General features: G+C 31.9%; 9 protein-coding genes and 2 long non-coding RNA genes across 21 annotated transcripts in view; 3 read left to right on the top strand and 8 right to left on the bottom strand.

The window, feature by feature from the left end:
• LOC124922098 overlaps positions 1-5,819 on the bottom strand; it is a 6,079-nt gene extending 260 nt beyond the window's left edge. Inside the window, exons 1-10 of one of the 7 annotated variants that reach the window (XR_007097757.1) lie at positions 5,418-5,819; positions 4,455-4,602; positions 3,359-3,419; positions 2,691-2,801; positions 2,410-2,483; positions 2,257-2,341; positions 1,701-1,956; positions 1,329-1,466; positions 1,138-1,214; positions 58-114 (exon numbers count right to left, since the gene is read on the bottom strand). This is a non-coding gene — a long non-coding RNA (uncharacterized LOC124922098). Of the gene's footprint in view, positions 115-1,137; positions 1,215-1,328; positions 1,467-1,700; positions 1,970-2,256; positions 2,342-2,409; positions 2,484-2,690; positions 2,802-3,358; positions 3,473-4,454; positions 4,603-5,417 lie in introns of all 7 variants that reach the window. The other 6 variants (XR_007097754.1, XR_007097758.1, XR_007097753.1 and 3 more) reach the window with 6 other exon arrangements.
• A 3,714-nt stretch (positions 5,820-9,533) lies between these two features.
• LOC124922042 (delta(12)-fatty-acid desaturase FAD2-like) lies at positions 9,534-10,673 on the bottom strand. Its single transcript, XM_047462766.1, has one exon. It carries the CDS (start codon positions 10,671-10,673, stop codon positions 9,552-9,554), a length of 1,122 nt encoding a protein of 373 aa, XP_047318722.1. The 3' UTR covers positions 9,534-9,551.
• Positions 10,674-66,232: 55,559 nt separating this feature from the next.
• LOC124919194 (peptidyl-prolyl cis-trans isomerase FKBP43-like) lies at positions 66,233-71,521 on the top strand. 2 transcript variants are annotated; one of them, XM_047459371.1, is made up of 11 exons: positions 66,233-66,467; positions 66,604-66,677; positions 67,169-67,401; positions 67,577-67,701; positions 68,481-68,844; positions 69,037-69,165; positions 69,476-69,665; positions 69,824-69,911; positions 69,997-70,038; positions 70,126-70,174; positions 71,182-71,521. In XM_047459371.1, the coding sequence occupies exons 1-11, from the start codon at positions 66,455-66,457 to the stop codon at positions 71,261-71,263; spliced, it is 1,389 nt and encodes a 462-aa protein (XP_047315327.1). In that variant the 5' UTR covers positions 66,233-66,454; the 3' UTR covers positions 71,264-71,521. The 2 variants fall into 2 exon arrangements, with proteins under 2 accessions (XP_047315327.1, XP_047315328.1); XM_047459372.1 differs by having other exon boundaries at positions 66,234-66,467; positions 68,484-68,844.
• A 613-nt stretch (positions 71,522-72,134) lies between these two features.
• On the bottom strand, positions 72,135-74,087 carry LOC124919193 (pentatricopeptide repeat-containing protein At3g26630, chloroplastic-like). The gene has a single exon (XM_047459368.1). The coding sequence runs from the start codon at positions 74,028-74,030 to the stop codon at positions 72,696-72,698; it is 1,335 nt and encodes a 444-aa protein (XP_047315324.1). The 5' UTR covers positions 74,031-74,087; the 3' UTR covers positions 72,135-72,695.
• A 5,252-nt stretch (positions 74,088-79,339) lies between these two features.
• Positions 79,340-81,437, top strand: LOC124919192 (protein CHLOROPLAST IMPORT APPARATUS 2-like). 4 transcript variants are annotated; one of them, XM_047459366.1, is made up of 4 exons: positions 79,349-79,506; positions 79,581-80,591; positions 81,015-81,170; positions 81,255-81,437. In XM_047459366.1, exons 2-4 carry the CDS (start codon positions 79,581-79,583, stop codon positions 81,306-81,308), a joined length of 1,221 nt encoding a protein of 406 aa, XP_047315322.1. In that variant the 5' UTR covers positions 79,349-79,506; the 3' UTR covers positions 81,309-81,437. The 4 variants fall into 4 exon arrangements, 3 of the variants coding, with proteins under 3 accessions (XP_047315323.1, XP_047315321.1, XP_047315322.1); XR_007097560.1 differs by having other exon boundaries at positions 79,340-80,628; XM_047459365.1 differs by having other exon boundaries at positions 79,341-80,591.
• Positions 81,438-83,776: 2,339 nt separating this feature from the next.
• Positions 83,777-92,670, bottom strand: LOC124919191 (conserved oligomeric Golgi complex subunit 1). The gene is made up of 6 exons (XM_047459364.1): positions 90,330-92,670; positions 89,242-89,436; positions 87,593-87,873; positions 86,480-86,659; positions 84,987-85,164; positions 83,777-84,128 (listed from the first exon to the last, which is right to left on the bottom strand). The coding sequence occupies exons 1-6, from the start codon at positions 92,568-92,570 to the stop codon at positions 83,964-83,966; spliced, it is 3,240 nt and encodes a 1,079-aa protein (XP_047315320.1). The 5' UTR covers positions 92,571-92,670; the 3' UTR covers positions 83,777-83,963.
• Positions 92,671-96,145: 3,475 nt separating this feature from the next.
• Positions 96,146-96,895, bottom strand: LOC124935205 (phospholipase A1-IIgamma-like). Its single transcript, XM_047475656.1, has one exon. The coding sequence runs from the start codon at positions 96,893-96,895 to the stop codon at positions 96,146-96,148; it is 750 nt and encodes a 249-aa protein (XP_047331612.1).
• A 2,231-nt stretch (positions 96,896-99,126) lies between these two features.
• LOC124919189 (U-box domain-containing protein 35-like) lies at positions 99,127-102,287 on the bottom strand. The gene is made up of 9 exons (XM_047459363.1): positions 102,059-102,287; positions 101,876-101,985; positions 101,666-101,787; positions 101,343-101,584; positions 101,224-101,278; positions 100,808-101,156; positions 100,640-100,741; positions 99,337-100,563; positions 99,127-99,258 (listed from the first exon to the last, which is right to left on the bottom strand). The coding sequence occupies exons 1-9, from the start codon at positions 102,285-102,287 to the stop codon at positions 99,229-99,231; spliced, it is 2,466 nt and encodes an 821-aa protein (XP_047315319.1). The 3' UTR covers positions 99,127-99,228.
• On the top strand, positions 101,155-102,424 carry LOC124919190. Its single transcript, XR_007097559.1, has 2 exons — positions 101,155-101,298; positions 101,384-102,424. It is a non-coding gene; the product is annotated as an uncharacterized LOC124919190 (long non-coding RNA).
• Positions 102,425-103,893: 1,469 nt separating this feature from the next.
• On the bottom strand, positions 103,894-108,269 carry LOC124919188 (translation initiation factor IF-2). The gene is made up of 4 exons (XM_047459361.1): positions 107,281-108,269; positions 107,042-107,191; positions 104,997-105,182; positions 103,894-104,306 (listed from the first exon to the last, which is right to left on the bottom strand). Exons 1-4 carry the CDS (start codon positions 108,190-108,192, stop codon positions 104,226-104,228), a joined length of 1,329 nt encoding a protein of 442 aa, XP_047315317.1. The 5' UTR covers positions 108,193-108,269; the 3' UTR covers positions 103,894-104,225.
• Positions 108,270-115,542: 7,273 nt separating this feature from the next.
• Positions 115,543-117,488, bottom strand: LOC124935196. Its single transcript, XM_047475650.1, has 2 exons — positions 115,940-117,488; positions 115,543-115,850 (listed from the first exon to the last, which is right to left on the bottom strand). The coding sequence occupies exons 1-2, from the start codon at positions 117,486-117,488 to the stop codon at positions 115,543-115,545; spliced, it is 1,857 nt and encodes a 618-aa protein (XP_047331606.1).
• Positions 117,489-144,179: the final 26,691 nt, after the last annotated feature.

Here is a 144,179-nt window from a genome sequence, read left to right as displayed (position 1 = left end):
GCTGACAAACATAGACGAATGACATTTTTTTCACCAAATAATAAAAAGAAATCTTACCAACAACATCAATAGTCATGCTCGAGGTATAACCAGTGGCAGAACATACGGGATAACCTAAAAGAAGCAAAACCATATAATAACATTAAATATTATGAATGGTAAATAATTTACCTTGACCAATCTCATTAGATGGTGTTTCAATTGTTTGAAAAAACATCTCCAGTCATTATATGGTTTGTTCAAATGATTGTATGATACTGTAATTATTGATCAAATAATACTGTAATTCTATGGCATACTGTAATTCTACGGCAGAAGAAGAGGTAATTGTTGTTCATCTTATAATTGTTGTTCATAAAATCATCCAAAACAAAAAAACAACTAGTCAGATTTAGATACGAAGAAAACATACATTTTTTTTCTTCATATGATTTTCACTTACTTGTATGGCCATTTCTTGTAAGTGGTTCCAAACAATTTCTTTTAATGCCTGAACATCCACATGTTTAGATGTTTTTGTCATAGTTGACTTCAATCTTATTTACATGTAGAATTCATAATAGTTAATTAGTAAATACCCTTAAACTATTACAACTTAACATATGATCATCAAAAGAAATATTTATAATGGTATACACTTCATTTAGATCATATTCCGAAAAAAGTCATTTCTGAGAGAGTCTATGTAACAAAATACCCATTTTTAAATAGACTCGTCAATCAGATCCAAAAGAAAAGAATTAAGATAAATATACAGCCAATAAGATAAACCCTCCCCCTTTACAAATACAAGATACAATCAATTAAATCCCACCTCACATTATTGTCCACATAACATGTTTGTATCAAAAAAATTAAAAGATGTTTCCTAACAGAAAGTGAGTGATTCTATGAACAACCAAAGCTATAGAATTCTATTATACAAGTAATATAACTAACTCTCTTTTTATGTTCAAAGGAAGTACTATATAAAGGGATAGTCACATAACAACGATAGGAGCTCCAAATCTACAGTTTTGTTTATTTTCGACCTTTTATTGGTAAGCAACTATATGACAATCTCTGGAATAGCATTTTATAGATCCTATGATTTGTATTATTTAAAACAATGAAACAATCAGATACTTTTTAACCAACCTGATGAGGCTAAGGAACAAGTGTGTTAGTGTCCTCTGCATCACTATGAACATCTTCATTGGATGCTTCAGTTAAACCTACAAACCCAGTAGAATAAAATTAATAATAAACATATGAATTATTTGAAATAGGAAAGAAATTGAGAACTGTAATTGTAATATTCCTTCCATAAACTTCTAAGGCCTACCTACCTTCTGATACTTCCAATGATCAGGACCCATCCGGACTATGTGTTTTAAATTAAGCCCCAAACTCATAAACAAATATTAGTCAACATTCTCTATTCTATCTTCCACATTAGGGGGTTGAAAAATAGATGGTTCATTCTCCTGCAAGATTCAACCAGAACTGTTGTAAAGAATCATCCTTTATTCTTTTTCAATGCTAGGACAAAAGGATATTACATAATTCTGGGCCTTGTTTCATGAAATGTTATTTGAAAATAATCCAAATATTTCCCACCATGAATCAATTCGTTCAAATAATCAATCAAATACTTTAATTTTATAATATTTTAAACATTTAACCCAAATGACAAAAGTTAAGAAGGTTTGAAAGACAACCTCATAATCACCTCCGCAAATAGGGTCTTCCCCATTCGGATCTTCATTCTCGAAACCCCATGTTGCAAAATCTTCAATTCCAGTATCATCCAACTCAGCATTATCATTAGTGTTGTAAGTTTCATGAAATTCTTCATTTACACTATCAACTGAAGTAAACATAATGGGTGACCTTTGACTACTTTCATCAAATAGATTCACTATGTGCTTGAGTGAGGGAGAAATCTCCTCCGATATGCCTATGGAATTCACCATCCTGTCAATGCAATCTATATGGATCATAACAAGAAAATTTTCACAAAGAGATGTAAAAGTGAAGGATAACAACACACTGTAATTATTAGCATACCAGTATCCAGTCATGTTTGTCCTTTATACTAAAAAACTTATATTTATTTTATATTTCATTTCAGGTCCTATAAAATGAGAATAGATCCCTAGGTTATAGGCAAGAAATAAATAGTGTGGAAATCTATACTCTCCTCCCTACAAAGTTCCCTTTTATATTTCTCATTGAAACAAAGTCATAATCACCATGAAATCAAAACCAACATACCTTTGGCGAAAGAAAGATCAATACTATCAAATTTCTTCACATTGAGGGACTCAAATGACGATTCAAGTGTTGATAAAGGCGATACCTGCAAATGCATTCACTTAGTTTTGAAATCATCATTTTGTAAAACAATTATTATTACTGAATACTAACCTTCTAGTCTGACTCTATCTTAGAATTGCCTTCACCATGACCATCTTTGGATCCATCTTCATCCACAACATTATCTGGCATAGTAGCAAAAGCATCCAGAAACTAACAAATAAGAACTCTGCACAAATCATACACAACTATTGGATCATTCTATATGATATTCTTTTTACGAATATTGATACGTAAATGATCTTAAATTGTAATATTAGTATAGCATTCATGTAAATCGATAAATTCATACAAAAAAGACACGTCCATGGAAAAAACAGAAGTGAGAAAACCTGGACAGCAAGAGCAAAGAGAGCACAATACAATGTAAATTCCTAGAGAAGCATTTAACTCTTTTTGAAAGCAATCCAGTCAGTCCCTTCTCTTTAAGTCAACTGAGATTCCTATTATCATCAACAATGGTGAGATTCACATATAATAATAGCAGTAGAAAGCATAGCAAAAACAATTCACTTGAAGGAAACTGCACCTATTCACACATTTTCTTAATAAAAATAAGTTGTGTTAGTCATTCAGATTTCAGACATATGGTAGTTTTGGATAGTAAGACTGAAGCTTGATTTGTCAATTTCAAAATATGGGTTTTAGAGGCTGAAGAACATTAGTATACACATGTACTGATTGCATATAGTACTTTCTTGAAATACCAGAACACCATATACATTTTTTCATGGTTAAGTTAAAAGTAGGGAGAATATAGCCACCATCCGTGAATGTGACTGTTCATCATTTGTTTGTTTTAGGACAGAGTTAATCAACAAATATGAGCTCATGATTTGCATAATTTATTTGTGTTTAATTTACTAATTTAAGATATAAAGCAAAAGAATCATATCATTTAAATACGTACTTCTTAAAGCGTATAAACAACTTGTTATGCATATATTTAATTTTTTAACAAACATGAGACAAGATATGAAGAATACGAGAAACAACTAACCGTAATCATTCAATTGTGGCGATGATAAGTATTAAGACCTCGAACGTGGGCTTGAAATTGACTGCAAACACCCGATTGGAGAGTTCAGAAGGTTACAATGTATGAAAGAAAAACCTACAATAGTAAAAAAGACTTTATAACAATGGTTTACGAATCACTATTAACTTCCAAACCAATCATTATAGGCCTATAACGATTGGTCAAAAACCAATCGCCTTCAATCGGCAGTTTAAATTTATTCTAATCAATTGTATTAAAAATATTAAATATATTGATATAGAATTTATCATTAATGATCAATATATTAAGTCATAGTTTACCCTTAATTTTTAAAAAACAAAAGACATGGAGTTTGAAAAGAAATACTTTTCTCTATGAAGAATCATTATTGTAAATTTTATAAGCAGAATTCCTATCAAAGCATAATCCATCGACTCCACTAAAGCCTTCAGATATACAATACAATAATATTAATACCCCCATTTGGGTTACAGGCACACACTTAGTTTCTGATAATCTTTGAAGTTTAACAAGATATAAGTTGTGCTTAGCTTTGGCTATGAATTATGGTCACCAATATACCTAATATAAAGTGTCCAAATCCAGGAGAAATCTTAATCTCAAAATATGTAACATTATTATTACCTCAATCTAAATCTATATAAATAAAATCTTTGGTGTCAGTTTATGAATCAATTGCAAAATTAAAAATATAATTGTTGCTATCCAATAATCCTAATGCCCCCATATGAGTTACATGCCCGCATTACCGAGCTCGACAAATATAATATCAGTTCTAATTAATATATTCATAAGCTTAATATGTATATATATCGATGTGGGAATATATTTATAACAATATTAACAAAAAAAATTATAGGACTAGTTATCTTAAAGTCCGTTTCAAAAAGATAGATATATAGCACTAGTGATCTAGTGATACAATAGTACACTGCCACGGTATAGGGCTGGTGCAATTGTATTTTATCCTTCGAATTTTAATCGCCCTTTAAAATTATATGACTTTCCATCAATATATTTAGTCATAATTTACCCAAATAAGTAACACTGCAAAACAAGGAGTCAAGAGAATTACCTTACCATGTCCCTCTAAGATTCTCGTCTCTCCCTTACTTATCTTCATTTTTACTCCATCTTCAGAAGCTGGAAAATCTTCCAAAATATGAAAATATTTCTCCGAATGTCAAGATTGATCAGAGACCATCTCAGTGACTGAACAAAACCTTGACAATAAGATTAGGAGAAGTTATTGGAGAAAACATACACCCACATGGATAAATGATTGTATCGTTAACTAATGTGGGCATTTTAAAACTACTTGTTCAAAATATAATCCTTCTGTTAAACAATCTACCTTGATATAAACCCTGATAGCATTATATGGCAAAACATAATTTACTAATGGTGCGACAACAACTTTCCATCTGATCCCAACAAACACAAGTTTTATTTATCCATGGGTTAAAAACTAACTTTTTTAACAATACTATGTAACCCCAGTTATGTTATAGGCCTTTCCATTGATATAATATAAGGACCAGTGGTAGAATAGTTCCCAAACATTCCATTCACTTTGGGTGACTAGTACTCATTTTCTGTAACCTGTATAAAACTGATTTTATAAGTTTATACATATTAAACAAAAAAAAATACTCAATAAAGACAAGAAAGTACATTGACAGGTGATAGAAAATTAAGGGAATCCAATTAGGAACAACAAAAGAAGCCTATATACATGTGAGTGTGCTTGTAAATTGTAATTTGTATGGAGAGTACAACAACTCACTCATAAAGATGATTCAATCAACTATAAATAAGTATCTACAATAAAGAAAAACAATGACCTAAATAAGTCAAATATATACCCTAATTCATCCTTAAAACAAAGAAGTATAACCATTCTTCACTCATAAATATGGTTCAATCATTTAGTGCAGCGATATACAACCTAGCATCAAAATCCAACCGAAAATAACTGAGAAATCCAAAACACTACAACAAGGGGCAAAACACTAGGTCGGAGAAGAATGTAACTAACCTCATGTGCGCGACAATCTGGCTGCGGAGAGTCGAAGGATGATAGTGTAGATGAAGGCAAACCCTAATGGTTGGAGAATGATGTAACTATCCTCGTGCGTGCGACAATCTGACTGTAGAGAGAGGAGAATCGAAGGATCAGAGTGTGATTAATGGTTTTTTAGCTGATTTGATAACAATCAGGCAAAGGATCTGTGAAGCCGCAGATAGAGGAAAGTCGAAGAATCAGAGTGTGATTAATGGGTTTTTTTTCTGATTTGATAACCATCAGGCAAATGATATGTGAATCAGCAGAGAGAGGAGAGTTGAAACGGCAGAGAGAGGAGAATTGAGTTGAAACGGCAGAGAGAGGAGAGTTGAAAGATCAGGGTAAGCGGCAGAGAGGAGAGATATGTGAAGCGGCAGAGAGATGAAGGATTAATGGTTTTTTAATGGTTTTTTAAACGACAGAGAGGGGTGATTAATGTTTTTTAGCTGTAATATCTATCAGGCAAAAGATAAAGATCTGTTAAGAAAGAATATGTGTTACGCTTTTTTGAAGGATTCCATTAAAAATTGATTTCTAATTTCAAAATATATATAAGTTAAATTTTTATTATTAAATATAATATAATATTTAATTTATTTATTTTTAGTTATATTATTTTTTATTTAATTAAATTTAAATACTAATTTCATAAAAAGACAGATGTTAATAAAAAAAATTAATAATATTATTAAAAATTATGAATTCAATTTTAATGTAAATAAAATTTTAATTTTAATTTAATTAAAAAAATTAAAAAAGTGAAATAAAATATTTATAAAGTTTAAAAAATAAAACATAAAAATATTAAATTTAGAATAATTAAATTTTAAAGTTTTAACAAAGTTTATATATAAAAAAAATAAAGGTTGTGGTATATATATACAAAGGTTGGCAAAAGTTTTTCTTTTTATAACTTTTACCCACGCTTGATAAGCGTTGGCATATAAGGGTGGCTGAAGGTATATTTTGTTGTAGTGTGCATTCGAAGTTTGAACTGAATATCAAATCGATGAACACCCCTACTTGCACAAAAGTAAGTTAACCAGCTTAGTTTTGTTCAAGTTACAACTTAGTTTTATTTAACCAAATCATTAAAATTTTGTCGTTTTTATCTCTTAAATTAAATAATTATTTATTTCTTAATTGATTTAGTCTTTTCCCATTTAATTTAATCCAACCTTGGTTATACAATCAATTATTTATTTTAATTTTATAAATATTATTTTATATTATTTACTAATTAATTATATATATACCTGTTAAACTAAATCATAATTAACTCACCACCTAAAAAATAATTGAGTCAACCATTTTAATGACATTTGATTATAAACCTCATATACAATTATTTAAGTTATCATTCAAATAAAGTTGAAATATTATATATTTAAAAAGAAAAAAAAAAGAAAATAATAACAATAGGGTATAAATATGCAATAGACGAGGAGTATATATTTTGAGCTGCACAAGGAATTTGCATTGACAGTCAAAATGAAAGACTTTAATTAGAGTTATTCATCAACCTAAACTACTTTAGCTCAATTTCAAAATGTAAGTAAGCTAAAAGAATACATATAATACCAACCCATCCAATTAACTGAACTGAACCACCAAAATTAACTCCCCTCGGCAGTGGCGGACCAAGGGGGGCCTTGGGGCCCGGGCCTCCCCCAACCTTACAATAATTTGTTTATATATATATATTTAACAAATAACTCTTAGTCTAGTTGGCTTTGTAGCTCAACAGTAAACCTGAAGTCAGGTGTTCGAACCTTGCCTCACCTTAAATTTATTTATCATATTTTAAAATATAATTTATCTATAAACTAATTCATAATTATTTTAATTTTATATAAATAAAGTATAAAAAAGATGAAAAATTTATTGGGAATTACAAGTGAGTTATCACTTTGCCTAAACTAATTCATAATTATTTTAATTTTATATAAATAAAGTATAAAAAAGATGAAAAATTTATTGGGAATTACAAGTGAGTTATCACTTTGCCTGCAAAGAGGAGATCAAAATATAGTTCAAGCCATGTCATTGATTGCGAGTTCGAAAAATCAATTACAAAAATTTAGAGAAGATGGATGGCATGATATTTTGGACCAAGTTAACAGTTTTTGTCAATTACAATCGATCTCAATACTTGATATGAATGAGCATATGATAATTGATAGCAATGGTAGGCGAAGAGGAAAAGGAGAACTCATCACTAATCTTCATCATTATCGTGTGGAAATCTTTTGTCAGGTATAATAAATATTATTTCTTATCTATTAATAGTTATTATATATTATCTATTAATAGTTATTATTTATTATTTAATGCTAGGTTGTTGACTTGATTATGCAAGAAATAAATAATCGTTTTTCAGAAGTTAATACAGAATTACTTGATTGCATATCATGTCTTCATCCTAGAAGTTCATTCTCCAAATTTGATATTCGTAAACTCATTCGTCTTGCCAAACTTTATTCTGGAGATTTCACAGGCAGTGATTATTTATTTTTGGAACAACAACTTCGGGCTTACTTATTTAATTTGCGAGATGATCCTCAATTTTCTTCAATTGAAGACTTGGAAATTTTTGCTCAGAAATTGGTTATAACAGAAAAAACATATAGTTTTTCCATTGATTTATCGATTGATGGAGTTGGTTTTAGTTTACTAGTTGCAACTGTATCCGTTGAAAGAGTTTTTTCTGCAATGAAGACCGTGAAAACTGATTTGCGTAATCGAATGGAAGATGAATGGATGAATGATAGTTTAGTTGTATATGTTGAGAAAGATATTTTCTCAACAATTGAAAATGAGCCAATATTGCAATATTTTCAACAAATGGAATCTCGTAGAATAAATTTGTCTTCTTTTGTACTGACTCATGGACAAGAATAATTTAGTAATTGTGCTTATTAGTATTTTATAATTGTGTTTGTTAGTATTTTATGTAATTATAAAATAAAATTTTAATTAAAAAATGCATTTATTTGATCGCCAAAAAAATGCTACGTTACTATGTATTCGGCCCCCCCGAGAAAACATTTTTGGGTCCGCCACTGCCCCTCGGTAAATATCTCATCCAATTTTACGTTTCCCCTTGCGAATGACAACAACTCTATCTGCATTATCATCACTTTCCGACGACTCTGTTCTTGCAAGACCAGCCCTCCCATGACAGTTTTCTGATTGGACCTTTAGTTTCAAACTAGTGCTTATAAATCAAAATAGCATAGAATGACTAATAACATATTTATGATGGACTAAACACCTAATAAGTTTTGTTTTCGTAGATTTTTGAAAAAGATTACGCATAGAAGTTCTCTATTATACCAGAATTTAGTCCACCTTTTACATTTTAGTGTAATCTTTTATGCTCAACACATTTTCATTAAACTTTTGGAATTTTAAAGACAATATATCGAGTTGGTGGGTAAATATCATTCTGAGATCGTATATATTTTTAATGTAACTAAATTTGACTTCATATAACGATTTAGGCTGATTCAGTTTTTATTTAAAGATTCAATATGTAACCAATGCTATATTAAAATCATATATTTTATAGTCGAATTAATTTACTCAACCCAAGTGAAATGCGTATAAATTGTTAGAATTGTTTTTTTTTTACTTAATTTTAATTTTATACCGAACTGTTTTGATTGATAAAGCCGACAAAAAAAAGCATTACATTCAATTCGGTAAGGTCGGTTTAAATTCTTAATTTAGTTTATTAGTTAAGTAGTGTGGTTATGAATCAACATAGAATGACTATTGTAGCATATTTATGATGAAAGCCTATATACATGCTACTGTTGATGCACAAAATTTCAATAACAGCACATAATTTCAATAACTTGTATATATTTCATTGAAGGCATATTTTTAGATTTGATATTATAATTTTACTCATCCATGAGTAAATTATTACATATAATACTTGTTAATCCAAATTTTAGGTAAAAAAAAAAAGACAATTATTTATATGAAATAAGGTTAATATATAGTACCTTACCATGCACTATTGACTCCTCCAATGAGAATATCAAAAGTAATTTATTTTATTTAGACGACGACAACAACAACGGACTATTAGTTTTAACCCTAAATATTGTTCCTGAACCACAAGACGCCTTTGTTTGCCTCCTCATCTTCATCAGCCTCCACGTAGAGACATTCCTTGACTTCTCTCCATATCACACTCACGAGCATATTCCCATCAAACCGATAGTATTCTCCCAACATAGGCTTCATCGCCTTAGTCGCTTCCTTCGCATGATAATGCGGCATGGTCGAGAACAAATGGTGAACAACGTGAGTATCGGTTATATTATGGAACACCTTGTTGAGAATCCCGTAATCTCTATCCACAGTCGATAAAGCCCCCCTCAACCAATCCCATTCCTCCGACTCGTAATGAGGCAACGATGGGTGAGTGTGTTGTAACCATGTTATCACCAGCAGATATAAATTCGCCACGAGAAGAGGCCCGCCGTAAACGCACACCACCCAACCGATTCCCCTGGCCAAGGCGAGGCGGTAGAGAAGGAATCCGACTGAAAGAACGCCCATGTTCGATACAAGTATCTGAAACCGCTCCTGCTTCGAGTAAATCGGGCCGTAGAAGTTGCGAATTAAATGCAGAGGCCAACCCATGGTCAGCAGGATGACGATCTTTGTGGTCCGACCAATTGGATTGTCGATGTATTTAGCGAGGTATCCCACAGTTTCTTTACGTTTGGGGACGAAAATCTCGTCGCGTTCGATAGAGTTGGTGTTTGAATGGTGCCTGCGGTGGCTGTGTTTCCAGGAGAAGAAGGGGACAAGGAGGGCCGAGTGGAGGATGAAGCCGACTGTATCGTCGAGCCATTGGTAATCGCTGAAGGCGTGATGGCCACATTCGTGAGCGATGACCCAAAAGCCGGTGAGGACGCAGCCCTGGACGTAGGCGTAAATAAGCCAGGCGAAGCCTGACAGGGCAGGGGCCCCCGGGAGGAGATGGATGTAGGATGTGGCGGCGTAGAAGAGGAAGGACGCTATGAGGAGATCGTATACAACGTAGGAGAATGAGGTGATGACCGATCTTTGAAAGCAGTGTGGGGGGATTGATTTCTTAATCTCGCCTAGCGTAAATGGCGGTTTCGAGGATGGGACTCGATCGAGGGCGTTTGCTTCTTCTTTTTGGTTCGAAGGAGGAACAGTCGACATTCGCCCACCTGCACCCATCGCTTAACAACCGGCCTGCAATAAATATAATAAGCTTAGATCCCACAAATGATAGATGGCATTCAATTAGCACTGAGACACAATATTTCAGTTCAGTTTGGATTTGAATTTGAATTTGAATTTAAATTTAGAATTATTCCACTTATCCAAACCAAATAATATTCTCTAGCTAATTATTAATGTATTTTATCATAATATTTTTTTAATATATATATATATATATATATATATGATTCCATTGTTAACTAGATTACCCTAAGTCATCTTGAAAGTAATAATCCATTAATCTACTTTCTTTATAATATTCACTTTCTCTCCAATAATGTCTATTTATTTTTATAATTAGAATGATATTACTCATTCTTTTATAAATATAATAATAATAATTTTAATTTATTTATTAAAAAAAATTATTTCAATTATTTAAAATAAAAAAAGTATAATTTTAATAAAATAAATTTTTGATAATAATTACAATAATTAATAATACTATAATCATTTTTATATAATTAATTTAAAATATTATATATTGATAATAAAAAATTATACCATTCTAACTCGGTTGTTTTAAGTTTTTTTTTTTAAATAGTATAATCCTAATATCAAATTTGAAATATTTTATATATTTATAAATTATTACGATTTTGATTTTTCAAAAGATTTTCATAATTTTTAATATAAATGAATATTTTAAAAAATAATAATTATCATCATTTTTAATATAAATGAATATTTAAAAAAATAATAATAATTATGATGTAAAGAATAATAATATTTTATATTTTTAATTTAAATAAAATATAATAAAAAATAAAATTGAAAGATTAATACTAATTTTGTTACAAATAATAATAAATTCAAACATTATAATCATATTCACATTCACATCTCTTTTTGTTTGTTATCGGATATCAGCGTCGTCCAAAATGCATCAAGTTTGTAGTGAAGGAAGATATATGATACCTGTGGAAGCTTCTTGAAGGTGGTAGGTAGATCAAGCAGTTTATAATTCCTTCAATCCCCTATTATTGGTGTTAGAGAGAGAAAGAGAAGTTGTTTGAATTGCCAATCCGGTTGCAACGAGCACCGATATTTAAATAAGGCTGGCTTCTCTTTGGGTTTTTTATAAAATTCATTCAAAATCAATTTTCAAATCAATCATTTCTTAACAATTAAATCTCTCCTTTCATTAAATAAAATACTAAAATACCTCTATTTCAAATTATTATTTTTTATTTTATTCATATATATTAATACCTCTTTTTATCAAAAATAATTATCACCTCCTCAAAATCATCACAAATCATTACTTTTTTTCTTCTATAGGTTTTTTCAAAAATCCAATCCAAACAAGACCTAAAGCTAAAGGAGGAGTGATGATGTCCATTTTGGACGACGCATGTCCTAATTATTGAATCCCAAATACGAAACACCGAAATCAGTTGTTTTAAATGAACATAAATATTTAACATAAAATAATATTTTAGTAATTCATTTTTAAATAAATATTTGATTAACTTATTTTATTTATTAGCGATTTTTTTTTTACGGGATTTGGCTTCTTTTGAAAACAACAACGCTTGTTTGAAGTTGAAGCTGAGTTTGAATCTGACTAAGAAATTGAGAAATAATTTTTTTTGAAAGCATTTCTGATTGCATCTGGTATAAAAACTATTTTTAATTTATATTTTATATGTTTAGTTGAAATGTATATTAATTTTATATTTATTAAATTATTTATAGTTTAAAAAATATTATTTATTTAATTAATTAAAAATGATAAAATTTAATTATAATTGAATTATACAATAAAAATAATATTGTTTTAAGTTTGAGATTTTTAATACTAATCAATAATTGTCTAGAAACATAATTTGACAATTTGTATGCTAAAAAATCTCTAAATACACTCATTTATTCTGCTATTCTCTTGCACATACAAATTATCGTCGTCACCATCATAATCGTTATCCTCATCGCTAGAGTTGTAGTTTTTGTCTTCATAACCGTCATCTCCACATTCATCAACAACATGATCAACAACATGACGTCTCACTAAATTGTGTAAACACATGATTGCTACAACAATATGTGTTTGAGTTTTTAACGAAAATCCAACAAAATTCTCTAGAATTCGCTGTTTTTTTTAATACTTCAAATGCACGTTCTATTGTAATCCTTACAGACAGGGGCGAAGCCAGGATGAAAAATTATCTGAGGCTGACTCCAACTTGCATCTCAGATTTAACTTTCTATGCTTCGCTTTTTTTTTCAATAAAATTTCTACGATTATTAGAAGATGAAGACTCGTCATGCCCTCTCAATGCACACGCTTGCAAAGTGAGCCACCGAGTGCTTTCAATAGTTGCTGTAAGCCGTAATCTGTTATTTTATTTTTCATCTGAAGACTGTGCATTCAGTACTTTATCAATATGACAAGGATATTCATTAGATTATCAAGATATTCAACTGTCCTATTATGTGGCGAAATATTACATCCTATATGCATAACAAAAGAGCATCTATCCCCATCATCAACTCGCTTTCAATATTTGAATCCATCTATTGTAAATGTAGGTTTTTGGGGTTGCTTATGTTCAAACAAGAAACATGGGAAACAAAAAGCAGCATCTTTCAAAGAAGAGTATTCTAACCAAGTAAATTTCTTAAATCAATTACTTTGGAACCGTCGATTTTGATTTCTAAATTTGGTCGGCGGGTACTCATCCTTAATAGGTTGATATGACCCCATCTTGATATAAGCTCGTCTAATTTCATCTTTTTGATCAAAAGGATATTTCCATATCGGAATACGTAATGCTAGATCAAGATTAAGAGAACTTACATCAACATAAATTCTAGGAGATTTGTTAGGTTCTTGAGCTGGGATATCAAATTCTTTATTTAAATACCGAACCAAACCAATGTAACTATTTTAACTTATTTATTAATATTAATTTATATTTTCTTATAAAATTTTAAAATAGTTTAAAGTTAAGAAATATAAAACACTATTATTATTTTAATTTTTATATTTTACCCTTATAAATAATTTGTATTATTAATTATATTGAAGTAAATAAAAAAATAATGTATAATTATTATATAAATATAATTTTAAAATAAATAATATTATTATATGATTTACATTATTTTATATATAAATTTTTATATTTTATTTATATAAATAAATCTTATTTATATATTAATTAAAATTTATGTATTATTATTAATATTTGTATATTAGAAAATATTGTTAGTATAAAATAAAATATTAATAATATTTAAAATTAAAATAATATAATTATGAATTAGTTTATAGATAAATTATATAATATAAATTACATAGCCAGCGGCTGACTGGGTTAAGAGTCCCATGTCAAACACATATATATAAAATGTTTTATTTTAAGATTTTAATTTAGGTGGGGCTGGAGCCCACCCTAGCCCATGCGTGGCTCCGCCCCTACTTACAGCAGAAGAGTATATCTGGTTAAATGTTTCATGTGATAAACTTAACAGACCTCATCAAAATTATTCTATGTGATATCGAGTTTGTCTATACGGAGTTAAATATACTTTTTTATTTTTATAACCAATATCAAACATAATAATATTTGTCACATATAATATAATATAATATAATATAATATAATATAATATAATATAATATATATATATATATAATATAAATTAAATTAAATTAAATGATGTTTAAAGTCACAAAGAACCACATTAATCCACGTCATCATCGTCATATATATTTTTTTTTATCGCTCTCATACTCTCTACTTCTTAACTAAATTTTGTTTCCTTACCATATATATTATATATATATATATATATAATATATTTCTTTATCATATATCACTTAAAAAATTATCTATATTAATATTAATTTAAGATATAAAAATTTTGGTTATAAATGTACTTATCTTTATAATTTTATATTTATTTTATTTTTATATATATATATATAAATAATTTTTTTATTTTGTTATAAATTTAACTACTTTCATAATTTTGTATTTATTATATTTATATATAAATAATATTTTTTTCTATAAGTGCACCTACCTTTATAATTTTTATATTTATTTTATATATATATATATATTATATATATAATTTTTCTTTTTATGCTGAAATGTACATACATTCATTATTTTTATATTTATTTTATTTATATATATATAAACAATATTTTTATTATAAATACACCTACCTTCATATATTACATATTTATTTTATTTATATATATATAAACAATTTTATTTTATTTTATTTTTTTTTGTTATAAATACACATACATTCATCATTTATTTATTTATTATATATATATATATATTTAAATAAATAAATATGTATGTGTATTTGTAACAAAACATTGTTTATTTATTTATATATATAAACAATATTTTTTTATAAATGCACCAACATTCATAATTTTTATATTTATATATAATATTACATATTTATTTTATTTTTATATATATATATAAAATAAATATATTTTTTTATCAATAATTTATATATATAGTTACTTTATATATATTATATTATTTTTTATCATTAATTTTTTATAATTACATTTTATTTTTTGATTAATATAAAAATTAACTAATAGATAATAAAATCTAAATTATATATACATACACAACATAATAAAATTATTTCAAGAATTTCAAATGATTTAACAATTAAAATGCTTACATTTCATTCTTAAGACCAATGTTCCAATCTAAAAAAATGCAAATGTTTAAGAATGCATTTTTAACTATAAATATATTTTCTCTTATATTTTTTCTCTCACTAATAATATAAAATATATATTGTATTATCAATAATTATTTATATTAACACTATAATATATATATATATATATATATATATATATATATATATATATATATATATATATATATATATATATATATATATATAAAGTTTTTATAATTAGACCATCTCTAACCCAAAAACTCATTCTCAAACTCAAAATGCAGTAAGTGTCCCATCAATCAGTAATTCATCTCAAACCCAAAAACTCATTTTCAAACAAAAGAATATTTTTAAAATATTCCCCTTTACACACTTTTTCAATTCTACCTATATATTTATCAACTTTACAAATTCAACCCTAATATTTTTCAAAATCACACCCATTAAATAAAATGAATTATAAATCAATAATTTATACCCATAAAAAAACAAATTAAACCTCATTAAATAAACAAACACAAATTATACTATACTAACAATAAAATTATATCAAAACAAATATTATTAAAAAACAAATTAAATATTATTAAATAAACTCAATTACACTACATAAATAAAAAATGATATCAAAACAAGTATTATTAAATTATTTTGTTATTTTTTTTGTTATTTTATCAATGTTATTCATTATTAAATTTATAATATTTAAAAAATATTAATAAAAAGAAAAATATAAAAATAAAACATAAAAAACATATCAATAATTATATAAAATATGAAATATATAAGATTAACATAATAATACAGTTAGAGGACTATTTTATTTTTTTAAAAAATTTTGAGTATGTGAACAGTAAATACTCAAATTTGGTTTTTTATCTAAGAGAAAATGGGTATAAACCCATTTTGGGTTTTATTTTAAGGGTAGATTGGAGGAGAAAAACACATTTTGGGGTCATTTTGCATTTTGCAGTGGTTGGAGTTGCCCTTAATAAATAATAATAACTAAATTTTCTTTCCAAATTATTTTCTCTCATTTTATATATATATATATATATATATATATATATATATATATATATATATATATATATTCTTACTAATCATATAAAATATATATATATATTCTCACTAATCATATAAAATATATATAATTACCTTATATATATATATGTTATATTATTTTTCAATAATAATTTTATATAAATACATTTTATCTTTTATTATACATTTTTTCTCTTATTTTATATATATATATATAATATTTTCTTTAGGAATATAAATAATTTTTGGTTAATATAAAAATAAACTAATTGATAATAAATATTAAATATAAAATATATATATATATATACATATACAAAATAATTAAATTATTTCAACAATCATAAGTGGTTTAGCAGTTTAAGTGTTCAAATTTTATGCTTAAGACCAGGGTTTGAATCTCAAAACATGCAAATTTATATTTTCAAGAATGCATTCTTAACTAAAATATATGGTGACACAACTTTTAAATAAATGATAGGCATATGCAAGTGTGAGGTCGGAATTAATGGTTGGTTTGACGAGCATTTGAAAGTGTGAGATCACGAGATGTAGGTCGGGTGGTGGGTGGTTTGTCGAGTCCGAGGTCAGAATTAGTGGTTGGTATGAAGAACATTTGAAAGTGTGTGGTCATGAGATAAAGGTCGGGTGGTGGGTGATTTGTCGAGTGTGTGGTCAGAATTAGTGGTTGATTTGGCGAGCATTTGAAAGTGTGAGATCACGAGATGAAGGTCGGGCGGTGGGTGGTTTGTCGAGTGTGAGGTTGGATTAATGTGGTTGATTTGGAGAGCATTTGAAAGTGCGTGGTCATGAGATGGAGGTCGGGTGGTGGGTGATTTGTCAGGTGTGAGGTCGGAATTAATGGTTGGTATGACGAGCATTTGAAAATTTGAGGTCACGAAATGGAGGTCGGGTGGTGGGTGGTTTGTCGAGTGTAAGGTCGGAATTAATGGTTGGTATGACGAACATTTGAAAATGTGAGGTCAGAGATGGAGGTCGAATGGTGGGTGGTTTGTCAAGTGTGAGGTCGAAATTAGTGGTTGTTTAACAAGCGTTTAAAAGTGTGAGGTTATGAGATAGATGTCGGGTGGTTTGTCGAGTGTGAGGTTAGAATTAATGGTTGGTTTGATGAACATTTGAAAGTGTAAGGTCACGGGATGGATGTCGGGTGGTGGTTAGTGGTTGGTTTGACGTTGGATAAGAAGTCTGTGATCAATTGGGATTTGTTGTTGATTTGTTGAAGTGAGAGTAAAAGAGATGTTGACTAAGATTGGTGAGTGGTTTGTCGAGGGATAGAGACATATGAACATATGAAAAAGTTTAAGTCACAAGATTATGGTTAGTGTGTGGTTTGTCAAGAGAATAAAGAGGTATATGAAAAAATGTGAGTCAGAAAATGATGGTCAATTGGAGGGTCATTGTTTGAATTTAACGAGATATAAGAGGCGTGTCATGAATTGAGGTCGACTAAGATTGATGAGTAATTTTCCGAGAGGATAAAAATGCATATGAAAAAATGTGAGTCACAATATAAGAGTCAATTGAGGGTTAAGTGAGTGCCGAAAGAATAAAATATATGTTAATATTAAGTTTAAGATTAAACTTAATTTTACCGACTAAAACTAATTTTAAATTAATTAGATTTAAATAATATTAATTTTATTTAAAATATTTATAAATAAATAATATTATATATAATAATTATAAATAATTATAGTTTGAATATATATAAAAATATTTTTAAAATATCATAAATTACTCACTTGTTAAAATGTGGAATACGATAATGATCACTTGTGACGTCTTTCAAAATTCCAGTATGGGAGATGAGAGCTTCTCCAAAGTATTGGAGGTGAGAGAAAAATGAATTAATTACAGTATTTGGTTTGTTAGTTTGCTGCTCCAAAGTAATTGAGAGTTGTACGGGAGGTCAGTCATTATATAATTAAGAGGGAGAAGTTATGAAATGAAGTAGACACATTTCTAACACATTTCTAGTTATAGTTGAGTCGTCTTAAATGAAATGAGGTGAAAATCTTAGTAATGAAGTGTTAGGCTAGATTTCTATATACCTAAAATTAATACTTGAACAAATTATTAAATGTTTTCAAATTATATTTATATTGGATTTTAAAATAAACTTAAATACTCAAGTTAAATAGTTATTTTATCAAACAATTGTAATATAAAAATAAAAATAAAAATAAAAATAAAATATAAAAATAATTTATTGAACATTTCATTGAACGATTGAAGTACACTGATCAAAAATAAAAAATGTTAAATTTCTGATAAATTATTTGTTTATTAAATATATTTTTACGTGTTTTTTTTTTTTTTTCAAATTAAAGAGAACTAAATGATAATAGCATGTAACTCGTGCATTTACACGAGTAATGATATAAAAACTAAGAACAAATTATGGTTAAAATGTTATAGCATTTTGCTAGGGTCTAAAATCAAGGCCTCGATCCTAGAATAATTCCAGCAACCTTTCTCGGCACCCGTTCTCGGTCCTATGGTGCACATGGGCCAGATTTCTGTTTTGTTGTATTATTATTTTGTTTTGCTTTCCTTTTCTATTTTACAAACCAAATTCTGTTATTTTCTAGTAGTTGTTGTAACCGAATATTCTGGGACAAGACATCACATATATAAGACTGATCTTTCTTCCCCAAGGACCCATGAATGGAATAATGAAGATATGAACTTCGCCCCCATTCGTCTATTATTACATACTATGGACTGTTTGGTATAGACCAACAATATTTCTCTTCGCACCCTTGGTTCTTCTATCCCTCCCCCAAATTCTCTATTAAAAACCTTCCGCTGCCATTTGATTGTAGAATTCCCACCCGGTCTTAGAGTTCAAGAACTTGATTCTTGAGATCAAGAACCCATGATCACACCTTACGAAACAAGTCGTAACATTCTTAGTATCAGAGCAAGACGATCCTTAAATGAAAGAAACCCGGTAGCAAACAAAGATGGATGCTCTTAAGACCCTACTCGAAGGCCTAATCTAACAACATGCCTCCATGCAAGCTGCCCTGCAACAACACATGACCGAACAAGCTGCTTTGCACAATGCCTTTCTGCAAAATATGGACAGAAGGTATGCTGCTGGAAAAAGCTTGACAGCCATTGAAAGAAGTGCGTTTAATAATGGCCAAGATCCCCGCACCCGACCCTATGTTAATGCTTCTTACTACCTTCCTCCAACCTGGCTCACAAATGTTAATATTCCTGAATTTGATGGGACTGATTTGGAGGGCTGACCCTTATTTTCCGAGCAAGTATTTAAGGTGGGCAAGACGAATGATGCCACAAAGCTGGATATTGTCCGCACTCACTTCTCAAAAGAGGCAAGAACGTTGCGTGAATCATATGTGCAGAATCGCAACCATATGGAAGCCTTGACATGGCATGTATTCAAGAAAGATCTCTTGCTGTGATTCGGTCGCAGACCCTTGTACAGCGCCAAGCCGCCGCTATTGCCCAAACCATGCAATGTTAACACGGCCTAGCCGAGCACAAACCGGACAACCGATCCCAAGGAAGACCTGTGTTATACTTGCAATAAAACATGGGAGCCCAATCATAGGTGCAAATCCAAAACATGCATGGCTCCGGCTAATTAGCAAGAAGTCCAAGAACTCGTTCAAGAACCCGTCCAAGAATTAGGTTTTTATGACCCACCTTTGCTGCTTGAGACAAGAGATGGACATGTCATTACTTTGCACACTTTCACGGTCCAACAAGGTACCCCTCGGTCACGGGTCAACATAATACAATGCAACCAGCTATAAAAGGCCTTGGAAAATTATAATATTGCTGCCCGGATACAAATAAAGAGTAAGAACGAATGCCAAAGTGTTTCACTTGTTTTGGAAGACACTCTAGAAAATTTACAGCACATATTCAAAGGGCTCAACTTGCAACCCAACAACCGACCACCAACCAGGAAGGTAGTTAGAAGACATGGCTATGTTGTTGCACATGTGTTGCTGGTCTGAATAAAGGACTGGGCTTGGTTGTTTGAAGACATTCTAGAGTATGCTTGGAAGAAAAATGACCCTTTTGCTGCACCTGGCGTGTTGGCCGAAGGAAGGACTGATCGTGGAGCGGGAAGACCGAAGGCTTTTAGGAAATGCAGTCCTAGACTCCGACACTTGCTGGACTTGTTGAAGTCCGATCGAATTCTTTGAAATTTTGAGCATGCGCATTATAGGCTCGGCAGACCACGGTCTTTTTCGTCGAGGGCGACGAATTTTGAAGGGGGAGATAATGCTAGGGTCTAAAATCAAGGCCTCAGTCCTAGAATAATTCCAGCAACCTTTCTCGGCACCCGTTCTCGGTTCTATGGTGCACATGGGCCAAATTTCTGTTTTGTTGTATTATTATTTTGTTAGATTTCCTTTTTATTTTACAAACCGAATTTTGTTATTTTCTAGTAGTTGTTGTAACAGAATATTATGGGGCAAGACATCACCTATATAAGGCTGATCTTTCTTCCCCAAGGACCCATGAATGGAATAATGAAGATATGAACTTCGCCCCCATTCGCCTATTATTACTTACTATGGACTATTTGATATAGACCAACAATATTGCTCTTCGCACCCTTGGTTCTTCTATCCCCTCCCCCAAATTCTCTATTAAAAACCTCCCGCTGCCCTTTGATTGTAGAATTTCCACTCGGTCCTAGAGTTCAAGAACTTGATTTTTGAGATCAAGAACCCATAATCACACCTTACGAAACAAGTCGTAACACATTTTTAATTTACTCTCACATATATATTCAAATTAACCAAAGTTCTCGGCTCGGCAATCAGGACACTTTGAAAATTAAGCATCAATATATATATATATATATCTATATATATATATATTAGTTAATTAAAAAGTTGAACTTATATTGTTAAAACGTCCCACATTCATCAAATTTCATGTTAAATTTAAAATATAAAGTTGTATTAGTTTAGTTGGTTAAAGGGTTGTACTTGTTTTGTTAGATTGCAAGTTCGAAATATACCTATAACATTTTTAATTTTATTTTTAACCGTTTTAAGTTTATGGCGGGTCAACCCACAATCCGACCCAAGTATCCATTTACTCTCACATATATATCCAAATTAACCACAACTCTTGACCCGATTGACCCAGCAATCCAGAAATTTTAAAAATTAAGCATCATTATATATATATATATATATATTAGTTAGTTAAAAAGTTAAACTTATATTATTATAACATCCCGCGTTCATCAAATTTAGTGTTGAATTTAAAATATAAAGTTTTATTAGCCTAGATGATTAAAGGGTTGTACTTGTTTTGTTAGGTTGCAAGTTCGAAACTGTTTGGATCGGTGCTAACAATAGAGATTGGGGTCAGGCTATTGTGAACAACTTATGATAAACGATTCGATAGTAATCTTGTGAGGGATTAATATCTGTTTCTATTCTTCACAAATCATTCGAACTCTTGAAACATATTCAAGTGCGGAAGTGTTCGTCGGATTTGAAGCTTTCAACGACTGAAGGTAAATGACAAAAAGTAAACAACATAGGGAGTTTTATGGATGTTCGGAGATAAAACTTCTACGTCACCCCTTCTTCCACAACCGGAAGGATATCCACTAAATACTTTGAATTGAATACAACTTACTGAGCTAGCTAACTCTTTGTTGAACATAACAACATATGTTCAACTTATAATATTCTCAACAATATTCTCACAGCTTGACAGTGATTGAATCTCTCTCTTAAGCTTGAATGATGATAGAAATTAGTAAGAGCAAATAATTTCGTGTGTTTAATTGATCCAATGATTCGTCCATTGTCCTTGAACATCTATTTGTAGTAGAAGGACAACAACGGTCGAATCTTCGTTGTGGACACGTGGCAAGTGTCCATTGGAAGGCCGTCCATAGTACCTGAATACAGCAGACTCTGAGCAAATGGATCGTGGCCGTACCGAACTGGTAGTGCTCCGAATATCCTCTAATATTATCTTGTACTGGACAGACAGTTGGAACAATATTTGCATACGCGACGTTCGTTCATTTGATATAATTAGCTGACTTGTCAGACTGCACAGAAGTGAGTGGAGTAGGAGTAGCAGACATTTAGTTGATCGTGGTTAGACGTATTCTTTCTTCAGACGGTTGCTAAAGCAAGGCATTAGACGTGCTCTTTTAGACCTCGTCTAAGGGAGTTAGACATCCTCGTCTAACTACGCATCCCTTTAGACAACGTCTAAAGGAGTTAGACGTCCTCGTCTAACTACGCATCCCTTTAAATATCGTCTAAAGGAGTTAGACGTCCTCGTCTAACTACGCTTCCCTTTAGACAACGTCTAAAGGAGTTAGACGTCCTTGTCTAACTACTTTTCCCTTTAGATAACGTCTAAAGGAGTTAGACAACCTCGTCTAACTACGCTTCCCTTTAGACAACGTCTAAAGGAGTTAGACGACCTCGTCTAACTACGTTTCCCTTTAGACAACGTCTAAAGAGTTAGACGTCCTTGTCTAACTATGTTTCCCTTTAGACAGCGTCTAAAGGAGTTAGACATCCTCGTCTAACTACGTTTCCCTTTAGACCTCATCTAAAGGAGTTAGATGACCTCGTCTAACTACGTTTCCTTTTAGACAACGTCTAAAAAGTTATACGTCCTCGTCTAACTACGTTTCCCTTTAGACATCGTCTGAACGAGTTAGACGTCCTCGTCTAACTACATTTTCCTTTAAACCTCGTTTAAAGGAGTTAGACTACCACATCTAACGTCTAAGAAAGCCTATTTTAGACCACGTCTAAAGTAGCACAATCATATATATATATATATATATATGCACCTGCATACACAAGTAAACAACTTAACTTTATTATATTTAAACATCATCAACTTTTTGTTTATTAAGATAATGTTCCAGATTATAGCTTTTGTTTATTTCTATTTCAAGTTAATTATTTCTCACTTAATGAACTCTTTTCTTTACTTTGTTTTAAATTTTCCCAACAGAAACATATCTATAGAATTTTTAATTTTATTTTTAACCGTTTTAAGTTTATGGACGGGTCAACCCACAATCCGACCCAAGTATATTCATTTACTCTTACATATATATCCAAATTAATCACAACTCTCGACCCAACAATCCGGACATATTGAAAATTAAGTATCATTATATATATAGATTAGTTAGTTAAAAAGTTGAACTTATATTGTTATAACGTCCCGCGTTCATCAAATTTGGTATTAAATTTAAAATATAAAGTTTTATTAACCTAGTTAGTTAAAAGGTTGTACTTGTTTTGTTAATTTGCAAATTTGAAACATACCTATAGCATTTTTAATTTTATTTTTAACCGTTTTAAGTTTATGGGCGGGTCAACCCACAATCCAACCCAAGTATCCATTAACTCTCACATATATATCGAAATTAACCACAACTCTCGATTCAACAATCCTGACACTTTAAAAATTAAGCATCATTATATATATATAAATTAGTTAGTTAAAAAATTGAACTTATATTGTCATAACGTCCCGCGTTCATTAAATATGGTGTTGAATTTAAAATATAAAATCTTATTAGCCTAGTTGGTTAAAGGGTTGTACTTGTTTTGTTAGGTTGCAAATTCGAAACATAGCTATAGCATTTTTAATTTTATTTTTAACCGTTTTAAATTTATGGGCGGGTCAACCCACAATCCGACCCCAAGTATATCCATTTACTCTCACATATATATCCAAATTAACCACATCATCCGGACACTTTGAAATTAAGCATCATTATATATATAGATTAGTTAGTTAAAAGTTGAAGTTATATTGTTATAATGTCCCGTGTTTATCAAATTTGGTGTTGAATTTAAAATATAATGTCTTATTAGCCTAGTTGGTTAAAGAGTTGTACTTATTTTGTTATGTTGCAAGTTCGAAACACACCTATAGCATTTTTAATTTTATTTTTAACCGTTTTAAGGTTATAAACGGGTCAACTCACAATCCGACCCAAGTATCCATTTACTCTCACATATATATTCAAATTAACCACAACTCTCGACCCGACAATTCAGACACTTTGATAATTAAGCATCATTATATATATATATATATATTACACAATCATGGTCCCTTTTCCTTTTAAAGCGAAGATTTAATTGAAACCGTGACCTCTTGATCTCTTAAACCGATGCTTACCACTGGACTACTTTTGTAGAGTTAAATATATATTCTCACGTGTTAACATCATCATTCATATTATCGGTTAATTTATTAAAATTTGGTTTACATAAGTATACTTATGATTAGTCTTTGTTCATTTTTTATATGATATAAATTTTAAAAATAAAAATTACAAATTCTTAAAAATAAAAAATTAGACGTCAATTTAACCAATTAAAGTAAGAAAAATATATTTCATAACTTTTTTTATTATAATTATGAACTGTGTTTTCCTCTTAAATTTAAATAAATAAATTACATTAAATTAGGATAACAAAATTAACATAACCACTACTAAGGTATAAAAATACTGAATTTCTAGATTATGTACAAGAAATATAATAAATTATGTACATTTTTTCTTAAATTATTTCATTTTCTAATCCTAATTCACAATTAATCACGAAAAATAAATAATATTACTACTAATATTTTTCCATATATATATAAATATTTCATTTCTTGATAATTATATATAATAAATAAAAGTTTATTATATATTAGCATGACATATTCCTACCATATTTTTTATATATTTTTTATTTATGGTTTCTTACTTCTTTTTATTTTTTATTTTTGGTATGGATTATATTTAAACAATTTTTATTAACTTCTAGTATAGATAAAAAATTTGAAACAAAATTAATGTATATAAAGATCATGTATATTTGCAGAAATCTTAACTAGTTCCTTCTGCTTCCACTGTTTCATTAAGGCTTCCTTGGTGACTGAGAATGATACTCTATTCTTCTATATGTAGTTTCCAACCACTATAATTTTTCATTCTTTAACACATTTTTCTTCCACTTCAGTTGGCAATTTAAATTCAAAAGGAGAATTGAGTACCTCCACTTTTGTTTTAACATTTCCCAAGTATATTTTTCCTTTAAAAGCATGATCCTCTATTTTTTTTCCTTTGTTATTTTTCCAGACCTCGTTTACTCTTCAACTAGAATTGCTCCTGATAGTATAGGTCTTAGATTTAGGGGACTTCATCAGCTCCCTCATTGTTTCAACTGACCAGTTTACTATCTTTTCATACTCTTCATTCTGTAGTAAATTCCAGTCCTTAAAATAGTGTACATTCAATTAGACGGTTGTTTGCTGCATTTTTTCTTTGTTGAGCACAATATCTCATTTCTTTGCGTGCATCAAGAGCTTTGTGATTTGATTTTTCAGTCCAAAGAGATTTGCTCTTTCATTGTAACCAACATTCCAAATTCCTTCTTTCTTCCTCTGATTTCTTGCTACATTTTTTCTTCAGAATTTTTATCAGCAATTGGTTCCTGACCATTGTTGCATTCCTGTTTTTCCTAGATAATTTTCTTCAGAAATCCTATTAATTTCAATTTCAGCTACCTCCATTAAACCTTTCATCAAAATTTTTTTGACTTCCTTATTCTTATTGCTTTTCTTTCTTCCCATTTAATGAAAAATAAGAAACAACAACAAAACAGAGCAATTATAGAACATGTTACACCAGAAATCCTAGCTATTGAATAACAGGGTAAAACAGAAACCCTAACTTTCCAATCAAGTTTTGCAGCTGAATGAACGACCAAGTTATTAGAGTTACCGTGTCGTTTGTGTCGTTCGTGCCGATTGTGCCGATTGTGCCGATCATGCCGATCGTACTGAAAGCGACCTAAAGCGACTAGCAACCGCGAACACCACAAGTGAAACGCGACCTTGATATCTTGCCGATTGTGCCGATCATTCCGTTTGTGCCAATTGTGCCGTTCGTGTCGATCGTGTCGTTCGTGATGAGATTTCACGCTTTTTACATACCTATCTAATTTTATGATTAGTATTTTGGTCATTTTTTATATGATATAAATTTTAAAAATAAAATTTATAAATTTATGAATTCTTAAAAATAAAAAATAAAAAATTAGACGTCAATTTAGCAAAGGTAAGAAAAACGTATTTCATAAACTAAATTTATTACAAGAAATATAATAAATTATATTAGGCTATTTTTGCTTTTATATATATATATATATATATAATTAGTCACGAAAAATAAATAATATTACTACTAATTTTTTTCCAATATATAATATAAATTTATATATATATATATATATAAATTTATATATATATATATAAATTTTGATAGGATCGGTGTAATCAATAGAGACGGGATCTAACTATTGATGACAACTTCGGAAAAACGGTTTGATAGAAATATTGTTAGAGATTACTATCACTATCTATTCTTCGCAAACCTTCACAAACACTTGAAACGATTCAAGTGCGGAATTGTTTGTTTGGGTTTGAAGCTTTGAACCAATGAATAATGAAAGACAAAAGGAAAGAACACAACAAGATATTTATGGATGTTCGGAGCTAACTATCTTACGTCACCCCTTCTTCCAACAACCGGAAGGATTTCACTAAACTTCTTAATCAAATATAGTTCACTGATTAGCTAACATTCTGTTGAACATAATAGACTATATTCAACTTACAATATGATTAAGAATATCTCTCAGCTAAAACAATGTTTTTTGATTCTCTCTCTTGAACTTGAATATGATGTACAATCAGTAAGTGTAAGAGTGATTCAGTGATTCGTGAGCAGAGTAACTGGTAGGCCGAGAGATTCGTTTGTTGTCCTTGAGCGTCTAAATATAGTGGAAGGACACCAACGGTCGAATCTTTTGTATGGACACGTGGCACGCGCCCATAGGATGATCGCCTAAAGGACAAAGTATAGCAGACTCTGTGCTTTTGGAACGTGGCCGTACTGAACAGTAATGCACGGGATATCCTTTTGCAACTGTCCGGTACTAAACAAGTAGTGGGATGAATATTTGCGTACGTGGCGTTCATTCATTTGATGCAAGTAGCCGGCGTACAAATCTGTAAGAGAAAGTGGAGCAGGACTAGCATACAACTAGTTGATCATGGGTAGACGTATACTAACTTCAGACGGCTGCTGAAGCGAGGCATTTGACGTGCTCCATTAGACCACCAAGTCTAATAGAGTTAGACGCCATCGTCTATCAGAGAGATCCATTAGACTACCACATCTAATGGAGTTAGACTGCACCGTCTAACTATATATCCCATTAGACAACCACGTCTAATGGAGTTAGACTACAACGTCTAACCTTACATCACTTCAGACTAATATGAAGGAGTTAGACGCCGACGTCTAACTTCGTGTCTGTAAGACCGACACGTCTAACTACGTATTTGTTAGACCGACACGTCTAACTACATATCTGTTAGACCGACACGTCTAACTACGTACCTGTTAGACCGACACGTCTAACTACGTACCTGTTAGACCGACACGTCTAACTACGTATCTATTAGACCGACACGTCTAACTACGTAACTGTTAGACCGACACGTCTAACTACGTATCTGTTAGACTGACACATCTAATTACGTATCTGTTAAACTGACACGTCTAACTACGTATCTGTTAAACTGACACGTCTAACTTTTGTTAGACTGACACGTCTAACTACGTATCTGTTAGACTGACACGTCTAACTACATATCTGTTAGACTGACACGTCTAACTACGTATCTGTTAGACCGACACGTCTAACTACGTATCTGTTAGACCGACACGTCTAACTACGTATCTGTTAAACTGCACGTCTAAATACGTATCTGTTAGACTGGCACGTTTAACTACGTTTCTTTTACACTGACACGTCTAACTACGTATCTTTTAGACTGACACGTCTAACTACGTATCTGTTAGACTTGCACGTCTAACTACGTAACACGTCTAATTAGCCTGCTTAAATCACGTCTAACTTAGCCAAATCTGATGCACCTGCATATAAACAATTAGACGACTTAGCTTTATTGATATTTAAACATCATCAAAACTCAATTTATTAATATTTAGCACTTTTCTGTTAATTAACTTTTTACTTAGTTTTCCAAATAATTTTTTTTAAGTTAATTAGCTCTTAATTTTTTCATATATATATATATATATATAAATATTCCATTTCTTGATAATTATATATATTAAGTATAGGTTTATTATATATTAGGATGACATATTTCTACCATATTTTATTTTTTATTTGGATGGTTTCTTATTTTTTTTTGTATGGATTATATTTAAATATATTTTTATTAACTTTTAATAAATTTGAAACAAAACTAAAATTAAATAAAATTTATAACTTTAATTATAATTATGATAAAAATTAGAAATAAATTTTATAGGAGGTTTATGGGTAGAAGTTGTAAGGGATATTAATTTTATTGTGTATTATGAAATGACTTTAACTGATTTTATTTTTATGAAATTACATAATTCAAAACGATAGATAGGACGAGACACCATTTGTATATGATTCCGTTAGAACCCTTATATGTTGATAAGTGCGCTAATCGTTCGTACATGGTTCCTTCTGAAAACCCTATCTATCGATAGGTCGAGAAATTGTTTGTACACATTTTCGTCTGAAAACTGAATATATCGATAGGTCGAGACATTATTTGTATATGATTCCGTTAAAAACTCTATCTATTGATAGATGCGCTAATCGTTCGTACATGATTCTATCCACAAAACTTTTGTGTAGTTAAATATAAACAGACTGCGCTTACCACTAGGCTACTTGTGTGGAGTTAAATATATATTCTCACGTGTTAACATCATCATTTATCATTTATATTATAGGTTAATTTATTAAAATTTGGTTTACATACCTAATTTTATGATTAGTATTTTGGTCATTCTTATATGATATAAATTTTAAAAATAAAAATTATAAATTCTTAAAAAATATATATAAATTTAGACATCAATTTAGTAAAAGTAAGAAAAATATATTTCATAAACAAAATTTATTATAATTGTTAACTGTGTTAACCTCTTAAATAAATTACATTAAATTAGGACAATTATCATAATTTGATAACAAAATTAACATAACCATAACCACTAATCTATATATATATATATATTGATGCTTAATTTTTAAAGTGTCCGGATTTCCGGGTCGAGAGTTGTGATTAATTTGGATATATGTAAGAGTAAATGGATACTTGGGTCGGATTGTGGGTTGACCCGCCCATAAACTTAAAACGGTTAAAAATAAAATTTAAAATGCTATAGGTATGGTTTGAACTTGCAACCTAACAAAACAAGTACAACATTTTAACCAACTAGACTAATAACAATTTATATTTTAAATTCAACCCAAAATTTGATAAACTCGTGACATTTTAACAATATAAGTTCAACTTTTTAACTAACTAATTTATATTTATATATATATATATATAATGATGCTTAATTTTTAAAGTATCCGGATTGTCGGGTTGAGAGATGTGGTTAATTTGGATATATGTGAGAGTAAATAGATACTTGGGTCGGATTTTGGGTTGATCCACCCATAAATTTAAAACGGTTAAAAATAAAATTTAAAATACTATAGGTATGGTTTGAACTTGCAACCTAACAAAACAAGTACAACGTTTTAACCAACTAGGCTAATAATACTTTATATTTTAAATTTAACCCAAAATTTGATAAACGCGTGACATTTTAACAGTATAAGTTCAACTTTTTAACTAACTAATATATATATATAATGATGCTTAATTTTTAAAGTGTCCGGATTGCCGGGTCGAGAGCTGTGGTTAATTTGGATATATGTGAGAGTAAATGGATACTTGGGTCGGATTGTGGGTTGACCCGCCCATAAACTTAAAACGGTTAAAAATAAAATTAAAAATGCTATAAATATGGTTCAAACTTGTAACCTAACAAAACAAGTACAATCTTTTAACCAACTAGGCTAATAACACTTTATATTTTAAATTCAACCATAAATTTGATAAACGCGTGACATTTTAACAATATAATTTCAACTTTTTAACTAACTAATCTATATATATATATATATAATGATGCTTAATTTTTAAAGTGTCCGAATTGTCGGGTCGAGAACTGTGGTTAATTTGGATATATGTGAGAGTAAATTGATACTTTGGTCGGATTGTGGATTGACCCGCCCATAAAAATTTTACCGTAATATTTTTTTCACGGTTTTTTATATTATTACTCGTACAAATGCACGGGATACATGCTAGTAATGTATAAAAACACTAAATTTCTAGATTATGTACATGAAATATAATAAATTATATTAGACTATTTTTCCTATATTTATATATTTATATATATATTATATATATATATATAACATTTTTTCTTAAATTATTTCATTTTCTAAACCCAATTCACACTTAGTCACGAAAATAAATAATATCACTACTAATTTTTTCAAAATATATAATATAATATATATTATATATATACCTTATTTTATTTTTTATTTTCATGATTTCTTACTTTTTTTTATTTTTTATTTTTTGTATGGATTATATTTAAATTTTTTTTATTAACTTTTAGTATACATAAAAAAATTTGAAACAAAATTAATAGAAAATAAATTTATCTTTAATCATAATTATGATAAAAAAAATTAGAAATAAATTCTATAAGAGGTATATGGGTAGAAGTTGTAAGCGATATTAATTTTGTTAGGTATTATGAAATTACTTTAATTGATTTTATTTTTATGAAATTACATGTTCCAAAATCATATCTATCGATAGGACGAGACATCATTTGTATATAATTCCATTAAAAACCCAATATGTTGATATGTGCGCTAATCATTCGTACATGGCTCTTTTTGAAAACCCTATCAATCCATAGGCCGAGACATTGATTGTACACATTTCCGTTTGAAAACCCGATCTATCAATAGGTCGAAACATCATTTGTATGTGATTCTGCTAGAAATCCTATTAGTTGATAAGTGCGCTAATCGTTCGTACACGATTCCGCCTGAAAACCCTATATGTCGATAGGTCGATACATGTTTTGTACACAATTCAGTCTGAAAACCCTATCTATCGATAGGTCGAGACATAATTTGTATATGATTTCGTTAGAAACCCTATCTATTGATAGATGCGCTAATAATTCGTACATGATTCCGTTTACAAAACTTTTGTGGAGTTAAATATAAACAGTGTGCGCTTACCACTTGTCTACTTGTGTGGAGTTCAATATATATTCTCACGTGTTAATATCATCATTTATATTATAGGTTAATTTATTAAAATTTGGTTTACATACCTAATTTTATGATTAGTATTTTGGTCATTTCTTATATGATATAAATTTTAAAAATAAAAATTATAAATTCTTAAAAATAAATTATAAAAAGTTAGACGTCAATTTAGTAGATGTAAGAAAATATATTTCATAAATTAAATTTATTATAACTGTCAACTGTGTTAATCTCTTCAAATTAAATAAATAAATTACATTAAATTAGGACAATTATCTTAGATAACAAAATTAACATAAGCACTAATAATGTATAAAAACACTGAATTTCTAGATTATGTACGAAAAACATAATAAATTATATTAAGCTATTTTTGCTTTATATATATATATATATATATATATATATAAATTTTTTCTTAAATCATTTCATTTTCTAATCCTAATTCACAATTAGTCACGAAAAATAAATAATATTACTATTAATTTATTTCCCAATATAATATATATATATATATTCTATTTCTTGATAATTATATATAATAAATAAAAGTTTATTATATATTATGATGACATATTTTTACCATATTTTTTGTTTTTATTTTTATGATTTCTTACTTCTTTTTATTTTTTATTTTTTGTATGGATTATATTTAAACAATTTTTATTAACTTTTAGTATACATAAAAAAAATTGAAACAAAATTAATAGCAAATAAAATTTATATCTTTAATCATAATTATGATAAAAAAATTAGAAATAAGTTCTATAAGAGGTATATGGGTAGAAGTTGTAAGGGATATTAATTTTATTGGGTATTATAAAATTACTTTAATTGATTTTATTTTTATGAAATTACATAATCTAAAATCCTATCTATCGATAGGATGATACATCATTTGTATATGATTCCGTTAGAAACTCTATAGATATGCGCGATAATCGTTCGTATATGATTCTTTCTAATAACCCTATATGTCAATAGGTTGAGACATTGTTTGTACACATTTCCATCTAAAAACTCAATCTATCGATAGGTCGAGACATCATTTGTATGTGATTCCACTAAAAACCCTATCTGTTGATAGGTGAGCTAATCGTTGGAACACGATTCCGTCTGAAAACCCTATATGTCGATAGGTCAATACATGTTTTGTACATAATTTAGTCTGAAAATCATATATATCGATAAGTCGAGACATCATTTGTATATGATTCTGTTAGGAACCCTATCTATTGATGAATGCGCTAATCGTTCGTACATGATTCCGTATGAAAACTCCATCTGTAGATAGGTCGAGACATTATTTGTATACAATTCCGTCCGAAAACTTTATCTATCGATAGGTCGAGACATCATTTGTATATAATTTCGTACCCTATCTATCGATTGGTCGAGACATCGTTTATATACGTTTCCGCTAAAAGCCTATCTCTTGATAGGTCTTTGCTCTCCCAAAATCACTATGACCAAATATCTCAAAAGCAACACCTTATCTCTCGATATGTATCCAACAAAAACTTTATCTCTTGATAGATATCTATGTCTTGTTTACCAACAAGCACAATAATCAATTGTATATTATGTTATCAAAACACTATCATCTGAATATGTACCCAGATCCTATCATTTGAATAGGTATCTCAAACTGTATCATCTGAATAGGCATCCAAGCCCTATCATTCGAATAAGTATATCTACAAAACTCTATCTCTGGATAGGTACTCCTAATAAAAAATCCTATTTTTCGATAGGTATTTTCTTTCTAATTTACAAATACGAAGTTCTATCTATTGGAATCACCGAGAACCGGATTCGAATCGCCGTGAAAGGAGGCAGAAGCTTGAAGAGAGAGATGAATCGGAAGGAAGTTTTTATAATATAAAATGATATTAGGGTTTATATATATTATTATAAAAGAATTTGCAGCGGAAAAAATTTGTTTTATACCTTAGTATGTCCGCTTGAAGTGAAGTATGCTTCACTTCCGTTTTATATAGCGCTTAGAGCGAAGTATGCTTCACTTCTGTTTTACATGGCGCTTAAAGTGAAGTATGCTTCACTTCCGTTTTACATGGTGCTTAAAATGAAGTATGCTTCACTTCCGTTTTACATGGCGCTTGAAGTGAAGTATGCTTCACTGAAAACAACCTCTCCACATTCTCCAATGGGTTTACATACAAGAATGAATAAATGTTTTTACATGAACGCTAAAATGTCTTTACATTGATGTGTTGGAGGTTTTACATGAACCTCTAGGAATATAAACTAATTGAAGTGAAGTAAGCTTTACTTCTGTTTTACATGCCGATTGGATCGAAGTATGCTTCACTTCTGTTTTACATGACGCTTGAAGTAAAGTATGCTTCACTTCCGTTTTACATGGCGCTTGGAGCGAAGTACGCTTCACTTCTATTTTACATGGAGCTTAAAGTGAAGTATGTTTTACTTCCATTTTACATGGCGCTTAAAGTGATGTATACTTCACTTTCGTTTTACATGGCGCTTGGAGTGAAGTATGCTTCACTGAAAACAGGCTCTCCAAATTCTCCAATGGGTTTACATACATGAATGAATAAATGTTTTTACATGAACGCTAAAATGTCTTTACATTGATGTGTTGGAGGTTTTACATGAACCTCTAGGCATATAAACTAATTGAAACGAAGTATGCTTCACTTTTTACATGGCACCTGGAGAGAAGTATGCTTCACTCAATACTGTATCTCTACATTCCGTTTAACGGCTTTTGTGCTGAACCCGGAATGGAATCCGGGTTCTAGGTTCTCTCTCTTCCTTTCAACCTAACTTTGATTTATTAATATAATAATGTTTCTAAATTTTGATTAGTCCGTATCAGGGGAACATCCTATTCGGTAACAGAGGATCTGAATTGCTAATATTGTATAGAAACACTGAATTTCTAGAGTATATACATGAAATATAATAAATTATATTATGTTATTTTTGCTCTATATATATATATATATATATATATATATAATTTGTTAAATAATTTAATTTTCTAATCACAATTAGTCAAGAAAAAATAAATTATATTTCTAAAAATAATATTTTTATTCTTTATTTCCCAATATATAATATAAATTTATATACATATAATTTAATTACAATTCGGGTACAAGTAATTGGAGTCAAAATTTTGAATGCACGGTATGGTTAGCGGAAATCCCAAAAGTGAATAGACAAGTTTTTATATATTTTTATTTAAATAACATTTCTTTTATGTTCGTTCCAAAAGTGAATAGACAAGTTTTTATATATTTTTATTTAAATAACATTTTTTATGTTCGTGTTAACTTAATTAAAAACAAATAATTTAATTATCACTTCAAAAAAATTAAAAGACCAGGCTAGGTTCTTTTGAAAAACCAAAAATCTCTAAAATAATAATAGTTCAACTTCATATAACATAATTAAAAGTACAAATTCTTGTTTCATAAAATTACCAAAGTGCTATCTCAAATATTAGTTAAACAAATTTTTAAAAATTCATTCCTAAATTTGTTTTTTCTCTTTTCTCCTTATCTTATGATTTTAGTGCAACCAAATTCTAGAAGTTTTATTTTATTATTTATGAATTGGAATTTATTCTTAGAAGAATTTTTTATTGTAGATTTTTTTTTTTATTAAAAATGTTCTTAGTCAAAAAAAAAATTCATCTATATATTCTAGAGATATATGCTTAGGAATGGTAATGAGTACTTGTATATTATACTTGTGGGTACCCAATGGTTGGGTTCAGGTATTTTAAATCAGGATTGGACATGAGAAGAGAGAGAAGGTACCCAATCGGGTTCGGGGATGAGAGTATGCAAACCCAAACCCGATACCCGTTTATATTAATATTAAAATTAAAATACTTTTTATTTAAGAAATAATGTGAATTTTCACATGCCCAATCATGACAAATATTATATAATAAATACATCATTTATCCTACATAGAGGTTGGGGACTAATCCTTGAGAATGTTGACATAATCGTACAAGACTATAGGTCAATTAGTCCACTCCTAACTATGGACTAACTATGGAAATTATGGCATAGACATATACCATTAGAGGCTAACTAGTACATGAGGACTAAATCTAACATAATCCTGGTAAGGCTGAATTGAGAGTCGTCGTAATCCTGCTAAGGATGGATTGGAAATGTTGTAATCCTGCTAAAGCTAGATTAAAGCTGTTATAATCCTTCTAAGGCTAGATTAGAGTCGTAATCCTTCTAAGGCTAGATTAGAGTCATGATAATCCTGTTAAGGATATATTAGAGTCGTTGTAATCTTGCTAAGGCTAGATTAGAGTTGTTGTAATCCTACTAAGGCTAGATTAGAGTCATTGTAATCCTGTTAAGGCTATATTATAGTTGTTGTAATCCTGCTAAGGCTAGATCAAAGACATTATTATCCTGTTAAAGCTAGATTAAAGTCGTTGTAATACTGCTAAGGCTAGATTAGAGTCGTGATAATCTTGCTAAGGATAGATTAAAGCTCTTGTAATCCTACTAAGGCTAGATTAGAGCTGTGATAATCCTGTTAAGGCTAGAATATAACTGTAACAATCCTACTAAGGCTAGATTAGAGCCGTGATAATCCTGCTAAGGCTAGATTAGAGTCGTTATTTTGCGCGAAATGATATTAGACATAATATCGTTTTAGGGCGTCTAGATTGCTTGGAGCAATAAATTCTTCGACTTCAACTGTCGAAAAGCGAACTACACCTCTAGAGAGGATTTTCTTGATGAGGAAGGGACCTTCCCATCGTGGTCGGAACTTACCCTTATGGTCTAATAGTTCTTGGGTTACCTTGAGCACCAAGTCGTCTTCTTTTAGGCTTCTGGGCTTGACCTTTCTATTAAAGTTATCGGCCATTCGTTTCTGATAAGCCTGAATTTTTGATAGCACATCCAACATGTGGTCTTCCATCAAAGTTAACTAGTCCTTTCGAGCTTTTACCCAATCTTCTTCAACGACGTGAGATTCCAACATGACTCTGTGTGGGAATTTCAATATCGACAGGTTGTACGACGTCCATACCATAAATCATAGAATATGGAGTCTCGTTCGTCAATTCTCGAGTAGTCATACGATATCCCCATAAGGCAAATGACAGTTTTTCATGTCAATCCTTATACGTGCTGGTCATTTTCTTGATTATCCTGATCACATTCTTATTTGTCGCTACGACCGTGCCATTGATTTAGGGTCAATAGGGTGAAGATTTGTGATTTTCAATCTTGAACTCTTCGAGTATGGATAAAACTTTTCCTTAGAAGTGTCTTCCATTATCCGAGATAATAGCATGAGGTACTCCGTACCTAGATATGATGTTGACACAGATGAGTTTTGCTACCTAAGTAGACTTGAGAATCTTATAAGATGTTGCCTCGACCCATTAAGAAAACTAGTCGATGGCTATGAGTATGAACTCATGTCCATTGGAAGCATGGGATAGATTCTACCAATGACATCAATGCCCCATGTCGAAAACGACCATGATGATGTCATGTAGTACAAAAAAAATGCTGGAGTATGTTTTAGATTAGTATAGATTTGGCATTGGTGACAACTTTTCACATAGCTGACACACTCTTGCTCAATGTTTTGCCAATAATATCTGAGACGGAGTATTTTCTTGGCAAGGGATATTCCATTAATGTGTGGACCACACACACCTGTGTGTACTTCTTTTATGATTCGTCGTGCTTCGGGACCATCAACGCATATCAAGTTTTGACTATCAAAAGATCGTATGTATAGTTTGTTACCTATCCAAGCATAGTTGGTGGAATACTGGCGCATGACTATTCGTTCCTTAGCTCGGAAATGGGACGAATATTCTCCATACACGATGTAGTTTTGAAGAATATCAAACCATGGTTTGGTGGGCACTTTAATAGAGGTTACCACTCCAACTTCGAAATCGGATTTCCGTTTCTAATTGATCTTTAGAGGTGTGACCTTAATTCCAACAAGAATTTGGGTCATAGCTGTTAGCGTAGCCAACGCATCTGCAAGGCAATTTTGGCTTCTTAGGGAGTGTATGAAAGACACGTGATCAAACTTGTTGATAAACGGAGTAGGCAAGTGTGATAGGGTTTGAGAATTATCTGTTTGGAGGTCAGGGTTTTGAGTACCTATCTTGAGCGACAGGGTTTGAGAATTACATGTTTGGAGGACAGGGTTTCGAGTACTTATCAATAAATAGGGTTTGAGAATTACTTGTTTGGAGGACATGGTTTCGAGAACCTATCGACAGATAGGGTTTGAGAATTACATGTTTGGAGGACATGGTTTCATGTAGCTATCGACAAATAAGGTTTGAGAATTACTTGTTTGTAGGACAAGGTTTCAAGTACATATCGAAATATAGGGTTTGAGAATTACCTATTTGGAGGACAGAATTTCGAGTACCTATTGACAAATAGGGTTTGAGAATTAACTATTTTGAGGATAGGGTTTCAAGTACCTATCGACATATATGGTTTGAGAATCACCTGTTTGGAGAACAAGGTTTTGAGTACCTATCGAAAGATAGGGTTTTGGGAATAGCTATCGACAGATAGGGGTTTTTTTTAGAATACCTATTTGGAAGACAGGGTTTTTTCTTGTGATAGAGTTGATTGAGGAAGAGAATCCAGGATGAACGCTTTTTTAATTCGCTATGTGCTGACTGGATGCGTACTCGCGTGATCAATTGATGGTGTATGAACCACATTTCAACATATCGACAGATAGGGTTTTGGTGACAAAGTCGTGTAGAAATGACATCTCGACCTATCTATAGATAGGCTTTTGGTGATAGAGTCGTGTATGAACGACGTCTTGACCTATCAACAGATAGGGTTTGAGTGACGTTGTCAGGTACAACATTTTGACCTATCAACAGATAGGGTTTTAGTGATGGAGTCGTGTATGAACGACGTCTCGACCTATCGAGAGATAAGGTTTTGAGAGAAGGAGTCGTGTACGAACGACATCTCGACCTATCGAGAGATAGGGTTTTAATAGACGAAGTCGTGTACGAATGACGTCTCAATCTATCGAGAGATTTGAGTGACAAAGTCGTGTACGAACGACGTCTCAACCTATTGAGAGATAGGAATTTGAGAGACGGAGTCGTGTACGAACGAAGTCGCGACTTATTGAGAGATAGGAATTTGAGAGAAGGAGTCGTGTATAAACGACGTCTCGACCTATCGAGAGATAGGGTTTTGAGAGAAGAAGTCGTGTACGAACGACGTCTCGACCTATCGAGAGATAGGGTTTTGAGAGAAGGAGTCGTGTAAGAACGACATCTCGACATATTGATATATAGGGTTTTTTATAGAAGGAGTCGTGTATGAACGGCGTCTCGACCTATCGAGAGATAAAGTTTTGAGAGAAGGAGTCATGTATGAACGACGTCTCGACCTATCGAGTGATAGGGTTTTGAGAGATGGAGTCATGTAAGAACGATGTCTCGACCTATCGAGAGATAGGGTTTTGAGATAAGGAGTCGTGTACGAACGACGTCTCGACCTATCGAGAGATATGGTTTTGAGAGAAGGAGTCATGTATGAACGATGTGTCGACCTATCGAGAGATAGGGTTTTTAGATGCAACCGTGTACGAACGATTAGGGCACCTATAACCAGATAGGGTTTGGATACCTAATAATAACTTGGATTTTTATAGGATTATGTACGAACGATCTCTCGTACCCATCAAGAGATAGGGTTTGAATACCTAATAATAACTAGGTTTTTTACGGGATCATGTACAAACGATTTCTCATACCTATTAACGGATATGATTTTGGTTACCTGTTGACTAACATGGTTTGAAATAACGGGATTGTGTACGAACAATCTCATGTACCTATCAACATATAGGATTTAGGTTACCTGTTGACTGATAGGGTTTGGAAAAGATGTGACTATGTACGAACAATCTCACGTACTTATCAACAAATAGGGTTTGAAAAAATGGGATTGTGTAAGAACAATCTCACATACCTATCAATAGATAAGATTTAGGTAACATGTTGACTAAATGAGTTTGGAAAAGATGGGATTGTATATGAACAATCTCACGTCAAAGACCGGTATTATAGGTCTTCACGTAATTAATAGGAGTACAAAATTCTGATATGGTACTCCTTCACATAAATCTAGTTGATATACTCCTTCGATGCAATTATTAGGGTAGCATCTAGGTATAGGGTAAAACCTAAGTACCTGTTGGGGGTGATGGACCCCGTGAGGTGGACTATTATGAGAGTGGAATGTTATAAATAAAAATTTATAAATAGCTAGAGTTTTTTTTTAAATAACAAGTTCTCATCCCCAGCAGAGTCGCCAAGAGAGTTGTAACCCCCACGATTTATGTCCCGTTCCATAGCTTAGCACGTGTCAAGAGACATGTGGCAATATGGAGGGACTACCACGAGGAGGCTCGAGGTTCGATGTGTTTCAACCTTGGATTGCGTGTCAGTCATCTTTAAAAATGAAACATTTAGTTTTTAAAAGATTTTTAAAATACCTAGAGCGGTAAGAAATTAATTATGTAAAAATAATTAATTTTTTGTTCAAATTTTAAATAATCTAGGAGGCTAAACGACAATTTAACATGAAGCGAATTTTAATTAATTAAACATAATCAATTTAAATATTATTTATTTGAAAATCAGAGTCGCCAAGAGATTTTATGAAAATCAATAAAATGATACGTGTACAAACGTATTTATACGAGAGTTTCTGAAAAAAGGTGGTTCGATTTATATTTACGCTCGGGAAAGAGCTTTCACGTTATGTCATTTGCGCCCGCCTAAGGACGGTTTTCAAAATTCTTCTCAAATAAACAAAGTCTGGCTTTTATAAATCCAATTATAATATTATTTATCTTTAATTAGTAGTTTAGGGATCCTAAGTAAGGATAAGTTTTAAATAATTGTACAAAATTATTTAAAAGGCGTGTGTACCTATTGCGTTGTTGTTCAGATTTAACAAAACCTGATAATATTAAAGGAGAATGTTAGAATTTAAACATAAATTCCAAATGGATCCTTATCCAAAACATTGGTTTAATACATATCTTGAAAATGTGAAAATATTATTTTTTGACCTTTCTGGATTATTTGAAAATGGGTTCGGGTTATAAAATTACAAAAATTATTTTGGATTTAGAAAAGGAGAATCAAACGGGCCTTAGGACCAAAGTCCTAACGTTTGGGTTCGGTTTGGCTAATCTAAGCTCGGTCGGGCTCGGTCAAGACCGGTGGGGTTCGGACCATAACTTGGTCACATGGGTCAAGGAACCGGAGAGCCCGGTCCTGGGCTTGGGAGGATCGGTCCCAAACTCGGGTGGCTCAGTCGAAGACTGGGGAGGCTCGGTCCCGTGTCAAGTCTACCGGTCTAGATGTTCGGTCCTAGGGTTAGGTAGTTATCGGTCCTAGGTCTTGGGTTAGGGTTAGGTTTGTCGGTCTTAGGCTGAGTGAGGCTCGGTCCTAATCATCGGTCCTAGGTCTAGGGTTCTCGGTCCTAGTTCAAAATAAGTCAAGGTCCTAGGTTAGAAATATCGGTCCTAGGATAAGGGGAGGACTCGGTCCTAAGTCAAAAAACTCGGTCGGGCTCCACGGTCCTAGGCTAAAACCATCGGTTCCGGGACTCAGTCCTTCCTCAAGAACACCGGTCGCAATCCTTAGTCTTGGTTGAAGAACATTGGTCGTGGTCCTCGGTCCTGGCTGAAGAACATCGGTCCTACTTCACGGTCCTGGTATAAAATCATCGGTCCTACTCCATGGTCCTAGAAAAATGTTACCGGTCCTGACCCATGGTCAATAATTCGTTTCTCGGTCCTAGGCTAAAACCTTATGACCGAATGTTCTTATTTTGGTCCAAAATTTTAGAAGTCCATAACTTTTGTTTGGGATCATGAAATAATGATCCTTAAGCTATAGTAAGTTCATATGATCATGAAGAACAAAAATCCTAACATAAATCACGATTTCGAATCTCTTACAATGATCAATTTTAAAACATCATTTCTAGGTCAAATTTTGGGATCTTTTAAATTAGACCATTTTAAGGTCTGATTTTTGTTTCATTAGTTTTGAAATGATGAATATAGTTGATCTAAACCAAAACAAGTACATCATAACATCATTAGAACAGTTTTGAAGATTAAATCAAAATCCAAAAAATTTCAAAAACTCAACTTAATCAAACATGATCAGAGTGATGAAACACTTGTTTGGAATTCATCCAACATGTTAACAAACATGTATAACAACTAATTGGATCAAAAAATCCGGATTAAAAGTAAGAACACGGAATTTTAAAAATTCAATTTTCAAGTTTATTTTTAAATTTTCAATTTGATCAAACATGATCAAAACATGATTACAGCTGCTTAGAAATCATTCAAACATGTTGCCAAATATGTATAGCAACTATCTGGATTAAAAAAAATCCAGATTTAAACAAGAACACAAAGAATTAAAAAAATCAGTTTTCAAGCTTTGATTTTTAAAATTTTGATTCAAGTTGATTTGATCGATTCTCTTTCAATAGAAATTTCATACAATATATATATATATATAATGATTCTCAAAAAAGAAATCACACAATCAAGCATAAGAACACGATCAAACTGATCAAACAATAAAATTTGAAAAAAATAAAATTTAGCAATCACAAATCGTGATACAAACGATATAGATGCATACCAATAGTGGGAGAACACTCCTAGGGTGTATTGGAAGTTATTCAAGAGCCTGGATTGAAGCATGGATCGTCGGAATAGGTTTTGTCGGAATAGGTTTTGTCGGAATAGGTTTTGACATAAACTAGTTCGCTGGAATCTTCAAAGCTTGGATTCAGGGGATGAAATTCGGTGATTGATGGGTTATTGTTTGATGATTTTGGTCTATAAACCATGAAGAAGTATTTATAGGGTAGATAGGTCGGTTGAAGAGGAGTAATTTGAGACAATTTTACCCTCCTACGAAATTATCCCTAATCTTATCTACGATAGTTGTCAGCCTTATCCAGGGGCATGATAAGGCTTATAGATAGAGGGCTATCGTAGGCGCTGACGGGAAGAGCACGTGACCGAAAAAATCAAGGAATTTGATTGCCTATGGAGGAAGTTAAGGCTTCTAGAAGAATCGCATCGGCGAGGTTGCGATTCCGGCGAGCGTGACGGCTGAAACAACGTCTTTTAACTAACAGTGTCATGCATTATATTGGCAATCAGCGGCTTGATTAACGGGGTTAGTCAATCCCATTTGTTGATCCAATGCGGGCGCACAGGCGTGGCTCCGCTACATCCGGCTGTGTGGGAGCGTTTGGGCTGTTGGATGAGATCTAGGTGCTCATCTAATGGTCCAGAATCTTATTGCAAATATTACATATAATTTCAGATACAAGATTATCATATTTTATTTTATTTAAAAGGTTAATAAAAATCGATTTTTAATCCCTTTTAAATCTAATTCTTCACCAAAAATTTCACAAAAAATATTTCTCATAATTTTATTTTTTTTGTATTTTTGGGAATTTTGGGGTATTTTATTTAATTGGTTTAAGTCAAGAATTAAACATAAATCATGACAAAATAATAATTAAATATTTTTAACCCTTTCCTTGGTGGGTAAAATAAATACAATATTTTATCCTCAAATTATTTTTGGAATTTTGAATAATTTCTTTAATTAGGATTTAATTATCACAATAATTAACCCTTAATTAGGTTTTAACTCCTTCTTTAAGTTATTTTGAACATAAAAATCCAAAAGTATTATTAAAAATAATAATATTATTTGAAAATATGATAAGTTAAATTTTCATACTTACAAGGAATAATGTGAAATGATCATGAAAGATGAAGTGAAGTAGCGGGAAAACATTTGGTTGAAAACATTTTTTTATCAAAATTATTATAAACAAATCAAATATGTATTTTTATAAATTGAAATAATTATTATGATAAATGATGATTTAATTAATAATAAAATAAGTAGTATGGTAAATGATAATTTAATTAATAACGTAAATATAACTAAATTAATAAAACATTTTGTTATAAATAAATGAACATAACAAAAATATTATATACTATCGAGTGAAGTTTACTTCACTTATAGTAGCAGCGTTAATAGAAGTGAAGAGCGTTGTTGTTAATAGAAGTGAAACGCTATCGAGTGAAGATTGTTTCACTTGTATTAACACTGTAAATACAAGTAAAGTGTATTAAGTGAAGCTTGTTTCACTTGTATTTACAACATTAATAGAAGTGAAGCAAGCATTATCGGATTAAGCTTGCTTCACGTGTATTTACATCGCAATAGAAGTGAATCAAGCTTCACTCGAGTGCGCTTTGTTTCACTTCTATTAATGATGTAAATACAAGTGAAGCAAACGATATCGAGTGAAACTTGATTCACTTGTATTGACGTTGTAAATGAAAGCTTCATCTAAATGCGCTTTCTCGAGTGCGCTTCATGTTTAATCCAGAATAAAGCAACGATATTTTCTAATTTAGGGTTTTTTTAACCCGTATGTAATTTAATAATATAATATTAATGATGTATTTTGATTGGTCTGGAAGAGAAGCATAGAAAAAATGGTAACGGGAGTGTGATTTATTCGTTAGACCTTCAATTTGTTTCTCGTTTTCTTCTCTAGATCACAATAAATGAAGTAACAAAATAACTGATTTGGACAGTTGAAAATGCATATGCCACTACCTTCACCCAAAATATATATTTTCCAAAGTTAAAAACACAAACACAACTGAGATTTTTGAAATCTAGAAAAAAAATTCTAAGATCAAGGCTCATTCACAAACTCAAAATGCAATAATCGTTACATTAAAGTAACTAATCTCCAACTCATAAATTCATTTACAAACTTAAAAAAATATTATTAGAATATTATTTTTACACCAACTTTTAATTTCTTCATTACTACCTTATATATTTATCAACTTTACAAATTTAATCCAATATATTTTTTATTTAAATAAAATTATGATAAATATAAATTATGGAAAATTACCTGGGCGGCCTTCTAATTACTCTGATCGCTTACTTTTAGCCCTCTAATTATTTTTAAAACAAATTACCCCTTCAACTTTTACAAAGGTCACTAATGTCCTTCCGTCAACATTTTAATTAAACATAACGGTTTAAACTTAAAATATTATTTTTTATATATTATCTTTAATCATTATTTTTTATATTTATATATATAATTATTTAATCGCTTATATATAATATTATTTATATATATATTATTAATTTTTATAATTGTATAATTATTAATCTTTTATATATAGATAATATATATATATATATTATTTATTTTTTATCTATAGATATATATATCTATGTCTATATAAAATAAAGCTTAAAATAATTTATATAATATATATATATATATATATATATATAATTTATATATATTATATTTAATCGTTAATTTATATATGATATTTATAAAATATATATTTTAAAAAATAATTTAAGGGTTAACAGTAATTGAATAGTTGGAAGATCACCATTACTTTTAACCTTTAAATTATTTTTTAAATATATATTATATAAATTAATGATTAAAGATAATATATATATTATTTTTAAACTTTGTTTTATATATATATATATATATATAGATATATATAGATATATATAGATATATATATATATATAGATATAGATATATAGATATATATATATAGATATATATAGATATAGATCTATATATATAGATATAGATCTATATATATATAGATATATAGATAAAAATAAATAATATATATTATTTATATATAAAGAGATTTAATAATTATATAAATATAAAAATTAATGATAAAAGATATATTATATATATATATAAGCGATTTAATAAATATATATATAAATATAAAAAATAATAATATTTCAAGTTTAAACCGTTTTGTTTAACTAAAAAGTTGACAGAAGGGTCATTGGTGACCTTTCTAAAAGTTGAAGGAGTGATTTGTTTCAAAAAATAATTGGAGGACTAAAAGTGAGCTATCGGAGTAACTAGAGGGTCTATTAGATTTAGTTAAATCAATTAAAATGAACTTAGGAAATAAGTGTATTTAATACAACATTGTTTTGATGATGCGCGGATCATTAAGTAAAACTTAGTAATGCACAAGCAAAACTGAAGAGACGCAAGCAGCTTGTTTTGATGATGTGTTAAATGAATTAAACTAAGTATGTTTAATGTGCAAGAAAAGCGTGAGCAGACGCCTCAAGTTAAACAGACGCTTCAAGTTGAGTAGACATCTTAGCGTGAGCAAACGCTTCAAGTCGAGAAGACGTCTTAGCGTGAGCAAACGTCTTATTTCAACAGATGAGTTAGTCTAAAGAAGCGTGAGCAGACGTCCTACGTTAACAAACGGGTTGGTCTATGAAGCGTGAGCAGACGCTTCAAGTCGAGCAGACATCTTAGCGTGAGCATACACTTCAAGTCGAGTAGACGTCTTAGCGCGAGCAGACGTCTTGCTTTAACAGACGGGTTGAAGAAACATGAGCAGACGTCATGCGTCAATAGACGGGTTGGTCTGTGAAGCGTGAGCAAATCCTTCAAGTCGAGAAGACATCTTAGCGTGAGCAAACGCTTCAAGTCGAGAAGACATCTTAGCGTGAGTAGACGCTTCAATTGGAGTAGACGTCTTAGCGCGAGCAGACGTCTCAAGTTAAGTAGGCATGAAGCATGAGCAGACGTCTTGTTTATACAGACAGTTTGGTATGAGAAAGCACAAGTAGACGTCTCAATGTTAGCAGACGCCTCACTTCATCAGACGTGCAGTCTGAAGAAGTGCGAGTACATGCCTTGCATCAGTAGTAGTATGAAGAAGAGCCTATAGACGCCTTGCTTCAGCAGACGTCTGGAAAAGTGTTATGCTTATCTGCACAACTCATTAGCATAGTGGACAACATAGTTTGTTATAAGCAGACTTCCTAGTCAGCTTATCATAAATACCACCGAGTGCTCAACCATTAGAAAGTTCACACGTATCTACAAATCAGATTCGTACGTTGCCTACACCTCAATAAAGGATATCAAAGTACAACATCAAATTCCTGAACTTATGAACGGCGAATTACTATAGCTCTAGTAGAGTGAATCCCCGAATATCTGGATTTGATGTACGATAAATCTTTCCCGATCACTTCAACAATCCAAGATTCAGAGTCGACTGTCACTACACTTTGCTACAAAAGAGCTTCAGAGCACAACGATGATCCTCTCCAACTCTCTTGGTTCTAACAGTTTTACAAGACATACAAGCTTTAAATTTTTACTCTCTCTCTAACTGTAAAAGCATACATTGTATAAGCTGAGAGCATATTTTTGTTCTAAGTTAAACAGAAAGTTGCATGTTTAACAGAGTGAGTGCTAGAAGTTCAGAACATGCATCTGTTAAGTCCTAGGTTTCTGACTGGGTTTGTATAGGTTCTATATAAACCAAAGTCTTCTATTGAATCCTTCTGGAAAAAGAAGAAGGGGTGACGTAGGAGTTTTAACTCCGAATATCCATAAAACTCTCTATGTCATTTACTTACCGTCTTATTACCTTATACTCATAAGCTTCATATCCAGCAAGCGTTTCCGCACTTGAATCTATTTCAAGGGCTTGCAAAGATTTGTCAAGAGAATAGAAACATGTTTTAACTTCTAACAAAGTTAAAATTGCATTGAAAGTCAAGGTTTAACACAACAACATTCCCCTTTCTATTGTTGTATTCGATCCTAACAAGTGGTGTTAGAGCAGGAGTTTCTATTCTCAAGCAAAATAAATCATCCAAATCATGTCTCTACAAAACAAAATTCTTATGTTCACAAAGGAAGACTTCGATGATTGGAAAATCAGGATGCAAGCTCATTTGATTGCTTTAGATGACGATATGTGGTATGTCGTCATTGATGGTCCAATAAAAATCAAAACGACCAACATAGCTACAACTGATGGTATTCCTTAGATGAAGGATAAACCAAGACATGAGTGGACTGTTGAAGAAAAGAAAAAGAACAATCTAGATAATGTGGACAAAGATATTATGTACAAAACGCTGGATAAGAATATGTTCAGCAAAATAAAGGCATGCTCATCAGCAAAAGAAATATGGGAGAGGCTGACACAACTTTGCGAAGGCAACGATCATACCAAAGAGAATAAACTTACTATTACCACGCAAAAGTTTGATAGCATCAAGATGCGATCCAGAGAAACGATGACTGAATTCGATGAATGATTCAACAGCATTGTTATTGAACTCTCCACACTGGGAAAGACTTACAGCATCAGAGAGGTTTCTATCAAAGTAATGAGAGCTCTTCCCAGAGAATGGGACATCAAGACAATGGCGATGAGGGAATATAAGGATCTCAACAAGTTTGAGCTGCACTATTTATTCGCCGATCTGAAAGCCTATGAGTTTGAGATAAACTCAAGGAATGAAGATGAGCCATCTACATCGACCATCACAAAGGCGTTGGCGACTACTGAAGAGCCAGTTGCCGTAACTATTGCAAAGTTTGCGGAGCAGATGAGCAACGACGCAATGCCAATCTTCATCAAGAAGTTTGGCAAATTCTTGAAAAAAGAATCACTCTAACTCTAATTTCAATAGATCCAAAAATAAAGACGATTCAAAAGCTAATTTGAAATCCTTTAATTGTGATATATCAGGTCACTTCAAGGCCGACTACAGAAAACCCTAGAGGGACGACAAGAAGTAGTATGACAATAGAACATAAAAGAACAAAAAAAACTTTGCTGGCAGAGGAAATTAAGAGCAAATGGGCTGACAATGAATCGGATGATACCTCATCAAGCGAAACACAAAATTAAACATATAACTTATATAAAAAAAAATTAAATATATAAACTTAATAGTTCCATTTATATTTTTAATTTTATTTCTTTTAGGTATTTCTAATTTAGTTGTGGGTTGTTGTAAAAAAAACTCATTTTGAGGTTATTTTAGGGATGAGTTGGAAATGATCTATTATCTTCATTGACATTTCATTGTAGATTGATTTTTGTCTAATTTCCTTTGATTCTTCAAGCTGAAGAATATTTAAGGTTTGTGATCACGAAATTTGATGAAATGGCCCTCATAAGAGGTCTAATTACAAAAAAGACCTGAAAAGTTGGTATTACCCTCTCGCGCGCCTGTTTTACCGCTCAATTACGAGAAATGTATTTCTCGCATTTGGTATTTCTCACATTTGGTGCTCAATTACGAGAAATGTATTTCTCGCATTTGGTATTTCTCGCATTTGGTGCTCAATTACGAGAAATATATTTCTCGCATTTGGTATTTCTCGCATTTGGTATATTTCTCGCATTTGATGTATTTCTCGCATTTGATGTATTTCTCGCATTTGATATATTTCTCGCATTTTTTAAAAAGTGAATATACCAAATTTTGGCCATATATTTTCAACTCATCTGCATTTTAGCATATGTGTCTCATGGAGTATCAGTGTATCACAACCAAACATTCAAGCTTATCACAAATTTTAGCTCATGAAATATCACAACCAAACATTGGCAGAAAAATGGAATCCTACAAATTTTTAAATTCAAGACTATCACAACCAAACATTTTAACTATTGGGACATTTTACATTAACTTTGTTCTTTTATATTGGGACATTTTACAATAATTTTGTTCATTTTGCTTACTAATGATAAATTTTAACTAGCATTTAGTCCGTGCATTTGCACGAGTAATAATATAAAAACCGTGAAAAAAATTACGGATAACATTTTTTATTTTATTTTTAACCGTTTTAAGTTTATGGGTGAGTCAACCCACAATCCGACCCAATTATCCATTTACTCAACATCATTATATATTAGTTAGTTAAAAAGTTGAACTTATATTAATATTAAAACGTCCCGCGTTTATCAAATTTGGTGTTAAATTTAAAATATAAAGTCTTTTTAACCTAGTTGGTTAAAGAGTTGTATTTGTTTTGTTAGGTTGCAAGTTCGAAACATACCTCTAGCAATTTTATTTTTAACCGTTTTAAATTTAAAAACGGGTCAACCCACAATACGACCCAAGTATCCAAATTAACCACAACTCTCGACCCGGCAATCCGGACACTTTAAAAATTAAGCATCATTATATATATATAGATTAGTTAGTTAAAAAGTTGAACTTATATTAATATTAAAACGTCCCGCGTTTATCAAATTAGGTGTTGAATTTAAAATATAAAGTCTTTGTAGCCTAGTTGGTTAAAGAGTTGTACTTGTTTTGTTAGGTTGCGAGTTCGAAACATACCTCTAGCAATTTTATTTTTAACCGTTTTAAATTTAAAAACGGGTCAACCCACAATACGACCAAAGTATCCAAATTAATCACAGCTCTCGACCCGCCAATCCGGACACTTTAAAAATTAAGCATCATTATATATATAGATTAGTTAGTTAAAAAGTTGAACTTATATAAATATTAAAACGTCCCGCGTTTATCAAATTTGGTGTTAAATTTAAAATATAAAGTCTTTGTAGCCTAGTTGGTTAAAGAGTTGTACTTGTTTTGTTAGGTTGCAAGTTCGAAACATACCTCTAGCAATTTTATTTTTAACCGTTTTAAATTTAAAAACGGGTCAACCCACAATCCGACCCAAGTATCCAAATTAACCACAACTCTCGACCCGGCAATCCGGACACTTTAAAAATTAAGCATCATTATATATATAGATTAGTTAGTTAAAATGTTGAACTTATATTAATATTAAAACGTCCCGCGTTTATCAAATTAGGTGTTGAATTTAAAATATAAAGTCTTTGTAGCCTAGTTGGTTAAAGAGTTGTACTTGTTTTGTTAGGTTGCGAGTTCGAAACATACCTCTAGCATTTTTAATTTTATTTTTAACCGTTTTAAATTTAAAAACGGGTCAACCCACAATCCGACCAAAGTATCCAAATTAACCACAGCTCTCGACCCGCCAATCCGGACACTTTAAAAATTAAGCATCATTATATATATATAGATTAGTTAGTTAAAAAGTTGAACTTATATTAATATTAAAACGTCCCGCGTTTATCAAATTAGGTGTTGAATTTAAAATATAAAGTCTTTGTAGCCTAGTTGGTTAAAGAGTTGTACTTGTTTTGTTAGGTTGCGAGTTCGAAACATACCTCTAGCATTTTTAATTTTATTTTTAACCGTTTTAAATTTAAAAACGGGTCAACCCACAATCCGACCAAAGTATCCAAATTAACCACAGCTCTCGACCCGGCAATCCGGACACTTTAAAAATTAAGCATCGTTATATATATAGATTAGTTAGTTAAAAAGTTGAACTTATATTAATATTAAAACGTCCCGCGTTTATCAAATTTGGTGTTAAATTTAAAATATAAAGTCTTTGTAGCCTAGTTGGTTAAAGAGTTGTACTTGTTTTGTTAGGTTGCAAGTTCGAATCATACCTCTAGCAATTTTATTTTTAACCGTTTTAAATTTAAAAACGGGTCAACCCACAATCCGACCCAAGTATCCAAATTAACCACAACTCTCGACCCGGCAATTCGGACACTTTAAAAATTAAGCATCATTATATATATATAGATTAGTTAGTTAAAAAGTTGAACTTATATTAATATTAAAACGTCCCGCGTTTATCAAATTAGGTGTTGAATTTAAAATATAAAGTCTTTGTAGCCTAGTTGGTTAAAGAGTTGTACTTGTTTTGTTAGGTTGCGAGTTCGAAACATACCTCTAGCATTTTTAATTTTATTTTTAACCGTTTTAAATTTAAAAACGGGTCAACCCACAATCCGACCAAAGTATCCAAACTAACCACAGCTCTCGACCCGCCAATCCGGACACTTTAAAAATTAAGCATCATTATATATATATAGATTAGTTAGTTAAAAAGTTGAACTTATATTAATATTAAAACGTCCCGCGTTTATCAAATTAGGTGTTGAATTTAAAATATAAAGTCTTTGTAGCCTAGTTGGTTAAAGAGTTGTACTTGTTTTGTTAGGTTGCGAGTTCGAAACATACCTCTAGCATTTTTAATTTTATTTTTAACCGTTTTAAATTTAAAAACGGGTCAACCCACAATCCGACCAAAGTATCCAAATTAACCACAGCTCTCGACCCGGCAATCCGGACACTTTAAAAATTAAGCATCGTTATATATATAGATTAGTTAGTTAAAAAGTTGAACTTATATTAATATTAAAACGTCCCGCGTTTATCAAATTTGGTGTTAAATTTAAAATATAAAGTCTTTGTAGCCTAGTTGGTTAAAGAGTTGTACTTGTTTTGTTAGGTTGCAAGTTCGAATCATACCTCTAGCAATTTTATTTTTAACCGTTTTAAATTTAAAAACGGGTCAACCCACAATCCGACCCAAGTATCCAAATTAACCACAACTCTCGACCCGGCAATTCGGACACTTTAAAAATTAAGCATCATTATATATATATAGATTAGTTAGTTAAAAAGTTGAACTTATATTAATATTAAAACGTCCCGCGTTTATCAAATTAGGTGTTGAATTTAAAATATAAAGTCTTTGTAGCCTAGTTGGTTAAAGAGTTGTACTTGTTTTGTTAGGTTGCGAGTTCGAAACATACCTCTAGCATTTTTAATTTTATTTTTAACCGTTTTAAATTTAAAAACGGGTCAACCCACAATCCGACCAAAGTATCCAAATTAACCACAGCTCTCGACCCGCCAATCCGGACACTTTAAAAATTAAGCATCATTATATATATAGATTAGTTAGTTAAAAAGTTGAACTTATATTAATATTAAAACGTCCCGCGTTTATCAAATTTAGTGTTAAATTTAAAATATAAAGTCTTTGTAGCCTAGTTGGTCAAAGAGTTGTACTTGTTTTGTTAGGTTGCGAGTTCGAAACATACCTCTAGCATTTTTAATTTTATAAACCAAAGTATCCAAATTAACCACAGCTCTCGACCCGCCAATCCGGACACTTTAAAAATTAAGCATCATTATATATATAGAAAAATTAAGCATCATTATATATATAGATTAGTTAGTTAAAAAGTTGAACTTATATTAATATTAAAACGTCCCGCGTTTATCAAATTTAGTGTTAAATTTAAAATATAAAGTCTTTGTAGCCTAGTTGGTCAAAGAGTTGTACTTGTTTTGTTAGGTTGCGAGTTCGAAACATACCTCTAGCATTTTTAATTTTATAAACCAAAGTATCCAAATTAACCACAGCTCTCGACCCGCCAATCCGGACACTTTAAAAATTAAGCATCATTATATATATAGATTAGTTAGTTAAAAAGTTGAACTTATATTAATATTAAAACGTCCTGCGTTTATCAAATTTGGTGTTAAATTTAAAATATAAAGTCTTTGTAGCCTAGTTGGTTAAAGAGTTGTACTTGTTTTGTTAGGTTGCAAGTTCGAAACATACCTCTAGCAATTTTATTTTTAACCGTTTTAAATTTAAAAACGGGTCAACCCACAATCCGACCCAAGTATCCAAATTAACCACAACTCTCGACCCGGCAATCCGGACACTTTAAAAATTAAGCATCATTATATATATATAGATTAGTTAGTTAAAAAGTTGAACTTATATTAATATTAAAACGTCCCGCGTTTATCAAATTTGGTGTTAAATTTAAAATATAAAGTCTTTTTAACCTAGTTGGTTAAAGAGTTGTATTTGTTTTGTTAGGTTGCAAGTTCGAAACATACCTCTAGCAATTTTATTTTTAACCGTTTTAAATTTAAAAACGGGTCAACCCACAATCCGACCCAAGTATCCAAATTAACCACAACTCTCGACCCGGCAATCCGGACACTTTAAAAATTAAGCATCATTATATATATATAGATTAGTTAGTTAAAAAGTTGAACTTATATTAATATTAAAACGTCCCGCGTTCGATTGTAAGATTGGCTAAAGGAGTTGTGAAGGGTTAGACAAATGGTTATCTGATGCAGATTTGGCATTGGTGGCTGATGCAGATTTGACATCGGTGGGTTGATGCGTTTTGAGTTGTATATATAAATTTCTTTCGTAATATATATATTTCAGTATTTTTTTCTCTCCTTACCATTTAAATATTTATATTTTTTTTCACACTAATAATATAAAATATTTTTTTATCAATAATCTTTATATTAAAATATATAATATTAAGTAACATATTTATTTTTATATTGAATAATAACAATATATATAATAATGCTTAATGTATTAATATGAAAGTTTATATACAAACTCATCATATATATATAATATTACTTTCTCTCCTACTCTATTTTTCTTAAATAAATTATATTAATATTAATTCAAATTTTTCATTAAATATTAATTATAAAACCTTCAACAAAAACGTATAATAAAATATAAATTATAAAAAGTTGAACTTATATTAATATTAAAACGTCCCGCGTTTATCAAATTTGGTGTTAAATTTAAAATATAAAGTCTTTGTAGCCTAGTTGGTTAAAGAGTTGTACTTGTTTTGTTAGGTTGCAAGTTCGAAACATACCTCTAGCAATTTTATTTTTAACCGTTTTAAATTTAAAAACGGGTCAACCCACAATCCGACCCAAGTATCCAAATTAACCACAACTCTCGACCCGACAATCCGGACACTTTAAAAATTAAGCATCATTATATATATATAGATTAGTTAGTTAAAAAGTTGAACTTATATTAATATTAAAACGTCCCGCGTTTATCAAATTAGGTGTTGAATTTAAAATATAAAGTCTTTGTAGCCTATTTGGTTAAAGAGTTGTACTTGTTTTGTTAGGTTGCGAGTTCGAAACATACCTCTAGCATTTTTAATTTTATTTTTAACCGTTTTAAATTTAAAAACGGGTCAACCCACAATCCGACCAAAGTATCCAAATTAACCACAGCTCTCGACCCGTCAATCCGGACACTTTAAAAATTAAGCATCATTATATATATAGATTTGTCTTTGGAGATAACTAAGAACATCCCCGACCAACATAGAAAGGGCGTTTAAAGAAATTTTCATTCATTCTTTGATAAATACTTCCACATGGAATTTAAGAGGCATCTTTGTGTATTTTTTACATTTAATCTATTTATCTATTCAATATGTTTTCTTTACTAGTATAATTTTGGAAATAATAAAATAAGTTTGTAAGCAAAACCAACTACTTGCCAAGAATAAAAATAATATCTTAGAACAATTTCAATGCATTTTTAGTATTACTGGATAACAACTTAGGGCAGTGAAAGACTTAAATGATAAGTATGAAGTTTACAATACAGCTAACAAGTAGTGTTTTCACATAGGTCTTCTAGAAACATACACAAAAATAAAGAAACCAGGCCTTTGGGAAGCAACAGCCCTGAAATGGATATGCAGAATTGGATCATATTTGGAACATTCTGACTCAACATCATCTTTGATTTCCAAATCATACTCTGGGTCCATCTGCAACATAGTTGTAAAAGTCTCAAAACAGAACAAAAAAGTGATTTGAAAAAAAAAACAAAAAAAAAACTCTATGGTCGGATCAAACATATTCTTCAAGAGGAGACATTCACGGGGGATTCCAATAGGCTCTGACACCACAATTGTTGGAAGAAGTGCAGCAGGAATGGCAGCTTGTCCATTCATGGGTAAGGGTAAGGTAATAGTCTGTTGATTTGAAGCTACCCCATTTAGCGTTGGTACTCCAAGAGACCCCGTAATACTACAAGAACATCATACATTAATGCTATGAAAATATTAGCCTATTTGGAAACTAGTATTTTGCAACATCTGTCACAACCATAATTTAATTAAAAAATTGGAAGAGATTGTGATCATAATATTTTCAAGATCATTATAATTTTTTGCAAACATAACAAATGTAGATTTTCACAATGGAAATCAACATTAACTTCTTGTGAAAGGATGCTCTTCTTCACAAAAACTGATCAGATTCACAAAGTTCTTATGATTTACCCGCGAAAGTGTCGCAATCTAGACGACATCAAAAGTAAACACAATGATGAAAAAGTCACTAAAACAGGAAAGAGCTTAACTTATTCTCCATACCTTCTTTCTGAAAGAGCTTAACTCAACCCAGTAGCCCAAGGTCCCACCATAATCACCTTATTTCGTCGACAAAAGAAAATGCCAAGAGAATAAGCCATAAAGAAAAAAGATCCTCCTACTCCAGACCAGATCATTGCACGGTACATGTGTTTGGAGTGATTGTGGGGAATCATATTTGGGGAAGGTGGCAAAGAAGGATGGCTTAGTGGAGGTAAAGGAGTTTCTGGTCGTGAAATTGGTGTCAATACAGGAGAAGGTGATGGAACAAATGATTTAGATGGAGAAGACGATAATGGTGATGGTGATGGGCTTGGTGACAAAGATATATGTGATTGGATTGGAGACAGTGAGGGTGAAGCTGAATGCAAAGATGGTGAAGGTGAAGGTGAAGGTGATGGTGAGGGTGAAGCCGAATGCAAAGATGGTGAAGGTGATGGTGATAATTTGGGCTTCCTCTTATGGTGGTCGGCATTTGTCTGCAGTAGTTCCGTTTTGGGATCCTACAAGAAAACCAACTCATCAAAGTTAGATCATATAAAAAGAGAGAAAAAAAAGTATCAGGTTTCTACTGTAGTTCTATATCGACGAGATTTACCAGGAACCAGAACTGCTAGTGCAACTGGAACCCGTGCAAGAACTACAAATTGTTGCCAAGATTAATTGGCAAAGATCCACTGAAATTATTGTAGCCTGGATCCAACACTTCCAACTCTTTAAGTTTCTCAATCTCTTCTGAAACTCTTCCCCACAAAGAGTTATTACGTAAATTGCTTCAGGAAGTTAAAGAACATAAGTATGAAAAAGGATATTCAACAGCAACCATGAAATCCAATAAGATATAGATTGCATATTTGGATTCTCACATAGATTTAAGGTAAGTTAGCTTTCCTAACTCAGGTGCAAGTGTTCCATCAAGACAAAGATTTTTCAGAATTATGCAGTTTTAAGTCAAACAATAAATTTACCAAAGTTTCCTAAACTTAAACATAAACATAAACATATTGGATCAACTGTAACAACTCTCTCTCTCACTTTAATTAGACCGAGTGCATGATGTTTTAAAACGTATATACTTAAGCGGAAAAACAGAAACATTTGCGGAAGAATTAAAATTATATAAGTGGCATTACAAAACCTCAGCCCTTTGAAAACAGACCCGGTCCTTAACATCAAAAACAATAAAAGATGGTCCCATATTACAAAAATAGTGGTCTTTTAAGTACTAGACCCTAAAAGTGCTTTGAACTTCAGATTGTCCCTCCTCCCACACACACGCCTCCCTTGCACCCTGCCTACCCTCCAAGCCTCCCTTCATAGGTCAACAGATTGATATGGTTGTGTACCTACACCACACAAGTATAGTGAGTTTAAAGACCCAACAAGCATATTTTTAAGAGAATATAAAAAAAAGACAAGTAAAAGTTGCCTGGTATTGATGTGTTTCCTTGTAAAACAGTTTATAAAAGGGTTAGAACAGAAACATCTTTGAGCAAATACTGACCCTTTACATTTCAGAGCTGATCCTAAAAGTTAGGAATCCTGTTGAGCACATAGTTGGAAGTGCACTCTTCGGAGTCTATCCCTAAAGTCCACAACCTAGTTAGACCCTTGTCTGTGTGGGTAGGATTTTCTAGAGCTCGTCCCAGAAGTCCAGTCCCAATAGAACCTCAGCACATATTTTGGCATCAGACTACCAGAGCTCAACCTAGCTAGCCTTCTGTCCAGATCCGTCCAGTCCATATCTCATTATTCAAAAAAACGTATTATACCTTTGGAAAACAGAACTTACCTTTAAAATAGATCATGCCTTTGAAAACATAATATACTTTGTAAAAACAGATTATATAAACAAGTGTGGGTTTCTAAAGATGAGTTGAGAAAAGAGCTTTCCTTAGATGATCTTGCTGCTATGTTATGATCTTGTTTCTAAAGGTGTTATGGTCTTGCTCCTAAAGTGTGCCTCTGGTTTTCTTAGTAGAGAGATGGTGGAAAAAGATAAAGTGAATGAAGGAGTGCCATATATATAGTACTTAATAAGGCTGGTCACCAGCTTGTCATTGGCATGGGTTAGCACAAGAGGGTTGGTCACCTGCTTGTCACCAGCTGGGTTAATCAAAAAGGGTTGGTCACCTGCTAGTTATAAGCATGGGATGGAAAATTAGGTTGGTCACCTGCTTGTCACCAGTTGGGTTATAAACAAAGAGGGTTGGTCACCTGCTGGTTATAAGCAAAGAGGGTTGGTCACCTTCTTGTCACCTGCTTGTTGAATAAGTGTGGGTTTGAAGCATGAGGTGGCTAAGCATGAGGTGGAACAAGCATGAGGTGGAACAAGCATGAGGTGGAACAATCATGAGGTGGAATAAGCATGAAGTGGAACAAGCATGAGGTGGAATAAGTATGGGTTGGAAACTATAATCAGTCGGACCCCCACGGTCGGACTCCCTCGGTCGGACCCCTCGGTCGTGACATAGATTTTCCCTCGGCCCCGACCCAGATTTGCCTCGGTCTAGACATAGACTTGCCTCGGCCCGGACACAGACTTGCCTTGGCCCGTGGTTTTTGCTAGGACCGAAGTTACTCGGTCTAAAATGAAATTTTGGGTGTGACAGCTCGATCCTACTTAAAAGAATTTCGACCCCGAAATTAAAACATACCGAATAAATTGGGATACTTCTGTTGCATGTCTTCCTCTATTTCCCAAGTGGCTTCATCAACAGAATGGTTGCTCCACAGAACATTCATCATATTGGTTTCTTTATTTCGTAGCCTTCTGATCTACATTGTAATTATTTCTGTTGGGACCTATTCATAAGTCAAGTTTGGTGTCCATTGCATTACATCATTATGGATTATATGGGTCGGATTTGGGATGTATTTCCTTAGATTGGAAACATGAAAAACGTTGTGGACTGTATCAAGAGTTGGGGGCTGGGAAAGTTTTTAAGCAACATCACCTATTTCCTCCAGAATTTCAAAGGGGCTGATGTACCTTGGGTTCAACTTGCCCTTTTTCCCGAACCTGATGATACCTTTGTAAGGGGAGACCTTTGAAAAAACATGGTCACCCCTACTGAAACTTAGATCACGTCGCTTCTTGTCAGCATAACTTTTCTGCCTACTTTGAGCTGCAAGTAGCCTCTCTTGGATCTTGCCCACCAGGGCCACGGTGTTGGATACGATTTCTGGCCCAATCACAATTCTCTCGCCTACCTCGTCCCAATGTAGTGGTGTCATGCACTTGTTCCCATATAATGCTTCAAATGGAAACATTCCAATGGAGATTTGGAAACTGTTGTTGTAAGCGAACTCAATCAAAGGCAACATGGGTTCCCAATTGCCTCCAAAGTCAGTAAGACAAGCCCGCAGCAAGTCCTCAAGTGTTTAGATCACACGTTCAGATTGGCCATCGGTTTGAGGGTGAAAAGATGTGTTGAAGGATAGCTTCGTTCCTAGACCCTTGTGAAGACTCTCCCAGAAATGAGAAGTGAAACGTGGGTCTCAGTCCGAAACTATCCTTTTTGGTATGCCATGCAGCCGCACTATCTCTTGCAGGTACAACTTAGCATATTGAGTCATTGAAAAGGTGGTGCGAATTGGCAGAAAGTGAGCTCACTTGGTGAGACGGTCCACTATGACCCAAATGATATTCATCTTTCGCAAAGTCTTGGGCAAGCCGACTATGAAATCCATAGCAATGTCTTCCCATTTCCAAACTGGAATTGTCAAAGGACATAGCAGCCCCGCTGGTCTTTGGTGCTCAATCTTCACTTGCTGGCAGGTTAAGAACTCACTTACAAATGTCATGATGTCCTTCTTCATTCCTGGCCACCAATATAAAGTCTGTAAATCTTTAAACATTTTGGTACTTCCTAGATGGACAGAGTAGAGTGTTGAATGCACCTCAGCCATAACTTTTGCCTTAAGGAGTCCACAGATGGTACCCACAGCCTGCTTTTGTGATACACCAGATTATTTTTAGTTGAGTATAATGAGGTGTCTTTCTTCTCGTCCCTTTACCTCCATGTGGTCAGCTGGGGATCTTGAGCCTGCCCCAACCAAATTCTTTCAAGTAGGTCTAGAACTATTGCCAAAGTCGCCAGAATGCACTCTTGTTGCTGCTCTAACACCACCAGGTTCAGCCTCTCGAGTTCCAGAATAAGGTTTGGTTGAGCAGTAAGTTGATTAAGTGTGCTTGATTTCCGGCTAAGTGCATCAGCAACAACGTTGGCCTTCCCTGGTTGATAGATTATTTCGCAGTCATAGTCTTTAACTAGCTCCAGCCATCGCCTCTGCCTCATATTGATCTCCTTTTGGGTGAACAAGTACTTGAGACTTTGATGATCGGTGAAGATTTGGCACCTCTCCCCATAGAGATAATGGTGCCATATCTTCAAGGCAAACACCACAACTGCTAACTCAAGGTCGTGAGTGGGGTAATTCCTCTCATGGATCTTCAACTACCTGGATGCATAAGCCACTACCTTCCCATTCTGCATGAGTACAGCACCTAAGCCATTCTTGGAAGCGTCTGTGCACACAACAAAGTTGCCTACCTCGGCTGGAATTGTAAGAATAGGGGCAGATATCAAGCTTCTCTTTAACTCTTCAAAGTTGTTGGCACATTGATCAGACCACACAAACTTTTCATCTTTGCGCGTCAAGGTTGTAAGGGGTAGAACTATTTTGGAGAAGTCTTTGATGAACCTTCGGTAATAGCCAGCCAGACCTAGAAAACTTTTGATTTCAATCACACTTGCTGGTGATGCCCAGTCCTTCACTACTTCAGCTCTAGCTGGATCAACCTCAATGCCCTTGGCAGAAACAATGTGACCCAAGAATGCTATTTCTCTCAGCCAGAACTCACACTTGCTTAATTTTGCAAAGAGATGATGATTAGATAAAACCTGCAAAACTAAAGCCAAGTGCTGATGGTGCTCTTCTTCTGTTTTAGATTAGATCAAGATGTCATCAATGAAGACCACCACAAACTGATCTAAATAGGGGTGGAAGACCCTATTCATGAGGTCCATAAATATTGTTGGTGCATTTGTCAACCCGAATGACATCACTAAGAACTCATAGTGCCCATATAGAGTTCTAAATGTTGTCTTCTTTATGTTTTCCTCCTTGACTTGGATTTGATGATAGTCGGATCTTAGATCGATCTTGGAGAAGACCGAAGCCCCTTTGAGTTGGTTGAACATGTCGTCGATCCTTGGTAAAGGATACTTGTTTTTTATTGTTACCTTGTTGAGCTCCCTATAGTCGATGCATAATCGCCTGGACCCGTCCTTCTTCTTCACCAGCAGAACTGGTGCACCCCAAGGTGACACACTTGGGCGAATGAACCCCTTGCTCAAATAATCTTCCAGCTGGTCCTTCAACTCCTTCATTTCGGTGGGTGCTAAACGGTAAGGTGCTTTGGAGATTGGAAGACTACCAACCTTAATTACTATGTTGAACTCCACTTCTCTAACTGGTGGCAGCCCAGAAACATCAGCAGGAAACACACCTGGATACTCCCTTACCACCAAGATATCTTCTAACTTTGGTTGCTGCTCATTCAACATAACATGAGCAGCAACCAACACACTTGGAACTTCTATTTGAGGTAACTATTGAGCTTGGAACAGAAAGGTCTTCCCATCATGATCAATTAGTGCCACAGACTTTTCTTTAGTATTGATTTGGGCCTCATGACAGAGTAGTCAGTACATTCCTAAAATAACATCAAATCTAGACATCTCCACCACCACAATATCCACAAACATCTTGTGATTTTGGAGATGGGTTTCACAAGTTCTAACAAATCTATTTGTTTTAAGACCTGGTCCAGCTGGTAGAGATATTTTATAAACAGCCAAGGACTCAACTGGTTTCAAGCCAGCTTGTTGCACAAAGCATGCAGAAATAAAAGAATGTGTTGCTCCAGTATCTATCAAGGTAATGGCTAACTTATTAGCAATTAACAAATTACCTGTGATAATAGTGGAATTTGGATTCACTTCTTTTTGGTTCATTGAATAGACCCTGTCTGGTATGACCTTCTTCAATTGTGGGCAATCACGTTTATAATGCCCAGCCTTCTTACATAAGAAACAAACGTTGGAACTCTATAGACACGACCCTATATGGATGATCCCACAAAGATTACAAGGGGAAGTTGGTAGGTTGGCCTGGTTTGCTGGTCTAGCATATGGTGTCCTTCTTTGTTGTTGTTGTTGTTGTTGTTGAGGGTGCCAGATATTCCTTGACTGCTGGTGGTTTGAATTGTTATTATAATTTTGCTGATAGGGTTGTTTTGAAGCTGACCCTAGTGAATCCCTCCCTTGATAGCTAGATCGCTTGGTCTGAGCCTCTCTAACTATGTCTTGGATGTCTTTTTCTGCCATCAGTGCCCTATCAATTGTTTCCCTCATGGTTGCAGCATTGCTCAGCCTCACATCTCGGCGGATGGTTGCATTGAGACCTTCTAGAAAATGGTTCAGCTCTATGTCATTGTTTCTCGTTATCATAGGTGCAAAATATTTACCCCGCTCAAACTTCTTAACATACTCAGCAACACTTTAATCACCTTGACGAATTTCCAGAAACTCCCTGGCTAACTTGTTTCTGGTGCTTAATGTGAAGTACTTGCCATAAAATACAGCCTTGAATTCTGCCCAGGTTGCTGCATTAAGATCGAGGATGGACTTGGCTCCTTGCCACCAGATTCTAGCATCGTCCTTGAACATGAAAGTTGCACACCTTAGCCTATCTGAGTTGTTGCATTGCATGAATTCGAAAATCGTCTTTATTGACTGTATCCACTCTTCAGCCACCATTGGATCAGTACTTCCCTTAAAGTCGCTTGGTTTGAAGCTCATAAATTGCTTGTATGCTGGTGGTTGGATGCCTCCATCATGGGTGTTTCTAGCATGGTTTGGATTAGACTCATTCGCTTGGAACATTTCACGCATCTGCTCGTTTTGAATTCAGTTCTGGTCCCTCATATGCTCGTTTTGTATCCGGTTTTGATCCCTCAAGGCATCAACAAGACCGAATAGAAAGTTGTTCTGGTCATTCTCTTCAGATGGATAGATACGTTGCCTCTGGTTCCTCTTCTCATGTTTCTAATGGAAACAAAGCTATACACTTAATATGTGTTTAACAAATTATTTAAACACTTAATAACTTGAAGGTGAGTCCTTGGAGTTGCAGTTGCAGGAGCATGTGTGTGGAAGTACAAAGGTTCGCAACCATTGCTCTGATACCAACTGTAACAACTCTAGCTCTCACTTTAATTAGACCAGGTGCATGATGTTTTAAAACGTACATACTTAAGCGGAAAAACAGAAACATTTGCGGAAGAATTAAAATTATATAAGTGGCATTACAAAAAATCGGCCCTTTGAAAACAGACCCGGTCCTTAACATAAAAAATAATAAAAGATGGTCCCATATTACAAAAGCAGTGGTCTTTTAAGTACTAGACCCTAAAAGTGCTTTGAACTTCAGATTGTCCCTCCTCCCACACACACGCCTTCCCTACACCCTGCCCACCCTCCAAGCCTCCCTTCATAAGTCAACAGATTGTTATGGCTGTGTACCTACACCACACAAGTATAGTGAGTCTAAAAACCCAGCAAGCATATTTTTAAGAGAATATAAAAAAAGACAAGTAAAAGCTACCTGGTATTGATGTGTTGCCTTGTAAAACAGTTTATAAAAGGGTTAGAACATAAACATCTTTGAGCACATACAGGCCCTTTACATTTCAGAGCTGATCCTGAAAGTTAGGAATCATGTTGAGCACATAGTTGGAAGGGCACTCTTCGGAGTCTATCCCTAAAGTCCACAACCTGGTTAGACCCTTGTCTGTGTGGGTAGGATTTTCTAGAGCTCATCCCAGAAGTCCAGTCCCAATAGAACCTCAGCACATATTTTGGCATCAGACTACTAGAGCTCAACCTGGCTAGCCTTCTTCCCAGATCCGTCCAGTCCATATCTCATTGTTCACAAAAACGTATTATACCTTTGGAAAACAGAACTTACCTTTGAAATAGATCATGCCTTTGAAAACATAATATACTTTGTAAAAACAGATTATATAAACAAGTGTGGGTTTCTAAAGATGAGTTGAGAAAAGAGCTTGCCTTAGATGATCTTGCTGCTATGTTATGATCTTGTTTCTAAAGGTGTTATGGTCTTGCTCCTAAAGTGTGCCTCTGGTTTTCTTAGTAGAGAGATGGTGGAAAAAGATAAAGTGAATGAAGGAGTGCCATATATATAGTACTTAATAAGGCTGGTCACCAGCTTGTCATTGGCATGGGTTAGCACAACAGGGTTGGTCACCTGCTTGTCACCAGTTGGGTTAATCAAAAAGGGTTGGTCACCTGCTTGTCACCTGCTGGTTATAAGCATGGGATGGAAAATTAGGCTGGTCACCTGCTTCTCACCAGCTGGGTTATAAGCAAAGAGGGTTGGTCACCTACCGGTTATAAGCAAAGAGGACTGGTCACCTGCTTGTCACCTGCTTGTTGAATAAGTGTGGGTTTGAAGCATGAGGTGGCTAAGCATGAGGTGGAACAAGCATGAGGTGGAACAAGCATGAGGTGGAATAAGCATGAGGTGGAACAAGCATGAAGTGGAATAAGTATGGGTTGGAAACTATAATCAGTCGGACCCCCACGGTCGGACTCCCTCGGTCGGACTCCCTCGGCCGTACCCCCTCGGTCAGACCCCCTCGGTCGGACCCCTTGGTCAGACCCCCTCGGTCGTGATATAGATTTTCCCTCGGCCTCGACCCAGATTTGCCTCGGTCCAGACACAGACTTGCCTCGGCCCGGACAAAGACTTGCTTTGGCCCGTGGTTTTGGCTATGACCGAAGTTACTCGGTCTAAAATGAAATTTTGGGTGTGACATGAACACTGCTCATTCAAAGTTACAACTGCCTTGGCATTTTCAAGTTTAGAAAACTATAAAAGAAAAGAATAAATATATAGTTCTTAACTGAAGAACAAATATGTTACACTGATTCTGCTCGTTGTGAGACAAGAATTTGGAGGTGCGTTTGATGTAACGATTATAGAGTTTGTGATGAAAGAGCTTGTCGACAACCACCATTACTGATTTTTGCATCTTGTTTGAAACCACCATTCCTACCATGGGTTTCATTTCTCTCTTTCTATTCCTTGTAAATCGCAGTCGCCGAGATTCTTCAATCGTCTTCTTTCGTAGTCTATTGTAGATTGATATGAAACCCTAGCCGTTTTCATATATTTTACAAATTTCTGAATCTCAATATATACTCAGATATACCAAATGCGAGAAATACATTTCTCGTAATTGAGCACCAAATGCGAGAAATACCAAATGCGAGAAATACATTTCTCGTATTGAGCACCAAATGCGAGAAATACCAAATGCGAGGAATACATTTCTCGTAATTGAGCGGTAAAACAGGGGCGCGAAGGGTATTATAGACTTTTTACAGGACAAAAAGGCCCTTTTTGCCAACTTTATCAACCGTGGGCCTTTTTTGAAATTAGACCTCTTATAAGGGCCATTCCATCAAAATTTCCCTTATTGCTAGGGGTGTTCAATATTTGGTCTGAACCGAATATCCGACCGAATTCGAATTCACCGAATTCGAATAAACCGAATTCGAAATACATTTTCGGTTTTCGAATCGAATTTTAAACCGATTCGAATTCAAATACAGTTTTCGGTTTGGTTTTCGAGTTTATGTTTCAACTCGAAAACCAAACCGAAAACCGAATTCATTTTTATTATATATTATATAACTTATTACATATTTATATTAAATTATCATGGACCTCCTACTAGATCCCTACATTAAATCCATAATCCCTAATTCATTTTCCCATTTCTCTAGTTGTCAACACGTCTCAACTGCCATATATTATCGTCGGCGACACTATTTTACTTTCGTCGTTTAATTGTCGAATATACATTAGCGTTAAGCTAAGTTTGCGTGTTTTATATATTTTTATAATTTAAGTAGATAATATCTTTTTAACAACTTATTTATTTTGTTAACTCTTTTTAAAAAAATTATCTTATGGGTAAGTGATGTTCTATATTTGGTTTAAACCGAATATCCGACCGAATTCGAACCGAATTCGAATTTACTAAATTCGAATAAACCGAATTCGAATTTACCGAATTCGAATAAACCGAATTCGAATTTATTCAAATCGGTTCGGTTTTCGAATTTGCTTAAAAAAAATAAAAATTCGAAGAACCCGAACCGAAAACTCGAAGAACCTGAAAACCGAACCGATGAACACCCCTACTTATTGCTTCACTCTTTAAATAAATATTTAAAGTAGGAAAAATTTATTACTAAAAAAAAAAATCAACACTATATTTGTTCACCCTCCCAACCCCTTTAAAAAATCAAAAATAAGCCCGGCCCGGATCCATCACCCACGACACACTAGCCCTAACCACCCTTCTTCTCCAAAACTACTAGGCTTCCCTTTAAGTCTTCATACCGCGCCAGACGCAGACCCACCCATCACGCCATCACCCACGGCAGTCGGCACAGTCGACACTCGGTGGCCGTACTACGACTCAACCTCACGTTTCACTTCGCAGTTGATTTCGCCTCAGCATCAATGGCTTTCTGGGGTATATATTTTTGAATTTGAAGGAAAAACTAACGGATTTCATTTCCATTCATTCATTCATTTAAAGAACTAGAAAACCTCTTGTTATCTGGGTCATTCAGACGTTTCCATTCATCACATCTTTCTCTTTGTCCCAGGAGTTGAAGTACGACCTGGAAAACCATATACTCATTCCTTTGATCCAGGAAGAGGAAGACTCCGCCTTTGTCAGGTAAAGGCGTCCAAATTTTGAACTCTAACCGTTTTCATTTCTTGTAGATTATGTCTATTGTAGTTTCTGGAATTAAGGGGTGAATAATTATGTATGATTGAATTTGAATAAGGTGTTACTAATAATCTTTGTTATGCTAGTCAACATTATCTTTAATACAAATTCTATTCGGCTTTTCACATTGTACCTAAGATTTTAAGTTACAATTTCTTGCCTGCAACAATGATTGCCATAACCATTTGTAGAGGGATTCAATTCCCTTGTTAGTTTACTTTTATATTATGCTGTTTTTTCTTTCTCGATAAAATTGTGGTAATCTGGAGATAAGATTGTTAAAGTAGAAGCAACTTAGAGATAGAGAATCAGGTAGAATGAATAATGTTGTAGATATATAGAGCAATAGAACCCAAACAAAGCATTAAAATCTAGCCTGCTTATGTTCTAACATTTTCTATTATACTTGACTAATCTGACACCAAAATTGTTCTTAGGCTACATTGGGGATTGGTGTAGCCATAAAGAAGAGCTTAGTTCAGTGTAATGTTGGACGAAAAAGTCCTGTTTTTCTCTGTGCATTGTTGCCTGATAAAACAGAATCATGCCATTTGGATTTGGAATTTGAAGAATCTGAAGAAGTCATATTTTCGGTTATTGGTCCTCGGAGTGTTCACCTCACAGGTTACTATTCCGCTAATGGGTGCAAAGGGGTCTGTAATGACAATTCGTATCCTTTTAATCCATTGGAGGAACACTGCTATGTACATTGGTTATTATTCTATCATATCATAATACTGTGTTGTATGGCCTCCACACCTAAGATTAATTTGCACATGAATTAATAACATTTATCTAGTCTTCAATGTAAAAAGTAGTGGCTTTCTTTCTTTAATGCCACTCAGAGAATCTTATGGGGAAGATATTGCAAACTCAGATTCGCATGAGTCAGCTAATAGCAGTGGCGACAAATATGATGATAGTTTTATTGATGATAATGATCCGGAGGTTTCCCCTTTTCCTGATCCAGGTTTGTGTTAACATATGGCATGCTAGCTTATATTAATCATTTTTTGTTTACAAAAATGTCAAATGCTAATTAACTTTTCTGCTGCTCTTCTCAACATTCTCTTATTTTGTCTGATTCTTGTATAGATTATAATCAAGTTTAAATCATTGAATTTTAAATGTATAAGCAAAACATACATAAATTTGTTAGTCTAGACATTGATGTGATAGTAATTTTCTTTTGAAGAGGAAAAACAATTTCATTAATCCATTTTTTTGTGAAGATACCAGTAAAGATGATGAAAAGCTAAATAAAAAACAATTCAGTTCAAGTTATGACATTATTTGTCATAGATTATCAAGTTACAACTCAACAGACATCAATAAAATCACCAACAAATGTGATTTGTAGAAAGACACTAAAAAACACTCATATCCATTCACAAACATATAACGCACAGATCCCCTCTTCTAGCCTAGCGGCAACAAGAAGTGGATATTTACCCTAATCCTGGGTTCGAGTCCGTTACTTAATCCGTTGTCTCATTTTTATTTTCCCAAAAAAAATATAACGCACAGTCCTCAAAAACACCTGTGCTATTATTCCCTTTTTTATTGCAATTTTCTATCATTTTTTAATTGTCTTTAGTTCTTCACATGGAATGTTCACTTTTAATTCAAGAAAAAATGGAATGTTCCCTTTGTTCTTACCTGTGGTTGATATTCTCTGAAGCAAATCATAGTCATGAATATCCTTTTTCCATCTTTTCCATAGATGATGTTGAACTATTTCTTCTCTAGTAGATGATGAAGGCACAAAAAATGAGAAGAAAGTAAAGAGACGTCTCAAGAAGAAATATCAGATAATTGAATCTGACGAGGATGTTAGCTCGAAGCAAGAAAAGTTGGATACCGAATGCCAAAGAGAAAATTCTGCAACAGAGATTGAAGATGAAAATGAGGACAACGATGCTATTTCAACACTGCTTCAATTAAAAATGTGTAGAAACGGGAAGAAGGCCGAGACAAAAAAAAATAGTACAAACGGCATACTGCTAAAGGAAAAAGATGAAAATGTGACTCCTACGACAGAAATTAATGGCCTGCATCCTACGTTAGGAAAGGACGATCATACTGTTACTGGAGTGGATGGTGAATCTGACAGGTATATTCATATATTGTTCCATTTTTTATTTTTTGCAAAAAGATGTACTGTTTTTTTTTTTGCGAAAAGATGTACTGTTCTATGTTACTAGATGATGTTTAATAATTTGCTATCAACACACATTTTTTCTGTTTTTTATTTTTTTTGTTTGGTGGTTTCTGTACTCATTGAAGTAATGATTTTTCCTTGAAGGAAGAAAAAGTCATCAAAGAAAAGGAAGAGACAGTTGGACATTGAAGAAGAAAGGACTAACAATGGCGACAACAAAGATGATGAAGCCTTGCAACTTGAGTTGCCAGATCAGAAATCAATTGACGATAAGTAATGGATATTGTTCTTTAGCGTTGCACATCATTTAAGAACTGCATTGGATCTTTAGAAAATTGGATACATTTTCTGGATTTTATCTGGATGAAAAATTACCAATAATTTTTTTTAATATGTATTTGACTAAGTTCCGTTTCTAAACGTTATCTCATTTGGATAAATGTTTAAATATCTGAAATATCTCATCTTCAATGCAACGACCTTTCAAAATGAAAAATAATGAAATACAGGAGGCAAAGAGAATAAAAAAACAATATAAGGAACATCTTAATTTAATGTTTGTATTTTTTTTTTCATTTTGCAGGCCTCTTGAAATTATTGCTAATCCAAACTCCGAGGACAAGAAAACTAAGAAGAAAAAAAGGAAGAGTGAAACTAAGGAGAACAATGTTGAAGACAATTTATTTAACCCAAGTATCATTTCTAGTGGATTGATCATTGAAGTGCTACAAGAGGGTAAAAATGATGGAAAGATAGTAGCTACAGGGAAGAAGGCAAGCATTTGTTTTCTGTTTCTTTTTGTTTGTTTGTGTTAGTTGACTTTTTAAACTAAGAGGAGATGAACATAATTTAAAATGGCCGATTTGCATGATATTTTTACCTTTGAATCTTTTGATTGACAAGTTTATGTTCCTTTTGTTTTGTGGCTCAGGTAAAAGTCTTTTTAACTGCTAAGCTGAGGGATACTGGAACGATATTCTACTCTAATATTGACAAATCTCCTCATAGATTTGTTATAGGTAATCATTTCTTCATGATTTGAGAATAATGTTTTTGGGGTTATTCATGCTTACTATAACACCAACTATTAATCCCCTTGTATAGGTGCTCCAGATGTTGTAGATGGCCTTAACATTGGCATGGATGGTAACTAGCTAATGCACGCTTACTGTAACTCAACATATTCTAATTTTTGGTTCCCAATCTAACATGTCTTGTTGACCTGATTTCTAGGTATGCGAGTAGGTGAAAAAAGAAGACTCACCGTACCACCATCAATGGGGTAACTTATTATATGCTTTATTTGTTTTAAAACCAAATATTTCATTAAACTGCAATAAATTGCGAAGGTTGAATCTTATCAAAGAAAACCCAACAAATCCAGTCACGACATAAATTGTCATGAAGAAACCCACAAGGGAAATTCAAATGTAAAGAGTATTGCCTAATAGACAAAACGTCTCTATATTCTCACTAAGAATTTTAGTGACTCACTAGTCCTAGCCTACTTTAGAGAATAAACCCTGTTGCAAGAAAAATAAAAATTGTCATGAAGAGCATTAGATCGTCGTTCCCTCATGACATAAAACCAAGTCTCTCGAAGGAGAGCTCACGTGACATATGATATGACCCATACTCTTCAAAAGAACAAACACCACAATTACCCGTGGTTCAAAAATTCTGTCAAAATCTCAATAACTGCTTAGGTCCACATGGACATCGATTTCCTCATCAGTTTGGCATTAACACAATCACTTCTAGATTTGGTCCCTTGCATTCTTTTCTCTTTATCAATCATTGATTATTAGTCCTTATCCTCACTACAATAATACTTGCTTAGATTATTTTCTACATTTCTTATTGCATTGCCTCTTTAAGTATAACTTACACAAAAACTTTTTACCAAAGTGAGATATACTTTCACTATGCAAGCATCTCTCCATTCCATAAGCAACAAGTGCTGCTCATCAATTAGTTAATCATCAACTTCTTCTAGCTCGAATACGAATTATAAGAACCTAGATAGGACATTCGACAACATGTTCATAAATTCTAAGAACCCATCTCATGATCCTAGGTGGTCGAGCTTCCATTGGCTCACTTTGCTACGTTCTTTGAAGTGTTGACAGCCTCTTTCAAATGAAATTAACTTGTTGAAATTGTGGACCATATCCACCCCAATCCATTTTCTCAATAACATAAATTGAACATCAATATCCACATCTCAACACTTCTTCATGAAATTCTATTATATTTTTATGCTTTCCTTTTGTATTTTTGGTAGTACAGGTACGGCAGTCTTGGTGATGGTGAGAATATACCTCCCAATTCATGGCTTGTGTATGATGTAGAATTACTTGGCGTTCGTTGAATTTTGCTCAATTGATTAAATTACTCCGTAGAGGCTCAATTCAATGGGTAATGGATGAACATGGAATGGTTGATTATTTTCTCCAATTTGGTGGAGTATGGTATTATTTTTGCTAAAGATTAATGGATTAGAGATGAATGAACTTGTCATTTTTTTTAATGTACTCAATTGAGGACAAGATGAACCTTTTCCTTATAATTGGGAGATTTTTTTTCTCAAAAATGAAATGAAAATCTCTAATTGAGACATTTTGGTTTATTGGCCCACTTGATTTATTAGTATTTATTATGCGCATTAATTATTTTTAAACTGCCTTCACTAAGTCTATTGACATTCCATCTTTTTGAGTTTTACTGAAATATCATATTAAAGTTGTTGGGCTGTTGCGCCAGCCACAGATAATATGATTGGTTACACAGAAATAAAACAATTGTAATTGACAATGTTTTCTTCATTCTACAATATGATGCAAGTTTTTTCTTTTTGGTGAAATTGCAACAAAAGGAGATATTATGTCAATGTATATCTAAGTAAACTTATAAAGCTGAAATTTTTTATTTTTTTTCATGAAAGGAGTAAAAACAATCTATTAGTAAAAATGTCTTATTTAAAAATCAAAAGTTTTATATTCAATTATAACTAACGAAAAATTCAAAACAAAACTTGTCTAAAATACTAAATATTTTGGATTCATTTTTTACTAAAACTCTACGAAAACAAAGTTTAGTAGGAACTAACAAAATTTTTATTTCATTTCGGTTTGGGTTTATTCGAATAAACCTTGGATAATTTGAAAAATCTTGATTGGTGTTTAATATTGAGAAGTAGATTCAAAGAGCTTCAAATAGAACCAATTCTTCTCATCAAACTATATAAATCATTTATTTATTTTTGTTTCTATTGCAAATAATGTAACTTAATTACCATCCTAGACATCTAAGATATGTAGATGAGAAAATAATAGCCTATACTAACTACTCTTCAATCTCTATGCGAAACCGCTCAAAAACACACTCCATTTCATACATCATCTTATAGTTTCCCAATCCTCTGTTCACAACTCGCCTACGGGTGAAGAAGATGATGGGGTTGGTCCATGATTTTCCCTCTTTTTGCCGCATTTCGTTCAAAGGGTTGAAGGAAGATAGTAAATCAATTGAACTTTTGATTGATCCAGGCACTTGGGATCCTATGGATGAGAACATGGTCTCTTTGGATCCCATTGAATTTCATTCAGAGGAGGAGCCTTATAAAGATCGTATCAATTCTTATCAAAAAAAAACAGGATTAACAGAGGCTGTTCAAACAGGGGTGTAATCACTTTGTATTTACTCGAACAGTTTCATACATACTTCATCATATAGTTCCCCTGTCGTTCCCAACTCGTGTAATGATTTGTATTTACTCGAACAGTTTATTCAACTGTAATATATTATTGACATTGAGATGGATTGCTGCTATTCAATATCTTTCCTCTTTGAACCAAGGATGCTATAACTTCCCTTCTGATTGAATCAGGTAAACTCATTACCAATCTGTCAACTTCATCAAGCATATTAGCTTCACTGTAGAGTTCAATCATACAACTAAAATGTTCAGAATTGGCTGCAATTCCATAATGTTCAGTCATATGTTTAAAATACCAATTAGCTTTATCCAAATCATTTATACGTACGCATGCACATAAAATCCCCACAAAAGTTACCTCATCCGGTTCAATACCATTACTCTTCTCAAGCTTCAAGAACAAATCAATTGCTTCATTTCCATGGCTGTGCACCCCTAAGCTAGTTATCATCGCATTCCATGTCGCTATGCTTTTAGTTTCCATTTCATCAAATACTTTTTTCGCATCTTCCAAGCTACCGCATTTGCTGTACATGTCAATAAGGGCAGTTCCAAGGAAAACTCCAATTGGGTATTTGTTCTTGAGTGTATAGTCATGAACCCATCTTCCTAAACTGAGAGATCCCAGCTTAGTGGAAGCATTTAACAGACCCACTAATGTGAACTCGTTCGGCTTCACGTTTTCTTGCTGCATTCTCCTGAACAGTTCGAATACTTTGTGGGGATGTCCGGCTTTGGCGTAGGCATTGATCATTGTTGTCCATGAAACTACGTTTCGTATTGGCATTTCATCGAACAGTTGTTGTGCAGTTTCTAAATCTCCGTTGGAAGTAAGGCCACTGATCATTGTTGTCCAGGAGATGGTATTCTTGGAAGGCATTTTATCGAACAATTTACGACCGCAGTTTAAATGACCTGATTTAAGGTAAAAGTCCATTAAGGTGTGTTGAACGTAGATGTCGTTGAAGAAGCCGTATTTGATAGCGAGAGCTTGCGTTTCTCTAGCTCTATCTACAGAGAAAGAAGCTTTTACGAGAAAAGGGAAAGTGAATTTATCAGGGGGGATACCTTGGGAAATCATGAGGTTAAATAAAGAGTGAGCTTCAATTGAGCAGCCATTAAGGGTATGAGCTCTGATCATGAGATTCCAAGCGAAGGTGGATGGGATTGGATGGTGATGGAATATCAAACTCGCGTAAGCGATTTCCTTATAAGAGAAACACAAGCGAAGCATCTTGATTACGACTAATTCGTTGCGAGATAAACCATTTCGGATGATTCTGGCGTGAATTCGCTTCAATTGGTTGAGATTGTGAGAGTGACGGAGCAAATTGAGCGCGTCTTGGGAATTGAAAGTGGGATTGGCTTTGGTGTGATGGGTGTTTCTTCCCGGGAGAACGAATGCGAGGCTGGTCACCATTGATATGAATTGTGGTTGTAGAAAAGACTCTGTATTTACAACTTCTATTGCAGAGAAGATGAGTGATGACAAATGGTTATAACAAAGAATATCATTTTACTTCAATTTCAAATAATTTATTTTTTCAATAAAAACTTTATAAATATGTTATATTTAATATTTATCAAATAAAAATTGAACAATTGAAATCAAAAAAATCATGAACCTCAATTCTTCTTGTACTTTACCATTCATTGAGTTGAGTTATGAATTTAAATAACTCTAAACTCTTTCTAAATAATATATATATTTTTATAATATATATCTACTATTGAAAGTTAATATATTTTATTAAACTTACCAAATAAATATTTTGGATCACTAACTTTATTTTTAAATCTTTTATTTTTTTTTAATTTTTATATATATATTTCTGTTTATAATATATTTTAAAACAATTACTAAAATATTATTAAATAATTACCTTTTTGTAATATATTTTTTAAAATATTTTATTTTTAACTTAAACAAATTATTTATCTATCTAAAAATAATATTATTTTGAAATATTTGATAAAATTAACAATTATATATATAATTTTATTTTTAATATATTATTATTTATAATGATTATTTAAATATTTAGTATATATTTTATTTAAATATGGAGTGACATGAGAGAGAATTTGGGAGAAAGAATGTGTGAAAAAATGAAGTGATATCGTATCATTGAATGTAAAAATGATAAAGGGTGAGGAGAGAGAAAAAACATAAAATTTAAATCAATCAATTAAATTACGGTCACGTCATTCTTTCTCCGTGAGATTGTACCGCGTCATTCACTCTCCATTAGATTTCATCACGTCATTACATTTTCATTATTTCTCTCAAATTCTCTCTCCCTATCATTTCTTGTTGATAATATTACTTAAAATATTGAAAGAAATCTAGGATTTTGAAATTCTTTCTAACATTTTTTTTCTAGAAAATCTCTTTATCAAAATCATCATATAAGCGTCTTTTTTCTTGGGATGTGCTTTTCCACCCTCTCCCATATTCCCACCTCCCACCTTCACTCCTCAATTAACTCTCAAATTACTTAATTATTTATCCATAACATTTTTATATATTTACATTTCTTATTTAATTTAATTTACTTATTTTATTTTATTTAATTATTAAGTTTTTTTATTAAATATAATTAATTAATTAATTTTTAATATGTTTTTTTAACTTTATTTATTTAATTAAAAATACAAAATATTATTATTTTTATATTATAATTATTTAAAATATATTAAATATTGAAATGTATACTAATTTAATAAAATATAAATATTTAATATTTTATTATATTAATTATATATATATTTTTTTTAAAATACTTATAAAAATCAATTTTTTTATAAATAAAATTATTTAACAAATAAATAAGATAAAGTTTTTAATATATTATATATTAATAATTAGTCAAATTAAATATAATGTTTAATTAATAATATAAACGATAACATTTGAATAATATTTTTAATAATATTCTTTATTAAAATATTTCATATTTAACTTTTTAAAATATTTATTTTATATAAAATTATTATTTTATTTTAATTAATTTATTATAATTTTATTATTAATATATAATATTTAAAATTAATTATATATCTTTTTAGATTTTTATCTTTTAAATAGAAAAAAATATTAAAAATTAATTAATTAATTATATTTCATGATAAAAAAAACTTAATAATTAAATAAAATAAAATAAGTAAAATAAATAAGATGAAAGGTAAATATATAAAATTAATAGGGATAAATAAGTAATTTTTTAGTTAATTAAGGAGTGGGATAGGAGTGGAAATATGGGAGGGGTGGAAATATGGGAGGGGGTGGGAAAAGCAATTTGCTTTTTCTTAGCCAGTCTACAATCAATTTCTGTTTTTGATATTTTTTTATTCTTTAATTCTTTTATAAAAAAATATTGTAAGAAAGTTAATTAAGGTTTGTTAAAAAAAATTCTTAACTTTTTCTTTAGAAAAATAAATAAATATATTTTTTCTATGAAGAACCATAGTTATTGGAAATCTATCTCTGATGCACTTAATGTCCCAAAGGAATAATGGTTCTTGGTTATTAGACATGGTCGTGCATTCCGCTTGGCGGACAGACAACCTCAAGTGAGTGTTCAGGGTAAAACAAAATAGAATATCGGGAGAGGGTAAAAAGAAGTCAAATGGTAAAATCGGATATCGATCTTTAATCGGCTTTCTCAATAACTATTAAATGTGTATCTCACATTTGGGTCCGGGGAGGCTATATGTTATAACATGAATGTCTCTGGTGATAGATGGAGGATTATAGAAAGGGACCGACCATCGACTAGACTCCATGTTAACAATCAAAGAAGGAGATGTCTCTAGTTAACACACAACATATGCATCAATCTAGGCTCGGAGCGGTACAACCATATCCTCGTAAGGCTGAAGTTTTGACCTATGCAGCAGTGGTAGGCGATATGAAATAGTCGGTTTGGGTCGACTAGACGAAGGCGGTTCATGTCGGATCAAAATCTTTTGAATTTCAAACGTTGGAGGCGCCTTGTAGTTGTGGTTATATCGGAAATTAAGAATGGGAAAAAAGAGCGATTGAGGGATTTGGTTCAATTAAAGTTGTTACGTTGGGCCCTTCAGATGTCGACGTGGAGTCGAGGGCGTCTAGGGATCGGACCTAATGAGGGCGTCTTTTGGTATGGATTCAATTCTTGTGTAAGATATGTTGCTCTATGGAAAGAATTTAAAACAACGTTTATTATGTAAATTGATAGGCGTATTAGACCTTTTGTCGATGAATGCATTAGACGACTCATTGATGGTCGATTAGTTAATATTGAAAATACACATGTTGTTGCAACCAAACACAACATAAGAATGCCCATAGATAGGGAGGGTATATGGATTCAATTGTTTGGGATGACAAAAGATATGTGAAATCATGATCTTCTTAATCGGGCTAGTAATGATCTTGAGTGATTTATTGAATTCGATGAGAAAAATCAATTAGTATAGGAGAACAATTGTATTAGAATTAAGGTGCGTCATTCTGATCTACATAGTCGTTACCCTAAATCTATTTGGGTTGATAACGGGACACATGTATATAAAGTGATGTTGTGGCCTGAACGTGCTATTGTCGTGTCTCCTTCTCTAGGATCTTCTTCTTCATCAAATCCGCCCGTGTTGGAGGCGTCGATTTCATTTGGACTAAAAAGAGATTCAATTATTACACCATTTTACGTCGATCAAATATGTATGGCTAGTCTTGCTGATGTTGAAAGATTAGTTGTTTAGATAACAAATTAGAGAGATTTGATATGACCAGGAGGGTGGTTGAGTAGGACGAGGATGAATTAAATGATTAATATAATTTAATGATTTAATTATACGTTTAAAAATATTATAACTTTTTATCGTAAAAATAAAAAAAAAATAAGTTGAAAGATAAATTTGCATTATATAGATATATAATGTTATATATAAAAATAAAATAAATGAAGGGGACCAAAATGGAGACAGGATCCTCTGCTACCAATGTAGCATGCTACCTCTGTGCCTTCTCACAAGCAGAGGGGCAGTATTGTAAATAAAAGAAGAGTCTTCTTTTATTTACAATTCTGCCCCTCTGCTTGTGAGAAGGCACAGAGGTAGCATGCTACATTGGTAGCAGAGGATCCCAGGGGACCAAAATGGGGGAATGAATAGTTTATTTGCATTGGTCGGAAGAGAGACATCAAAACACATTTTGCAGTTTGCGAATGACGTCCGATAATGAATAGTTTATTTGCATTGGTCGGAAGAGAGACATCAAAACACATTTTGCAGTTTGCGAATGACGTCCGATTAGAGAAAAAGAATGCTCGCATAATGAAATTTGGGTGTCGTTGGAGATGCTTTAACTCAATATGCTAATTTGGTGAAGAAGTGGAGAAAGCTTAGTGAGGTTGTAAGTATAAAATGACTCAAATTATCTGGACTAAGTTAAATTTTAGATTTGTTTAATAGGAGATAAATTTAACACATTTTTTTATTATTATAAGTAAATTTGATATATTTAAACAACTTTTAAAATAAATATTATATTCTTTTATAATTTAATTATATATTATTTTACTTTCAATTCTTTTAATAATAATAATTTTATGTTTCTTCACTAATTTTACTGATCTATGTTTTTAAATTTCAATTCTTTTAATAATAATAATTTCATTATTTAAGTTTGAATATTTCTCCCTTTAATAATAAATAAATTATTTAGAGGATGCTTGTTATTTAAGAGATGTAAGTTGATATTATCAAAGAAACTAAGTTGAAGAAATGATTGAAAATAAAAATAAGAGTTTATTAGAGTTAATAGTCAAAAATCACACTGCATCAATAAAAATCAAATTATGTTTTATTGACAAATGTGAAGAGCAATGAATAAAGTCCTATTACACAGATAGGCTATAAGAGACTATAATGAAACCTTCAAGTTGATTCGGTGTCAATGTTGTTAATTCCCAGATTTCTAATGTATCCTCGTGTATATTGGTTTTATTTGATTTTTTATTTTTTAATAATTTAATTAATTAATTATGTCTTAATTTTAAAATATTTAAATAACTCAAATTTAAATATTATTCACTCAAATTATTCAATTTATTAATTAAAATATAAAATATTATTTATTTTAAATTAAAACAAATAATCATTACATTCTAAAAATTATAAATCATTATTTTTTTTCTATCTATATTATAAAAATAACCCAAATTCAAATAAACTTTCTAATTTTTTTTTTATATCAACTCTTAAAATATATAGTATTTATTTTACATAATTTATTAATAATTAAGTCTAAAATATATAATTTACTCATTTTAAAAGTTGATATTGTTAATTAATTTTTTTGTATTTTAAATTTTTATTACAATTTTTTTTATTACTTATTTGTTAATATAATAAATAAACATAAACAACAAAGATATGTAATCTACCAATTTAGAAAAACCACATTCAAACAAAGAAATATCATATGAATTTATATCCATTATAATTCACACTTCAACTAAAATATATCTATTGTTACTTAAATTACTAATTTTAGTTTTGTGCCACACATAATTAAAATTTATTGAAAATATTTTATTTAAATTTGAATTTAATGTTTGAAATAGACAATGTGGGTAGATCTTGCACTTTATTTATTTATTAAAGTTTAAATTAAAAAATGTTACAATAGAGTAAAAAAGTAATTAGTTATGGATATATAAATATGGGCCCCTTACATTGAAATAAAATGTGCTCAACCATAGAAAAAAAAATACAATCTTTTTTCCACTAGCAAGATACATACAAGAAATAGAGAGAGAAATTGAACCGAGTGAGTGAAACAAGAAGACAAGGGTTTAACTTAGGGTTTTCCTACTACCATTGTTCTTCTTCTTTCTTTCTTTCAATTCCAGGTGGGTAATTCATGAGCTTGCGTATTCTCTCTTTATTTTGAATGTCCTTACATCTTGTAACAATACATCAACAGATGTCTTCTTGTTTAACCGGCGCCGGAAGGGCTGCCTATGGACTAGACTTGGAGATGATGATAGTTAAATCACCATCTTCAACATCTTCAAGTACCCTTACTTCTCATTCACCTACCCTTTCAGAATCCGGAGCCAATTCACCCTTTACAATCTCCACCAGAAAACCAAGAACTCCCCGGAAAAGACCTAATCAGACTTACAACGAGGCGGCGGCACTTCTCTCCACCGCCTATCCAGGAATTTTCTCAGCCAAACCCTGCAAATTCACCAAACCTCCACAACAACAACAACAGCAAACCATTCATCCCTTTTTCTCAGGGAATTCCAATTCTGGAGAGTCGGATTTACTGTTTCCAAATAATCCCCCCGCCGCCGCAGCCGCCACTGTTTCGGAGAAACCGAGGACGTTCTTACTACCGAATGATCCGTTTAGATTCGACAAGATGATTCCATCCAGTTCCATCGATGAGGATTTTGAGACGGAATCGATGCTTGATGGGGAAATTGAACTGGGTATCGACAGTATAATGGGGATTAATAAGAACGCCGGCGCCGGCTACGATGATAATAATAACGTTAGCGGTTGGTGTTATGGATATCCAATGGGTTGGGGAGTTGAGAGAGAATCATCTTCAAGTTCTAATCTTGAATGGGTATTAGGTCAGAGAAACGGTGTCAGAGCATTGAGGCATGCCGCCGACGACGGAGATTGGTGGCGATATCCTAGAGTAGATGTAACCGAAATCTCTCCTAAATTCAGCAAAATTCCGGCGCCGCCGGCGGGGGAGAAAAAGAAGAAGAACAAGGTTCTAAGCAAGATTAATCAACTGCCGCCGCCGCTGCCGCTGCTGCCGTTGCTACCGCCGGCGACGGAGGAGGAGAGACCAAATCTGATGAATAATAATCATGGTCTTGTTCTAAAACTAAACCATGACAAGCTTTTGGCTGCTTGGTCGGACAGAGGGTCGCCGTTTTCCGACGAACCGCCTGGAAATGAAAGCAATCTGCATGTAGGTGTGACCGGAAAATCGGCCTCCTCCTCCTCCGGTCGGAGATTTTAGTATTTTTCTTTTTCTTTTTCTTTTCTTTCAAGTTTTCAATAATACTTCTCTTATTCCCATTTTAGGATGGGGATTTTAATTTTAAATTTTATTTAGTAAAGAATGTTTGAGTTTTGAATTTAATATTTACTTTTAAATTTATAAATATTTAAAAAATAAATATCTATTTATCTATCTATCTCTTTCACTTCAAATATTGAGGTAATTTGTTTTGTTGTCGGCTTGCCACGTGGTGAAGAGGGTTATTTATTTATTTATTTTTTTTCTTTTTCACATCAATCATTGAAGGATGGAAAAAGAGGTGTATTGGTTCTGGATGGGGGTGCGTAGCAGTGAATTATAACTTTTTTTTTTATTTTTTTTATGTTGCAGGCCAGGTTGGCGCAAATAGACTTATTCTCAGAAAACAACGGAGGTAGAGAAGCGAGCGTTCTGCGTTACAAGGAAAAGCGACGGTCGCGTCTTTTCTTTAAGAAGATCCGTTATGAAGTTAGAAAAGTCAACGCAGATCAACGGCCCAGATTGAAGGTAAAAAAACAATTCAAATTTTATTACTTTTGTTTTCTTTTTTTATACTTTTTTTACCTTTTTAAACTTTTTTATGCTTTGTAGGGGAGATTCGTGAGGAGACCAGGTTCACCCTTTAATGTCGACGACGAGGAGTAGATGTAGAGATGAGAGAATCAGAGTTTTATTTATTTATTTATTTATTTTTATTAAAGTTTTGTTTTGTTTTGTTTTATTTTGTTATGTAGTTAGACTGATTTTATTTTATATTTATGAACATTATTGTCTCTGTGTTTATGTTTACATGAGTTTACACCATAATAAAGAGACAATAATTTAATTGAAAGATATGAATATTCTATATTTGTAAACACCTACAAATAGTTAAGGACAATAGTCCCGAAATTGAGAGATGTTACATGTATAATCTTAGGTCTTGTTCTTATTAGGATTTTTAAATAATCTATACCAAATCAATTTTCTAATACTAAAATAATAAAATACTTTCTATTTAAAATTTTTATTTTTTATTTTATTTATATAAATCAATACCCTTTAAGTCTTTTTACCAAAAATAATCGTCACTTCCCCAAAATCATCGATCATCATTATTTTTTTCACTCTCTATTATTTTTTTCGCTCTTTAGGTTATTTAAATAACCCCAATCCAAACAAGGCCTTAGTAAACTGTTAATGACAGTTACTATATTTTAGTACACTGAAAGATTAGTTAATGTCTAATAATCCTCAAAGGTTCAAATCTTCAAACTCGAATCATTTAAAAAAAAAAAAGTTGGGGTTTATCAACTCATGACTTAAATCTTTTGAAAAAATCTTTGATTGATTGAGCTTAAATCGATTCAATTTTTACAGTTCAGTCGTGTTCCTAACACCGATCAAATATGTATAAATAATATAATGTTAAATTTAATATTCTTGTAGTCAAGATAGCTAAAAATGATAGATAAGTCATGTAATGGTAGGACATTCATTTGAAATTAGCAAATATATATATATATATATATATATATATATATATAATATATACTCCAAACTCCAAAGGGACATTCAAAAAGATTCATATGTTATAGCCGGTTATTAGAATGGAAAAAATATTGACACAAAATAATACATCTTTTGGAGTTACAATATTTAACTTTAACCATTAGGAATTTTCTTAGACTAATAATATAAAGGGAGAAATTTTGTTTATATGAGAATTGATATATTGAGCCAACTGAATTAAAATTGTTTGATAACAACTCAACTTATCAATAACGGAACCATGCCCCATCCCATCCCATTCCCTAAAGAGAGACAAAAGAAGGCCACCCATATTTAGTCATTGTTTGGAACAATAATTTCTTTATATTAATATTCAAATCATTTTTTTTAAATTTTTTTTATTTTTGCATAATTTACATTACACTTGCACTGATTATAAATAAGAGTAACACAACAAAGCAACACTATAATAGGGTAAGCCCCCTTTTATTTTATAGACTGACTATAAACAATACAAGATGGGTAGTCATAAAAACAATGTCAATAAGAAATAAAACATCAAAAATATAAAACCCTTAAAAAGAGTAGAAAGCTCAAACAAAATAGGCAAAAACCCAATTCAGATCTTGATAAACCCCTTATATTTCAAATCAAAGTAATAATGGGAATTAAATGAGTAAGAAGGGGATAATAAAGATATGGGTGGTGATGGTGGGGTGATAAAACGTGAAAGGAGTCGTTATCAGAAAAAAATATCTATAATTTTATTCCATCTATAAAAATAAATCTAATCTTAATTCTTATCCTTCCAGAATCCAGACGATGGGCAGCTTGACAGTACGTGGGCACTTCTGCTACCCATAACTACTACCCTCCTCTAGAGACAATAATAATAATAATATATCTTTTTTTTTTCCTTATCTCATTACATGGCAATTCCTCATTGGCCATTCCAGATTTCTCCTAATAACTTCCTATTCACGAGACCAATAATCATTATCTTTCCCTATTTAATCAATCAACCAAACAAGGCCTTGTGTTTGTGTCTTCTCCTTTAACACTAGACACAACAGACAAACAAACAAACAAACCCGGTCGGCTCGATTTGGCTGTGTACAAGTAGTGAATGGTGGTAAATATGGTGGTCTCTCATCTCATACTACTAATTACTATATACAATGAATGAACTGACAACCAATTATACATAAGTTAAAAATGAGACTATCTATCTATTACAATATGAAACCAATTCTCCTTCTCCTTCTTCATCTTCTTAATAATATTATTATTATTAAAACAACAAGACAAACTAGTCTACTTCAATCATTATTGGCAACAACTCCTAAATCCTAATATTCTATAAGAAGAAGAAGAAGAAGCTACTACACACCTAAACAATAATAATAATAATAATAATAATAATTATTAAGCATTTTGAATGCACCTTAAGCTTACACTTGGAACTCATATAAATCATCAACCAAATACCAAACTACAGAACAAACAAGGCCTTGTTTGGGAATTTTTCCAAATAAGTTCCTATCAACCTCATCATCATTTCTACTTTATCAAACAAGCTATAGAGCATCATACAGTTATTCTTGAGTTTTGATGTGTTGATGGATAAGAAATAAAAATATGTATATTTTAGTTTTGAGGGTGAAATAATCTCTCTCGGGTATATAAGAATTACTTAATCTCTCAATTTCATACTTCATTTTTTATAGTAAGGATATTAAAATACAGTAAAGAATAAAATTGACCTTAAAAAAAATGCCTAACCCTTCAAAGAGGAGCTAGGGCTGATGATCAAGAGGAGGAGTCTGATCTGCTGGCTGTGAAGGATGAAAGAAGGCCGGCAGCTTGGACAGGTAAAATATCACCGAATGTTGACATGGCACTGAAACGTCCAACTTGTCCATCAGTTAATATTGATCCTAGTTTCATAGTACTCTCACCAAATCTGCTGCCAACCTGTCAGATATATATCACTTACATTGTTCATAATAATAATAATAATAATAGCAGTTACACTGTTTCATAATAATAATAATAACAGTTACACCACACCACATAATTTATGAAGATTCATGTCCACCATTAGATAGATACCATTCATTAGACTTCTTAACTTATAAAACAGGCAATAATTATTTCTCTCTATAAGATGCCATTAGATTTACTCCAAGGAGACCTAACCAATAAATCTCAAAATCATTCACCATGGAATAAGATTCACCCATTTAGATGATAGTTTTCTTTTTAAAGATGAGTATAGTCTTAACTCTTAATCTTGTGATTCCAGACTATGCCTAGGGAAGAATATTTTTTTTCTATGGAGTTATGCATAGAAAGTTTAACATCCTTTAAAGTGAGTCTTATGGTAGTTATTTGCCAGCTAAGATGATTCCTAATATATTTGATTAGGTGGTCACCTATTCCAAAACCATTGAGAAAATCTAAGCTTGAAAGTGAACAACATAAACTACAATTCGATCTGATTGAGAAGTCTAAATTAGGGAAGAGGAGGAGAAGAAAGGGTAGGAGTAGTAGGCCTTTTACAACGAGAGCTTCCATGTTCACTCAAAGTTAGCTGTGGAAGAAGGCTCAAGTTCTAGGAAGGAGGAATGAAACGTGCCTAATTGACTCATCAATTTGTGAGTGTTTTTGTGTTATCCTCATTGATTTACTAATTATTAATATCTTTTAGTATTTTGTATGACCATTTTTACTAGTAAACTTATTCATAAGGATTTATTATCATTTTTTGTAGTTGAATTTTATAAAGAAAAGTAAAATAAAATTAAAGGCAGAAATGTAGAAGAAATTGACCTGCATAAAAGATTTCAGGAAAGGGGTCGCGACACCAAAACTAGAATTGTCATCAATATCCATTCTTGAGGAAAGATCCTCATTTGCGAAATTCCTCCATGAATTTCTCAAAGATATGTCATCAGTGGGATTTGACATAGACGCTTGGGTTACTGCTCTTGAAGATAATGCTGGAACGCTGCATAATAATAGTCAAAAGTTTCAGAATCATTAGTTTAGAAGCCAGGGTGCAAATCATGCCATATTAAAATTAAAATTAAAGAAAACAAAGACTATCCAACTAACAACGACGATCCGACTAACAAAGAGAGTCAGTAATAAAATATGGTTAAAAAAATATAATCAAACATATGTTATCTAGGTGTAGTTAGCAACATATTCTCCTTTTTTTTCATTTGTAATTGTCCTTTACATTAGATTCCACATTTATATATTCTTCAAGTTTAAATTATTTACTGGTTTTGGGGTAGGTTGAACCTTGTTACAAGGGATTGTTAGGGTTAGGAATCCTAACCCTAAAATAAGTTGACGGGTGGACGTAACCCATGTCAGCAGTTCTATTTTTAATTATGCACAATAAATAATTATAAATAAGGCAGTTAGCCAAAATATAGAATACTTAATAAATAATTATTTATATGGAAATAAATAATTATTAATAAAGTAGTAGACAAAAATATGGAATTGGCGGGAATTTAATTATGGCAGATGATGGGTATATAAAGAAGTGATCATGATCTGCAAGGGTACCAGATATTTTTACAGAAACCTTCTAAGGTCAACTTCTCTCTATCTTCTATCAGCTATCTTCTTCTTCTTTTATCGTTAATTCTTACTCACTTACCTAATATTCTCAATTGCAGATTGCAATTGTGAATCTCATTCTCACCCTCCATTCTATTCTACTCTCCACTTTAAATCAAGGTATCTCTAACTTAGAACTAGGTTATCAGTTTAAATCTATTTTAAGCTATATCAGAACCATTGCACCACAAAAGAAAATTTCATAGCTAAAACATTGAGATATTTTTAGACTTTCATATCATCAATTTGCAACTACAAACAAATGAATAACATCAATATTATGCACAATATCACAAGGAGAAACACTTTTTACTTTTGTTTCTATATTAGAATTTTGGTCTAGAAATACATATGGAAAGTAAATTTAGACAATAATTCAAATTTTATTTATGTTTTTGTTGGATTCATATCCAGAAACAATATGTGTTTCCCATATCATTGCAGGAGTAGAAACAATAGCCACATTGGACATATCATGTACAATGGTGGGATATTTATGAAAGTGACTTCCAAAAAAAACTGGGAATCTGTAGTTACAGTTAAGATAGGCTAAAATTAAATGAGTTAAGATAGGCTAGAATTAAATGAGGCATCTCATAGATGACAGAGAGGATGACTTTCCTAATGAAAAATTAGAAAGTTGGAGTGAGTAGAAGCTGAGAAATAAAACTAAAGGATAAAAAACCAACCTGATAGGAAGATACTTAAACCGAGGAATGGTGGAACATCTCATTATATTTGACTCAGAGTTAGTGGGTAATTTCTGCACACAGTCTGTATACAAGCGATTAAGTTGCACAAAGAACCCAAAGAGGACAGCATGTCGTAAGTATGCTTGTCTTCCATTTTCCCACAAGTATGGCTCATATCTGCATAATATTGAACTAAGTCAATGCAGTATGGGTATAATTGTCTTGGCTGAAAATAAATCAATCTTTAGGGCAAGAAAGAACAAATGTTCAGAGTAAAGATGGAACATTCATCAGTAATCCAATGGTAGATGGGATTTAATGAAGGAATTACAAAGCAGAAAAGAATATGAATAAATGAAAACACATTTTTGTACTAAAGGTTTAGCTAGGTCAACTTCCCACTAATATAATGGAAAATGACATGCTTAATATGGTCACATTATCAAACAAAATAACAAACTAGTGTAGATTTCGAAGATATTGGATATGTATGATGTGGGTGGGGTAACACCAATGAATTACAATAGCTAATTAGCCTATTTGGCATGGTTTTGGTTTAACATAAAGCTCTAAGTTACAGGTCCAATAATTGTTTTTAAATATGTTAACTGTACCATTCCGTTTAATGATAAGTTTAGAGCGAACAAACAAAGAAAGTTGATGTATCATCATCCACTGGAACGTATTTACTAACTTGGTCCTGGGTTTGAGCAAATAAGTTAAAACGTTTTTTTTTGTCTTTTACTATTCTTTCTTATAGTATATAAGGCACATTAAAGTCTATTATAATTGTCTTTTCTATCAATACAAACATTTTTTTATTGTTTAAGTAAATAAATAAAATTAATGCATAACAGATAGAACAAGCACTCTGGAAACCCAAATTTCAGAATTTTCAAAACATCTATTATGTGAATCTTGATGATTTTTGGCAGTTTTTTCTTTACTAACAAATGTTGATTAAAACATTATTTTTGTCGTATAATTTGTTCAGAAAAACAATTATGAATTAATCAAGGTTCAAATGATCTTCCTTTTACATTTAATAGAGGACTTGAGTTGGACCATCATTTACTTATTATCATGTTAAGTAAGGAACGAAAAACTTACGTAAGCCAGTCAATAGGATCCAGCATTTGAGAAAAGCGTCTAAGCAAGTCATCCAACTGTTCTTCAATACCGGACTTAGGATGGTTTGCATCCTGCTTCCTCCTCAAAGAGAATTTTTTCTCTGATCTTTTTGATGAACCTTCTTGCTTATGCAAACTATCTCCCACAAGAACATCAGCAACAAATCTCAAGTCTAGCAGAACTTGTAAGGCCCCTTTATCTGACATTTGCGCTTCACTATCCTCTTGGTTGGATTGGAGTTCCGCATACACATTACTAACCTAAGAGCACACACAAAAGTAACAAGGAAAGCAAAAGGATTAATGGTCAAAGTCTTACATGCCATAGTCTAATAATCTATGAGACCAATCAGAAATAGCAAGATGCATGCATAAACAATCATTTTCCGTAAAAAGAAGATGGCTTTGTTGCATCCTTTCAAAAAGAGAAAGAGATGGTTCAACTAGAATTAATTACATAAAAAATTAGAGAAAAAAGAAACAGAGAAGCACATAATGGCACAAAGTATCACGTTTCACTGTGTATGAATGGATGAGACAACTAAATTGAAGAGGCTAACTAATAATAAAACCAATTAAAAGAAAGTTATCTAACAGTATCATGGGGAACCCATCAAGGTAGCTTAATGGTAAGAGTCAATTTAAGAGAGCAAAAGGTCACGGGTTCAATTCCATCTGGAAGCGTTTTGAGTTTAAGTTGGGACCATGACTGTGGGGTGTCATGCTAGTTCTTCTTTAATTCTCACAAAAAAAAAAAGGTATCAGGGGGGAAAGTGAAAAAGTCAAGGGAAAAAGGATACCTAAGAATATTGCTAATTTGAACTATTTCTGGATTAGAACTCAATATTAGCGATAAGCTGTTCCCTTAGCAATTTGATATGAAAAATGGCTAGTTTTCAACAGCCTAAATAAGGCCTCTACTCTTACCCAATGATAAAATATTCTTCTCTGACATTGTATCTTGGTTCATTTTATAGGAATAGGCAGGTTCCTTATATAAGTTATAATGAAAATAATAAAGGCTGCAATGACATAAGTAAATTCTTAAGAACCTAAAATTTGGCTAAGCACTCATCAAGCATTTAAATTACTACATGTAACTAGATCACCTCACAAGTTTTCCAACGACAAATTAATGAAGGTTGTTTCCCCTTAGTTGGATCCACTATAACCCAACATGGACTAGAATCAATTACAAAGCTTATCAGCATCAAGAACTGATAGATATCACTTATCTTAAAGCTTCCAAAAAGCTATAGAGGCCCATTAGGTGCATCCCTCTTGGTCTGAGGTCAAACACAATAGAAAGGGTTCTCTATCACTATTATAAGTTACTAGAATGTCGATAAGAATCATATACCTACTTTATAACCTTTCTTACTTGAACTGTTGAGAAATCTAAAATCCAACTGAAAGTAAGCAAATTAACAAGCATCTAAATATTTCTTAAGACTTTGTACAGTAAGCTTGTAGAATGTTCATTTGTGAGCATCCAAATTCTCAAAAGAAAATGAACTCTTTTTCACAAGAACGAGATTCCAGAAGAAATATATTAATATAAAAGAAAAAATAATAAATAATAAAAGTTTGAAAACAAGTGAGAAAATATGTTAGGGAATAAATAAGTACCTTCTCCATTAGTTTTTGAGCAAACATTTGCAAAATTGACTTGTCAATTACATGACCACCCACCCGATGAATTTCTTCACATGCTCGGAACAGAAGAGAAGTAATGTAAAGAGAAGGCATTGATGGAAGTGATATCTTCAACTCAGAATGGCTATCATCTGACTGTTCTTGCTTAACCACAGTTTCCTCCCAACCCTTCATAGAACCGAAGTGTAAATAAGCAAACAGAGTACAAATTGTCCAAGCATATCCAAGAAAGAATTTGCATGCAATGACAGAATAAGCTGAGTTTTTCACAGTAAATTTTGAGTTTGCCCATCATGTAATTACAACTTCAACTCTTGGTCTCAGTTATAATGAACTATGGCAGAAGAATCAAATATTTCATAAGAAACCAGAAAAGCATTTGAAATGTTAAATGTCATATGTTACTTGGATATTAATACTAGATAAATGTTACAGAATTTTTGTTTCTAATAAATTTTCATATGCGGTGCAAAATTCCTTTGCCACTTGGCTTCAATAAGGATATATACATATGTTTAGAACAAGGCCTCCCAATAAATTTGATACATATGAAATAGCAAAATGTGTAAAATAAATGTATAAGAATATTCAATTACTCTTGCCAAAAAGGGTACAAACTGCATGAGCCAAAATGCTGAGAGAAAGGGGGTATGACCAGCTTCCCCTTGTCTTCCAGATCAAATTTAATATCTATCATTATTCATGGGTACAATATGAATTTAATATTTGAGGTATTAATACCAACATGCTGAAGGTAAGAACTATGTTGTTTGTGGTATGTATCTCCACAATTAAATTGGTAAAAATAATTAACCTATTTAAAACAAATCTGTTTTTGTATCTGGGTGAGCAACTGACAATACATTTTTTAATCTACGTCTGACTAATTTCAGTTCTTAAATGTGATCATATATTGGTTCACACAAGAAATCTAACAGGAAATGTGTTTCCAAATGAAGCCATTTCACACTATCATGAAACAAGGAGGCACCAAATTATTGAGATATGCAAGACATGCCAATAGAAGCATGGTAATCAGAAATTAAGCATAGTTAACTCACTCTTACGGGACCTGTACTTGACAAACCATCATCTTGTCTAACATTGTGGGAGAGAATAGCTGAAAGCTCATCAGCAACCCATGATATCCACAAGTTGTAGGCGTTAGTAGTCAAGCCCCCGAACAATCTATTAAGCTCATCAAGGTGCTGTAATTCTCCACCTTCCTTCGCAACTAAAGCAGCAGTGGCTAGAGAAATTTGAATTTTAGAAGAATCAAAATAATTTCCTCCAGGTGAATGTTGGAGAGGAGAATCAAAAGATCTCCTAGAATTCATAAACAATGATGCTGATTTTCCATAAGCAACATTTCTTGTTGTAACCCATAATCTCGGTGAACCAAGTAAGACTGGAATATGTCTCGAGTGTTTATGGAATGCAAACAAAAGCCGTCCTATGAAGAGAGATTTGTCTACAACAGTAGACCGTGAAACGACCTTATCATTCACATTTTCAAGAGCACTAGATAAATCTCCCAGGACTGCCTTCAGATCCATCAGCATGGTTGATATACTTTTGAAACACTTATTCTGTAAATATGGTGCAAGATCCTTTAACCGAACAGAAGCCTTTGGCGAGTCTAGAAAGCTCAATAGATCCTCGAGAATAGTCTCACAGTGGCTATCAACAGCGTCTCTGATTTGTGTGACTTCAACACCAAAGTAGGCGTTCAGGCAGCTAAGGATATCCTTTCCTTCCGAATCTGCATTTGATAATGTCCTCGAACCAACTTTTTTTGGGTTTTGATCTATGAACCAAACAGCACCCCCAGGGTGTGATCTATCCAAGTTTGACTCGGCAGAAGCCTCAGAAATGGCATGAACGGTTTCTCTAACATTTATTGTTCCATTCAAGTTATCAAATCCAGAGTCAATCACAACTTTCATCCTCTGAACGAAAGCATCTTCAAATATATCATCCCATAGGTCTGTGTCGCTTTCCAGAACCAGCTCACGGATTCTGTTCCACGGTAATTCAATCTCGGAGCCAAACACATTCTTAAGCCACTCCAAACTTCCTTCCAAGACTTGCTTACTTTCCATCGTTTCCCTCATCATCCTCTCGGCTAAAGCAAGTTCTTTCCCACTGTCGATGGCATTAATCAGGTACTTTCCGTTAATTCTATTGGCAACCTCTCTTCCACAACTGCTCAGCCAAGTGGAACAGGTCTTTCCAATGAATTCTCTGTTGAGCATCACCATTGCAGACTCCAGTTTATCCCTAAAGAGTCTCCACATGCGCACTTCCTCTTCGGGGTTTGGTATGCCCCCAAAGAGTTGAGAAGCAGGAGGTGATTCGAGTATCATTTTGTGAAACAAAGGCAAGTCGTTCAGTACTTGTAAAAATAACTCTCCTACTTGGCCTACAGTAACTTGAATGATCTTCAATACATCACAGAATGAAGATACAACATCTGAGCTTGTAACTCTGGCCGTACAGCAACTTCCTAATTTCTGAGAAATGCAAGACTTTTTGGAATCTAGAAACAGCGATAAGACCTGTTTAGCTTCAAGTTCGTCAATGATGGCAACTGCAGCTAGAGCATCCGCATAAGCAGCAATCCCAAGTCCGAAATGATCAGACAACAACCGCTCACGGCTCCTCTGCGATATCTGAGCCTTGAAGCTCTCCACAATCTGCCACTGCTGCTGCAATAGAGGGAAATTCGATAGGATGGCTTTATCATTACTCCCATCAACAAGAACATGATGGACCTGCTTGGCGCGAGTATACCTAGCCGCTGCCTCGAGAAACATGGATTCATCGAGACAACCCCAAATATTCTCCGGCGTATCGACCAAATACTTAACTCGACAAGCAATGCCGTACAGTTTAGCCCTGGCCGAGTTCGTGATTGTATTGGTCAACACTCTTGGTACAAGAGGTCCTTCGGAAGATAGTGAAAGCAGGATTCCACGATGAACGTCTGCAATATTGGTGGAGATCGACTCGCAGGAAGACTTCATAAGGACGATGGAGTCGGCAGAGTCGATGAGATCTCGATATCGATTGCCAACCAATTGACGAAGCTCTTCGCTCTTCTCCTGGATCTGATACCTGGTTGCTGCCTCCACATTTCGGATTTCCGAGATCGGTTTCGTTCTGAATAGCGACTCCGCATCCTTATCCTTGTATCCACCTCCTCCTCCTCCTCCGCCTCCGCCGCCGCCGCCGCTGGCAGCGTTATTGAGACGTTTATCGGTGGCGACGGGAGATAGTGATGGTTGTGCCAGGATCCTCATAGTGATGGAATGGAAGAAAATTGGGATCCTGATCAGGATGATGAAATTAACAACAACAGCAAGTGTGTAAAGGATGAAGAAACAGAGATGATGGAGTGGTTTTGAAGAATCATAAATAATAATTATGAGACTTGAGATTTACAATTAAGCTATAACGATCTGAATTTTCTCAATACTGTTCTTTCTTACAACGGTTTTAATTACTTTCTTCCTTCCTTAGGTAACTATTTTGCTTTGCTTAGTTTTATTTTATCTAAAATGACTGCTATTACAAAACCATATTTTATTTTTGCTTTCAAATTTATTCATTCAATTTTTAGGATTATTAATAGCCCAAATTCTCTATAAGTCAAAGGGAAAAAGGAACATGATCGCACTTGTTGGGACAATAGTGTATGTAATCTATTTTTTTTAGATCTTAAATTTGTATCATTTCTAGGTTATCCTACAAATTATTAATATATTTATATATGAACAATTTAATTTTTTTGATTTGCCTGTTATGCTTCTTGTTATGTATTTTTTATTGTCATATTGTGAGTGTATTTAGTTTTCTATTAAATAATGTGATACAGTTTAAATTTGTAACTAGAGTTATTGTTTGTTATTGATTTAAGAGATTAAAGGGAAAATTTGTGTTTTAGCGGAAAAATGATGAGAGAATAATTTAAAGATTATAGGAGAAAAAGAAACCAATATGAGAAAACAATATTTCTAATATATATCTAACCATCCCCAAGATGAAGAACGAAATCAAAAAAAGTAATATCGAAAGAAAAAACTTTCACAAAACTTTTCATTGATGGATGCCCTATTAGGAGTAAGTTCAGCATTATATAACAGCTGAAATCATCAAATTATTGAGTTACAAGTTACAACTACTACTTAGAACTAGCATGTATCTCGTGCATTTGCACGAGTAATAATATAAAAAACCGTGAAAAAAATATTACGGTAAATTTTTTATGGGCGGGTCAACCCACAATCCGACCCAAGACCCAAGTATCCATTTACTCTCACATATATCCAAATTAACCACAGCTCTCAACCCGACAATCCGGACACTTTAAAAATTACACATCATTATATATATATATATATATAGATTAGTCATTGTCAATTTTGTGAATAACTAAAAACCCATCACAATATCTAGTCTATCTGCTCAATTTGACATTGAATTTTGAAGCGCCAATAGTTGTAGCTGTGAAACGTAACTGCGCTACATAAGCCAGAGGAAAGACAAATTCGGGGTTAATAACGTAACGATGAAACTATTTATATTTTGTAAAAGTTAGAATCATTTCATGGTTGTGCTTATTCACATTTCAAAACATTTTTTTTAATTCAATTTAGAGCTATATATCCAAAATTAATTAATAAATTATAAATCAAAACAAAACAAACAATTTATAAAAATAATTTCTTCTTAAACGACGAGTGTTAAAAAAAAGAGTGAAACGACTCAATAAACGGTACTTAGAACAACAGTTAAAATTATTAGCCGAGGTTGATAAAAAAAATGCCGAAATAAATATTGTGAAATGATTGTTAAGTCATAAATTTGAGAAACTCAAACAAATCATGTTACGTAGGAATGTATGTAGCCCGCAAACATACTTAACCAGACACAAAACTTATCACCTGACGGACTAACCATTTAATTAGGCCCAGAACTTGTCGTTTGACGGGCTCAATAATAAAACGATTGTAAACTCAATAATAAAGTAAAATTATTTTACATCCAATGATAACGTCTCATTTGCGGTTAAGAAAAGACAAAAAAAAAATTGTTTTATTATTGAGTTTACAATCGCTAGACTGAGTTGATGATCATTTCTTGAGTTTTATTATTGAGTTTACAATCGATGCTCATTTCTTGAGTTTTGTGTTCGTTCTCCTTACTTGCATAATTATATTGTAGAGGTTGAACAATATAACAATCGTTTTATTATTGGAGACTTGGAAATAAAAATTAGAGAGAATGAAAATTTTGAAGATGGAAGTAAGGTTGAAAGATGAAAAATGAAGATCATGACTAACCAGGAGAAACACTTATTATAATGATGTTAGGTGATTTATAATTTTGGGTAAAGAGAAAATAAATACTATATTTATTATAATGACGGTGGAATTTGAAAAGTTAATTAAATTTTAAATATATATATATATATATATTTTAATATTAATATATTCGAGTATCGAGTTTGGAAGAGCATGTTGTTGTAGTCCGATGATGATCTCTGACAACATATAATCCACAACGGTGAGATGGCACAAGCAACTTACGATTCTTACGATTCTGATGACAACTCAAAAATCGGGAGAAATTTCAAGCGCGCCATGGACGAGCTCTTCTCTCGAGTTGGCTTTCACAAAAGTCGAGCCAAGAAGAAGTACATAGTAACAAAGTACATCTACGCCTCCGCATGTTCTTGGCCATTCGAAAAGGACACAAACTAGATGGGTTATGTCGTAGTCTCCACAGATGAAGCAACCAACTCATCCGACCATGAAAGAAGGGACATCGTCGTTTCATGGAAAGGATCGCACAATGCCTTGGAATGGATGGACGATTTAGGGTTTTGGCTCAAACTCGCACCTTTAATATTTGGCAAGAATATTGAGCATGATTAAAAATCCGAGGTTCATTTAGGGTTTTACTCTATATATACATTGTGTAATAACAAATCCATCTTTTACAAGAGAAGTACAAGGGAACAAGTTCTCAGCGAGATTACAAGACTAATGAACAAGTACGGGGACGAAGAAATCAGTGTGATCATTACCAGACATAGTTTAGGAGCAGCATTAACAACATTAAGTGCAGTCGATATTGTCCAAAACATCTCCAACCGACCAAACACACTCGTAACCGCCTTTGCTTTCGCAAGTCCACATGTCGAAGACTCATCCTTCGTAGTTATCGTCGCCACCCTCCCCAATCTTCGAATCCTACGAATTGAGAATCACCCCGACCTTGTCCCCGATCTACCTCCTTTTTTTGTGGGGTTCAAGGATGCTCTACTATTTGACACTAGTAAATCGTGTCACATGAAATTCTAACTTTTACAATCCCATAATCTTGAGGTTTATTTGCATGGAATTGCGGAAACACAAGGGTTGAGGAACAAGTTCAAGGAAGTGGTCGAGAGATATCATGTTGCTTAATAAATACAGTGACAATTTGAATGACACGTTTAGCATGCCCAAAATTGGTGGGATGATCGAAATAGAGCGGGCATGGTTCAACTAGCGGATGGGACGTGTTTGGCTAGTTGAACCAATTTTTTACCTTTCACGACCCATTCGCTAGTTGAATCATGTCCGCTCTATTCCGATCATCTCACCAATTTTCAGGCGCGCCAAACGCGTCCTTCAAATTGTCACCATACTTATTAAACAATGTGATATCCCTCTCGACCACTTCCTTCTCTCGACCACTTCCTTGAACTTGTTCCTCAACCATTGTGTTCCGCAATTCTATACAAATAAACCTCAAGATTATAGGATTGTAAAAGTTGGTATTTCATGTGACACAATTTAATAATGTCAAATAGTAGTTCTTGGCCAACCTATGTGAACCCCACGAAACAAGGAGTTAAATTGGGGACAAGGTCGTGGCGATTATCAATTCGTAGGATTCGAAGATTGGGGAGGGCGGCGGCGGTGACTAAGAAGGCTGAATCTCCGACACATGGACTTGCGAAAGCAAAGGCAGTTACGAGTGTGTTTGGTCGGTTGAAGATGTTTTGGGCAATATCGACTGCACTTAATGTTGTTAATGTTGCTCCTAGACTATGTCCAGTAACGGCCACATTGATTTCTTCGTCCTCGTACTTGTTCATCAGTCTTATAATCTTGTCGAGAACTTGTTCCCTTGCACTCTTACAAAAGTTTGATTTGTTATTACACACAAGGTATATATAGATTAAAAACCCTGAATGAACCTCGAATTTTTCATCATCCTCAATATTCTTGCCAAATATTAAATGTGCGAGTTTGAGCCAAAACTCTAAATCGTCCATCCATTCCAAGACATTGTGCGATCCTCTCCATGAAACGACGATGTCCCTTCTTTCATGGTCGGATGAGTTGGCTGCTTCATTTGTGGAGACCGCGACATAACCCATCCAGTTTGTGTCCTTTTCGAATAGCCAAGAACATGCGGAGGCGAAGATGTACTTTGTTACTATGTACTTCTTCTTGGCTCGACCTTTGTGAAGGCCAACTCGAGAGAATAGCTCGTCCATGACATGCTTGCAGTTTCCCCCGATTTTTGAGTTGTCATCAGAATTGTAAGAATCGTAAGTTGCTTGTGCCATCTCACTGTAGTGGATTATATGTTGTCAGAGATCATCATCCAACAACTGCAAAACATTTATATGTTGTAACGATGAAACTATTTATATTTTATAAAAGTTAGAATCATTTCATGGTTGTGCTTATTCACATTTCAATACATTTTTTTTAATTCAATTTAGAGCTATATATCCAAAATTAATTAATAAATTATAAATCAAAACAAAACAAACAATTTATAAAAATAATTTCTCAATAGAAAAAATTATAATATTCGCGTCATTTGTTAAGGTCACTCAAAAGACGAAGTTATTTGATTTCTTAAACGACGAGTGTTAAAAAAAAGAGTGAAACGACTCAATAAACGGTACTTAGAACAACAGTTAAAATTATTAACCGAGGTTGATAAAAAAATGCCGAAATAAATATTGTGAAATGATTGTTAAGTCATAAATTTGAGAAACTCAAACAAATCATGTTACGTAGGAATGTATGTAGCCCGCAAACACACTTAACCAGACACAAAACTTATCACCTGACGAACTAACCATTTAATTAGGCGCAGAACTTGTCGTTTGACGGGCTCAATAATAAAATGATTGTAACTCAATAATAAAGTAAAATTATATGTTGATGAGCTCGTTCATGGCATGCTTGCAGTTTCCCCCGATTTTTGTGTTGTCATCAAAATTGTAGGAATCGTAAGTTGCTTGTCATCTCACTATAGTGGATTATATGTTGTAAGAGATCATCATCCAACAACTGCAACTTACCCTTCCAGTTATTCTCTCCACTCATCTCCCTCCAAGATGGCTATATTGTAAGTAATTTCATTATTCTATCTCCTTTTTTGGTATTAATCTATCGACATATAATTATTATATATGTGTCTATTTATTTTATTATTATAGAAATCATCTTATTATTATATGTGTCTACTTATTTTATTATTATTATTATAGGAATTGTCTTTATTATTATATGAGTGACTAATTATTTTATTAATAAAATTTTCTACTTTTACTTGTGCAAATTAAAATTATTAAGGGGTGCTTGGTTCAAATAAAAGAATGGGAATGAGATTGGGATTGATAGATGTGTGGAATGGGAATGGGTATGATCGATAGAAGTGTAGTGTTTGGTTAAAAGTTTTAATCATTCCCATTACCATTGATAACGTTTGGATTTATAAGAAAAAAATTATAAATATAATTTTGTTATTAAAATTATGATTAATTTTATTAAATTAAAAATATAAAATATTATTATTTTTATAACATAATTGTTTAAAATATATAAAATATTTAAGTGACATAATTTAATAAAATATAAACATTTAATATTTTTTTATATTAATTATATTTTTTCAAAATAAAAATACTTATAACAAAAAAAAATAAAAAAAATGTTGAATATTTCAATTTTTTATTAATTATAAATAAATAATTATCTATTAATTATAAATAATATAAGACAAAGTCTTTCAAATATTATATACTTTAAATTAAATATAATATTTTATTTAATAATGTATTATAACATGCTATAATTTTTTTAATAATAATTTTTATTAAAATATTTTATATTTAATTTTTTAATATTTTTTATATAAAATTGTTATTTTATTTTTAATTTTATATTTTAATTAATTAATTTTAATTTTATTATTAATATATAATATTAAAAATTAATTATATAAAATTAATTATATTATTATTAGTTATTGTAATTATTATTAAAATTTTATTTTAAATGATTCCTTAATATTATTTAAATAATTGAAATTATTTATTTATAAATAAATAAAATTTATTATTATGTTAATGGGAGAGAAAATGTATGCTCCGGAATGGGATTCATTCCTCCCAATTTAGAGAGGATTGGATGATTCCTGAGTATCCGGGAATCAAATCAATATCCTGGAATCAAAACCACTAACCAAACATCTCATTTCATTTTCTTTCTCATTCCTGAGTACAAAACCACGTACAAGCATGCCCTAAATTGTTTGAACATTTTTTTTTAAATAACTCTTGTTACTAAATAAATTAATTTTTTTTTATAGTGCAAACGTGTTTAGATAGGCTCATATTTAAAAAAAAAATGAGAAATTATTATTATATGTACTTGTATATGTATATACAGAGACGATTATATAGTATACCTGAAAAAGAGTTAATTATCTATATAGTTAATCATGCTAGCTAAAGTGCTAATAATCCTAATAATGATGATCATAAAAATCTTACAAATAGATCTTTCAAATCATCCAAACTCCTCACCTCTAGCCAGCCACACAGCTAAATCTGCACATGACCTAATAATATATCTCGATCAAATCCTCCCTCCTTACACTTCATTCATCAGCCTCCCCGCAAATCACATCCTGTATGTATATACATTCTTAATTAGCAAATCAAGGCCTAGTTCAAACAATAATTTACAGGGTCTGGTTACAACCAACCTGGGCGGCAGAACCAGAATCAGCCAGACTGTGATTTGGCGAAGGACCGGCACTAGGAGGAGGAGTGCTAGACCCATATAAAGCCATCAAATGTTGTTGAGGTTGATGTTGATCTGCAAACCCTCTTAACCTTTGAAACTCTGGCAAAACTATCTTCCCTAAATCCGGTCTATCTTTCCTCCTCAGCTCCGCACACTGAATCGCTATCTTCGCCATACACAACGCCTCATCCACCGGCCAATCGTTCACAACCGGGTCCAACATCTCCGCAAACGTTCCTTTTTCTATAGCTCTCCCCACGTGATGAGCCAAACCCATCGCCGGTTTCGCAGTCAGAAGTTGCAATAGAAGAACCCCAAGTGAGTACACGTCCGATTTCACTCCCAACATCCCCGTTTGTTGATACTCCGGGTCGATGAAACAGAACGTCCCCGCCGCCGACGTTACGTGATATTGGGTCACGTCGTCCGCCACCGAAGGAGGAACCAGACGGGCCAGCCCCACGTCGCTTATCTTGCTCACGTAGTTGTGGTCCAGGAGGATGTTTGCCGGTTTCAGGTCCCGGTGGACTAACGGCTCCGGTTTCGTTTGGTGGAGGAACAGCAGCCCCGTCGCGATTTCCATCGCGATTCGGAACCGGAGTTGCCATGAAATCGGAGGGGTGTTACCTTTACGAAAGAGTCTATCTTCTAAGCTTCCGTTCGCCATGTATTCGTAAACAAGGCAACCGTATTCAGGACATGCTCCTAACAGTAATACCATATTCGGGTGTCGCATACAACTAAGAACTTCAACTTCTTGCTGAAACTGTTGACGCCCTTGGGCTGCGTCTGAACGTAGAACCTTGACCGCAACCGGGGTATGATCGAGGTAACAATGGTAGACAGGGCCGTAACCCCCTTCCCCAATCTTTCGGGAGGCTTTGAAGAATTCTGTAGCGGATTCAATCTCTTCAATTGAATAACGTCTGCAACTGGAGTTGGCTAATAGATTGTTATTGCCTTTGCCTGTTTGCTTATTGTCTTGATCCATAAGGGCTTTTCTTTCTGCAGTTAACCTCTTTTTCGATTCAAGTTCAGCAATCCTTCTAGATGCCTCTGCGTTCTCCATTGCTACTTTGCATTTCGCTTTCTCCTTCTCCGCCATCGCTAGAGCTGCTTCCTCTGACATTCGAGCTTCCTGTAACCTCCTTTCTTCGTCGAGTCGCCAATGATGTAACTCAGATGCCTGATAACATTTTCATCCATTTACCAACTTACCAAATGTCCAATTTGTCTATCTATGCAACTTAGTTTAAACTGACCTTCTCTTTCGCTGTAAGAGCTTCCTTACAAGCTGTGCTATATAATTCCATGGTTTGCTTTAGTTCAAGCTTAAGCCGCCTCATTTCAACTTCCACATCATCCTGTTTTGTAACTATTAGATTCAGAAATTTTCAATTTGATTTAGACGGGTACTGAAATTTACATACCAAGGCAACCATGCCGCCTCCTGTGGAGGAAGTGGAGTTTCTTCCACTTTCAATAGATGAACAGGAGAACTCGGAGGGAAAACCCATCATGCCAGGGTCGATAGGAAGCTTTAACAAAGGACCGCCGCCTTGGCGTAGAGAGCCAAAGCTATATTCAGAACTGGTGCGAGCAGATGCATAGTCAATGTCATACACCGAAATTGAAGTGCGATCGGATGTGCTTGGCCTGCTCGAGCTCACAAAAGATATGTCTGTTGCTTCTGACATTTCAGAGAAATCACCTGGATATCTTCCACCAGTTGGATTACTACTATTACTGTATCCCATTCCTGCTCTCCCAAACGGTGACCTACATTATTAGATTAGGTTAGATTGGATTAGATTCAAGTAATGCCCTTGCTCAAGTAGTCAGTCACCTGATGAAATCGCTGTCAGTTTGAGAACTCCATTGTTTACGAGGAGTTTTATCTCCTGAATGTTGAAGAAAACAAGTAAGTTTTTCGAAAAATCATCAATTTAAATAATTACAACCAACCTTTGATACTAAAATTGTGCCGGGATTTTGAATGCTCAAAGGAAGTCCTATTCGCAGAGGCTGCATTGGCGTCCGGGGGAGTTTGCGTTTGAATTTGACCATGGAGAGGAGAAGTGAAAGGGGCGGGACGTGATGCATTGCGTACAGATGAAATCTTGCCTTTGGAGGAGATAACATAAACGGTGCAGAAATCTGTGGCTCCTTTCGATACGTTTGTTGGAACATCAGACATCTTGAATCTTCTGCATCAGGAAATAGGGCAGCACAAAAAATCTTAGCAAAATCAAAATGGAATGTAATCAAATGAAATGTGACATTCAGACCTGATGAATCCATGGCGCGATGGTGAACCGAGAACTAAATTCTCGATTGCGGCATAAGAGATGTATTCTACCAATCCTTTAGCAATATCTGTATCTTCTAGTACTACATCAAGGCTCTGTACCTGCTCTTATTATGCAATTCTTTTCATATTCTGCACTACTGATCTAATCTAATCTAATATATGTAATGACGAGGAATGGAGAGCTTACATCCTTGCGAGTACAGAAGCAATGGAAGGTTAGAAACAATTCTTTGGTCTGCTTATCAATGACTTGCTGCCTGTGCGCTGGTACGTCGCCATTAGATGCTATCATCCCAGCTGTGTGGTTAATGAAAAGTGTGTTAAGAAAGGAGAGATGAAAATGGAGTGTATTAATTAATTAATTACATACATGGAGCAGAAAAGGAGGATGCAGCAGATCTAGAGTTTAAGACGTGAATTAGTATGACAGTTTGGCCTTTCAAGAGGAGGTTATCAATGGCCCATTTGAGAGCTTGTTGGCTGCCCTTATCCCTGTCGATGGCCACAGCAACCAGCCCGTTCCCGCCCGATTTCCTCTCCACGTTGCCTACTACACCTGGTCCTCCTCCTGTTGTCGCCTTCTGGTTCGGGAGCCACATATCTCCAGGATTTCGATCGATCTATCGATAATATCAATAATGTACACGATCTATCCTTGCTTATTCATTCCTCCCCCAAGAATTGGGGTATCCATTCGTGATTTGTTGTTAAGAAACAAAATATCTGTCTCTTCTTCTTCCATAGCTTCCATTTCCCTTTTCCCCCCATTTTTAGCTATCTTCTTAGCCCTTGCTTTTTTAGGACCTCTCTCTCTCTCCTCTGGTTTGTTGGTGCCATCACAATGATAGAATCAAGCCATAAACACCTAGTAGGTTTTAAATTATGACCCACAATATTTTGCCGCCAATTTTATGTATATATTTTTTTTTATCTGATTGACATCTAGCATTTTTCATGCGGTAATTGAACCGAATTGCTTTGTTTAGGGTGATTTTTTTTCCGGTTTGACAAAGAATGGGACGGAGATGATATTTGTGTTCCCGCTCTGAACTGTCCCGCGGTAACTAAACCGAATTGTCCTGTTTGGAGCGGATTTTTCTTGGTTTGACCGGTAGTTGATCGGGAATGGGACGAGAATGATATTTGTGTCCCCGCCCCGAACCGTCCCAATTTAATTGATTATGCCCCCAAACAAAAACACAATTAAGTATATAAAATCACTAATATCTTTATTTATTCATTATATTTTATAAAGTTTTATATTTATTTTTTATAATAATATAATTTGACATTTAGCATGAAGCTCCGTTTGCTGTGGTTTTTCTCAGTTTGACGAGTAGTGGACTGGAAATGGGCGGGATGATATTTGTGTTCCCGCCCTGAACTGCCCAGCGGTAACCCAACTGAATTGTCTCGTTTGGGGCGGGTTTTTTTTGTTTAATCGGTAGTTAACCGGGATGATATTTATGTTCTTTGTCCCGAACTGTCGATTATGTCCCGAACACTAAAAACACAATTAAATATATAAAATTACCACTATATTTATTTATTCGTTATATTTTAGAAGAGTTTTAAGTTTATTTTATAATAATATAATTTTTTAATATATTACAATATATATTATATTATAATTTTCGCTTATAGAATTTAATTGTATAAAATAAATTATTTGTTTTTGAAAATATAGTATAAACGGTGCATTGCAGGAATTGTTCAAAACCGAATGGGACGAGCCGCGTGGATAGAAGTAAAAAAAATCATCGAAGTAAAAACGGGACGAAGATGATAAATGCACTTTCCGTCCCGAACCGCTCAATTGTCATCCCTAATTTTTCTTCTCTTCTCATTTTATTTTTTTAATCCTTTAAATGTTTTGTTTTATTCAAATGAAAAAATCTAAACACATTGTTTAATATATTTTTTTCCAAAATCATTTATCTATGAATTTAATCTATTATTCAATTTGAAGCATACGGTTTATATATAAGATTGCAACAAAGAATCATATATAATTCATTGGAATCTTACCACACTTTTTAGTCTTAATTAAAAAGCATTATATTGTTATTCCAAAAACAATGGTTAAAATATTTATACAAGTTATCTAAATAATAAATTGACAATCTAACACAATGAGACCGTCTAAAAATATTTTGAAAATAAATATATCAACAAATAATTTAGATTATTTCAAAAAGAATTAGATGATTCAAAGTGCAAAAACCTTAGAAAAATATTTCCATACAAGGTTTCACAAAAGGCAACATTGTTATTGCAGATATGAAATAATATTAGTTGGCATCCATAGAGCCAAAACTGAGTAGCAAGAAAAATAATGTGACAATTATTGAATCAAAATGGTACACAAGTATTTGCTACTGAATTGTAAAAAGGAGGAAAATATGTTAACCATTTAAACCTACAAAAGGGACACTATTAGATCTTTTAAAACATGACCAAAAAATATCCATTGTTGTAATCAAACAAATCGCCCTTTCTATGGCAACATTTCATCAATCTTGATCATCAACAGCGTCTCATTTATACTGTTGTGAAACCTCCCAGACCAATTTATCCATGAACTGGCATTTTTTGTCGAATCCCCAACTTGGGTTGCTCTGTAATAACATCAAATGTTTAAAAACAAAAACAAGAAAGATGCATAACATGACAAGAAAATATTTACAACCATAAAATAATAAGGAGGAGCAAATCAAATAAGATCATGGGAAAAGAAGCTCAAGTTATTACATAATGTTGTCATTTTTTTATTTTACTATTCACTTTACAGAATACTTAAACAAATTATGCATAAGAAGGAGCTTCAAATAATTTAACGAAAAAAATATAACATTAATTTGAGCCATTTTTATAGTTTTGAGAAGCGAAACTAGCCCGATGCAAAACGTGTCTTTGATGCAAGTTCATGATTCAACAAGTCTCTTTCTGATCCATCAGCATACAAAATATTTCTATATGAGCCTCATTTGGAAACACTTTCTGGAGATGAACGAGATAAGGTCAACAAATTTATGAATATATGTCTAATTAAGTTATATTCCAGAATATTATCCCATCCAAATCAATATCTTGATGAGATACTGACAAAAATAAGTGTTTTCAAGGAAATTTATCGATAATTTTTTATCCAAACTCAGCGAAAGTGTTTCCAAATGGGTTAAATGCATGTAGTCTTCGTAAAAACTTAAGAAATTTTATTTATTTGAGGGGCATCACATTATCTGATAATTTTGATCCAAACTAGAATTAAGACATCACACTAGTATCATTTATGAACAGGGACGGACCTGAAGGGAAAGAACAGCACGGTCAGTAAACCGTTTTACTGAAGCATGTGCACTTTGAGGTAAAGTTTTAGCCACCCTTTCCAGCTCTTCATTTTGTTTCTTAGCTGTAACTCTATCAGGTCCACTATAATGATCCACGATCTCTTTCATCAGAGGCACATTCTTCATAGTTTCTGCAACAATTTCCTGCAAAATATATATAAAAAATAAAGGTTAAAACAAATTATCAGAAGCCATTACTTTCAATTTCTCACTAAAATAGATAACCTGAACCAGAAAGTTATCTTAGGCTACATTTGTTTACAAGGAGTTGGAATTAAAAATCCAATTTTTTATTGGAAATGGATGTAATTCAAACCTTAGTTTGAAAAATGACTAGAACTGCAATTCCAATGAGTGGAGTAGAGTGGAATTGGGATGGAAGAAATGTATAGATTCGGATTCTATTGGAATTTGCAATCCAATTTCAACATAGTCTCAAAGAGAAATGCTTCCTCGTTGTTTCTTGCAATGCACACACCTTTCCTTGTGTGTTTTTAATATGTTTCCAAAAGGGGTTAGTTGAGCATTCTTGCAAGTTCTGTTTATTATTTAAGCAAATAATAAGTTTCGTGGGTTATTTGAAATTTTCATGCAACTTAAGTGGAGTATTTGTCTATTTTTCCCTTTTATTTACCCCTTGTGTGTTTTTTACTATGTATTCACATCAAACAAAAAATACATTGCACTGAAAAGTTTTGCTGTATGAATCCATTAGATTTCCCTTTAAACTTATCTTCAACTGAAAAGGAATTGTGTACTAGGGATACAATGTTTTACAATTACTCACTCAAATTTCAATGTCAAATATAAATATCAAATAGAATGATATGATTTCAGTAGCTAAGTATACATTATAAGACTTGACTTTAGCCTTTTGCTACACGGAATGTTGACATCAGAAGTTGACATTGCACCCCATGGCAAAGGTGACAACCAACAAGAGACAAGTTACTGATGAGCAAATGGTTATAGGCTCCAATGCAAAAATTGGTCAAAATAATTCAATCTTATTTAAATAGTTTCGAAATAGCACTCAAACTGCCCTTTTCAATGAGAATTGAGGGCATTCTAAACATGGGTGGAGAACTAACTATCAACTAAAAATTAAAAAACTAGATATTCAAGCCTTGTGTTAGCAATTTATGCTATTAGATTTAGTCATCAACTACTGGCAACAAATATTCAGCTTATCCTTTCATATCAGATAGGACTTTTTTATTTTTTATTTTGAAAATCAATAAAAATGTTTTAATTTCTATAATAAATTAATAATAATATCAGAGAATTGTGGTTTAGAAACAAACATGGCAGAAGTAGATAGATTCCTCCTAACTGGGTTGGGGGTTTAGAAGTGGGTTTAAGTAAAAGGGTTCATGCTTTGTTAGAAGCAATTCCTGTCAGGGAGTCCAATTTGCTATTTTCTAAATAGAACTTGAATTATTAATCAATTAATTTATAGTTTAAAGCCCATAAACATATTATTTCTATAAGAGGAAGCTAATACGAGTAACATGAGTTTTTTCCATCCATTTCATTGATATGTACTACTAAGTGAAAAGTGTTTATCCTAAAATACCCAAACTTTCATGTTTTCTTTTTGATCCTATCGTTTAACGTATCACATGAAATCTGTCGCTACACCCACATACTATGGATCCAACTGTTCCGATTAACTTTTGTATCTTCTCTTTCCCACTTTTCCAGGTTAGCGAACAAAACTAAAAAAATATATGGTCAATGGCGAACACATAAGAGTTAATTCTACCGAAAAATCAAGAACCTAAGAGGATACATCAAACAACAATAGGAAGCTTAGAATATTACTAAATCACAGATATTTGATCAGAGGAAGTAATAATATTTAATTAGAACTATACTAATATAGGAAGCACCAACAAAGTCAGATAATACAATAGTTAAGGTAGATGGTCTTCTCAAATGAAAGATTAAAAACATAAACACCATTTCAAAAAAAAAACAGAAGTCTGTTTAGTTTGACATACCTCCCATTCTGCTTGGTCTTTAATTCCTTCATAGGCCATCAAGAACGGTTTCATCTTTTCAAGTGCTTCCTGCAAAGAAATGGGAGGCGTCTCATCGATATCTGGATTGGTGCCAAAGTCCTCCATCAAGTACTCTGGTTCACACTCGATCTGAAGAGAATACAAACAACATGAGCAAACTAACATCAATAACTGCATATACAGAAAACAATTTAAAGATAAGATATAGGATTCCTTACTGAGTAATTTGTATCAAGGGCTTCCAAATAAGCATCCTGCATTGGAGAAGGCAAAACAGTGTTACTCATCTCATCAAAGGCTTCCTCCAGTTTCCCCATAAAATCTGGCCCAAACTTCTGAGCCATTTTCTCCCCATCTGCATCATCACCAAGATGAAGTCCAGAACCAAAATTATCATCCTCATCTTGACCCTTTCCATCATTATTTCTGCGACCCCTTGCCCAATCGTTCCTTCCTCTCCCTCTGCCTCTCGCTCCCCTTCCTCTACCACCACCTCTACCTCTCCCCTCTCCACGACCACCACCACCGCCACTAGACAATATTTCACCCGCCCTCTTCGCAGCATCCTCCCTAGAATTCGGTGCTGCACTTCTAATCGGAGAAGACACTACAGGTCTACTGCCTTCGCTAGCCTGTCGTTGGCGTTGTCTTAGATGTCGGTTCTCTTCTTGCTTAGGCTTCTCCTCCTCTGGAGCCACTGGTAGCACAGGCCTCCCACGCCCAGCTCCGGTTATGGGAAGACGAGAATCGTCATTGAAGGCAAAAGTAAGTCTTTTGGGAGGACCCGAAGGTTCGTTTGTCGATTGGACACTCGGTGGTGGGATTGGTTGGGACGGATGAAGAGGGACAAAACCTCGACCGCGACCAATGCCACGATTAGGAGCATCGGAAGCGAAAGAAGGGGTTGGGGGAGGACGGATACCACGACCATGACCTATTCCAGCTTGTAAAGGGATTTCTTCGGCTTTAAGATCGTCATTTGAGACGGTGAAAGGATTAGTAGGTGAAGGGGAACCTCTTCCACTGCCTCTGCCGCTAGATGAAGTGGAGAATGGAGATATCAAGCAACGAATTGTGCCATTGCTTAATGAAGCAGAGGCGCTGGAGATCTTCCCCAAGCTTGGTCTCATAACGATGATCCAAATGAATCTGATTCTCAATCTGCAAATGAAATTGGCAGAATGATATGTTACTACTAGCTAGGGTTTTGTTCAAATGTGGTTGAGCCTTTTAAATAAATAAAAATCAAAGTTTATTTAAAAAAAAAACACATGTCCAAAAATAACGGAAAATTTGACGAAATAACCTTGATAATAGGCTTATTTCCAAATTTAGCATAGGCATGATAAATTTTGCAAAAGTAACCTTTTGTCATGGGTAAAAGACAATTCTACCCTTAATTAAAAATTTGGGTTATTTCTGTTTCTTTTCCTCTCTCTCTCCTCATTCCCTTTTAGTTTCTCCTCAACCGACCCCTTTGGTTTCCCTTTCTCTCATTTCACTTTCTCCCATTTCAGTTTCTTCCCCGATCAAAACGAAGCAACGAAACGAAAGAAGCCGATCGATCAACTCTCCGAGGCAACGCACGTTTGCCTTCATCATTTCATATTGTTTTTCCCATTTTTCTGTCATTTTCCTTGCATGAATGCTGAAATGGAAAAATGGTTTAGGGTTTAGAGTTTGGTTTAAGATTTTAGATAGTGACTGAATGATTTTAAGGGATAGCTAAATGGTTTAGGGTTTAATATCCATTTGAAAAATTGCATTTGCATCAAGTCCTATACCTGACACAATGGATTCTGTTAGTACTGCATCAGAGCCTGCACAGACTTCTACTATCCCAGAATTACCTCATGAACTTTCAAGCCAAAGTAAAGACCAAATGCCATTGAGGGCTGCCACACCAATCCTTGCTTCTTTAGAGGGTGCCGAAGTTTCTGTTGTTTTTTCCAATACCAATACATTTTACATGGAGCACTTCTTATTTTACTTTTTTTTTGAATCAATCGAGGAGTGCTATGAAGCTTTGGTAAGTATAGTACCAAACATTTTTAAGTGTTTTTTTAATTCCAATGGAAGATTATTCTGTTGTTGTTGTAAATGCAGGTGATTTGCTAAGTTTATGGCGTTGATGTATAGTTACTTGAACATATTTTTGAGCAAAAACATAGTTCCAGATGGGATAAAAGGAAGAGAAATTCACCACTCGTTTCCAATGACTCTCTTTCAGGTGGGTAAAACTTGTTTTTTTTGGTGTAGTTTTTGAGGATTTTGTTTCCTCTCTTTTAAAGATGTGGTTCTTTTATACTAATTGTTGCACCATACAGTTCAGTTGAATCACTAATCGCTAAAGCTTCTAAAGGATTGGTGTTGTATCACCTACAGGATTGGTGCTGTATCATTTTCATCGTCAATCAAGGAGAAGAGGAAAGACAAGTAGCTTCATCTCGTTTGTATTCTGTCTTAGAAAGATGATGGATTATGTCAACTTTGTTCTACTTTTGTTAATTATGTTGTGGGATGTAACTTATTTTTTGTCTTGGACTTTATTAAGATTTTGAGATTTTTGTTAAAATAAATGATCAAATAAATAAAACATATATATATCATTTGAGTAAGTTACCAAAAAAAGAGACATATTAAGTTTAATTTATGTTAAATGATGATTATATTAAAAAAAAGATCATCTATGCCTTTTGTAGTCAAAGAAGTTCTTCAATAGAAGACAAAAGAAAGATCAATCATAAATCCAAAAGAAAGATCATTCATAAATCATAAATCCAAAAGAAAAAGGATGCATTCAGATTCTTCTACGGTGTTCTACTCATGTCATATTGTTTCAATCATATTTTCCTTTTAAACATCTTTGACGAGTTTGTTTAATACCTTTTACAATATCCCAGTGTAGGAACAAAATGTGTATGTCATGTTTTACTAAGTAATTTACTATCAGAAAGACTCAGCTATCGTCAAACTAGTTTTCATCATAGATTAAAATCTAGATTTATCTGATTCCAAAGGAGAAGTGAGTCAACACATAATGCAGAAATTGTAGAATGACTGAACTTATGGCGTATTAGATGAATTGTGAACCTTTATGGAGCTAGTTCAACTGACAAAATTTCTCTAAGCAATGTAGAATAGACATACATCCAATATACATATATATATATGATTTTTAGTGATCAACTAAGATATTATTATCACCAAATGATAAGAAAGAAAGAACAAATTTTAAGTATAAATGCACCAAATTCTCATGAGGATTTACTAGCTGCAAGAAAACAGCACTTGTCGCCTCCATAGGTGAAGGGTTCAATGCAATTCCTTGAATATGGTTCGTACTGTTGTCTTCCGGTTCTGTCAGGGCCGATTAAGTTTCCTCGGAGAGCGTACTCCAAATTCCACAAAACAACTCCCATTGACGGCCTGTCAACCCCATGCTCCGCTAGACATTTCTCCCCTGTATCACCGTACTTTTTCAGAGAAGTAGGGTTCACTTTCCCTGAAAAAAAAAACAAAAAAGAAAAAATGATACTTTATCTTACAAAACACAAAAGGCAATAACATTTTACCTCATTTTTTGCTCAACAACAAGAACTCAACACATTCAAATGCAATTTTCGCAGGCGCAAATGCGCAATTTTCGTAGGCAACAGATGCACAATTTTTGTAGGCAACAGATGCGTAATTTTCGCAGACGACAGATGCGCAATTTTCGCAGGCGACAAATGCATATTCGTAGGCAATAGTTGCATATTCGCCTGCGACAGATGCATATTCGCCTGCGACAGATGCATTTTCGCAGACGACATAAGCATTTTCGTCTACGACAGATGAATATTAACCCTAAACCATTCAGCCACCATCTAAAATCTTAAACCAAACCATAAATCTTAAACCATTCTTTCATTTCAGCATTCATGCAAGGAAAAGAACGGAAAAACGGGAAAAACCAACCTGAAATGATGAAGGCGAACGCGCGTTGCCTCGGGGAGTTGATCGATTGGCTTCCTTCGTTTTTGTGGCTTCGCTTGATCGCAGGGGAAGATGGAGAGAAAGGGGAAACTGAAATGAGGAGAGAGAAAAATGGGTTGGAAAATAAAAAAAAAGCATATTTTTAATTAAGGGTAAAAGTGTCTTTTCCCCATAACAAAAAGTTATATATATAAAATTTATCCTACCTATGCTAAATTTGGAAATAACTCTATTATCAGAGTTATTTCGTCAAACTAAACTAGACAATTTAATAAATTCTAGTTAAAAGAATTCAATCAAATTATAGTTAATTTTTATGATTTTTTTTAATATAGTAACATAGCATGACCTTTTACCCGTTATTTCACCATAATTTAAGACATTCTAAGTAAAAATTAAACCCGAGACGAACTCTTCATTTAAAATTTTAAAAATCACTCTTATCAGTTGTTTTGGTGAGTTATTCAACATTTAGAAACTTAAACAATAAAGAATGACCAGATAAATTTTAAAAAATAAAAATAATACATAGAACCCCATCAAAGTGATGAAGTGAAAAAGTCTACATAAAATACTAAAAGATAACGAATTCGATTGACAATGAGGTGGATGAACATAGTATCATGCTAATTCTTCGTATTTAAAAAATCACCTAATTATAGTTTTAAATATTTAAACAAAACAAAAACAAAATCAAATTTCATTTCTATTATCTTAATATTATTACAGAAGAATGTTTAGTGTCCAAAATACAAAACTTTAGTTCTTCCAATGATTGTTATACAAAATTAGTTAATTGTTTTTTAAAGTTTTTAGATAATGTATCAAGAAATTCTGGATCACTCTTATACAATGTTGTTAAAATATTGAGTTAATTTTTAAAATTTTACAATGGTATGATTTTGATTAATGTAAACTCTTAAAATAGTCAAACTTCGATCTACTTAAAAAAAAGTGAATTTATATTTATGAATTATAAAAAATATTATTTATGCAAATAAATTAATTAATGTAAGCCCGGTTTGTTTTTGACCTAGAACTAAGTTTGGGCCGATATATATTTTAATTAACTTAAAAACTATATTTTTTTATAATAACTTATTGGAGTGTTAATTTAGATTAAATAATGTTTTGAAATATTTTTTATTTATGTATATATTAACCGATTTAATAATATGTATTCGTTCAATTTCAGATGTGACGTTTTCAAAAACATGTCTAATTAATTTTGTAAATGTAATTTTTTTTATTTGTCAATTATTTATAATTATTATCTAATGAATTATTATTTAGGAAATACATTATATCATCTTTGTATATTAGAAGCATCTTTTTCACTGATCAATATGAATTATGATTCATAAACAATCTTATACCAAATTTTGACGATTTCAATAGGATCATTATACCAAATTTTGACGATTTCAATAGGATCAAAATTGTATTAAGGACAAAAGTGACAAAACACAAGTTTTCAAATAGGCTACTTAACTAGCTATGGTAAAAAAACAATCAAATTCACATATCTAATTTCATTATCAAAAGTTGTCAACAAATATACTTAATAGTGATGAACCAGGAACTACCTGTAAAATAAATTAACTAATGTAATTGACCCGTTTTGTTTTGACCCGCTCACGAGCTGGGTTGGGCCGATATATATTTTCTAATTTACTTAAAAATTGTAATTTTTACAATATCTTATTGAGACGTTAATTTATATTAAATTATTATTTAAAATATTTTTTAATTAAGTATATATATATATATATTAATAACTTTATAAATATTTATTTGTTCAGCGTTAGCAGAAGAGTTTGTGCCAATTAATTTTGTAAATGTAACTTCTTTTTTGTGTATTTTTTATTTATTATTATTTAAATGATTATTATTTAATCTTTGTATCTAAGGAAGCACCCTTCTCAAGAATCAATATGAATTATGAGCCATAAATAGTTTTATACTAAAGTCAATTTTTCAATAGGATTATGATCGTGTATTCGTGTTGGGGACAAATATGTGACAGAAACACAAATTTTCAAATTGGTTAATTAAGTAGCAATTGTAGAAAACAACCAAATTCACACCTATCTAATTTCAATAACAAAACTTATCAATAAATGAACTTAAGAAGTGATGAAATGGAATTTACTTGTAAGATAAATTAATTAATGTAGTTAACTCAATTTGTTTTGGACAGCTTCAATAATGGGTTGGGTTCAATCTATATTTTTAATTTACTTAAAAATTATATATCGGAATTGATTTAAATTAAATAATATTTTGAAATATTTTTTAATTAATTGTATATTAACAAATTTAATAATATTTATTTATTCAATTTTAACTGTTGTGTTTTCAAATAGGATTAATTAATTTTGTAAATGTATTTTTATTTTTTTGTATTATAAATATTTTTTAATTGATTATTATTTAAGAAATCAAACTAAATCATCTTTGTATCAAACAAACACCCTTTTCAGAAATCAAAAAGAATTATGATCTATAAACAATCTTATACCAAAGTTAATTTTTTGATAGGGGACAAAGATGTGACAAAAACACAACATTTCAAATAGGCTCAATATTATTTAACTAATAATGGTAGAAAAAATAACCAAATTTATATATATCTAATTTCATCAACAAAATTTATCAATAAATGAACTTAAACAGTAATAAAACAGGAGCTTACCTGTAAGATAAATAAATTAATGTAATAATAACTTGTTTGTTTTTGACGACTGTTGGAACTGGGTTTGAGCCAATATATATTTTTAAATTTATTTAAAATTTAAAATTATATTTTATCTTACAATATCTGATTGGAGTGTTGATTTAGATTAAATAATATTTTAAAACATTGTTTAATTAAATATATATATTAATAAATTTAATAATACGTGTTCGTGTTCTCGACCAACTACTGTTGGTCAAAAATTTCACATGCCAATTAATTTTATAAATGCAATTTTTTTTGTATTGTCAATTGTTTATTATTATTATATAATTTATTATATACTTAATTAAATATATATATTTTAAAATGATCAATATATAAAAAAAGTTACTTATATATATATATATATATATATATATTACTAATATGTTTTTTCTTTATATAATTTCAAATAAATTCTTATATTAAAAAATAATTTTAAATAAATTCTCAATAATAATAATAATAATAATAAAAATAAAGACATTTCTTTCTTTCTTAGGAGTTATACATAGAGCCACAGAGAACAGAGAACGACCCCTATTTCGAGATTGGGTTATTTTGCCCAGTAAGCTCCATTTGAAATGAATCCATTTGCAGAAGAAACGAAAATAAATATAAGGAATTGTTTAATCCATTCAGGTTATTTCATTTTTTTTATCTTATATTTTGTTTTTATTTCAAAAATAATATTTAAAGATGTAATATTAATTTTTTATTTCAAATTCTCATCTTTTAAATAATTAAGTTGCTTAAAGAAAAAATAAACACACATATATATATATATATATATATATATATATATATATATATATATATATATATATATATATATATATATATTAATATGAACAAATTAACTTTATTATTTCAATTTTTTATCTTAAATACTCAATCATTCTCACATATGCTCTTTAACTCCCATTTTTTAACTTAGTTTTAATATTCATAAACTTTAAATAAAGTTACAAATCATACTATTTTTAAAATATAAATAACAAATATATTTTTTTATTAATATTATATCTTTCAAATATCAACATCTTAATATTAATAATATTTTTAGACTAAAAATAAGTCTTGACTAACTAATCTTGTCACCTTAGTTTGAACATTTTTTATTCAACCATCTCATCATATTTAACCATTATTATCATTGCTTATTATTATTACATCAAAACAAAAATCTCAATTCTTTTTTATACTAAGCAATCATTTTAACTATTACTTCTCACCTTCATTTCTTTGATTTTAAAATTAACACAAATACAAATAGTGATAAACCATGCAATTTAAAACACAAATAGCAATTGATATATTTTGACTACTAATATTATATCTTTCAAATACCTAACACTATAGGAAATAATTGTGTAATACTCATCTTTGTCCTTTAATAATTAAAATAAGTTTCAACTACCAACCTCTTATTCATCACTTCGGTCAACTAATTATCTTATTCACATATTCTTTGTTCCATAATTGATCTCTCATTATCAATTTCGAGTAATTTTTTAGTTAAAAAAACGGCATAATATCATTAAATAAAAAAATTCGAAAATAATAAAGAATTACAAAAGTTCAGAATTTAGACAAAAACAAACTTTAAAAAAAAAATAATAAATGAACCAAGAGAACATCATATGAAACAACTAGATAAGCTTGAAATATAACATATAAGAACTTCCTTAATCCAAATGTTAGAAACCAACTAATTTAGAAACAAATAGCCAATATAAAAAACTTCCTTCATATCCACATCTTTCAATTTAACAACTACTTACTATATGTCCTTTTTATACTCTTCTGTTTCAGCAAACCACTTATCATTTAGCACATCTATTTCTTCCACTAAAACATTGCTGCTATCTATACTTGAAATTACATTCTTTAGATGAAGATTATAATGCACAAATGTCAAGTCAGTTAGTCTCTTTTCATCTTCGCAATTCTGTCCATTCTTGAGCATTTTCTCGGCCAATGTTCTCTTCAATTGATATCTCGAAGCACCACTGCATGTTTGGCTCAGAATCCGCACAGCTAATTTCTGCAACTCAGGGCATTCCCCTCCATAAGTAGACCACCATTCACCTACAAGTAAAAATTCAACACTTTTAACCAAAAAAATATCATAATATTAGTTAGCTGAAATATATATATGTAATGTATAACCAACCCACTTGGTAAAATATTTGTTCTTCGGTCATATGAGATTCCTTCTCCAAAACCACCCTTGGATTCTTGATATTCATCAAGCTGCGTAGAGATGGTATCCTGGACAAACTCAGACTTCTCCATTCGAACTATACAACATAGAAGACCACCTGAAACTTCCATATCATTAAAGAAATCAGCGGAGTAGAATAAACAGGGGTTTAAAAAGTAACCCGCTGCATGAAGAGGGTTATGAAGAAGGGTGTCCCAAATCTCGTCAATAATACTCCAAAACTGCATGTATTCAAATTTTCTTCCGTGAAATTCCTTCTTTATCATTTCTTTAACTTGGTCAATTGTTTCATATATTGTGCCAACAGTGATTATATCCTTTTTGTTAATCAACTCCAAGACACGCACCACAGGGATAGTTCCTGTGGTGACAATCCATGCATCCTCCCAAAAAGATTGATCAGTCACCAGATCAGCCACTTCTTTTCCCTCTGTGCTAGAAGCCCACGATGATGTGATCCACTCTGAGGACGTGAACATTCTCTTCAAATTCTCCTCTTCCGATAAAATATTCTCTAAGGTCAAAAAACATCCCGCAAACTTACTTCTCGAGGACTTAACCAAGTTATGAACACCAGTATGAGTCCTCATGAGCTTCAGTATTTCAGCACAATTATAAATGAACTTTGTGATGGTTCTAGCCTTGATCAGAACATTGTTTATCATAATGATCATTTGCATCTTCTCTAACATGAGTTCTATACAATGAGATGCACTCACCGTCCAAAAAATGTTTGGGTACTTTTCCATCAACTTCTCACCAACCACTTTCATATTAGGCGACCCAGTGTATGTGATGATTTGAATGACGTTCTCTACCCCAATATCTTCAATAACTTCGTCAATGCAGATCTCCAAGGCATTATCATCAGAAATATCATCTGAACGAAGATAAACCGGACCTTGTGGACATTCAACTAGAATGTTTACAAGGTTTCTCCCATTTTCATCAAACCACCCATCCAACAATATACTACAACCTGTGTTCATCCACGAATCTCTGATCTTGTTCACATATTCATGCATTTGCTTCACTTCATCCTGGAGGAACTTTCCTCCCATCATTGAGGAACTAGGCATAATAATATTGTTGAATTCTAAAGTTGTTAGTAAAGAAGTGTTTCTTATGACAGAAGCTAGAGATTGGTTTTGTTCACTAGGATCAGCATCTTGAATGTTAATGGTTTCAATCTCGATATCATTTGATTGGTGGTGAGACTTGCTCCTCTTGCAAGAAGAAATGTTTGAATGGTCTAGACTCCGGACTTTTTTTCTTAAGTGTGACCTCTTTTTTAGTAATTCTTTTTCGAAAAATTGCATTACATTTAATGGAACATCATCACAAGGAGTAACATGTTCCTCCCACATACCAGCTAAATGTGATCTAAGATGTTCTAAGCCAGACACAAATTTTCCACAGTAGTTGCACTTTATTTTCCCTTCTGATTTATCCACAGATACGCAGTACTGGTTAATATCTAAACTTACTGCATGTGTATTCATTTCTGCTTCCGCAAAAATGAAATGACAGATCTGTAGATTAATCGTCTTTCAATGGCTTTATCTTGATTTGGAATTTCTTAACCTCCAACTTGTTTTTCACAAGAATTCGTTGACACTTTGAATCAACTGCCATGCAAAAAACTAAATATCAGATTCACATACTAGATTAAATAAACGAATCACAATGCTAAGCACTCATCTCCAACTATATGATGAAAATAAAGCTTTAGGAAACTAGGTAAGATTATTTAGAAATGCATACTTAGTGAATGCGAGAACTCTTATCAGATTCATAAGCTTAATTGAATAAAATGATTGAAATTAATATGAAACAGCAGTCAATCAAGTAGTCCCAATTCTACTAGATCAACTTGCTTCTTTAAGAATATATGCATATGGAATGTCTTATGTAGTGTACTTTCCCAAAAATAATTTATGCAGAATATTCTGTCACGTGCCCATATCTGGAATGTCATATGCAGATTTTATTTTTGTATGAAATTGATGAAGAAAGAAAATATTATTTTTCAAATGAACTGCTTGTTCTAAATATCATAAAAGAATAAAAAAAAATTCCCTTCCTCAAAATAAAATGATATTTTGAAATTTTGAATGAATAAAGAAGTTCAAGACAAAATAAAACTACTTTCAAATTTTGAGTGAACAAAGAAGTTCAAGACAGAAAAAAACTCTTCTGAAATTTTGAATGAACAAATAAGGAGTTAAGACAAAATAAAACTCTGGCTAGATGATTTTGTTACTAATATCACTATCGACTATCTTATACACCTAAAACATCTAGATAATATATCTATTTAAAAATATCAAAATATTTTTAAAAAACATTTTAAATTAAATAATGACAAACTGCTGTTAAGGTTGAATTGACTGCTCTAAAAAATAATAACACGTCGAATCTGATTTACCTCCAACCAACAAGAAACCTATTGGTTGTCGATAGGTTTAGAAAAAAATAGTTAATCCCAATGGATCTGTAGCCAAATACAAAACTCGACTCTTCTCTTCAGTCGCCAAAATAGTGACAATCAATTATTTATTTTTGGGAAACGGTTTAATACCATTTCATTAAGAAGCTAAAAGTGGGAGGGTCAATAATCAAAACTAAGCAACCCCTAGTCTTGATTGTAAGATAACAAACAATAAACCCAAAAATTCTGAATGGTAGCTGTCAAATTACATCATAAAACATAGATTGTAATGAACAAAAACTACAATCTAACAATCTCAACCAAAAGTTTATGAATTGTTATTTGTTTTAACATTTTCTAATAGGCTTAAGAGACCAAAAGGTCACGGATTTGATTTCATGTAGAAGCGTTTTGAGTTTAAGCGGGGGGTCATGACTATTGAGTGTCATGCTAGTTTTCCTTCATCCAAACAAAAAAATATTTGTTAAAAGTTGGTTCTAACAACAATTTGATGTTAATAATGCATTTTATCTACGGTGATCTCGCTGAAGATGTATACATGGATCTTTCAGAAGGCTTCATTGAAGCAACATCAAATAATGTATGTCATCTTAACAAAAAATTTATGGTTAAAATATGTTTCACGTTAGTGAAATATAGACATTTCTAGACCATGGATGAGTTTGATTTTGTACCGACGCTTAATGATAATTGTACTTTTATTCTTAAAATTAAAAAAACTTTCACTACCATGTTAGTATTCATTACTAGAGATTGTATTAAATTCAAAAAAAAATTATCAAAAATAATTTTTGGGTTTAGAATTGCATCGTATTAGCACTGATTTATATATAAATCAATGTAAATATATACTCTTGATATATTAGTTTATAAAAGTTAACTAGTTTATCATTCCGATGTCAAAGGGATTAAACTGAATAAAAACAATAGTATAGTTTTGCTAAACAAAAAAAATCAGAAATATTTTTTATACAATAAAAATTATTGTTGTTCAAGAATAATAAATATAATTGTTGGATAATTAATAAAATGTTTGAGTATTCAAGACAATAAATACTAGGTGACTCTTCAACTTTTGTAGAGAAATGTTTTTGTTTATCAATTAAAAATGTAAAAGACATGTATTTTCATCGAACAATATTTTTTTTAAAAATTCACTAAAAATCTCAAATAACCCAACATCAAACAAGCTAAAAGAGAAATATAAAAAGAGGTCCTCTCAACTTCATCCATGTGCCCTCTCAGACGAGAGTGTCCCATTTTTAATTCAACTTCCCAAATTAGCCTCATTTGTTCAATCTTTTTTAAACTAGTCTGTTTGCTATTCAAACTCGAGTTAATTTGATATATATATATATATATTTATTTTATTAATATGATAAATTATTATTAAATATATATTATATATTTAATTATTTAAATTATTATTTTTATAATATAATAAATATTATCATCACTTTTATAAATAATTAATATATTATTAATTCACAACTTTTTATTGTATATATGCTTTTCATTGGGTGGTATATTAAAAGTTTTTCATTAAGTTGTCATTTCATGACTTAACATTCTTGACCTAATATATAATAAAATGAAAAACTTTGAATATAAAATACAATGAAACACTTTAAATATATAATAAAAGGTTGTGAATTGACAATATAATTTTTTTTTTTATTTTTACATTGAAAAAGTATATAAGAGACAAAAAAAAAAAAAAACTAAATAATTTATAATAAATATTTGGTAAAAAGAGAAAACTGATTAAATAAAAATTTGGATGAAGATGTTATAAAGATATCATAATAAATAATTGGTAAAGAAATAACATATATTAATTATTTATAATGTTATATTATAAAAAATAATAATTTAAATAATTAAATTTAAAATATATATTTAATAATAAGTTAAATTTAATATATATATATATATATATATATATATGTTAACTCTGAGTTTGAATAATAAATGAGACTAGTTTGAGAAACCTCCCCCTCTAATACCCTGATCCTTTTCTACCCACATTTTATTTATTTTTATCCATTATACACACACTTTTCTCAAAAAATAATACTTAAACAATTTAAATAAAATAAATTTAAATATTATATATTAAAATAAAATATATATTATATAAATATTAGAATTACACACCTATTTTATCTTTACTTGATTTTATAATTATAATTTATATGATTAAAATTCAAAATATTAAATTAAATAATTTAAATAAATATACACTATATTAAAATAAACTACATAGATATATTTTAATGTTTATCTAAGTTATTTTATTTTATAATTTTTTTTAAAATTATTTAATTTAAAGTATATTTATCATTCTTAATTTGACTAGTAAGAAATTTTACAATAAGTTTAATTTTAATTATATATTATATTTATAAAATTAAATAAAAATAAATAATTTAAATATATATAAATTAAATAAATATTAAAATAAAATGTATAAAAATAAATTAAATTGTATAATAAAATTGAATTATTCTCTAACCACCTACCTAAAAAGAATTTCAGTCTTATAATAAAATTAAATATAATATATTTATAAAATTAAATAAAAATAAAAATTAATAATTCATATAAATATATTATAAAATAAAATTGTAAGAATAAAATAAGATATATAAAGATAAATAAAGTTTTATTTTATTTATTTTATTTTATTATTTATGTAATATATTTTATTTTAATTTATAATATTTATTTAAATTATTTAATTTAATTTGTTTAATTTTAATATACATATTATATTTATAAAATTAAATAAAGATAAAAACATGTTAATATTTATTTAATATATTTTATTTTAATATTTATATAATATATTTTATTTTAATATATAATATTTTAATTTTATTTTAATTATTTAATAAAATATTATTAATTTTAACTTTATATATGTATAATATTTTTATAAAATTAAGTCATTATTAAATTTAGTCATAGAAATATGTAATTAATAATGTAATTAATGAGATTAGACGGAGAAAAGTGGGTATATTAAGAAAATGAATGAAAATGTGGATATATTGGGAAAAGGTAAATGGAACGTGGGTAGACAGGAAATAGTTCCTCGTATCCTCCATTATCACTTGCATCATCGTTGATTGAAATGATTAAAAAAAATAATCATTTCAAATCTTTGTGATAATTAAAAGATGTTTGAATAACTAAAACAATCAATTCAATGTTATCTGACTTTTCAACTTTCTAAAGAAATCTGTTTGTTTATAATTAAAAATCCAAAAAACCTGTAGTTTCATCCAGCAATATTTTAAAAAAAAAAATCAATAAAACTCTCAAATACCTGAACATTAAAGAAACTCCAAGAGATAGAAGAGAAAGACTAATCAAACCTAGAATGATAATAGAGAATATACATACCATTCATAAACTACCTTAAAGACTAGAGTCTAATCCTAGTCTTTAGATGTTCATGTACACCATTTTCTTTTACTTTCCTTCTAAAATTAGGGTTTATTTAACTTGATCAGCCATTCTAATGATCCCCTTTTATTCAGGACGTTTTTATTGAAACAGAACCATTCATAATCTACCTTTTACCAGACAAAAATTATAACAATAGAATGTGATTCTAACAAAAATGGGTAAAAATTATATGGGTCATTAACTTTGATAAAATTAAACAATCAAATTCGCATAAAAACTTACCTGTAATGTGGAATAGTGGAGAAGATGAGAAAAGCATTCACGCTGGAACCCCAAGTCCGCAAAGGATAATGCCTCCACTACAGGTGAGCCAGAGATGAATAATCTGATGAAGAAGACAAGAATAAGAGGTTTGAACGTGCTTTTCCCTTTCCTGCAGAAAATAGTGAAGAAGAATAGCCGGACTTAAAGAAGAAGATTGTGCTGGAAATGGAAATGGGTCAGTGTCCTCTTCTGCTATTGGCTGCAGATTGAGAGAGAGAGAAAGAGGATGATAATTGTTCTCTTTCTCCTTTGCATGCTCATGGTTTCCTCCAGCTGTTAGTGTGTAAATCAACGTCTTAATACCTTTTGATATGGGGACTTGGTCACTTGGGTAAATGTTGAAGTTCTCTTTAGAAGATCATTTGATATGAGATTTTAAATAATAATAATACCTTTTGATTAAAAAATAGTATTTTTTTTAGTCTGTAAAACTAATAAAATATAATGATGATACTTTTTCAAGTTACATTTATTTATTTATTTTATGTTATTAAGTAGTTTGAGTTTGCTGATTTTATTGATAGTATATTGATTTCTTTAAGTTGGATTGGGTTTAACTTAATTATTTAACACATAAATAATGATGAGAGAATATTTTAAGGAAATAATGCTTATTTTGGTAAAAAAAAAATTAAAAGGTATTAATATATAATATATAAATAAATAATAATAATTTAAAATATATATTATTTTAGTATTTTTAATAATGAATTGAATAATATGCTGAAAAAGAGGGGGAGTGATATGATGTTTTTGGGTTATGGTTATTTAAATAATCTACATCCGAAGAGGGAGAATTATGGATGACAAGTCGGGTAGTGAAATACTCATCCCCGAACCCGATTTAAATTTTACTATTCGACTCCGATGAGTATATCTATTTGTATCTCATCTTCGATTCGGCTGATATTCAATCCCCGATTAAAATATAAATTTATATTGATTATTTTCTAAATATACTAAATATTAAAAACCCAAATAAAAATATTATTTATTTGCATTGCATAGTTATATTGTAAAAAGTGAAGAGTGAATAGATAGAGAAAACACTTTGTTGTTATTAAAGAAAAATAAAGATTAAAAATTATGGGGAAGATAAATTAAAATGATGTTGGAGTAGAGTGTGTATGAATATAGGTAACATAAATGTTAGATAAAATTAGACCGGTTAATAGAACTTAACACAAACAAATCTCCTATGCAGGAACAGACAAAGAACCGGACCGATCAAATCAATGAACCGGTTAAGAAACTCAATCGGTCAAGTTATCAAACCGACCAGAAACATGACCGCACAAGGAAGGCAAGACCGGTCAAAACTGAAGGCCGGAAACACCAGATAGTCGGTCATTAACCGACCAGAAGCCAAAACAATAACCGGAAGTCATCCGGTAAAGACAAATAACCGACCAACATAAGAAGATACTTCGTGTATCTGTTGAGAATGATACCAAAGGAACAGACTGAACATTTCCATATTCATACAAGTCTGAGGACAGTCTGCAGACTGTAGAAGACCGTCCTACAAAATCTTTCTACTTTAGGATAAATTAGAAAGGCAATCTTCCAAGTACAGACAACTGTCTAACCGACAATCACCATATTGAGTAAAAGACAAACATAGTCGGTTTGTCCTACATACTGGAAGAACAGACCGACAGGTCTGAAAAGTTGACCGCTAGGTCTGAATCACTGAACCTCTGCTCAGCCAATCAAATTCAAGGAAATGAAATGTGACCGTTGGCACATTTCACCTATAAAAGGAGGAGCTGAAGAGGAGTAAATGTGGGACACATTGGACAATTAATTTGCAAGTGATAAGAGTGTGTTCTATCTCTAGAAAGCTTAAGTGCTAAGTTGAAGTGTAAATTCTACAATTTCGGTTAAAATTGTACGAGTGTTATCGAGCAGGAAATAAGTCTCGATCGGATTGTATTTGTATTCCTTAGTGAATATCCTTCTCGCGGTTTCGAGAGGAAGGGGTGACGTAGGAGTTTTATCTCTGAACATCCATAAAAATCTATCTTGTTATTTACTTTCCGCCTGATTTATTTTATAACCGAGCTGTACTAACCTACCTACACCGCTTTGACCGACTCTACACTACCTAAACCGAATCATTAAGTTACAAAACCGACCCAGCAACCTCCAAACCTGTCTTATCTAAAACCGGTTCTGCCTATCTCGTGAGTGTACTGCTTCAACCTCAAACAAACCTCTTCCGCGCTTGAACCTAGATCCTAACAACCCCGGTCCTCTAGCCGCTACCTAGATCCTAACAATAAATAATATATTTGTTATAAATTTGTAATGATGTGGAATTTGAAAAATCAAATTAAATTTTAATATATATTAATATATTTCGAGTATTTGATTTGGGTTTCACACACTCCCATCCCGACTTCGAACCCGATCAAGTAATCATTTTCACTCTTCACCCCGACTCTGAATTCGATTTAAAATACCCAAACTCAATCATCGAGTACCCATAAATATCGGGTATACGAGTGCCTATTGCGATCCTTAACTGAAATAATGTTGATAATGACGAAGAAAATGTGATAAAAACATATTAAGAAAAAAATGGTTGTAAAATAAAAAAAAATAATGAGAAAATTCATGATTTTTTTACTAAAGTATCCTTTTACATGGATTTAAGTAAATGGTATAAATAAATTATATTTTGCATTTTCAATTTTATTGTCTTTCTTAAGTCATAATTGATTATTAGGAGGTTGTTGTGATCCTATGTCTTTTTCTTTTTTGGTTTTAAAAAATTTAAGAAAAATTATTTTTTTAATCGATCATTTCTTAACAATAATATAACTCATTTCATCAACCAAAATACTAAAATACCTTTTATTTTAAATTATGATTTTTTATTTTATTTATATATATCAATACCCTTTAAGTCTTTTTTATAAAAAATAATCATCACCAATCATTATTTTTTTCTTCTTTCTAGGTTTTTTAAAAAACATCAATCCGAACAAGGTCCTATATTTAAATAACAATACAGATGTTGTCACTAAAGAAATTTGTACCAGCTTCCCTATTTTGTATCTCTAAAAATAATATAAAATAATAATATCTCTATTTTAGAGAATCAAAATATAAATTATTCTACATAGCTTCCTTATCCTTATCCATATATTATTTAAATATTCATTAAAACAACCAACTTTTCAACCACCTCAACCACTTAATTACTTATTCATATATATTTAAATATTCTTTAAAACAAACAACTTTTCAACCACCTCAACCACTTAATTTATTTATAACCCTTAAATATTATTCATAACTTCTCAACCACCTTAAGAACCTAAAATATATATAAGAACACATTCCCATAAAGAAATGACTACTTTAAAAGAAAATTTTGATTTGTACCAAAAAATTTCAAGGTGTGTGTTGGATTGATTTTTGTATTTATTTTAATAGTTCAAACTTTGTTAGAAATGAAAAGAGAAATGATGGAATGGTTAGCCATGAAAGAGAAAATATATTATTTTATTATTTAGGGATGTTACAGTAATCCCTACATATAAAGATTCCCTGTTCATCATCCCTAAAAAATTATAAGGATAGAGAATTTGATAAAACATTTTTTTTTACAATTTTTATATTATTTATTTTCATAATAGAGATAGAACACATTTTAAGGATTTTGCTAAAATGCTCTAATGAGAATGGTATAAAATTATTTTGATTTTTAAAATATTACAATCCTTTTGATTATTTTATTTCTCTTTAAAATGTGACAAAAATATAATAAATTAGAAATGAAAATAAATAAAAAGAATTAATGACACAATAATCTATAACTGTTTTAAAGTGTATGAGCGAGTAAATTCACAATCCGATTCAAATATTCATTTATTCTCACATATATTTATATCCAAATTAAGCACAACACTTTGAAAATTAAAGATCATTAATATAAACAAAATTTTAAATAATTAAGTTATTATGTTTAAATAATTTTAGTTGATATAAAAGGGTGATATAAACTATAAATTTTAATTTGACTGATTATACTCACTTAAAATTCTTAAATCTGTATTCATATAGAGAATGTATATATAAGTTATTTGCTATTGAGGGGGATTAAATGAATAACTATTTGAATAATTTAAAAAAGATTAGAATAGTTTAAAATGTTATTAAAAAACATTTAATTTTGTATTTTAATTGATGGTATGATGGATAATTTGAACATTACAAAGCCGAGGCAGTAGAAAGGGACTAGTGCCGTTCCTGAGATTTTTTATGCCTTAGGCGAAAGCACGAAATTGGAGCCTTACGCATAAACTTCACTTGTGTTTCACAGTTGATCTTCAATAACCTTCCAATATCTACAAAGATGCAACATAAATTGTCAACGAAAGTGACTTCTTCTTGTATTTTTAGATGCAAAATCATTGATAATTGTATCGTAATCAATATATTCCAAAAAATCTTTTTCAATACATAAAATAGCAAGTCCATTCAATCTATCTTGAGACATCGAAGATCTTAGATAATTTTTCAATAATTTTAACTTAGAAAAACTTCTTTCAACATAAGCTACCGTAACAGGCAATGTTAGTAAAATTCGATATACAATAGAGACATTAGGATAACAATCTATTGACATGACAAAATCAACTTGTAGTATTTTTAGTTCAGAAAACAAATCACTCAAATTAACATCACATGTACCTTCATGAGAAAATACATTACAAAATGTGCTACACTTTTCTTTCATGAGAATCTTTTGTTCTTTTAACAAACTTGTCAAGCGCACCACTTTGAGATTTAACAAATTGTTCTTCTAATTCTTTCTTTTTTCGTTTTTCATATTCAGATAAATATTTTTTCGGCGTCATCAAACAAGTAAACTATTTTCAAAGATCTTTACGGCTTAACCACACAAATACACAATCTCAAAACAAAGCATAAAAATAAATAACAATCAAACCCTGATGTTGAATTTTCACTTTTAATGGTTAAACCTTACCTCAAGGCTCAACCCAGCGAAACCGAGCCACCGTCGAAATTATTTTGTTGTCGGTTTCGTTGTCGATTTCGTTATGAGTTTCGTTGTCGGTGTAGGATGCAAAGACTGAGAGAGACAGACAGTGATATAGACAGTAGGGTTTTCAATTTTTTGTTCTGATAGTGTTAGTTTGTTTCTCTATTTGGGCTATAGAGTCATGGGCCAAAAAATTTAACATAATAAAAAAAAATTAAAGAATAAAAACTAAAAATCCTTATTAATACCTAACATATATAAAAAAAAATGGGCCCCTTTTTTGTCCTAGGTCCTAGGCTGCCTACCCCTCCGGGCCCGGTCTGTGCTGAAAGGGAGAAGGGTGTTAAATAAAAATAATAATATATAGATGTGTTGGACTATCAGTGATATTATAATTTAATTTCGACGTCGATGTGGTCGTTTGAATGACGGGTTTATCATCATAATAATTATTATGTAAGTACTATCTTCTCTCTCTGAAAACATCATAAACATAAGGGCTTGTTCGTTTAAAGGTAATTTGAGATTATTTATTTTATTTATCATTAACAAAATTAATTTTTATTTTATAATTGAGTTTGTTTATTTTGATAAAAAAAATCTTATTTAATGAAAAATATGTTATTTAAAATTTTAATTACCTAATTTATTATGATAATATTATTTTATTCAAAAATTAAATTTTATAAAAATAAGCTAAAATTATTTAATATTTGTAATTGATGAAGATTAAATAATGAATATATATATATATATATATATATATATATAATATTTGTTTTTTTGATAAATAAAAAATAAAAAAATAATTGAACATCCAACAAGCTCTAAAAGTTTAGGATTTGGGAAGAAGAAGGGAAGAGATCTTCTATTGTCAAATTACCCTGTTTCCTCTCACAATGGGAGGGTAATATGGTAAATAAATAAAAACTTTTTTATTTATTTACCACATTACCCCTCCCATTGTGAGAGAAGAGAATATGAGAACAGAGTAACCCTAATTGTAATTTATTAGGTAATTTAACAACAGGAGGTCTCATGAATGAGAAAAAAATATATAGGTATGTAAGTTCTTTGGTGAAAAAACGAATATATAATTAAAAATTAAAATAATAATTAACAAATTTTAATTAATGAAGAGACGATATAATAATATATTATTCAACGATATAATAATATATTATTCAACTGGGTTTTATTAATAAAAGTAGGAAGATTCGTGGAATGCAAATGAATAAAAATATAAATAAAATAAATTTAATAAATAATAATAATAATATGTGTTTAATGTTTAAATTTTTTAATAAATTATGAATAATATATTAAAATAAAAATAGAATACTCTGATTACACATTTTATTCACTTCGGTAAAACAACTTATCTTTTCACATATTTTATCATATATTTTTTTTTTAATAAATCTCTTGTCTCGTGACTTTACACTTTTACTTTGGTTAATCAAATATTTGATTTATATTTTTAAACATTTAATACCATGACCACACACTTTGGTCAATCAAATATTTGATTCATATTTTTTAACCACTTTCAATTGATATCGACATATTATTCCTCGACAAACCACATTTCAATCACACTTGGTTAAATTGGTACTTGTTTTTGTTAGGTTGCAAAATCGAAACATACATATATCATTTTTAATTTTAATTTTAACCGTTTGAAGTTTATAGGCGGGTCAACTCACAATTTGACCCAAATATCCATTTACTCTCACATATATATCTAAATTAACCACAACTCTCGACCCAGCAATCCAGACACTTTGAAAATTAAGCATCATTATATATATATATATATATATATATATATATATATATAGATTAGTTAGTTACAAAGTTGAACTTATATTGTTAAAATGTTCCGCATTCATCAAATTTGGTGTTGAATTAAAAAAATAAAGTCTTATTAGACTAGTTGGTTAAAAAGTTGTACATGTTTTGTTAGATTGCAAATTCGAAACATATATATAACATTTTAAAATTTATTTTTAATCGTTTTAAGTTTATTGGCGGGTCAAACCACAATCCGACCCAAGTATTCATTTACTCTCACATATATATCCAAATTAACCACAACTCTCGACCCGGAAATCGGGACATTTTGAAAATTAAGCATCATATTATATATTAATTAGTTAAAAACTTATATTGTTAAAATGTTATCTGTTCATCAAATTTGATGTTAAATTTAAAATATAAAGTTTTGTTAGTTTAGTTGGTTAAAGGGTTGTACTTGTTTTGTTAGGTTGCAGGTTCACAACATACTTATAACATTTTTAATTTTATTTTTAACCGTTATAAGTTTATGGGCGGGTCAACCCATAATCCGACTTAAATATCCATTTACTCTCATATATATATATATATATATATATATATTCAAATTAACCACAACTCTTGATCCGACAATCAAGACACTTTGAAAATTAAACATATATATATATATATATTAGTTACTTAAAAAGTTGATATTATATTGTTAAAATGTCTCACGTTCATCAAATTTGGTATTAAATGTAAAATATAATTTTTTATTAGCCTAGTTGGTTAAAGAGTTGTATTTGTTTTATTAGGTTGCAAGTTCGGAACATACATATAGCATTTTAAATTTTACTTTAATTGTTTTAAGTTTATGGGCGGGTCAACCCACAATCCGACCCAATTATCCATTTACTCTCACACATATATTCAAATTGACCATAGCACTCAACCCGATAATCCAGATATTTTAAAAATTAAGCATCATTATATATATAGATTACTGACGAACATGCCGACTTCGTTATCCTCGACTTATTAATGGTTAGAAAACCTAATCCTAAAATGCTCTCATAAAAAACCTCGGTATTCACTATTACTCATTAATTGATGTCCGTTCGCAAATGTCAACATTAACGGTAGTGTATGAGATTTAACAAACTCCGTCCCACAAATTGCCTTAAGATTCACAAAGTTATGTGTGCTACCTGTCCACCAAGACATATATGTTCTTACCCCGACTACCCTTGATCTTCATTGTCTCAATTGTTGTAGCACCTTCTAAGCTCAATGTCAATACTTATGTTCTTCTGCCACAACCCCATTGATATCTCTTTTATTTCCATCTTCCACCAGTTCAATACTCATAATCACCAGCTCAAATTTACATCTATGACCATATTCCCACTTTTTTTTTTTCACAATAGAAACATTCAATCTTCTTTCTTCTCTTGTCTAGTGTCTTCTGGTCCAAATTAAACCTTCGGGGATTTAGATTAGTGACGACCAGTTTCGACAATGATCCATTATTAATAGCATTAGTAGAAGTACTCACACTTGATCGATTATAGCCTCCTAAATAGTTGTTTCTACTTCCAAATACAGTTTTCTTATGATTAGGCTTTATTTGCTAAGTAGCCCTTCTGTACCAATGATTCACACACTACCTCCTGTAGTTTAATATTTGTCCTCTTAGAGTTTAGCCATTACCATAGCCTCCGATAATGATTCCAGTTTTTGAATTCTGATTGGATTCACAATCTCCCCCTTTAACCCGTTTAAATAGCCTTTAATTGAGTATTGTTTCTAAAGGTTTTTTAGATAGAGAAAGTGGGAGCTAAAGAGTCATTGCCATTGAAGATGAGTTTTTCTTTCTTCTGTCTCTTTTCAGATTCTTCCTTTTGATTCTTAATGATATGATCTTTATTATTCATATCGTTCTAGTTCAGTTCATTATATATTAGTATAATCTCTGCAAGATCAAATTCTAATAGGTTGGTAAAATGTTCTTCTTTTTTACTTATAATGATATGAATTATTGATTCTTCTACAGTTTTTGTTTTGATTCATTATCTTAGTTATCATCATGTTAAAAGAGTTGATTATAATCTTTTGTGTAAGGTCAGTGTTAAGTTGGGTCTATGATATTATCTATAATTTTATAAATCTATATTGGTTATGAGAAACAATGGTGACACTGTTAATTCATCGTTCTTGGGTGGAGTCCGCATCGACATTATGTGGTATTTGGTTGGTAAGGGAGGGTACGTTGTCCATCTTATGGACGACCGACCTTAGGTTCGCTTAAGCGACCAAAGGAAGGATGCATTCTCAAAAGGGCCAAGAGAAGTTGAAGGGTCTCGTAAGTCGTCGATCTTCAATCGACTTTCTCATCCACCTCTTAAGGAACCTATCAGGTCTAGTTTTGGAACGAATATGCGGCAATCAAAGACTATAATTAGAAATATTATTAACGAAGGTGGAATGAGTCAATACTTGGTGGGCCGTCCAACCCATCCAATCCGAAAATACTAGGTGAAGAAGATGTCGGTTCACACTAACACAGTTCTTAGCTGCACGCAGCTGGATTCCCGTGCCGCCAATGCACCATCATATTCAATGTAAGCTGACTCAGGAAGGTGCCTTATATGGTTGGACTGGACAGAAAAGATAATGGTCGGTGGTAAAATTTTGAATTTCAAACCTTATTAGATCGTCCTAGAGTTGTGGTTATTTCATAATGTAAGATGGGAAAAAGGAGATCAATCAAAGTAAATGAGAATCACTTGAAGTTGATCCGTAAATCTCTTCGATCATCATCATGGAAGAAGGAGCAACTTGGTTTCGGTCCTAATAATGGAGAATTTTGGTCGAGCTATAATTCACATGGAAGGTACATTGCTTTATGGTGTGAGTTCAAAATAATATTTATAATACCAATTGCAAATTGTGTAATTTCATTTTTGGAGGATGAACTTCGTCGACTTGTTAATGATTGATCGATTGTCACTGAGAAATTGCAGGTTAAGAGTAACATTTCAATGTTGTGGATATGAATAGACAAGCGTATGAAACAAAATACGTCATTAGGAGGTCTAAACCAGGTTCAACTAAGAATGATATATAAATTCGTTTGTTTGGAATGTCTACATTATTATGGAACTCTAATCTTCTCCGTAGAGTAGTTGATGATCTTGGTGGGTTTATTGAGTGTGATGAGAGTTATCAAAGCAGAAACGATGAAGGATGGATCCAAATTCTTGTAGCCCCTTTTGAGCCGAACATCAGATATATGAAAATCCTTCTTATGAATAACATAACACATGAATGTAAGTTTATGGTTTGACCAAAACGCTCTAATGAAATTTTAATAACGACGAATACTAGTTCTTATTTTGATCCTAACAATAATACCAATATTGAACATTTTTCTTGGTCAGGTCAACAAAGTCATGATATTTTATTTATTTATTTTATTATTTTCGATATAATGGATTTACCTGGACCAATACATAGTTTTCTTTTAGTCTTTCTAGGAGTGGGCCTTATATTAGGAAGTTTGGGAGTGGTATTACTCCCCAATCCAATTTATTCTGCTTTTTTGTTGGGATTTGTTTTTTTGTATATCCTTATTCTATATTCTACCGAACTCTCATTTTGTAGCTGCTGCGCAGATCCTTATTTATGTAGGAGCTATAAATGTTTTAATCATATTTGTCGTAATGTTCATGAGTAGTTTAGAATATTCCAAAGATTTTTACCTTTGGACAGTTGGAGATGGAATTACTTCGATCATTTGTACAAGATTTTTTTCTCTAATTACTATTATTCTAGATACGTCATGGTATAACATTATTTGGACTACAAGATCTAACCAGACTCTATAGCAAGACTTGATAAGTAATAGTCAACAAATTGATATTCATTTATCAATATATTTTTTTCTTCCATTTGAACTCATTTCAATAATTCTTTTAGTAGCCTTAATAGGTGTCTTTATCGACAACTCATCCAACAAGTCCAACGATATTAGAAGCATGTGTTAAGGAATTAGCGGTGACTCCTTTCTATGTGGATCAGATTCGTTTGGCTAGGCTCGCTAATGTTGAATGGTTAACCGTTGTGGAGGATAATAAGAGGGTATTGAGTCTTGATGCCTTATATGTCGAGGATGTCATAGTGTGTTTAGGCGAATAGGTTGGTCATGAGGTTGGATCCGAGGTCATTCTACCGTTATATTCGACTCATGATTCTTATGAGTGTTCACCTCATGTAAGGGTCATGTCAATGTTATGGAGTATTCGTCTCAGTTGCACACGGTTGAGAGCATTTTTCTCCTCTTTTACACATGCTTAAGACTATTAACCATGGTTCTTCCGTTAGTTCCCCTATGAGAAATGATTTACATTTGGTCTCATACCATGTTAAGGTGCCCCCGGTCTCACATCCAACCTTATATTTAATTGATAATTTGGATAATTTGGTCCCCTTTTCTAGTTCGTCTAATGTCACCACAAGCAAATCACTTTATCCCATTGGCGAGCCGACTATGGTCATTCATGAGGTTTCTAAGAAAGAATATGTTGAGTCTAATTCTGAGTATGATGCCGAGGAAGAGGTTTGCGTAGAGTTCTCGACTCATAATATTATTTTGAATGAGAATAAATCTCTAGTGCAAGAAGTTTTGAGGTGTGAGAATGAGGTTTGATCGGGGATTCATGATATTCCCCCACTCTCATATTGTTATCTTCGAAGTGAAATGAAGAAGATTATTTTTCCTAATGGTAATATTATTGATGGAAAATGTGTTTCAAAGCCTAATAGGGCGTATTATAATTAATTTATCTTAATAATTGGAAAAGTTGTGGCGTAAAATGTTTGTGGGATTTTTTTTTGAGAACGCTGGGTTCCGCACTCCTATGGAGTGCGACTAATCCCCGTGGGTTAAGTACATAGCCCGCAAACATACTTAACCAATTAACCAGGCGCAGAACTTGCCCCCTGACGGGCTCGAACCCAGGACCTCATGGAGGCCTGGAGGATATCCACCTCTTGCTGCCACTAGGCTAGAAGAGGGGATATGTTTGTGGGATTAACGATAGTGCAAAGTGTAAAATGATAAAGTCTTTGGTTGACACTTTGAACTGTGGTATTTATTATTTTAGCGAGACTAAGATGCATCATATGAATCAATGTATTGGAGAGGCTCTTAATTCTATCGGGCATCAAATGAGATTTTGGTAACTTGGAATGAGGATTTATTTGAGAAAATTGACATTAATATAGGTTGATTTTCCATTAGTATTCAGTTTCGTAACCGTGAGGATAATTTTTGTTGGGTGTTTTCTGTTGTGTACGGACTTATTCTTTCTAACCTTAAGTCTGATTTTTTCAATGAGCTTGTGGAGGTGACAAGTATTTGGGATCTATCTATTATTTTTGCGGGGATATGAATGAAGTTAGGGTTCATACCAAGAAAAAAGAGCAGGAAGACTCACAAGATATATGCATGAGTTTTCCGAGACAACCGAAAATTTGGAGCTCGTTGATTTTCCTTCGGAAGGAGGGCAATTCACATTTAGAAGAGCTAATGAACACGGTGAGAGTCTACAATTCTACATTGATAGATTTCTTGCGAGTAACTCGATTTTCCATGGTATATCTAATGTATTTCAGAAGGTCTTATCGTGGAGTTGTTCTAATCATCGTCCTATCCTCATTGAGCGGAGGAAGGTGGTTCCAACTAGTCAACCTTCAGATTCGATAACAAGTGGTTGACTAGAGATGATTTTATCTCGAAGGCGGAAGGGTGGTGGGCGAGGGATGTCGTGTTTGGTTCCCCATCCTCTAGACTATTTATTAAGCTTAAAAATCTACGGAAGATGCTAAAAAGTTGGTTTGTGGGGGATCGCGCATTGTTTTGCTCCAAGGTTGAGGTTTTAAGTCGTGAAATTTTATCAATTAATGGTGCAGAGGAAGTTCGTGATCTCTCTAGTACATAAATTTCTACATGAATTCATTTAGTGAGCGAGTTGTTTGAACTATATAAAGAGGAGGAAATTGGGGCGAGACAACGCAGTAGAACGATTAGGTTGCGGGAAGATGATAAAAACACCAAGTATTTCCATGACATCTCAAAGTATAAGAAAAAAATAATGCTATTAACTCGATATCCATTACTGGTATTATGCACGAGAACGAACCATGTATATCTAATAGTATTATTCAATTTTACAAAAAATTGTTTTAGGAACCTTTTCGAGTTAGACCAAATCTGAATAACATCAGTTTTGCATTTATAAATGCAAATGAGAGATGCATGTTGGAAGATCCTTTCTCTATCGAGGAGGTGGAAGCGACAATAATAAACTATGGTAGTGATAAGTTCCTCGGGAGTGACGGTTTTACTATGTTTTTTTTAAATGCTTGGGAGTTCCTTAAGCCTGATATTATGACGGCTATGAATCACCTCTATCGATTTTTATCTTTTGAGAAAAGTTGGAATTCTACATTGATTGTACTAATTTGTAAGGTAGTCGGTATTAACGATGTGAAGAATTTCTGACCCATCAGTTTGGTTACATCATTTTATAAGATTATCTCAAAATGTTTGACAAACAGAATACGTGAATTTTAGGTACGGTTATCTTTGGCAATCAGATGACTTTCATCAAAGACCGTCAAATTTTCGATGCGACACTAATCGCCAATGAGTGTATTGATTTGGATAACTCTAGAGGCGATAAATGTACTTTTGTCAAACTCGATATTGAGAAAGCATGTGATCATGTTAATTGGGAGTTCCTTTTTGATATTATGGGTAGAATGAGTATGGGGAGAAATGGATTGGATGGATTAGATTTTGCGTATTGACGGTGAAATTCTTTATTATCGTGAATGTGAGTTCTCATGGTTTTTTAAGAGTTCAAGAGGTTTAAGACAAAGGGCCCCTCTGTCCCCTTTCTTATTTGTTATTGTCATTGAAGGCATTTCTAGAATGATGTCGTTTGTTGAGGATGCGAGTTTGTTTTGTGGGGTGGAGTGTGGTGCGAGACAATCTTTGTTCTCTATGTCTCATTTATTATTTGCAGATGACACTCTTTGCATGATTCAAGATACAAAGAGAAATGTCAAGCACTTTTGTGATATTCTTTGGTTATTTGGAGCATGTTTGGGACTACGTGTTAATTTAGGTAAGTCTGATATCTTCTTCTCTAATTCAGTTTCGTCTAGGAGAAAGATTAGATTGGCTTGTATTTTGAGATTTAAAATTAGAATTTTTCTGTTTATGTATCTCGGGCTCCCTCTAGAAGCTAAAGCTAGCTCCAAAACTTCTTGGGACCCGATTATAAGTAAGATGGAGAGGAAGCTTCCCATATGAAAAAGTGAGATGATTTCTAAGGGAGGTCAATTAGTTCTTATCAAGAACGCTCTTTCTTCAATGTCAACTTATATGATGTCTCTATTTGTCATCCCTAAGTTTGTGACCGTGAAGATGAATAGAATTATGTGTAAATTCTTTTGGGAATCGTATGATTCCTCATTCTCTCATTTAGTGAGTTGGGATAAGGGTAAATTAATAAAAGAGCAGGGGGACTGGGAATCCGCAATCTTGTTTCTATTAATAAAGCCTTATTATCCAAATGATGTAGTAGATTTGCAACTAAGCAAGATAGTATTTGGGCTAAATTGATTAAATGTAAAAATGGTCAGTATAAGTCTAGTTGGTTCACCAAAAATTCTTAAAGACCCGTGGGTTGCAACATTTAGGGTGGTATTTATGCCATGTGGAAGGTTTATCGGAAGCATTCGATTTTTATTATGGGTGATGGAAGTTCGATTAATTTTTGGGAGTACACTTAGTGTGGTGGTATATGTTTGGCGAAGGTTTTCCCCGAACTTGCTTCTATCTTTATTTGCAGAGATTCATCGGTCAAAGATGTGTTTGACATTCGGTCTAGTGGTTTTGTTAATCGTATTAGATATAGAAGAAGATTGAATAGTGAGGAAAGCATGTCAAATAATAGACTTTTGTTAATGGTTAGAAATAAGGGGTTAAACTCGTCTTCTCGAGAATCTATGCGGTGGCGTGATCTAAATAACTTTCATGTGGAACATTGTTACACTTTGTTCAATAAGGTAAACTTGATTGATCTTTGTTGGAAAAGTTTATAGGAGTCTAATATGCCTACTAGGATCTCCTTTTTTGGTTGGACTGTTATTCACGACGGAATTTTTACTAACGATAGATGTATGAAAAATGCATGATTATTGTGAGTCGTTGTCGTATGTGTTATAAAAAGGTTGAGACAACTTCTCATCTACTTTTACATTGTCACGTTGTTGCAAGTATATGGAGTCTTTTGTGGAATTTGACTGAAATACAATGTTTTATGCCAGAAACTGTTAGTGGCTATTGAGAGGCATGGATTGGGGCAACTAAAAATGCAAGACTTAGAAGATGAGTCTATATTCTTATAATTTTTAGGTGGATTATCTGGTTGGAAAGAAATCAGAGAACTTTTAACAACGAAAGTAGACCGTTAAGGATTATTTACAATTCCATTATCATGACGATGTCGGAGATTCAATCCAAAAAACTTGTGAATTCGTGTGAAGATCTTATTTCCCTTCTTAAAGAACTTCGAGTCAATTAATTATTCTAATGTAATCAATTTGCACATAACTTTTTATTTAATGTCATGCTTTTATCGTTGTACTTAAACGATTTTTTATTAAATGGATCATTTTCAAAAAATTGAGTATTGTTCCGTAAGATAAGGTAACTTGTAAATGACATCCAAATACTTCTTACCAAACTCTTTAACTGATGCAGATTGCTTAAAATATTTCCATTCATCCAACGGATCATCAAATTTACTCGAACTGGACTCTTTTAGTACAAACGCCTTTAATTCCTGCCATGTCATAACTCTTCCCGGAAGTCAGTGTTGTAGATATGAACTGAACCAACAACGAGCTCGCCCTTCAAATTCAAGTGTGCACAAACATATTCCATCTTAGATTCTTCCAACGTGTGATCCACCTAAAAGAACGTCTCCACTCCATATATTCAGTCGTCTACCTCTTCACCATTAAATTTTGGAAAATCTATTTTTGAGAGTTTCATTGGTGGTTGATACATATGGTCACGTTGTTCTCTTCATGAGGTTCACCATGATATTTCATTTCCTCATCTTGTCTACGATCATGTTGTCGTTCACCTCTATAGTCTCCTCTATTGTCGCCTCTTTGTTCCTCATTATTGCTATCGGACCCTGGAGTTAGTCGCCTAAGTGCATTGTTCATTGAGGTCATCATCGCCTCCATCTGATCAAATCGATCTTCTTGCGCTTGCATTCGTTTTCTTATGCCTGGTTACGAATCTCGTTCAATTCTCCTTCATTTGCATTTCTACCATAATGTCAAGAAAGATGTTCTGATACTAATGATATAATGAGAATTAGACTCCTATAATATATAGTTCCAGATTACGGTAAATAACTAAGAGTTTAGATGAGCAGAGAATAAAAACGATTATAGGACCTGCAATCGATAGACGATATTAGAATAAAATATGAGAGATTTAGAGTATGAGTAGAGAGAATAAGAATTAACTTGAAGAATTTTCAAAATGCTCAGTAGCTTTTTCCTTCTTGATCAGCTAGTATTTAAGGAATTCTTACATGCTTTTCTCTCCAAAATCAGTTCACTCTTCTACCTTAACTGTTTCTAACAATTCTGTTACTTAAACTGCTACAGTCTCAACAACAAAATGTTACTCTAATTGTCCTATGCTATTACACCGCTTATTTAATAGAATAACTTGTTGTACACAGCTTATTACAAAGAAATTACAGACGAAATACAATGAAAACATAAGTCGTTATTGGTCGACTTATTAAGGGTTAGAAAATCTAACCCTAAAACGCCCTCGTATAAGAGTCCTCATAAACTCCACTGCTTCAGCACAATTAGAACAATTATCAATGAACATTGTGACGGTTCTAGCCTTGATCAAAACATTGTTTATCATATTGATCTTTTGCATAATTTCTAACCTGAGTTCTATACAATGAGATGTACTACTGTCCAGAAAATGATTGGTACTTCTCCGTCATTTTCTTGCCAACAACTTTCCTATTAGGCGACACAGTGTTAGTGAGGATCTGAATGACATTCTCTACCCCAATATCTACAATAACTTCGTCAAGGCAAATCTCCAAGGTATTATCATTACCGTAATAGAAATATCAGCTGACCGAAGATAAATTGGACCTTGTGGACATTAAACTAGAAAGTGTACAAGGTTTCTTCCATTTTCATCAAACCACACATCCAACAAGATACTAAAACATGTGTTCATCCATGAATCTCTGATCTTGTTCACATATGCATGTATTTGCTTCACTTCATCCTGAAGAAACCTTCCTTCCAACATTGAGGAACTAGGCATATTAGTATTGTTATCCATCTGCTTAGAGCCGAGAATAGAATCTATCACCTTTTTGACACTAGATAAATTGGTCGGACTGATATCAAGACCAGATACATAGAACCTAGCAATAATATTTTGACTCTTGTCTATGGGGGTTGAGCTTCACGGCATTCTACAGCCGCTGCTGGTAAAGAAGTTACGTGTTTTTGTTCTTGTTACCCATGACGAGGATCTTGAATGTCAATGGTTTCAATCTCAATATTGTTTGATTGTAGCCTTGTAGGTGACAGTTCCTCCACTTGCCAAAAGAAATGTTTGAATAATCTAAACTCCGAACTTTCTTACTTAAGTATGTCTTCTTCTTCTTTGGTAATTCGTTTGTGAAAAGTTTATCTGCATCTAATGGAACCTCCTCACAAGGTGCCACATCTCCTCCAAGACCAGCTAAATGTGATTAAGACACACTAACAATAGTTGCACTTGTCTTTATTTTTATCCAAAAGTACACCATAATGGTTGATGTCTGCACTTACTCCATTTGTATTCATTTTTGGCGAATAGTGTTTCAAAAAAGAAACTATGGATGTGCAGAATAGTCACCTTTCAATTTATTTTCTTGCTTAGAAATTCTTCACCTGCAACTTGGAACCAACTGTCATGCAAACAACTTTATGAGATTCAAATACTAGATTAAGTAAAGGAATGACAACATTAATCATTCATATGCAACTATGGTGGAAATAAAACTTTAGGATTTTCACTACACATTTCATATTATTCCTCACAACAATATTATGAGAAAAGCCAACACAAAAACATATCATGTTTTAACAATTAAATAAGGATATTTTTTCACCACAATTTTGCAACCTGCACAAAAATATGCATCAATAAAATGGTTTCATCTTTTCAGAAAAAAAAGAAGTGAATAAGAATCAGTTGATAAACTTAGAATGAGATGAGAATGATAGAGCTATTTGAGAAAAAGATGATACACAAGAGAAAAAGGGATGCTATTGATACCCGAAATGTCAATTATAGAGAGAATATACTTCTTAAATCATCATAACTTCCTCTTCTATGATATTCCCTATATAATCCCTAGCCATAACCTAAGTTTCCTTATCTCTAAAGAAGAGAGATAGACTATCCATTGTAAAAAAACACAAATTTTCAAATTGGTTACTTAAGTAGCAATGGTAGAAAACAACCAAATGTATTTGACTCTTTTGTTTTGAACAGCTTCTATGAGTTGGGTGGGTCCAATATATATTTTTAATTTACTTAAAAATTATATATTTTCAACATCTGCATTTATTTAAATTAAATAATGTTTTCAAATTATTTTTTTAATTATATGTATATTAATAAATTTAATAATATTTATTTATTCAACTTTTAACTCTAGTGTTTTCAAACAGGATAAATTAATTTTGTAAACATTTTTTTTTTGGTATTGTCAATTATTTATTATTATTTAGGAAATCACACTAAATTATTTTTTTAACAAACAAACACCATTTTCAGAAATCAATATGAATTATGATTCATAAACAATATTATACCAGTTAGTTTTTCAATAGGATTGTGATTGTGTTAAGGGACAAAGATGTGATAAAACACAATATTTCAAATAGGCCAAATATTACTTAACTAACAATAGTAGAAAAAACAACCAAATTCACATATATCTAATTTCATCTATAAAACTCATCAATAAATGAACTTGAAAAGTGATAAAATAGGAACTTACCTGTAAGATAAATAAACTAATGTAATAATAACCTGTTTGTTTTAACCAGCTCTAGAGTTGGAATTGGATTTCGGCGAATATATATTTTTTATTTTATTTAAAATTATACTTTTTTTACAATAATTTGTTGGAATGTGATTTAGATTAAATAATATTTTGAAACATTATTTAATTATGCATATATTAACCAAAGTAATAATATTGTTGTACGTTTTCAAACAGGCAAATTAATTTTATAAACATAATTTTTTTTTTTTGTATTATCAATAATAATACAAAATAATAATTTCTAATAGTTTTACGCATAATTTAACGTCGGTTAGGATGGTTCGAACCGCGAAACAGTATTGATTTTAATTTCAATATGATTACCTTTCGAACCGGTTAAAATTTGATATAACCGGACAATTGAATCTGAAAATTAAACTGGATATTTTTACTTGTACCATTATCCTTTTGAACTTAATATATGTGTGACGAAAAAAAGTAAGAGACTAACATAGATGCCAAACATACCACAAGTTCAATTATCAGCAAGAATAAAGATATGTAAATCATTTTTGCTAATATTTACTTAGATCTACAATTCCTCATATCTATAGTCTCTGAATCTATCATTCTTAACTCTTCAGATCTACAATCTTTTCCTCTCTTTTGTGTGCAGTGCTCAAGATCTACCACTTTTCTTCCAGATCTATCACCTTTCCTCATCTGAAACTAGTGAGTATGATATAAAGAAAGACTACCAAAAAAAAATTGGTAAGACTAAAAAAAATTAGTCTAATAAGTAGAGAGAGAATTAGTGATAAAATTTGCAATGTAATGAATAAGTGAGTGAAAAAGGAAATGAGTTAATAATTATGTATGATATTAATTAGGTATGCTATATGTATAATATGAGTTATTGATTTACTATTCATTCAAATTCTAACATCACAATTAAATATTTGTGATTTTGATGGTAAAAAATTATAAATATTTGCGATTTTGATTATAGAGAATTATGAAAATTTGTTATACAGTAATTTAGTTGATAAATTATTAAATTTAATTAACATTTATTTGATTATTTTTTATATATACCTAAATGATTATATATATAATTTATATATCGATATATTTAAATTTATTTAAAATAAAAATAAAATACTGTTTGAAGACCGGCCTTGTTTCGAGATTGTGTTATTTTGCCCAGTAAGCTCCATTTGAAATGAATCCATTTGCAAAGAAACTAAACAAATATAAGGAATTGTTTGATCCATTCAGGTTATTTCATTTTTTTTATCTTCTATTTTTTTTTTTGAAAATAATATTTTAAAGATGTAATATTATTTTTTTTTTATTTCAACTTCTCATATTTTAAATAATTGAGTTGCTTAAAGAAAACACCTATATTAATATAAACAAATCAACTTTATTATTTCAATTTTTTTATCCTAAACTATCTATTATTCTCATGGTCAGCTCTTAACTCCCATTTTTAAACTTAGTTTTAATATTCACAAACTTTAAATAGAGTTACAAATCATATTATTTTTAAAATACAAATAACAAATATATTTGTGACTATTAACATTATATTTGTCAAATATCAACATTATTATATATAATAATTTAATTATGTAATACTCACTTTCGCCTTTAAAAATTAATATTAATAATTTGTTTTACACTAAAAATAAGTAACGATTAATTAATCTTGTGAGCTCATTTCGAACCATTTTTTTAATCAACATCTTAGGATATTTACCATTATTATCATTTGTTATCAATAGTTTATTATTATTATTATTTGGGTATATTTGACCTATTTTCCGTCCACTTTTTATTAGTAAATCAAAAAAATTTCAATTCGTTTTTTAACTAAACAATTATTCTAACTATTACTTTTTACCTTCGTTTCTTTGATTTGATTTTAAAATTAACACAAATACAAATACAGTCATAAATCATGTCATCTAAAACACAAATAACAATTAATATACTTTGAGTACTAATATTATACCTTTCAAATACCAACACTATCGAAAATAATTTATGTAATACTCATTTTTGTTATTTAAAATTAATATTTGAACATTTTTACACCCCAAATAAGTTTCGACTACCAACCTCTTATTCATCACTTCGATTGACCAATTATCTCATTCACATATTTTTTATTTCATAAATGATCTCTCACTATCAATTTCGTGACCTCATTTCGAGCATTTTTTTGTTGAGAAAACGACATTATTGTAATAGAATGCGTTAGATGACGTAAACAATAAAGAACGACACAGATTTTAACGTAGTTCACTAAAATAAAACTTGACTACGTCCATTAGAAAAAGGAAATCTTATTAGAAAAATTAGAATAAAGATTACAACAGTACAGACTAGGGTTATGACACGAGTTTATATAACACTCGGTCCCTCGAAACCCTAATAGATACAAAACTGGGACTGAAAACGATGCTCTTAAGGTAAAGATTTCATCTTTCTAAAGTGTCTGACTGCCCCTTTAAATAAGTTTCAACTAGGTCAAGACTAATATTTTGACAAATAATCTCCAAAATATTATCACAATACTTTGCTAGTTATATTACCATAACAAAAGATCACATTTCCTTTTGTATTAATCTTATTTCTTTAAATCAAGTTTACACATCAAAAATATATAATTTTCTTTTATTTAATATTCTCTTCCCTTGCATCATCCATTCAAAACATCTCAACAAACATAATGTCATTAAATAAAAAGACTCGAAAATGGTAAAAAATTACAAAAATTAGAATTCAAGTAAAACAAACTTTTGCATAAACATGAACATCATATGAAGTCAATTAAGTTTGAAATATAGCGTATAAGAACTTTCTTAATCCAAATGTTAGAAATTAACTAACATTTTAAAAAATAATCTCCAAAATATTATCACAATACTTTCCTAGTTATATTACAATAACAAAAAATCACATTTCTTTTTGTGTTAATCTTATTTCTTTAAATCAAGTTTACATACTAAAAAGATGACAT

This window comes from Impatiens glandulifera, chromosome 1, assembly GCF_907164915.1.
Source record: "Impatiens glandulifera chromosome 1, dImpGla2.1, whole genome shotgun sequence".
Classification (NCBI taxonomy): domain Eukaryota; kingdom Viridiplantae; phylum Streptophyta; class Magnoliopsida; order Ericales; family Balsaminaceae; genus Impatiens; species Impatiens glandulifera.
The sequence above is the reverse complement of the archived record's forward strand: the minus strand, read 5'-3'. Positions and strand labels throughout refer to the sequence as shown.

Bases quoted from the DNA above. Each gene is read 5' to 3' on its own strand.
- LOC124919192 (XM_047459365.1), top strand. From the start codon at position 79,548: ATGTCCTTACATCTTGTAACAATACATCAACAGATGTCTTCTTGTTTA. The intron at 80,592-81,014 runs GTAGGTGTGACC...TTTATGTTGCAG, and splicing joins GAAATGAAAGCAATCTGCAT to GCCAGGTTGGCGCAAATAGA. The intron at 81,171-81,254 runs GTAAAAAAACAA...TATGCTTTGTAG, and splicing joins ATCAACGGCCCAGATTGAAG to GGGAGATTCGTGAGGAGACC.
- LOC124919194 (XM_047459371.1), top strand. The intron at 67,402-67,576 runs GTATCCTTTTAA...AATGCCACTCAG, and splicing joins GGGGTCTGTAATGACAATTC to AGAATCTTATGGGGAAGATA. The intron at 67,702-68,480 runs GTTTGTGTTAAC...TTTCTTCTCTAG, and splicing joins TTCCCCTTTTCCTGATCCAG to TAGATGATGAAGGCACAAAA.
- LOC124919191 (XM_047459364.1), bottom strand. From the start codon at position 92,570: ATGAGGATCCTGGCACAACCATCACTATCTCCCGTCGCCACCGATAAA. The intron at 89,437-90,329 runs GTGAGTTAACTA...GGTTCTATGAAG, and splicing joins CAAGTACAGGTCCCGTAAGA to GGTTGGGAGGAAACTGTGGT. The intron at 85,165-86,479 runs GTTGGTTTTTTA...ATTATTATGCAG, and splicing joins TTTAAGTATCTTCCTATCAG to CGTTCCAGCATTATCTTCAA.
- LOC124935205 (XM_047475656.1), bottom strand. From the start codon at position 96,895: ATGGCACAAGCAACTTACGATTCTTACAATTCTGATGACAACTCAAAA.
- LOC124919188 (XM_047459361.1), bottom strand. From the start codon at position 108,192: ATGAGACCAAGCTTGGGGAAGATCTCCAGCGCCTCTGCTTCATTAAGC. The intron at 107,192-107,280 runs GTAAGGAATCCT...TATTCTCTTCAG, and splicing joins CCCTTGATACAAATTACTCA to ATCGAGTGTGAACCAGAGTA. The intron at 104,307-104,996 runs GTCCGTCCCTGT...ATGTTATTACAG, and splicing joins GTGCTGTTCTTTCCCTTCAG to AGCAACCCAAGTTGGGGATT.
- LOC124935196 (XM_047475650.1), bottom strand. From the start codon at position 117,488: ATGAATACACATGCAGTAAGTTTAGATATTAACCAGTACTGCGTATCT. The intron at 115,851-115,939 runs GTGGGTTGGTTA...TTTTACTTGTAG, and splicing joins AAGAACAAATATTTTACCAA to GTGAATGGTGGTCTACTTAT.
- LOC124919193 (XM_047459368.1), bottom strand. From the start codon at position 74,030: ATGGTGACCAGCCTCGCATTCGTTCTCCCGGGAAGAAACACCCATCAC.
- LOC124919189 (XM_047459363.1), bottom strand. From the start codon at position 102,287: ATGTGGCTCCCGAACCAGAAGGCGACAACAGGAGGAGGACCAGGTGTA. The intron at 101,986-102,058 runs GTATGTAATTAA...TTAACCACACAG, and splicing joins ATCCTCCTTTTCTGCTCCAT to CTGGGATGATAGCATCTAAT. The intron at 101,585-101,665 runs GTCTGAATGTCA...TTCCTGATGCAG, and splicing joins TCGCGCCATGGATTCATCAG to AAGATTCAAGATGTCTGATG.
- LOC124922042 (XM_047462766.1), bottom strand. From the start codon at position 10,673: ATGGGTGCAGGTGGGCGAATGTCGACTGTTCCTCCTTCGAACCAAAAA.